This window comes from Cryptomeria japonica, chromosome 2, assembly GCF_030272615.1.
Source record: "Cryptomeria japonica chromosome 2, Sugi_1.0, whole genome shotgun sequence".
NCBI lineage: Eukaryota > Viridiplantae > Streptophyta > Pinopsida > Cupressales > Cupressaceae > Cryptomeria > Cryptomeria japonica.
This window is the reverse complement of record NC_081406.1, coordinates 532,930,179-533,074,357: the sequence shown is the minus strand read 5'-3', so window position 1 is coordinate 533,074,357 and position 144,179 is coordinate 532,930,179. Positions and strand designations below refer to the sequence as shown.

At 36.7% G+C, this 144,179-nt stretch overlaps 1 protein-coding gene and 1 long non-coding RNA gene across 3 annotated transcripts; one reads left to right on the top strand and one right to left on the bottom strand.

Annotated features, from left to right (window-relative positions):
- Positions 1-98,383: 98,383 nt before the first annotated feature.
- On the bottom strand, positions 98,384-132,179 carry LOC131052176 (uncharacterized). Its single transcript, XR_009107297.2, has 2 exons — positions 131,919-132,179; positions 98,384-99,013 (listed from the first exon to the last, which is right to left on the bottom strand). It is a non-coding gene; the product is annotated as an uncharacterized LOC131052176 (long non-coding RNA).
- LOC131052175 (uncharacterized) lies at positions 98,596-131,211 on the top strand. 2 transcript variants are annotated; one of them, XM_057986789.2, is made up of 4 exons: positions 98,596-98,725; positions 116,435-116,794; positions 127,581-127,760; positions 130,282-131,211. In XM_057986789.2, the coding sequence occupies exons 2-4, from the start codon at positions 116,549-116,551 to the stop codon at positions 130,963-130,965; spliced, it is 1,110 nt and encodes a 369-aa protein (XP_057842772.2). In that variant the 5' UTR covers positions 98,596-98,725; positions 116,435-116,548; the 3' UTR covers positions 130,966-131,211. The 2 variants fall into 2 exon arrangements, with proteins under 2 accessions (XP_057842772.2, XP_057842773.2); XM_057986790.2 differs by lacking the exon at positions 127,581-127,760.
- Positions 132,180-144,179: the final 12,000 nt, after the last annotated feature.

The window sequence follows — 144,179 nt, the reverse complement described above, 5'->3', positions numbered from 1 at the left end:
GCAAGTTTCCAGCCATCCACCTGGTACAAACCAAAAATTGACATTTTGACAACATTCACGATGACAATTTTAGATCCTGAGCACAACAAAAATGTGGACAACCAAACTATGCATTCAAAAAGAATCATAGGATTTCTTCCACCTTATTACAACATAAAATAACTTGAAATCACACAAAAACTCTAAAATGCAAGAAAAGACAACTTTGAGCTAGGTGCTCTACACCACCCTCTCTCCCTTTCTCCATACCCCATCCCTGTCTCTCTCTCTCTTATCACCCACTTTTGTTGTGTAGAAAAAATTCAGAAACACTTTCAAGCTTTCTCCTCCTACCTCCTCCACTATCACTTCTACTCTTTTGTTCTCCATGAAACCTGCAACTTGAAACACAATACTTTCTCCTCCCACCTCTTTCATCACTATAATCTGTTTACCCATCTCGTTATATACCACTTGGAACATAATAATCTTATCTCTCTCTCCATCCCTCTCCCTCTCCCTCTCTCTTCCTCTCCCCCTCTCCTGCCCCTCTCCATCCTCTCTCTCTCTCACTCTCCCTTTTCCTTCACATTTTCTTTACTGGAAGTAATGTGTACGAGGTTTTGATAAATTAAAAGTGCGTATGGGGTATTAGGAATATGAATGTTGGCCTGCTAAGCATTTTTAGGGACTAAACGTGTGCACAAGGTTACTAAACAGCGCGTACGCAGTTCTTGGACATAGTTTTAGTTTCCCAACAACCTTAACGACCTCAAAAGAAGTTTTTGAGGTCCTTGAAGGCTCACTTGACACAATACTTAACACAATACGAGTTAGAGCTGATCTAGAAGGCTCACTTGATTGATTCTATGGTTGATGGTATAATGATTTTGAGAATTTTGTATATATTGTTGGCGAATTATTCTATATTCATTTTTTGTATATATAAATGCCCATGAGCTGATTTGTACATATTTAGGGGCATAATTTTGTATATTTAAATGACCATAAGCTGATTTGTACATATTTAGATGCCAAATTTTGTATATTTAAATGACGATGAGCTGATTCACACATATTTAAATGGTGATGAGCTAATTCACACATATTTTAAAGCCAAATTTTGTATATTTAAATGACGATGAGCTAATTCACACATATTTAAATGCCAAATTTTGTATAAAAGCCCATGAGATGATTTATAAAATATTTTTTGAATATATGTGACTATGTTTTGAATATATTAAGGGTTTTGAGTTTATGTGATATGATAAGCTGGGTTAATTTTGGCATTGAGATAAGCCACGTTTGGAAGTGGGAGTTTTAGCTTTTCCTGTGGTGGCTTTGCAATTAGAGAGATTAGGAAGGGAGACTTTTAAAGGTGTATGGGCCACGGCTTTGGCATTAGCCCTAAATCTTGTGAATGCACATCAGTTGCTGATGTCATTTGCACGAATTTCTCCTATTGGGGATTTAGGGAGGAGATAAAAAATTAGGCATTTGCATTGTTTGAAGTAGGCAAGAAGAGAAAAAGGCCTCTTTTTGGCTCAAACAAGAGAAAACACCCTTTGGAGAGACAAAGTGAGAATGGAGGAGACTATCAATTTGTTGCTTGCCTTCCTTCTCCCTCTTTCTCTCTATTCCATTTCACCCTCATATTAGAATAGTTTGTTAGGAATGGGCTTGTAGAGGGCACCATGATAGCAACAGGATTAGAAACGACTGACAAGCATTTTGGGATGACCAGGAAGACAACCAAGATCATTGTCGAGGAGCCTCACGTGACCCTATAATTTTAAATGGATTGATCATATGTATCTTGGATTGCAAGAAACAATCCGTCAAAGTTTGACAATTTTTGGACTCAGGGCACTTGAGAGATCATGCTGGTAGGGTATGGCTCTTGATGTTCAGGCATCTTGGGAGGCACAATAGGAGTATGCCTAGCATAAAACTGCCCACCTGGACATGCTTGTGATGTTGGTTTGTGCCCACGATGAACAAAATCAAATCTAGCCTATCTTGCAACTTTGCACTACATGCCACTGATGATTTTTACAATAGGTGAAAAAATGCTACCATTTGAAAATGGCTCTGAGTCATCAGAAATAGAGATAGGTCATTATAGACAAGCCTCATGTGAACCTATAGGTTCAAATGGATTGATCACATGCATCATGGATTGCGAGAAATAGTCCATCAAAGTTTGATAATTTTTTGGACTCAGGGCACTTGAGAGATCGCGTCGGTAGGGGTATGGCTCTCAACGTTCTGGTGCCTTGGGAGGCATAATAGGAGCAACCCTAGCATAAACGTGTCCACCCAAACATGCTCATGATGTTGGTTTGTGCCCATGACAAACATAATCAAATCTAGCCATCTTGCAACTTTGCATTGCATGTCATTGATGATTTTTGCAGCATGTGAAAAAATGCTACCATTTGAAAATGACTCCGAGTCATCAAAAACTGAGATAGGTCATTATAGAAGAGCCTCACATGACCCTATAGGTTCAAACAGATCAATCATATGCATCCTAGATTGCGAGAAATAGTCCATCAAAGTTTGATAATTTTTTGGGCTTAGACACTTGAGAGATCGCGTCGGTAGGGTATGGCTCTTGACATTCAGGTGCCTTGAGAGGCACAACATGAGCATTCCTAGTGTAAACCTACCCACCCATATGTACTTGTGATGTTGGTTTATGCCCATGATGAACAAAATTAAATCTAGCCTATCTTGCAACTTTGCACTGCATGCCATTGACGATTTTTGCAGCAGGTGAAAAAATGCTACCATTTGAAAATGGCTCTGAGAAATAGTCCATCAAAGTTTGACAATTTTTTAGACTTAGGGCACTTGAGAGATCGCGTCAGTAGGGTATGGCTCTCGACGTTTGGGCGGCTTGGGAGGCACAACAAGAGAATTCCTAGTGTAAACCTGCCCACCCAGACGCACTCGTGATGTTGGTTTGTTGCCACAATGAACGAAATCAAATCTAGCCTATCTTGCAACTTTGCACTGCATGCCACTGACGATTTTTGTAGCAGGTGAAAAAATGCTACCATTTTGAAAATGGCTCCGAGTCGTCAAAAACCGAGATAGGTCATTGTAGACGAGTCTCACGTGACCCTATAGGTTCAAACGAATTGATCATATATGTCCTAGATTGCGAGAAAGAGTTCGTCAAAGTTTGACAATTTTTTGGACTCAGGGCACTTGAGAGATCGCGCCGGTAGGATATGGCTCTTGACGTTCTGGTACGTTGGGAGGCGTAACAGGAGAATGCCTAGTGTAAAACTGCCCACCCAAACACGCTCGTGATGTTGGTTTGTTCCCACGACAAAACTTTGACAACATTGACAACTTTGACAACTTTGACAATGACTAAGCAACTTTTACATCTTTTATCCAAATGACCCCAAACTTTCACAAATGATTTCAAATGATCATTAATTGTCCCAAATCACCTTATTTAGATAAAACAAATGGAAAACAAGAAAAAAACCAAAATTTGATAAAAGGAATCAAAAGCATCCAGTGATTATTACCACGTATTGAATCTGACCATTACCATTGAATTTCATTTTGATTGAGACAAGAAGTTTTGTGGGGTTAATTGAATATTTTACAAAGCTTATCAAATCATATTCCACAATTGCAATACTTTATATCATATATTTTTGTTGTTTATATTCATATTGTTGATAACATAGACAAATATTCATTTAACTTTATAACAGGGCAGCCACCAAATACACCGAATAAATTCTTTATAAATAATCATTTATATATATCAGAATGCACAGTAAGAAACACAATGAACAAATTCTGTATGTATCAAATATGCCTATCAATATCAACGAAATGCACAATAATGAACACAATACACATTTATTGGATCGAATATCAATATTTATATATATCAAAAAAGGCATATATGCCAAGTCAATACAAATTTTACAAAAATATGGCATATGCCATGTCCAAATTGATATACAACAAAAATGTAGAATATATATACATGTATTGGTCATTCAATGGCCACAAATAACACTATATGATCCTATACTTGTGGTGGAACATTAAAATCAAGCCTCTTTGATGTAATACATGGCTCTGTAGATGGTTGCACAACTACAATTCAAAAGCCAAGTTAGAACCCTTTTGTAGAAAATAGTTCACAATTATCAACATAATTATGCATTTAACCATAATTTTTTTGCAATTGAAATGTAGATTACCTCATCTGCTGATCTAGGATCTATTATCTTCTTTCTCTTCTCCTTGTCGGTCTTAGGAGTTTTATTGAACACAAACTTGAAAGGATCCAAGTTATAGCCGAACTGTGTAGGGGCCTATTGTAGATTAGAATCAATTAATACAATGTACTAATATATATAGACCAAAAACACTAAAAATCTACAATATAGAGAATAAAAGTGTACCGAAGCCTTAGATGCTTCTCCAGTAGTTTGAGGAGTGCTCGCCATTGATGGAGCAACTGTGGCTATTACCTATACAAAAAATGATTAAACATTAAATACAATTAATATAATGATAAGTATTGTAGGTTAAATATAATTAATGCAATATATAAAATAAAAGTGTACCAGAGCTTGAGATGCTTCTCCAGTACACGAAGGAGGGCTCACCATTAATGAAGTAGTTATGGATATTTCCTGTATGAAAAATGATAAGATTATAATTTATCACAAGTTCACATGTACACATGCATATAATCATCAAATCAAGAAAATAAAGTAGAGATACATACCTCTGCCCTCTCTTGATCCTCAGGCAAATTAGGTGCATTCAACAAATCTACAAAGCCCAATGGCTGTTGTATATAAAACAGACAAAAAACACTAATCAATCTACAAATTCCAACAAAGAAAATTTTAACCTTTTCAAACAATTGTACAGTTAAAAATGTGTTCAATTACCTTCTTCCCACGTTTAGGTGTTGTCGAGGATTTCTTTCACTGAGGACAAGGCCTAGACATGGAGGGGGTACCCTAAAACAAACAAAATTAACACAAGATATTAGTAGATAATATTAAACATATTTAACAAATCTAAAATTAAATGAATTGCATATTTCATCAAAAGAATACATAAAATAAGGTGTACAAAATATGATACCACATAGCTTTGTAGGCCAAAATTGATTGCTGAGAGCATTGTATCATCAATGTGGGACATTTGGTCCCCTGTCAACACCTACAAAACAAAAAAATGTCAAGCATTAAAGAGAGTTAGTATATCTTATATATTTTTTGAATTCAAAGTACTATTCTATTTTAACATGTTATAAAATTTATACCCCAGGTGTTGAAGTTGCAGCTGCAATAGTTGCGGGAGGAATATCAAATAGTGTATTAACACTCGTTGTTGCAGCCGAATTGTTTGTATCAATTTAAATCGATCTATAAATGAAAATTCATTTACAATTACAAATTTTAAGTGACTGATAAATAAAATGTTATGAATTCAAATTAACACACATGTGTCTGCGGCTGACTAGCAAACAACATGTCCATCAATCCATCCGTCAGCACCATATCCTTAGTCGTGTGGGTTTGACATCTGCTTCCGCAAATCATGCATAGATGGGACATGGAACCATTTGCACTGGCCTCGACATCCATCCCTGTGCATATGCCTGAGCAAGTGGGACACACATGCTCAATGGGCTAACCAATGCCAACTGCCTCATCTAATGGATCATCGTCCAAGCCAAGAGGGTGTGCTAACTGTGTCCCATGTTGGATGATCACATCAATCAATGTTATGGCCGCTTGAAGAGTCTGTAGCTCTATTGACTCTTTTTGGGCTACTTGGACCGTCACATGCACCTTGGGTTTGGGTGTTAGAGGGTGATGAATTTACAGGTCTAATACCCTACAGGCTCTAGGTCAATCTTGGGTAGAGCGGCCACCTCTACCATGGAACTCTCTCATATCAAAATAATTAGGTCGCTCATCGAGGACAAACTCACAATATACTTTCCTCAAAAAATATAATCGAACCTCAAAATTATTAAAAGTTGGTTCATCAAAGACCATCCACCACCTATTCCAAAAAAGATTCTTCATCTGCACATTGGTACACCAATGTATGGGAAACCTCTTTGCATTAAGAGGTAAGGAATCACCAGGTCTAGAATAAAAAAAAAAAAAGAGCACATATTTGTGCTTTACTTATGTTTTTATTTTTCATTGCATCATATGATATTCCATCAACATAAAAAATGCGACACATATCTCTATAGTTTCCCCATTTTGTAATCTAACTCAAAATTGCAGTGACACCACTAGCCAATGTTTCTAGGCTAGTGGCAAGGGATAAATGATTCTCAATCTCAGATGTTTTCAATCTATTAATCAGTCTAGTTATTTTATCAATGTTTTTCCCTAACTGATTAAGCAATTCCTCCCGTGTAGCTGATGTACGATCTAAAGGAGGAGTTGGAGGTGTTTTCTATGGGTTTTGAGGTGTGTCTTGTTGTGGTTCTGGATTTTCAGAATATGATATTGGTAACAAAAAATTAAAAAACTAATCAAAATCAACAAATTTAAATTGAAAACGTAAATAAAATTTATCAAATGTGTAATAAAAACAAAAAATATCATAACTAACCTCTTTCCATGGCGATTAGGTGTGAAGAAATCGATCCCATGCGCAATTTGGAGGGTAAAAACATGTTTAAACTCCTTCTCGGCTGCGGGGTAAAAAAAATGCAGTCGACAATTTTAAAAAATAATTTATTAGCAGGGACCGCGTACGCAATCCTTTAGGAACTAAGTTCGCGTACGGGTCCTAGTTCCTAAAGGACCACATACACGGTCTTATTTCTAAAAGGACCCTATACGCGGTTTTGGCCCTTTAGGCTCGACCACAACGAACCTAATCGCATACGAGGTATTTTAAAATTTTAAAACCACGAACATGGTTTCTGTTTTTTCAAGTTTTTTTTGGTGTGTGTCCATTTTTTTGCACACCATCTTGGTGCACACACCCTTAGCATAGTATTTAACCAGATGGCACTCAGGTGCCAGAGTTCACCCACTTTCCTCAAAACTTTCTCCTTATCCGCTTGAAGGCTTGAGATCTGATTATTCAGGGCTATAATCTGTCCTTCAATACTTCTAGTTAATATTATATTAGGGTCAAAAGATTGAGAAATACTAGCAAGCTTGTCCCAGCTGACTCCTATTTGTTTATCGATATCAGTAGTGAACTTAGGCAAAATGAGGAAAGATTTATATAATTTACTGGCTTTTGACAATGTGTCAAAAATAGTCTGCAATCTCTTATTCAGTGTTACCCTATCATCTTCAATCATTTTCAAGAATGTTTGTTTTCTAACTTCCTTAAACCTGTCCAAAACTTTCTGAGTAGCCATCCTCCAAAGAATCAAAATTGGTATTTACACTATTAATCAATTATAATAATTTACCAAAGGGGTTGCTATTTGAATCTAACTATACATTGGAAGCCACCTTCTACAAAACATCTATAGACATCAAAATTAGCTTTATGTCTTCATTCTCTGATTTCACCAGATCTTGACTGGCTTGAGTTTGCATTGCAGCAACAAGCATAAGCTTCTCGGCAGGAGACATATTCCCAAGATCAACTGAGCCATCAAGATTGATTGGAATATGAGGCAAGATCCCTGTAACCGGAGGAGTGGTAATTGTCGGATCAGCTATGCCTTTACCTTTGTCCACCTTAGTTACCTCAGCTTCTCCCAACACATCATGCTTCTTCTCTCCCTTGTCCCCAATATCAGTTTGTTGAATCATAGGGGTTGCAGAGCTATCTATCACCAGAAGATTGTCACCAGTCTCAACATCAATTGTGGTATTACCTTGGTCTTCTGATTGATCTTCAAACTGAGTCTCAACCATCTGACTTCCAGAATCATCTTGCTTATCTTCTGGGTGAGATGGTCTAAATGCATCTTTGTACGAAGGGTCATTCTGAATAATATTTTTCCATATTTTCTCTGTCTCTTTCCTCACCTCCTCTACATTCCCAATCATTAATCTTTTGATTATGTTATTACTTCTAAATTCCTTTTTATTTTCTTCTTCAATTAACCTATTAACTTCACTATGAGTAATACACGTACATCTATTTACTAGCTCTCTCTCCTTCATTTCTCTGTCAATTTTTCTTGCATTCACTCTTCTAGCATCTATTAAACTGTACAAGTCCTTTAGATTGGACTTTTCTAATTCAATTAATGTCTTACTAAAATTGTGTAAGTATAATACTACTGCTTCCTCAACTTTCCTTTGGTCACCATCATCAAAATGCTTAAAATTTTCTTCAAGATTCTTCAAATTTCCATTCACTAATATTTCATCTATCAATTGATCTGTTGATAGTGGAGGAATGATTGTGTACTTACCTTGTATGTTGCCAGACTCAAGGTCTTTTTCGAGTTGACTTTTGACCTGTTTACCTCTTTGGGATCTTCCAGTAGGAGTAGGATCTGACTTAGTATTTTTGCTTTGCTGTGCTCCACCGGATTGAGGCTTTCTCACTAGTCTGACAAAATCTCCCTTTTTCTTATCTCTTCCTACCTCCTCCTCAGATTCAGTTTTTGAGGCCACTGGAGATAGTGCAACATAGGTTCTTTTGGGTTTTTCTCTCTGCTTTAGCACATGTTTTCCGGATGGACTAGGTTTTGTAGGCTGTGCCATTGGATCAGGAGCATACTTAGTTACCTTAGGTTTTTCCTTGGAGGGGACCAGATCAACCTTGGGTTTTTTGGTTTCCTCTTGGGCCTTCTTTTGAGCATATTTTTCTCTTGCTTTCTTCACCTCCTCCTTGGTGAAACACATTATTCTATAGCACTTTATATTCGGGTTTGAGATTTCCCAAATTGTCAGTCAAATGCTTGTTGTATAGGTCCAACATGTTTGCATATTCCCAAGCTCTTCAAGTTCATGGTGAATGTAGGCTATGATATCTTCATTGTGCAGCGTGACGTAGGGCACGAATGAGAATGCACCTTCCAGATCATCTTCTACCGATTTAAATGGATGTTTCTTAAAGACTAGACGAGCCCTATCCTTAATTTCAACCACTAGAGGAGTCGCAATACCAGAAACTTAAGCCATTTTGAATCCTAGAGTTTGCAAAAAACTAAAAATCTGAATAGATAGATACCTTGCTTCACAACCGGACGCTAAAATTCACTTAGAATTTGTTGAAATTGCTATTGAGATCACCAAGTTGCTTTTCTCTCTCCTCTTCTCTTACTCGCTTGATCACATTGTGACAAATGAAGTCTTGAGATGCACTTTTATCCTTTGAAAACCTAATTTTTCATTGTAATAAATGCAACAATCGGTTATCATGATCTTCATGAAATTTCATATCGGAGCACAAGATTCTTCAGAAACTTCTGGATATCATCTGCACATATGATTCAGTCCTTCTACAATATTCCAAAATCAATTGCAAATCACCGAAGAGGGGGTTCTTAGAATCTGCATGAAAAGCTCACCCTAAGGCATAAAGCCCTAGTTATCAGTTGAAGACCCTGCACCGGATTCGGGTGCACACCCATTATCAACTCTAGATTCATCCTTTCTCACCCACATCTTCTCATTCTTCTCCTTGATCTCTTCTACTTTCACTTTTCCTTTCTCATTTGATTTGTTGTTGTCTATCATAGCACTGTTCTTGCTTCTGCAGTACTTTGCAACGTGATCAGTTTTGTTGCATGGTCGACAAACAAAATTATTTTGCATAGGTATGAAGTTCATCTGATTTGGTCTTATCCTGCATTGCTTAGAGATGTGTCCAAACATTCCACAAGCATATCATCTCTTTCTTTGAAGGTTATTCACTACTTCTCTACACACATTTGACTTGTGTCCAAAGTTATTGTATATGAAACACTGATCGATAAAGGTAAGAATATTATTCATGTTGTTCATCATATTGTTATTGTTCATCATTCAATTATTTATCCTACTTATGCACTGACTCACCATATGACCAAATTTGTTGCAAGTAAAACATCTACCATTAAATTTATGATCATTAGGTTGTCTTACCAGAGGATTCTTTCTCTTCTTCTGATCAAGTTTAGCATTGCCTTGTCCAGATCCAGAGGACTCACCTTTCTCAAACCCTAGACCTCGCCTATCATTTCCATGTCTTTGACTTTCCAACATCTCATCAAGCCTTGCTGAACGAGTTTTGAATTTGTCTTCGTATTCATTGGCAATAGAAAGTTCATCCCTTAAGGTAGCAACCTGTCTTTCAAGTTCTTGACCATTATTCCTTGATTGTGTCAACTCAAGCTTCAACTGATCATTCTCATAGGTAAGCCTGAAGCATTCATCAACTCTTTCCTTCAATGATTGCATCAGATTCACTTTATTCTTCTTCTGGTCCTCAATTTCCTTAGTCAGTCTCATCATAATAGATTGCATCTCATTCTTCAAAGTAACATTCTCTCTCTCAAGCTTGTTAACCTCATCATATTTGTCCTAGTATTCCATGATCTAATCTTCTTTATCCTTCAACTTGTCCATTAATTCCTCTCTTTTCTCTACAAACACTTGCTTGATCCTTTAGCTCACTAATAAATTCATTAGCAACATTCAGGTTCTTCTTCAAGGTACAAACCTCACTTTTAGCTGCATCAAGATCTTCAAGTGCCACATTGAGTTGTCTCTGAAAATTGGAATTCATATAATCAATCTCCCAGATCTTCCTCAAACAGTTAAGCTTCCTTAGAGGAACTAACTTTTGATACCAATTGTTAGAATCATAGATCACTAATAGAGGGGTGAATCAGTAATCTACCGGAAATCAAACACTCAAACTTATTCTTTATCCACTGATTAGCAATGCATAATAGAAAAGAACATAAACATGCAACAAAGAATACACAAATCCACAACACTAGAATTTTTACGTGGAAACCCGGAAAGAGAAAAACCACGGTGGCTCTGGAACCCATAATATTCATATATTATGGCGAGGAGTACATAAATATTACATAGACGAGGAATACACTTGCATTCAAGTTCAATGCCTAGAGCTCATTGCTCAGATATAGTTGCTCGGAAGGCTACAACCTTCAAGGAAGTCTCACTGACTTAAAATTTGATTACATTGAGAAAATACAATGAAATAAACTCTTAATTAGCATCTGACTATGCAAGAATGAGTTTCGATTAAACACTAAATCTCTAACTATATTTGCTCTATTAAATACTCTATTTATGTCTCAGTCAGCTACCAAATGGTTTGAAAGCAAAGTGCGCATGTGAAACTGCGCTCAATTAGATAAAAATGAATCACCACACCACTAACACATCGAAAATCAATTGCCAAATCGATCTTATATATCCGGTCTTAACACAAAAACAATCTCCTTCAAGTCAGCTTCAAGAAGTGTAATGTGTAGCTCCAAGTCGGCTTCAATCTTGAATAAAACATAGCACCAGACCAAAAGATTATAATCACACACTTCCTAAGGGTCTTCCCAACCATCGAGATCATAAAAACAATCACCAAAAGTATCGCAATCATCGAAAATCATTCCGGATTAAAATATTGTAGAAATACCCTATTTATCGGTTAACTGCCTACCGGTTAACTCCATCTTCCAGATAAGATGAATCATGACTACTAGATAAATTCACCAAGAAGAGTTGCCATCAATGACAACCCTAAAAAAATAAGCAACTACTGAAAGTCACCTAAAATCACCAGATGATTGTCAATTGCGAACACCTCTAACATCTTGGTCTTGGGTAGAGCATCTTTGAAATCTCACTTGTGAGCCATGAAAATGTCACTGCAAACACTCATCAATAGAACATCCAATGACATGTGGCTCCCATGTAAGCAATCTGTATTCTTGGTAAAGAGACCAAATACCTAGCCACATGTTGTAGCACACCTTCCATAATGTTATTCTTTTGGGAATCACTTTTCTCTAGAGTGGCCTTAATGCAATCTCTTATGAGGTGAGGTAATAGGTGACACAACCCTAAGGATGTATCTGAATTCCACTCCCTCATATGAGAAAATGACACTCACATGAGAATCCTATGTCAAAATCGCTCTCAAATTGAGTGTATGGTGATTCACAAGGCCAATTTGTAGAATCATAATATTATTTCCCTCAAAAAAATTATGTATAAAAACTTCAAATTAAAAATGAGGAGACATTCTCTACAACACATTTGTTCTACACCATTGAAGGACATTCTCATCTTCCATGACCTTTGATTTAAATAGTCTTGTAATTGCTTTCCAAATCTTTTTGGAAAATGATGTAGGAGTATCCAATGATGTAAGGGCAATCTTGCATCATCCAAAATTATTGTATTTTCCTTTCTTTTGTATTTTTTAAAATTATTTTGGAGCCCATGATGACACTTACAAGGTGTACTCGATAGTCAGAAGCTTGAAATAACAAAAAATATTCACCTACTATTTTTGGTAAGTCGAGCTATTCACGTTGATATAGATATAAATTTTTGACCTGAAGGAGAAAAATTGAAAAATAAAATGGTTGGTGAAAGAATCATCTCAATACATTGCATCATTTGAAAGATATTAAAGTTTTCATCATGTTAGTACTGTCAAAATTTCTTAATAAATTTTGATGCCAATAAGGAAATCAAAATTATGTCACAACAAAAATTTATATATCCTTTTGGCAACCATGTTTTATTTCATTAGTAACCTATTGTCCTGGTTACTCATGACTTAAGTTGTGTTATTATGGGTTTCTCATTGTCTGAAATTGGCCCAATCATATGTTCCTAAAAGGCCATTATCGATTAATTAGGTTTCTCTCTAGGACTTAATCTTGTTTCCCCCATGTTTTAAAATATGGCGCCTCAACTTTTTATTATGTCTCAATTTATTCATGTGGTTAGTGTATATGGTGAAAATGGATAACAATAATAACAATATTGAAAGGCTAAATGAATTCAACCACTAAACCCTAGCCTAACAATGAACAAAGATCCACCATAACATATGAAGATAACCTAAGACAATGCAAATAATTCAAAATTACAAAGATTATACCATCACATGTCCAATAGGGTTTTGATCTCCATTCTTCCTATCTCCATTGATCTTGCTTGATATATTTGCTCTCAGATTTTTATATGCACAAGAGCTCAACAAAGAACGGAATGTGGTTGCAAGTAGGATCGTATTGTAGCCAAGTACTCCAAAATCAATCATTAGCCATTAGTCATTAGGTTTTGACAATGAAGAAAGTATCTCCTTAAATAGAAGACACAATAAGAAATGGAGGGATAAGATTGAGAGGTGTAAAAAGAGAGGTCGGCTAGGATTAGAGGGTAGGTAAAAGAAATAATAAAATAATGAAAGAGGTAGGTAGTGTAGGAATTAAGAGATGAATAACATGTGTCATGTGTAGAAAAAGATAATGAATTAATTAAATAAATAAAGATTTATTTAATTAATAGAAGAAGTAGGACAATTAAATAAATAAAATATTTATTTAATTTAGGAAAGGGATAATTTAAATAAATAAATGTATTTATTTAAATGAGAAATAAGGCTAGAAGAGGATAAATGAATTAATTAAATAAATAAAGATTTATTTAATTAATAGAAGAATTAGGCTTAGATAATTAAATAAATAAAATATTTATTTAATTAGACATGACAATTTTGAGTGTCTACATTTTGCCCCTCTTTGAGACAAGGCGGCTTGTCGCGTTGTTTCAAAGAAGATAAGATGAACTGATACAGAGTTGCCCCAAGATGAGAATTATATGCCCCCTCGAGAGATTGGATGAAAATGTCTGAAAAGATTGCAGACAATCTCTCGATAAGAAAGACGGGATAGAATGGACTGATCAGATAAAGTGACAAAGTCACGGGATAACGAAGAACACTGACTCGGGAAATGAAGGCGAGGGCTAGGGTAGGCTATAAGAGAGACCACGGGCAAAAGACATCCTCATTGTCATCCACACCCTTACAAGAGCACAGTGCAGAGCGAAAAAAAGAGCAGCAGCAGTCAGCAGCGATGGCTTTGGTTCATAGATTTGACCGTGTTCGTCGATTCCAGCGACCAGCAGATGCAGGAGAGCCGGTAAGTACCCAAAAACCTCCTCGTACTTTCATGCATTTCAAGTTTTGTCATTAATGCATGCTAAGTAGCAATAAATGCACTAGGAATAGGGTAGTTTAAAACTGCAAAAAACGTGCAACCGCATCTGTGTCAGTGCCAGGTGCGTCTGTGTCGGACAGGCGCGTCTGTGTCGGGTCCAGGCACGTCTGTGCCTGAGACCGCGTTTATGCTGAATGCGGACGCGTTTGAGAATTGTAGGGGCGTTTGTGTCATGTAGGGACGTCTGTGTTCCCTGGTCGCGTTTGTGCATGGTATAGGCACGTTTGTGTTCAGAAAACGCGTCTGTGTTGCAGAAGCGCATTTGTGCAGTCTATAAGCGCGTTTAGGAGTTTAAAGCGCGTTTGTGTGTCAAAATGCATAAGTTGAGTCTTCTAGGTCAAATCGGCAGTTCTGTGATGAACATACGCTGTCGATTGGATAAGCTGTTGAGAGGATACACTCAAGCAGGTCCTCTAGGAAGACTAGGATAGATCAAGGCACTTTGTGATGAACAGGGAGCATCAAGATAGGCAGCACTTTGTGATGAACAGGGAGTGCGAATGTGAGTAACACTTTGTGATGAACAGGGAATGTCACACTCGTAGTACTTTGTGATGAACAGGGAGTACTACTAGGATAGATAGCAACACTTTGTGATGAACAGTGAGTGTCACTAGGATAGATAAGCGTATGCATTTAGATAGCAAGTAGCATTTTGTGATAAACAGTGAATGCCACGATAACTGACATGATTGATTGGTTGACTGCAGGAGTACTTGCCTATGTTGGAGTCACGGGAGAGATTCCCATCGACTCAGAGGTTGCGACCAGAGTTGTCGATTCAGGATATGATTTCTATTGAGGAGATGGGTCTCACACATGTGCTATATGTGCCTGAGTTTCGGGCAAACATGGGTTTGCTGACTGCGTTGGCTGAGAGATGGCACTCTGAGATGTGCACGTTTCATCTGCCGATGGGTGAGATGACAGTGACACTAGAGGATGTTTACAGGATTCTGCATATTCCAATCGATGGAGAGTTGATTCCATATGATCGAGATGGTGACAGGGAGGCACTGAGACGGGTATTCCAGGATCCCGGGTTGGAGATGTGAGCAGGTCACGTGGCATGGGATACCATGACCGCTATAGGTTTAGCTTTACCAGCTGTTATCGGAGGAGTCATCAGTGGTTATTTATGTCCGGACAGAGCCACACGGGGATTGGCAGTTGGCTGGGGAGGGGCATTGGAGACACTGATGATAGAGCACACCAGATATGCATGGGGGCCATGTGTCCTGGCACATTTGTACTATGAGCTGCATCAGTTTGTGTACCACGGATCAGTGGGCTTGGGCTGCGGAGTGACTCTCCTTCAGGTGTGGGCATATGAGCACCTTCCCATCACACGGCCTATCCACTTCAGGGGTAGAGGGCAGGGACGGAGCTTTGTGCATCTGTACGATATGATTACATCACAGCCTCGGATTGGTCGACTGGAGCACTGGAGACGCGTCATAGATGACATTGATATGGTTATCTGGAGGCCGTACCTGGGGTGCGAGGAGTGGGATGACGACGCAGTGGAGCTACCCTATGCATTCAGGAGCAGGTATCTTATTGGGCGGACGCCCTATATTCTGGAGAGGCAGCTTGTTGACAGGGTATGCAGGCAGTTTGGCCGTATTCAGTGGATGCCACGAGGCTCGGGCATGTATGCCCGTACAGTCAAAGATCAGGTACAGTTTGGGCCGCTGTTATCATATGATCAGGCCGTGACACAGCTGGCAGAGATGATGCCATTACCATGGGATATGTAGCCGGAGGTAGAGGATGCAGGGATGGATGCAGAGTACTCTGCGTATTGGGCAGAGCATCTATTTCCAAGATTGACAGATCCAGGAGAGCTGCTGGAGGGAGAGGTGGGAGCGGATGATGATGATGATGATGGAGGAGATGGAGGTAGGGGTCGACGAAGGTGGAGGGGAGTGGTGGGGGAGAGGCGAGTAGTACCTCGGAGGGAGGGAGGACAGGAGAGAGCAGCTCAGGTGGTGAGGGGTCGAGGTGGATTGCCCCTACATGTACCAGCAGCACAGGGTCCTAGAGCACAGGGACCGAGACAGGTGCAGGGACAGGGACAGGTGCAGAGACAGGTACCTATTCAGGAACCTAGACAGGTACAGGCGGAGGCACAGGTACAGGCACCTGCAGAGGAGGAGCCACAGGCAGAGGCTGAGGGTGATGATCCTGAGGAGGATGAGCTGCTAGGGCTGAGAGAGATCTGCCAGGGCCAGGAAGACGAGATTGCGGATTTGGAGCGGGAGAGGGATCGCCTCAGGATCAGGCTCAGGGACACAGAGCGGGAGAGAGACCAGGCCATCCAGAGATATACTGAGGCCGAGATAGCTCTGAGGGCAGGGAGGCGGGCAGCAGAGGATGCAGGGGCAGGCTACGCATATGTGCTGCGAGCCGGAGAGGAGATCGCCTACTGGAGGGATCTGTACTATGGTGTCGTGCCAGCGGATCAGCGGGCGAGGAGCTTCCATAGATCGTCGCGCACAGCGACGGCTACGGGAGGGAGTCGTAGGAGGCAGGCATCCAGCGGTGGGGTCATGGGTCCTCCTCCACCACCAGAGAGGCAGGGGGATCCTGGAGCGGGACCATCTAGAGCTTAGACTCCGTCGAGGCCAGGCGGCTCCGAGGGAGGGAGTTCATCATAGCCATAGAGGGCTCCCCTTTGTATCAATATATGTACCATTTTTTGTATTGTAGACACCTGCGGGTGATTTTGTAGCCATATGATTCTTTTGACATCATTGTATCATGACATATTTTGATTATATATGAGAGATGATCCATTTCTGCGGCAGCTATATGCATGTGTACCTTATGTGATGAGATGTTCTTATGTGATACATGTTTTATGATATGGATGCTTATATGATGCAATGCAATATATTTTTGTTCTTTTATGTTGTATATGTGATGTATGATGCAAATGTGAATGTATGTAATGCAAATGAACACGATAATGCAAATGATCATTTACCTAATGAAAATGTGAGATGTACTAACATGTGTTGTATGCAGGATGTGATGCAATTGTGATATCTATATGTACGTATGAAATGCTTATATGTGGTGATGTAGGTGTAACTATATGAAATGCAAATGTTTTTGGTGTGTCATTATACTCAGTCATATGATAGTAGGCTACGCGGACTCGAGAAGGACGATGGAAGTCAATCAAGAAAAGGGGATGGAAGACAGAAGATATGAAAGTGAAAGAGCTTCTTGTGCGTTATCATCATTGAGCTTTATTATGGCAAGTAGATTATGACAATCGAGGCATCTGTTCGGCCCAGAAAGTCATTGTACCTGTTTGCATGGAGATAAGACAGTCACAAACAAGGAATGCCCCAGTTCATACTAGACTCACAGTGTCCTCATATCCTTGGACAAATCATAGCATTACTAAGAGACAATCCACAGACAGCAAATGCAAATAGGTGACGATACCCCATCCTCGCCTTTCTAGTCAAAGACATCCTGGAAAAGCTAAAAGACATGTCACCAAAAAGATGAAATCAAAAGAAAACCAAGACTCGACACCAACATCCACTGTAGTCCTCAAGTTTAGTGTCTCTTGTCACTTGTATAAGTCGAATTTTGATTGTGGTCACAATGTTCACTTTCACAAAAAGGTTAGATAGCACTGAACCATAATGTTGTCTGAGTCTGTTGAAAGATTTGATTTTGTTGAAGCTCATTGTTGCCACTGTGTCTTATCTGAAACTGACTGAATCCATGAAACTGATACCTTATTGCGGAGAAGATGGAACTTTATTGTGGACTGGCGATGCAAATGTTGCTTTATTGCGGATTGTGCACGGATAGACTTGAAGAAAGCTGGAAGAAACTGTACTCCTCGAAACATGTGGTGTTCTCAGTTCCACACCCATTACTAGACGTAGGATTTGCCTTAGCCACAGATAGGATCTGATTTATTATGGATGGAAAGGGATGTGAAAAGGGAGGGTTATGGATGGCTAACAAATCTTAGGTAGATCAATAGCAAGCCATGATGGGAATAAGTAAGTTTATTGTGAACGAGTAGGTTGTGAGTGTGTGCAATGTGAAAGATGAAAGAGAATCCTAAAGGAGAGAGGAGCAGTGTCTCTACGCATGGCGCTGGGAACCCAGTTTTCACCATGGTACTTGCCCAGGGCGCCACCGAAGTGGTTTTCACCGTTGGACGAAATTATTTCTCTTTACTTTTTTTGGTTTTTTAATTTTATTTTTTTGTGTCACAAGGCGCCTGTTTGCCAGGTTTTCACCATGTAACGATTTTTTTTTTGTTTTATAATTTTTTTTTTGTATTTTTGAAATTTTTTTTTTGATTTTTTTGTTTTTTTGAATTAGGATGTTCCGAAGAGCTTATGTGTAGAACCTGCGAAGGTGCATGCTGTTGATAGGATCCTCCAAGGGTTCACCTTCTGTAGTTGAGAGCTGATATGCCCCAGATCCATATACCGCTATGATGATGTAAGGACCAAGCCAGTTTGGTTCGAACTTGCCCTTCTTATCTCTATCTTGTTGATTCTTGGGGTTCTCTCTGAGGACTAAGTCACCTACCTCAAATGTGCGAGACTTAACTTTGTGATTGTAACTGCGACTCATTCTTTGTTGGTAAGCCTTGAGATGATTAAAAGCAGTGTGCCTTCGTTCCTCCATCAGTTCTAGTTCTTGTAAGCGAGAAACCCTGTAGTCTTCATCGTTGATTATGTTTCTCAAGGAGATCCATAAAGAAGGTAGCTCAACCTCAATAGGCAAGATGGCTTCAGAGCCGTAGACAAGTGAATAAGGTGTAGCTCCTGTAGGTGTGCGGACACTTGTACGATAGGCCCAGAGTGCAGGATTGAGTTGGATATGCCAGTTACGACCAGCGTCGTCGACTATCTTTTTAAGGATTTTAAGAATTGTTTTATTAGACGCCTCAGCTTGGCCATTACCTTGGGGGTAATATGGTGTGGAGAAATGGTGGGAGATATGGAAGCGCTCACAGAGTTCACGAACATCCTGATTTTTGAAAGGACGCCCGTTATCAGTAATAATGGAAGTAGGAATCCCGTATCGGTAGATGATGTAGTTTAGGATGAAGGTAGCGATTTGTTTCCCAGTAACTTGTGTGAGAGGTATGGCTTCAATCCACTTTGTAAAATACTCTGTGGCTGTAATAATGAATTTATGTCCATTGGAAGAAGGAGGGTGAATCTTGCCTATGAGATCGATTCCCCACTGACAAAAGGGCCAAGGAGATGCAAGTGGTTGTAGTTCCTGTGCTGGTGCATGTATGAGGTCTCCATGAATTTGACACTGCTTACACTTCTTGACAAACTGATATGCATCTTTTTCCATAGTAGGCCAGTAGTATCCAGTCCTGATGAGTTTCTTGGCCAAGGTAGGACCACTAGTATGCGGGCCACATATCCCTTCATGCACTTCTCGTAACGCAATCTGAGCTTCGTCACTCTCTAAACATCTAAGAAGGGTGCCATCTAGACCTTGTCGATATAGGATATCTGCTAAAATGACGTATCGAGAGGATTGGCGAATGAAAGTGCGGCGTTGATTATTCGATAGATCGGGAGGTAAGATATTGTCGCGAAGGTATGTGAATATGGGACCATATAACTGGGATTTAGGACCAACAACACATATCATTTCTATAGGAGTGATCTCATATGACGGAATCAGCAGGTTGTCTACCAGGAATTCATAGCAGGTCTCATTTTGCGGTAGATCAATGAGCGAAGCAATCGTAGCCATGGCATCAGCAGCGCGATTCTGTTCTCTTGGTATCTGCTCAAACTCTATCTTTGCGAAGTGCTGTTTCAGCTCATCTACCAGTTGTTTGTAAGGCATTAGTTTTTCATCTTTTGTTTGATAATCATCAGTTGCTTGACGGATGACAAGTTGAGAATCCCCAAAAACACGAAGTTCTTGGATCTTCCATTGAACTGCAATTCTTAACCCAGTTGTTAATGCCTCGTATTCCGCTATATTGTTAGTGCACGGAAATGATAAGCGGTATGACTTTGGTATAGAATCGCCTTGAGGAGTTATAAAGAGTAGACCCGCTCCTGCCCCGTGCTGTGTGTATGAGCCGTCAAAGTATAATTGCCATGGCTTTGCAGGTGATATTGTTAGAATGGACTCATCTGGAAATTTTGACTGTAGAGGAACATCATCTATCATGGGAGCATCTGCCAGTTGATCTGCAATTGCTTGTCCTTTTATAGCTTTTCTATCCACGTATTCAATGTCAAATTCACTCAAAATCATTACCCACTTGGCCAGCCGCCCACTAAGTGTAGCTTTGTTGAGAAGATATTTTAGTGGATCAATTCTGGCAATCAACTTAGTCTTGTGAGTGAGCATATAATGTCGTAACTTCTGTGAAGCAAAGACCACAGCGAGACACGCACGTTCGATTGGAGTGTAGTTTAGCTCATATCCCACCAATGTGCGACTGATATAGTAGACTGCTTTTTCCTTGCCGTCAGGTATTTGTTGTGCTAGGAGTGCCCCCAGTGCTGTTGGAGTAGCTGATATGTAGAGTAACAAAGGTTGATCTGGAATTGGTGGCATCAAGACTGGTGGGTTCAAAAGATAATCTTTGAGCGTCTAAAAAGCCTGTTGACAGTTCTCATCCCATTTGAACTTGATATTTTTATGTAGCAGGTGCTGGAAAGGATTACACTTATTTACAAGTTGTGCGATGAATCTTTGTATGGACTGGAGTCTCCCTTATAAAGATCGAAGTTGACTGATATTCTTGGGTGGCGGCATGTCCAAGATAGCCTTTACTTTCGCTGGATCAGCCTCGATTCCTCTTTTAGACACAATGAATCCTAGGAGCTTCCCTGAGGTTACTCCAAAGACGCATTTCTTTGGATTTAGTCTTACCTTATATTTTTCCAGCCTATCAAAGACAACTGAAAGTATGTTCAAGTGGGTGTCTCTGTCTATTGATTTTCCCAAAAGATCGTCAACATAATCTTCCACGGTTATGTGCATGAGATCATGAAAGATAGTAGTCATCGCTCGTTGATAAGTGGCGCCTGCATTTTTCAGCCCAAAGGGCATGACGTTCCAACAGAAGGTTCCCCATGGACAAGTGAATGATGTTTTATGTTGATCTTCAGGTGCAATCCTGATTTGATTATATCCAGAAAATCCGTCCATTAAGGATAACATTTCATGACCTGCTGTGAGATCAACGATCAAGTCTATGTTTGGTAACGGGAAATCGTCCTTTGGACAAGCCTTGTTGATATCTCTGAAATCTGTACATATTCGGATGCTGCGATCCAGTTTGCTGACAGGTACTAAATTGGAAATCCATTCAGGATAATCAATTGGGCGTATGAATCCGACATCCAATAATTTCTCTAGCTCTGCCTTGACTAGCAATGCCACTTGTGGATGCATTTTCCTTAATTTCTGCTTTACTGGTTTTGCCCCCGGTTTGACTGTCAAATGATGCATTACTAAATCCGGGTCTAGTCCAGGCATATCAGCATAAGACCATGCGAAGTTGATTTGTCGTTCCTTGAAAAAGCTTATGAATTTTGTCCTCTCGGCCTCTGTCAATGATTGAGCCAAAAATATGTTGTGTGGAACCTCTGCTGTACCAATGTTTGTCTTTATAGTCTCCTCTACCAACATGGATGATTTTTCCTCGTATGATGCTGGGAGAATGTCGAGCCTTCCATCTTCGGGCGCCTCAGAGAGGTTTTCACCCTCAGATACGTCCTTTCTTTTTACTTTTTTGGAGTCAGATAGCGCCACAGTGTGGTTTTCGCCATAAGACCCTTGTTTTGTTTTTATTTTCACATTTTTGCGACTAGAAGGCCCGACACCCTCACCAAAGTATGCTATGTTGTTGAGCTCTATGGCATATCCTGCTTTATGGTCTCCAGGGGGCAGATCATCTCGAATGCCAAGATAGTCGACAATAGCTTCGTCATTTTGAAATGTATCAAACTGTGTTGGTCCCTCATGATCCCAGTCAATGAGTTGGGGGTGAACGAGGGGAAGGTCTTTAGTGTTTTCAGAGTTCTCAAGGCTAATAGTGAAGATGTGGTTATATTCAGGTATGTCAAGGTAATCATCGAGATCATCGATGGCACTCTCCTCATCAGTTTCGATTGCGAACGAATCCAAATTGTCATCACTAGTAGCACCCTCAGGGACAGGTGTCCTCATCCTATGTGATTTTGACCTAGGACCTTGAAACGAAGCTTGTGCGGGATCCTTATGGGTTGGTTCTTGACCAACTCTGAACTTTTTGTAAAATTCCTCCTCCTCTGTAGGTTCATCTGGTTCTCTGAATGTCTCGGTGAGCTCATAGTCACTGGAGGATTTGTCTGAACCCCATTCCCATTCGTTGGAGTCTGTGGAATAGTCATCCTCTTGTTGAACTTCGGCAACTTTAATTCGCCATGTCTCTTTTGTTCTTTTATTGTGTGGTCTGGGATTCAGAAAACCAAGCCCTTTGGAGCGTTCCCTTCTTGTAGTTAGCTCAGGTTGTAAGGGCTCCATGACACCTTCTTTGCGTAGTCCGAGAGGGCTTTTTCCATCATACCCGAATCTTTGCAAAATTTTGAAACCTTTGCCATAGTTCTCACAGGGTATAATAATCTGATCATGTGTGTCCTCTTCAACGTCCTTATAGAGCATTTTATATAAATTTTCTTCTTCTAGTTCACCCCATTTTTGAAAGATGGTAGGATCCCATTTGAGTATCATGATGGAGATTTGCTTGTTAGGATGTGGCCTCCCATATTCCTTGGGAGAGGTCATGACTTGTCATAAAAACATTGTCTGATTCAGAGTGTATTCTTCCATGCCTTTTTCTTGAAACTTGGCTCTAAGTTCACCTTGTTTAGATGTCAAGGGCTTTAATGACTCAGGATCAATATATGCTGACGAAGGAGTAGCCTCACGATTGCTGGGAATGATAGTCTCAGTATGTGATCTCAAGTTATTACAATATATGAATGGATTTGGATCACCATTGACCGTTATCTCGGCTCCATTGTGAGGAACTTTATGCATTGATGGTATGTTGATGGGACTGCCCTCATTTCATGAATCCACGGACGTCCTAGCAATATGTTATATGTGAGATCTAAATCTAGGACTTGACAAACCACGTCCTTTGTGACTGGCCCTATTCTTAGTGGTAAGGTGATCGTGCCCTTGGACGAGCGCTCTTCATCATCATAAGCCTTGATGGTGATTTGGTTTGTAGCATTCACAGCCTTGTCAGAATATCCCAATTGTCTTATGGTGCTCAATGTACAAATATTAAGACCCGCTCCTCTATCTATCAGGACTCGCTTTATTCGATGTTTATGTATGAAGGCTTCAACATGTAAAGGTGCATTATGTGGCTGACTTATGGAGGCGTCATCGGCTTCTGTGAATGTGAGGGAGTGTGGAACGGATAGGTATCCCACCATGGCTTGAAACTGGTCCACGTTCAGATCAGTAGGGACGGCAGTATCTCTCAAGATTTTGTCAAGGATAGCTTTATGTGCAGGATATATACGTAAGAGCTCAAGAATAGAGATAAGTGCAGGTGTCTTCCCTAGTTGTTCTACAAGGTCATACTCAGGCTTGATTGATGAAAGATTGGTATTCTTAGTGGAGGCACCTGGCAACGTGATCTTACCTCAACGGGTTGTAACATGACATTCAGAGGTAGATTCGGACGAAGATCCCACACCTTTTAGGACAATCTTGGGTCTCTGAGAAGGATTCTCAGGATTTTTGTTTTTGATAGTAATGGTAGAGATGTGATTGTCCATTGAGATGTGATTGATAGTAGAATCATAATTGTAAGGTGCTCTAGTATAATTGGCTTGATCATCTGTGACTTTGCCTTTTCCTTTGTCATGTTTTGGGAATGGTTCCTTAAACACCTCATGCTCTTGATTAGATGAATGTCCCTCAATCTCTATATCTCCTCTGTCAATGAGATCTTGCACAATGTTTTTCAATCGATGGCAATTACCTGTCTTGTAACCCTTGCTCTTATGAAACTCACAATACTCATCATCATTCCACCAATTTGGTTTTACCTTTGGTTCATAAGGAGGAAAATCTGGAACTGTAATTACTTTGTTTGCTACAAGCTTTTTGAATACTGATTCAAGTGGTTCCCCCAATGGAGTGTACTTCCTTCAAGGTTTAGAAGTTGTTTGGTTGTTCACCTGATTGTTGGTAGAACTTGATCTAGAAAAGACGAACTTTGGTCTCACTGTGTTGGCATCAACCACACCATCATTAACTGTGTTGTTGTTCTTATTCCAAAATTTTGGTTTGTCCTTTCCTTTGAAGTCCTCTTTGTTTTCTTTGAATAGTTTGATAACTCCTTGTTCAATTAAGACCTTTTCTGTTGCTAGGCCCTTTTCAATGACATCCTTGAATGTAGACAAACAAGCTTTTCTGAGATCATAGCCAATAGCCTTGTTAACATTTTGTGTGAACATTTCTACCATTTGTTTCTGCGGGATTTCAGAAGAGCATCTGCTAGCTAGATTTCTCCATCTTTGTAAAAATGTTGCAAAAGATTCTCCTTCTTTTTCTTTAGTATTGCACAAGGTAGTAACTGAGACATCTATTTCAATGTTGTAAGAGAAATGCTGAATGAATGCCTCTGCCAAGTCGCCCCATGACTTAATACCAGGAGGTAATTGAGAAAACCATTCCATAGCTTGATCTCCTAAGCTCTATGGGAATAACCTCATCAAGTATGTTTCTTCTGCCGCTACCTCAATGCAAGCTGTGAAGAATTGTCTTATGTGTGCCTTGGGGTCTCCTCTCCCTCTATATTTGTCAAATTTTGGTGTTACAAAGTGTGGAGGAAATGGAGGCATTGGAATGCTCTTATCAAAGGGATAAGGGCATATATCTCTCATAGTATATGTAGGTTTGGATGTACTCATGTCCTCCACTTTCTTTTGTAGATCTCTAATTTGTTGCTCCAAATTATTTTTGGGAGGAGATTGATTTCTTGTAGCATACCCCATGTTTGAAACACCCATTTGAGGAGGAGCTTGTTGCATGTATGGATGATACTGATCGTAGACATGTCCATATGGAGGTCTATATTGTTGCGACATGTATGGAGCACTTGGCATAATTTCATGTGGAGGGACTCCATATCTGTTTTGTGTATATAAACCATATTCAATAGGCCTTTCATTTTCCATTGTGTTGCCCCCAATTTTGACATGAGGTCTCCTTGTGTCAAAATTTTGAGGATGTCCTTGAGTATCCACTTGTTTTGATTGATTCATACCTTGAGCATGTGATTGAGCATAAGGCCTCCATGATGGTCCTTGAGTGTAAGTATCATATGTTTGAGCTTGTGTATGTGGGATTGCTGGCTTTTGAAGCAAAGCTGATGGTGACTCCGGCATCATATTATTCGGTCCTCTATTTCCTCCACTATTTGGTCTCCTTTGATCCATGTTGGGTTGAGTTTGTTGTGAGGGTCGACTTTCCATAAGTTGAGATAAGTCAAAATCATGCGGTATTTTAGCTCCACTTTGTGCCATCATGTTTAAAAAGTATTGTCAATCTCTCCTCATTATCTCTTCAACCAATCTATTGAATTGAGGATTCATTATGGACTCTTCTATGTCTGCTGATAGTATTGAAGAGTTGTCCACTGTGTCATTGTGTGTAGCATTGTTGTTTATAGTGTTTGTGCTTTCCACATTTGGATTATGTCTATAAACATTCATGTCTGGTAATGTAGTGTGCTCAGGATTGTAGAATAGATCATTGTCATACTCATAAGAACTCATATTTACGGATTCTTGAGCTTCTTTAGCTATTCTCCTAGATTTTTGAAGGCGGGTTTCAACCATGAACTAGGTGTTAGACCAAGATGTGAGAAACTAGATGAAGAATGAAAAAGGATGGAAGACCAAGAGTTGTATGGAGTGTAAATGAATCTTGAGGTGTACTTGCAATGTCCAAAGTGTAAGACCAAGTATGTAAGTAGTAGAGTAGGTGTGACTTCCAAAGAGAGGATAGTTTCTCTTGATGAGGTAAGCTGACCTTGACTCTAAGTAAGACCAAATGAGACCCAAAGGTAAGAAACCTTGATGAGGGACCACTTAGCAAAGTGTAGTAGTATGTAGTGTGTTGACAAAGTATGATGAGGACAAGCAAGTGACCTTTTTGACTCAAGTTTAGACAAGTATGAATGTAAAATGAGATGTGAAGCAATGATGGACTATGTGAGACCCAAAGACAGGTTGAATGCTAGATGAAACTTGAAGAGACAACCTAAGAAGCTCAAGTATGCCGAAACTGATTTTCTTTGTTTGCTTGACTGTTAAAGTTTTCAAATCCTGACACAGACGCCTCTGTATACTTCACAGACGCGATTCCAAGACACAGACGCCTCTCTGTTTTACATAGACACTGATAAAAACACAGACGCTATTCTGTACTTCACAGACACGCTTATGCGACGCAGATGCGGTTTGAACAGACACAGACGCGTTTCTGTAACCTTAGTGCAATTTTTCCTATCTGTGAAGTTGTTTTGTTGTGACCAAATCTGATTTTTCGACTGTTTTTTGTGACAAGAGGACACAATGTTGATGACTCAATGTTTGCAAACTGTTTAGACTCCAAAAGTGTGTTGTTTGATGTAAAAAGTTTTGCATACACTTGAAGATACAAAAGACACAATGTTTTGCTATTTTGTCTTGAATGTTTGAGTGTTTAGCATAAGACAAGCACAAATCTTAGGGCTGGCCAAGACAATAGTTGTTGATCCCACATAGGGTTTTACCCCCGAGGCTACGCTATTCAGAGCGGATACTTAGATGCTTGACCTCACTGGCTCCACCCTCGGCACTCACTTCTCAGGTCAGCCAAGCATCAGTCCCCATGAAAACTCCCCATGGTGAACTTTGTATCTCTACTAAGAACCGTATGTGTGTGGGCCGCTACCAGAGGTCTGACCTCCTGCCTCAACAACTAGAAGGATTTGGGCATCTAAAACAAAGAGGTGCTAGTAAGGGCATCCGCTCGTGTGGCCATACATGCGACACTTTCAGCTCTGTAAATACAGAAGGCTCCCAGCCGGTAGGGGTTACGCCCTACAAATGATCAAATAAATTTGATCAAACGGGTTTATGGGGAGACATAGTGTCGGTATGAACTAATCAACACACGTTATTCATAGTTTTCACCATGAATACATTTGATTATAGTGGTTTGGATGAGGTGGGTTTTCCTCGCTACCACTTGGGTTGTTCTCTTCTCACTAGTAGTCCTAATGACCACACGGGAAGACAGGCCCTCTAAAGAATAAACAAAAAGAGCCTATTGCTCAAGACACAAAAGACAATGGTTCAATTTTAGTGCACCAATTGAAGTGTTTGCTAATCTATGAAAACAAGGCACACAACAAAATTATAAAACCCTAGCCAAGGCCCTGCAACAAAATTGTTAGTAGTTTGGGTTGTTTCAAATGATTACCCCTTCCTGCAAGCACACAAGTTAGGTAAATTTTAGAAAACCCAAAAGACTTTGTGAAAAGGGGCCTTCAACAAAAACGTTTTTTGCCTCCAAAGCAAGCTGCACAAACCAGGTTAGCTAGATCTGCAAGGGTTAGCTGAAAATAAATCAGATCTGAAACCCTAAGTACAAAATCCAATAACCCGAATCAAAGAAAAATTGAAAAATTGCAAAATAGAATGCACAGACGCCTTTATACCAGACTCAGACGCGTCTGTACGACACAGACGCGGTTCTGTAGTTCACAGACGCGATCAGAGGTCACAGACGTGACTTCTGAGTGCAGACGCGATAAGATCCAGCACAGACGCGATTAAAATTCTCAGACGCGATTCCAGAAACCTGCAAAAAAATAAAAATTGGCAGAAACACAGACGCGATTCCCGATATCGCAGACGCTTCTGAAACACAAAAATGCGATCCGAACACTCGCAGACGCGGAAAAACCTAAAATATCGTCGAAATTGTCCGATCTGCAACTTCAAAAATGCGAAATCTGCAACAAAAATGTTAAATGCAAAGGGACAAGAGTCCCACCGGGCGTGCCAAAATGTATATGGTGAAAATGGATAACAATAATAACAATATTGAAAGGCTAAATGAATTCAACCACTAAACCCTAGCCTAACAATGAACAAAGATCCACCATAACATATGAAGATAACCTAAGACAATGCAAATAATTCAAAATTACAAAGATTATACCATCACATGTCCAATAGGGTTTTGATCTCCATTATTCCTATCTCCATTGATCTTGCTTGATATATTTGCTCTCAGATTTTTATATGCACAAGAGCTCAACAAAGAACGGAATGTGGTTGCAAGTAGGATCGTATTGTAGCCAAGTACTCCAAAATCAATCATTAGCCATTAGTCATTAGGTTTTGACAATGAAGAAAGTATCTCCTTAAATAGAAGACACAATAAGAAATGGAGGGATAAGATTGAGAGGTGTAAAAAGAGAGGTCGGCTAGGATTAGAGGGTAGGTAAAAGAAATAATAAAATAATGAAAGAGGTAGGTAGTGTAGGAATTAAGAGATGAATAACATGTGTCATGTGTAGAAAAAGATAATGAATTAATTAAATAAATAAAGATTTATTTAATTAATAGAAGAAGTAGGACAATTAAATAAATAAAATATTTATTTAATTTAGGAAAGGGATAATTTAAATAAATAAATGTATTTATTTAAATGAGAAATAAGGCTAGAAGAGGATAAATGAATTAATTAAATAAATAAAGATTTATTTAATTAATAGAAGAATTAGGCTTAGATAATTAAATAAATAAAATATTTATTTAATTAGACATGACAATTTTGAGTGTCTACAGTTAGATTTGTACTTTATAAGCTTCACCTATTTCCCCGCAACATTGTTTTATTTCCTTAGCATTAGTGTGAGGGTAAGTGGAGAGAAAGAAATAGGGAGCACATTAACTCCACAATCTTGTAAAGTGACAATGTGTTGTCAGGGAAAGCATGCGGGTGCACGAGATGAGAGATAAAGGGCGGGCCTGAATGAATGGGTAACCCCGTGTTATCATGATGGCTATGTAAAGCAGGTAGAACACTTTGTAGGTGAATGTGATCAAAGTAGATGGATTTTGAAGTGGTTCCTACCAAGGAACGTGCCACTTGCGTAGATTACAAGCAAGGTCAGTTTTGAATATCTTGTCTTATCCAAAGGATCACAATGAGTTAGCAGTTGCCATATAATGCCATGTGGATAGGAAAATATTTATGTGGATCAATTCGGACTATCTATGGTTTCTTGCTAAGGAAGGAAGATTGATAGATGGAATTCAGAATATGGTGCAAGTTCCCAATGAAAAGATCTCGATAATCAATGCGAGCCAACATCATTAGCCATGTCGTCAAAGTTGTAAGAATGTCCTAAAAAATTTGTAAAAGCCCAAAATTGCCGATGCATGAAATATTGTAGCCGCTGAGTCATGTACATATGTCAGAAAATCAAGGTCACTATGAGCATCTCACACAAGTTTCCTAATACAGAAAAGCTAAAAAGGCTGATTTGTGTGGATCAATACAATGTGTGGATTAGATCAAATGTGTGAGTTTGATAGCTAGAAATCACCATTATATGATCCAAAATTGTGATCAACTAGAATAATGTGATAATGTATATATATATAAAATAGTGAGGAGATGAGTTTATGATTATCAATTTGTGCTCAGAAGGTTGCAAGATAAACTCTATGGGTGCAATCACATTTTGGCCCAGGAGAATTCATTTGGTGTGGACCATGCTATAGAGAATTTGCAGAAGTCTTGAAGAGAAGCACACCAAGAGCTTAACTTGTAGCCAAAGGGGTATTGAAAACACTTACGGTTGTCAAAGAAGTGTAAGAAACTCAAAGTGTAGTTGCAAGAATTTCTTGCAGCTTGCAAATAATTCCAATCTCTTTGGCAACAAACTCTTCCCCTTAGAATGAGTGAAATGCGGAGACAACAAAGGGTGGGCAAAATAAAGATGTGGGCTTGGATCCATACAAGCCCACTTGTTAGGAAATCTCAAAGTTTTCCCTACTAGGATGTGTAACGAGAATTATTCATCCTGGTTGTCTCTGCATCAATAACCACCCATGGTGTGTGGTGGTTAGGCTCACAAGGTATTCGATTTTCATGGAAGCACTCTCACCTGGTCATAAAGGCTTTCATGCATAACCGACCGGGTAGTTTCACTTGAAGAAAAAACAAAGGTAACTGGTTCTACTAGGTCATATTTTTGTCAATGGGCTAATTAGGTAAAAGGTTGAACACATGCAAATGACTGGTAGCTTGTTGCATTCCTTACGACTATAAAAGGAATACCAAAGTCATGATGAAGGGTTTTGGAATTTTTGGGAAATAGGAAGCAGAGCTATCTAGGGTAGGGCATTTTCATAATGAAGGGATACTAAAGTCCTTTCCTATAAATTTTTAATTAGTAAATGAATAGAATGCAGGATATTTGTAGGAATTGTCTCCATTTGTATTTTGAATCATAATATCAAGGATATTTGATTTTGTCCTGGAAATGTTCTTGTTAATGTGTAGTTATGTATATGGGTGTCCTTCAAGGAAGGAATTAAATTTTGTCTACATACTGCAATGAAATTTGAGAATATATTTTGGATTAACAAGAATGGTTCATCCAAATAACTAAAGGGATCATATTAATGTCAAGCATTAATACTCAAAAGGTCCACTAATTTGAGTATTTTATAGCCAGGGTTTGCATTCTAATGTGGGATTTGACTCTATGCCCATGATACACACCAATTCAATGAAACTGCTTGAACCCTATTTCAAAAACACATTAAATGATTAATGTTTGTTTTCCATTTTTTATGTTTTTCCTTTGCTCTTAAGTTATTCTCGGGCATATCATCTCTATAGTTGTCACATGTTAAATAAGGCAAATGTGAAATCATGTTTCATATATTAGGGTGACTGTCAAGAGATGTATTAATTAAAGCTCTCAGTTCAACTTTCAGTGAGTTAGGTTAAGAATAAATGGGATATTCATCAAAGGAAACCTTAGGTAAACTGAGAACTATCCACTTGTCAAAATTTGTATACCATAGGGTATCCGTGAGGAACCAAAAGGTATAGATCCAAAACAAGGAATACCCTCTTGAGTTTAGTGGAGTTTGAAGTGAAGAAAGCTGAGAAAGCCTTGTTGAGTTGTGTTTTCTTGTCTCCAATCTGTTGACAGTACATATCATATGCTCTATGTTTTGGTCCCATGACATAAAGTTCTACTTCTCTTTAGGATTGGAGGTAGCAATAAAAATCGTCAAGACATACCTAGAAAATTTTCCAATTAGTTTCAAACTTAAAATTGAGGACCTAAGAAGCTCAAAAAAGTTTGAAATTTAGATGTATTTTTTCAATTTTCAAACTATTTTGGGGCTTCCAAGGTCCTCAATTTTAAGTTTGAAACTTCATTAGAGAAATTTAAGCTCCAATAATATGTTATAATATAAAATCAAACATCCGAGTAAAAAATTATGGCTCCCAAAATTATGTCACTAAAACTAATTGGGCACCAAAAAGAAGAAAATTTACACTTTTTAGAACATTATAAGGTGGTTATTGGCACTAATTAAAGAGGTGAACCGAGATTTACAAAGGAACAAATCCATTAGTACAGATTGTGACTCTAGATTGTAGGGTTTTTTTCTATAGTTGATTTTTCTTTGTATTGATTTAAGCCCAGGTAGTTGTAGCATGAAATTTTCTGAACATTGTAATTCTCATTTCATTGGGGTAATAGAAAGCAAATTTTTCTTTTTTGCATTTTCTAATTATTTCTCTATTGTTGTTGTGTATTGGGGTTTGTAAGGGGAGTACCCTGTATTAGAAAAAAGCCTATAATGCCCAAATATCATCTATAGTCATCCATTACTCAATTCACTATCCATCTCTCACACAAATTAAACCCTTTTTTTGGTTTTAAAACCAACATAGTTAAATGGAAATAACAGTTTGATGACGTGAGACTTGTTTGAAGTTGAAGCTCACAATATATATAACATATTGGCTATATTTTACGGTTTTAAGAGCATCAACCTATTTGCATCTAGACAATAGGCTAAGGTTTTTTCTAGTAAGTGGTTTGAAAAGGCATGCCTTCCACTAAATTTAGTAGCACATGGTTTGTGTGTGTTGGGTTTGATATATGTATATTTATAATTTGATGATTTTTTTAATTTTGAATCAAAGAAAATAATATTACAAGGATAAAATAGTCAACAGTTTGCCAAGAGAATATGCGAAATACATTAGAATAACCCAATAAAACATAGCAAAGAAATTGGACCAACCACCCCCTAAAGAGCTAAACATAATGAGATTCTAAAATGAATCATACACTAAAGTTGTTTGGAACATAGAATATTTTTTTATGCAACTAAATAATTTTCCATTTGATCTTTGTCCAAGTGATTATTGATTTTCACATTTTCTTTGGAAACTTTATAGTTGATTACACACAAAAAAAATAGTTTGAAAAATAATGCTAGACTAAAACCTTAGTATTTTTGCTCCCTGATGAATATTATACTTTTAAAAAATAGCCATGCATTTAATTTTCCATATATTAAACAAAATATATTTCCTCATATAGCCCATAATAAAATTATTTTAGAGACCCAAACTCAAAATTGCTTCTTTCCAACATAAAACATGATAAAAATATTAGGAAGACAATTAAAATTAGTCTTCCATTTTTTTTTTGTCTATGAGTTGTCTCAAAAGATGTGTTCCAAAATTTCAATTTGTTGACAAAATGAGCATTTAATCACTTGAACCATTATGCATCTCAAGCTATCACCAATGGGCATTTTAAAATGTAAGATTTTCCAACCAAAATTTGGACATTAGCTTTATTTTTAGACTCAATTTTTTCAACTCTTTCCTTGAGATTTGCAATGTTTTTTATTAAGGAAAAAGCAGGTTTTGAAGGGGCCCTGAAACCCTTTACAAGCAGAACTTAAACAACAAAGCTATGAGAAACATAAAAGAACAGAAACAACAAAAAAACCACCAGAAAACCGAAGAAAACCCAAAAAAGCCCCAAAAAGCCAACAGGCCTTCTAGCATTCAGATTTTTTCCAAGGCTTTAGCTAGGGTGTTGTTGATATCATACAACTCTTTGATGTTGTCTTTGAAGTTGGGGGGATCCTTTGCTGAAGCAGCCACAACTTTCTTGATACTAGCCCTGGTTCTCTTCTCACTACTGCCCACCAGATTAGCATCACCGCTTCTAGTTTGGATGGTCTTTTCCTCTAGGTCAAGATCCATGACCGGTTTAGGAGTGCAGTTGTGATCAATGACCTTGGTGATGTCCTCCAGGTTTTTAATGACAATAGAGAGGATACTTGGGATAACTCCCATCAAATTTTTCATTGCTTCTTTTCCCTCTTCCAGCGATTTTACCTTATTCTCCATTTCCTGCTTCCAATTAATTTGCTCTTTGTTTTCATCCTCCCTCTTTTCATCCATTTTAATCCCTTTCTTATCTAGGTTTTTCAGGGTCTTGTAGGTCCATCTATCAAAATCCATTCTAGCCTCAGAGAGCTTCTTGAGGTTATCCAGGATAAGCCCTTTACTATTACTTTCCTTGTCCTCGCTATCCCTATCCTCAGTCAAGTCCTTCTCAGAGTCTTTGTTCATTTCCTTCTCAGAATTCACTCCAGTTTCCTCATTATCCTTGGGTTTTGCTTCTTCTATTAGATGGCTGTTGTCCTTACTAGGGTATTCGTTGAGGGTAGGGCTTTCTTGACCAGGCTCATTATTGTCGCTTTCTTCCTCGTTACCCAGCTCCTCGTCTTTCCAGCTATCTTCACCGTTGGAGTCGTCTGTCTCCATTCCGCTGCTTTTCTTAACAATGTCCTCTATTTCCAACCCAGGGACGCTTTTCCTTTTTTTGCTGGAGGACACTTTCTCCTTGCTAGTTTCTCCCTCTTCCATCTTTCTCTTTCCTGAAGAGGTGGAAATCCTCTTATTTTCCAGCAGGGTGAGGGTTTTGCAATGCTCATAGATGAGCAGCAGAAGCCCATAGTGGAGAATCGGGCTGGAAGGGTTAGTCTTGTGTTTGTTGAGGGACCTGGAGAGGGACCGAAAGAGGTAGTAGGGAAGGGACACCTTTTTGTCGTGTCTGAAATGGTCTAAGAGAAAAAAGTGGTAGGTGTGGGCCCTGGAAAAACAACCTTCAACTGTGATGTACTCCATAATTGCGTTCAAAACCCAGCCTCACAACTTCTTGATGTTTGTAGCTTCATAGTAGCCCCCAGAAGCCTTGCCAATTTTAGCTCTCTCTTTCTCTTTTCATGGGAACAGGTTAACCACATTGTTGGAGACCTTAAGGTCTTGAAATAAATTAAGCCCAGAGTGGGGCATTCCAGTCACAGTGGAAATGAGCCCAATGTCCAGCTTAAACTTAACTCCATAAAGTTTAAAAGAGCCATTAGACCAGTTTTCAGAAATCTTGGAAATGGCTAAGTTAACCCTACCTTTGTCATAGTCCTCAAGTTTCTCCATGAAGCTGGTAAGAGAGCCCTTCTCCAATTTCGCCCAAACTTTTGGCATCGCTTTCTAGGTCGACGTATTTCTTGGTTCTTCCCGCCTTACGTCTCCTCCCATCTTTGGATACAGGTTGTCTGCTCTGTTTCTCTGCAAGTTATCACCTTCTTTTTCGATGTTGCTCAAGTTTTTGAAATGGGTAACCCAAAAAGTGTGCGGCACTTTATTAGAGATAATAGAAGATATGTCACAAGACCAAGTAATGATGGCCTTTCCAGCAAGGCATAAATGATGCTTTTTACTTGTCATGATCAAATTGTCATTCTCTCCCCATATAACGGTCCTTTCTAATGAAATCTTTGATATTTAAATTGAGATCCTCCTCATGCCAAATCATTTGGGAGTCGGCGTTAACTCCAGTATTCACTAAGCAATCCGCCATGCTGTTTTGCTCTCTGAAGACATGTTGAATAATGATTTATTTGAAACTAGAAATGATCTCCCTAGCTTTCATGATGATATTTTCAATAGACTAGGAAGGCTCTGATTCCCCCTTTAAGCACTTTATAATATTGAGTGAATCTCCCTCAAGCCATATTTTATCATAATTTAGATTTTTGGCTATAATTAAGGTATTCAAGGCTACAGAAGCTTCAACAAAATGGCTAGTTTGATTCCCTAGAGGACCAGCCACCGCCTTAAGATAACTTCCAGCAAAATTCCTGACAATGACCCCATATCCAGCTTTACCTGGATTCCCTTTAGAGGCCCCATCAAAGTTAGCATTAATCCTTCCCTGCGAGGGAAAACACCAAACTAGACCTTCTCTTCCAGTCTCCTTGCTAGTAGTAGTGGTAGAAAGGTTCCACCTGTCTTTAAAATCATCTTTAGCAGTAGGTCCATGATCAGTGTAGTAGAGGCTTTCAAAGATACTCTTAAAGATTTTATCAGCAACCACTTCAAGAAAAGCCCTTTTATCCCTAAAAATCATGTTGTTGCACTCTTTCTAGATATTCCAAATAACAATCGACAGAGTAAGTTTCTAGGTCTCCACAATTTTAGGATTAGAATTAGGGCTCCGGGAAGACCCAACTCAGGTTCCACCTGGAAAGGATGATTTTCCAGATATCCTGGCTAAAAGTGCATTGATTGAGAATATGGCAAGCTGTCTCTTCTTCCCTGCAACAAAGAGAACACCTGTTAGGAAAAATAATACCTCTTTTGTGAAGATTGTCAAGGGTTAATACCTTATTTTGGATGAAAAACCAGAAGAAGATATTGACCTTAGGAACTAACTTCTTGTTCCAGACTTTAGCCCAAATGGGAATTTCTTCCACCAGGACCTTGTGAATAGCCACAACAGAGGAAACAGAGTATTTCCCATCCAGAGTATCCCTCCATATCAATCTGTCATCTTTGTTGTCTCTAGGGATTTTGGCAGAGAGAGCTATTTGAAGGAACTTGAGTCTCAGACATTGGTGGCTAAAGTCAATCCATTTCCCATTTCTCCAATAATCTCTCACCATTTCTCCATACCTTCTTTTGAATCGGTCTTTCCAATCTTTAAGGATTGAGATTTCCTCCATAGGTTTATCTAGGATCCATCTATCTTCCCAAAATCTTATTCTCCGCCCATCTCCAAGGTTCCAACTTCTGCCAGCAGCAGCCCAGCTTTTAGCTGATTGCACAACATTCCATATGGCGGATCCTTCAACATCAAAAGAGTTGTCAAAGAATTCTTTCTCAGAAGGTTGCATATAGAGATATTTGTTTTTCCAGATAGAGTTCCATTCTCTTTCCTCCCCTTTGAATCTCCGTATTTGTTTGGCTAATAAAACTTTATTCATAGAACCAATGTTCCTTAAGCCCAACCCACCAGAGGCCTTAGGGGAGCAAATTTTATTCCAGGCAATAAGGGGAATTCTATTTTTATCTTCCACTCCCGACCAAAGGAACTTTTTTTGGATTTTTTCAATGGCTTCCGCAAACTTTGAGGGGGTTTTGAACAAGCTATGAGCATACACAGGAAGATTTTGGAGAGTAGCTTTGAGCAGATTGATTTTTCCTGCTTGACTTAGGACAACCCCTTTCCAGCCAGCAAGTTTCAAGTTAATTTTGTCAATTAGCTTTTTCCAGAAGGAATCCTCAAGCTTGAGACATAGAGGAAGCCCCAAATGGGTAGAGGGAAACTCAGAGATGTTGCAGCCAAGAATCCTGCCAATCCTTATTTGCCTTTGAACTGGGGTATTGATGAAAAATAGAGAGCTTTTATCCCAGTTGATTTTTTGTCCAGAGGTAGATTCATAGGTATTCAGAATAATCTTCATATTTTTAGCTTCCGTGATGGTGGCTTCCCCCATGGTGATAAAGTCATCAACAAATTGTTCATGAGAGAAGACTACATTGGATGAAGAAGGTTTCAGGCCCTTAAGATTGCCATCTTCCAAATTTTTAAGGATGAATCTTCCCAGGCATTCAACAAGAATAGTGAACAGGATAGGAGATATGGGGTTCCCCTATCTGAGACCTCTAGAGCTTTTGAAGAAATTGGACGGGGAGCCATTGATAATAACAGTAGAGGAGGAAGTTTCCATAAGTTGAGAGTAGAGCTGAATAACTTTGTCACCAAAACCAAATGCTTTCATGATCCCAAGGAGAAACTGCCAGTTCACTCTATCAAAAGCTTTATCCATGTCTAAATTTAAGAAGAATCCCTGGTTATTCGCCACTTTCAGGGAGTGGATGTTTTCATGAACGAAAATGATGGAGTCCAAAATCTATCTTCCGGGGACAAAGCCATTCTGTTGGACAGATATAATCCTTGGTAGAATTTCCAATAACTTGGAAGTCAGAACCTTAGATAAGATCTTGTAGACAGAATTACACAAGCTGATGGGTCTAAACTTGTTAAGAGAATCAACTCCGGGGATTTTTCGGATTAGGACAATGAAGGTAGCATTCAGTTCCTTTAGGAGTCTTCTAAAGCCAAAGAATTCCTTAACACCATTGCATATGTCAGCCTCCACTATGTGCCAACATTTTTGGAAGAAAAACATGGGGAAGCCATCCGGTCCAGGGGATTTATCATCCTGAAAGGAGAACACCGCCTTTCTAATTTCCAGATTAGAGGGAATACGGGATGAAAGGTGATTGTCAACTTCTGATAGGATAGGAGGGATAACTTGTAAAAGGGTGTTTTGCTTGCCAAAATCTAGGATATCCACATCACCCAGTAGGGTACTGAAATGCTCGAGAGCTCCCTTCCTAATGTCACAGTCCTTTATTAAGATGCCTTTATTGCAATTTAGTCTGGATATTCTGTTGGCTGCCCTATGCTTAAGAGCAGTTAAGTGAAAGAAGCGGGTATTTTTATCGCCTTCCTTTAGAAACAATGCTCTGGATCTTTGTCTCCAGAAAGTCTCTTCATTAGAAATGATGGAGTGGTATTTAGATAAAAGATCATTTTCAGTCGTCCTAAGATCTTTAGTCAACCCCACCTCTTGGATTCTATCCTGAACATACTTTATTTCAGCTTTGACTTGAATTTTGTTCTTGAATATGTCCCCAAAAAACTCTTTGTTCCAGGATTTAATTTTGGCTTTTATGATGTTGAGATTTTTGGCAATTCTAAAAAGAGCCTTGCCCTCCACTTCAGAGTTCCACCATTCAAAAATGCAAGCTTCCAGAGAAGGATGGGAGAGCCAAGCTTTTTCAAATCTGAAAGGGAAGTTTCTCTTTGCCGAAAAAGAGTTGGCAGTAAAGGAGATGGGGTAATGGTTTGAATCAATTTTGATAGCAGAGGAAAGGGAACAATTATACTTAGAAAGCTAGTCAGGAGAAATTAAAGATCTATCAAGATTGACTTGAATTAGATCAGCTCCAGTTCTTCTATTGGTCCAGGTCAAATTGATGCCCTGGAGATCCATATCAATGAGCGCTTGGTCATTAATGAAGTCCATAAGGTCTTGTTTTCCATCAAGTTTTAAGGGGATACCTCCCATCTTCTCTTCATCTTTGAGCAGGGTATTGAAGTCTCCCATAATAATCCAGCTTTGATCAGCAAACTGGAGTCTATCAGCTGCAAGGCTTTTCCAATATTTATCTCTCCCAGATTTGGTATTAGGTGCATAGACATTAGATAACACCCAGACAAAGTTGTCCTTAATATGCTCAAGTTGAACAAAGATCCTATTAGAAGAAGAGATGATTTCCTTTCTAGTAATGGTTTTTTGGTTCTAAAAAATCATAGTTCCTCCAGAAGCTCCCTCCGAGTTTGATCCTATGACTCCATTTTCTTTGAAAATTCTAATCTTTTCAACTTTTTCTTTAGACATCTTGGTTTCTTGAACAAGGACTACATCCGGTTTATGATCTCTGATGATGTTCCGTAACACATCCTGCTTATGAGGGGCGTTCAACCCTCTGATATTCCAGGATATTATCTTCATACTTTAACTGGGGATAGGGCTGACTCAATGGAACACTGTGTTCCATCAGCACGGTTCTTCTAGCTTTCCTATTCCCTTTGATGTTTTAGGGATGGCCTACCCTGCTTTTTGTTCTGACTTCCAAAATCTGCCTTTTTCTTGATCTTGCTTCTAGTTGAGATTCCTCCATTGAATTCCTCCTTGTTTGATTTTCCTTCTCTCGATCCGAATATCCAGAGATTCCCATCGAGCAAATCCACACTATGAGAAGGGGTTTTACAAAGGTTGGGCTTTGGGCTTCCATTGGTTAAAAGTAGTAAAGGCTCAATACCAGAAGGGTCTTGAGCTTCATAAAAGTTTTCCTCAGCTGGTTTTGATAGTGATAGGGCTAGAATGGTCTCTTCCTTCTCTTGACTCGCTGATCCAGCCTCCTGGTCCGGAATTGATTCTTCCTTATCCTGACTAACAGATCCAGTCTCCTGGTCCTCTGGGTTTTTTTATTGTTCAACTCATTTCCTTGCTCTGCTTCTTTAGTTCTCTCTGGTTGGTCATTGGAGCAAACACAATCTTGTTGGTCATTGCTACTACTCCCATTCCTCTTGGCATCATTCAAAAGTTCTGTCATATCCTTATTTTGGTTATTCTCAGTTGTTGATGAGTCTCCTTTTTTATTTATCATTTGCCAGGTCTTTTTATTCTTGTTGTTGCTATCAATCTTGTTTTCTTTGTTTTTCTTGAGCAGACATGATTTAGCCCAATGCCCTAATTTTTTGCAGTGGAAACAAGCAAACGAAAGAGATTCATATTCAATAGCTTGGTACCATTTTCCAAGTTTAGATGATTTAGCCCAATGCCCTAATTTTTTGCAGTGGAAACAAGCAAACGAAAGAGATTCATATTCAATAGCTTGGTACCATTTTCCAAGTTTAGAAATGATGTCTATGGATTGAGGCATATATGTGATTTGATTCACATTTACGCAGATGCGAGCAAAGACTAACCTTGATTTAGTCGCCATCATCGAGTCGATCAACAAGATTTCTCCGAAGGATTTCACAATACCCTTGAAGACTTCCTCATTCTAGTGTTCCAACGGGAGACCCGAGAGGTACGTCCAGACTGGCACAGAAACAAAGAAGGATTCATTGAGGACGAGATTTGGGTCCCATTTCTAAAGAGCTAGGGATGACTTGCCAAACATCCAAGGGCCTTCACAGAGAGCTTTATTCATGTCTTCTTCAGAGTTGAAAGCGAAGGTAAAAAACCCTTTGGGCAGCGCTGCCACTTCCACTTATCCTTTAACAAGCCATTTTCTCCTTATGAAATTCCTAACATCATCAATGTTAGGCCTAAAGCCAGAGAATCATCCTACTAATGTCATAGAAAGGCCAGAAATAGTCATATCGACCACTTTGTCTGGAACAAAAATAGCAAACTGTCCAGAGGCAGGGTCTGAAATGTTTGTTACTTCCAAGAGCCCAGATTTAACCAATGGTTTCACTCTGAAGAGCGAAGACCATCCCTTTACCTCTATCATGTGGGTCCCTGGGGTTTGAATCTTTGTCCTCTCCTAGTTTTGCTTTTTCCTTGTCCTCTTCTGACCCTTGAGGTGCCTAACCCCTTGCCTGATCGCCAGTTCCGATCCCAGAAAAACTACTATCTCTAGGAAATCCGCTATTCCTGAGGATTCCACCATTTCCTAATTTGAAATTTGGGATTCCCGCTCCTTTTCACTCCGCACTCGCCATTTTTTTTGCAATGTTATTTTTGATTCACTCTATGATTTAAGGAAAAATACAATATAAGGTTCAAGAAAACCTTTTTAAGAGGAAATAAAGTGAACAGATATTTGAACAACCACCATTAATCTTTGAAGGAATTACAATGCAACAATTTACATAGCTTCATAACTATGTCTATAGGAACCAATGACTTAACAAAAATAAATAATTCTTTATATTTGTTGTTTAGATCAATGTGTTGGGATTAAGGTTCATCAACCTTTGAATCCTAGCATTAATTAATTTGATTATTTGATGCATATGTATCCATCATAATGTTTTAAATTCCTAAGTTTCCATTCACTTTATGAGTCCTCTTATTGAGGCGACATCCTACATGACAAGTGATGAGTTATGCCACAAGTAAGGAGGACTTAAACCTATATCTCTCTAAAATAAGCATAGTGAAAGAATAGGTATTCAATATTATCCTCAGCCTCGTAACATAAAGTACATATATTAATGAATTGAAATCCTCTTTTATTTAAATTGTCAATAATACGGATCTTACAATGGACAACATCCCATAAAAAACAATTAATCTTGAGAATCAAATGAAAATTTCATACCCATCTCCAATCAAAACCTAAGTAGAATCGATTTGAGGCTACTCCATCATGGAATAGGTAGACTTAACAAAAATATCCCAAAAGGGATGTGAGTCCAATTACATTCATCTTTTCTTTCTAAAGAACAAAAAAGACATTGTCCTATTTATTTCATTAGAAGCTAGATATTAACATGCCATCCTTGTTGTCTTCCTCCCTTGAGAAGCTTATCAATAGTAAGTTGTCCCCAAGCTTATTTCCACCTCTTCTAGTCTCCATTATAGTCTATGTAATGATGCAAATGTTTTCCATTTAATCCGATAATCATATCTTTGATTTTATTGAAATGATGAAAAGAAATCAAGGAAGATTAATCTATGCTTGAGGAACTAATCACTTTCAAGTTAATATTGTTAGGTTTCGAATTTCCAATGGATGGAATATACTTAAGCATTGTTATAAATTTTCAAGGATATATTCTAATAATTTATTTCCAAGTATATATTTCAATCATATTTTTTAACTTGATACTAATATAATTTTTCAATGGTAGAAATGAACACTTATTTCATAATAAGATGAAAAGTTTATATTTTTTATCATGTTAAATTATAGTTCATTGGTGTCTTGACAAATATGCAATATAATCATTATTATCTATCAAGATGTACATGATCTCTGCGTATTATAAATTATCGATATCAAAGAAACCTTAGGCAATAAATGACCATGAAAGTTGGTCCAACTTATTCCTTTGAGGAGAAGGTGCCTCTTTACTACAAATTTCACATTTTTTATTTATTCTCATCAGGGTATCCCCACGATCCAAGTCCAACGGGTTCCCTTTATGGGGCGATCTTGGGGAAAGACTAATCCCTACGGCCACAGGGTAACCAACATTGCCCCCCAACGTCTGCGACAGGGTGATTTCTGGGCTAGAGAATCGAACCCAAGACTCAAGACCAACTACTCTAACCTGTGGGGGCACAAATTTCACATTTTATTTTTATTTGGTTTCTTGATATTAAAATGTACACAACATATAGAGGGGAATATAGAGAGAGACATGGAGAAAAGTGGGAGAGAGCGAGAGGGGCAACAGAAAAAGTAAAGAGAAATTTAGAGGGAGGGAGGGATATATATATATATATATATATATATATATAGAGAGAGAGAGAGAGAGAGAGAGAGAGAGAGAGAGAGAGAGAGAGAGAGAGAGAGAGAGAGAGAGAGAGAGAGAGAGAGAGAGAGAGAGAGAGAGAGAGAGAGAGAGAGATTTAAATAATAGATATAAAGGGAAAGAGAGATAGAAAAATAGATTAAATTAACTATTTTGCGCCACCAATATAAAAATGTGACATGTCCATGGGGACCTATCTCTCTGCACATTTCTCTTTTTTTGTTACTCTAGTTGTTTATCCCTCCCTATATGTCTCCCTCCCCCTCTCTCCCTCTTTTATCCCTACATCTCTCTCTATTTCTCTTTTATCTCCACATCTCTATCTATTTCTCTTTTTGTTACTCTAGTTGTTTATCCCTCCCTCTATGTCTCCCTCTCCCTCTCTCCCTCTTTTATCTCCACATCTCTCTCTATTTCTCTTTCTCTCTTCATCTCTCTTTCATTCTTTGTTTTACCTACCTCTCTATCACTTCTTTGTCATTTCCTCTTTTTTATCTCTCTATATCTCCCTTTCACTCCCTCTTTATTTGGTTGTGTTTGTTTCTCTCTCTCTCCATCTCCCTTTCTCTATATCTCTCACTCTCTCTATTCCTCTGTTCGGTCCCAAAAATTTTGCTTACACTTCTAGAGGAAACAATCCACTTCAAGGATAGGAAAATATCATTCTTTAAGGGTGGATGAATCATTCATCAACAAAGAGTCAGGGGTGATAGGAGAAATATGAGAGTGAGTAATATCCTATTTAATTTGGGCTCGAATAGAACCATGAGGGTGTTCCTAGAGTAACCTTTAATAATATTTAATTACATTAAGCATAAATAAACTAAAACAATTAATGTAGTATATGCTTAGTTAAAAAGTTGTCACTCGATTGAGTATTAACCTACTTTAAATGTAACCACTATTAAAATAATGAAGATATGTAGGACATGATTCTCTAAAGGTAAAAACTATTGTGGCTCACTTCAGATATATTCCTTGGATATAGCATTGAATCATGAGTTTCATATAAATTAACTTTCTACTCTTTTTTTTTTTTTTAAACTATGCCTTGTAAAATTTTTAACGTGATCGATGATGCTGGCACGACACGCCCTCCGTCTCCACGTGAACGCTTTTGACCTGGAGCTATGAACCAGTGAGGCCACAAACAGGGTACCTCATCCCCACACTTCACTTGTTCAAATCTACGAGCACAATGACCCAACAAAGGCACAAGGCCTTGCGAGCACAGTGGCCCAGTAGGGAGTTGAACCTTGGTGACTGCTTCACCAATGAAGTGTTTTAACCGCAACACTACATGTTCGAAGACAATTAACTTTCTACTCTTTAACTACTAGTTAAGTATACTATTATTTTTTAGGTGAATAGATGGTCAAACAATTGTAAGATTGATGCTTTCTATTGGGTTATAGATTTATATAAACAAAAAAACAAGACAAACAAAAAAGAACATATATGATATCTAACAAATAAACATGTCTAATGATCTATCTCCAAACTTCTAAAAATCCATATGTAATATTGGAAAGAATATTAAAAATAACATCTACAATGCATTGAATTATTGTAATACTTATCAAATTAGTATTATATTCACACCAAAAAATGCGGCAATAAGAAGAACATGTCACACTTTGTCACTTTGAAGCTTTCTTGAAAATGTACAATTGGCAAAGGAGACATTTAGTTACAAATATCTATTACATACTAGCTACCTCTTTATGATTTGTAAAATTGTTTCCCTAGTGAAAACTAGACATGAAAGCATTAAAACCATAAATATTTCTTGGCATTATAGTCACATGGAAATGAAAAATGACGGATCTTTTTTCTAGAAGATGAATTGATAAATATAACACTTTTTTGGTCATTAAATCCTTGTGAAAATTGAATAAGAACTAAATGTCATCAATACTACATGTGGAAAAAGTCAAAATACTATGAAATCCACTAAAATGGTGGCATAGAGACTACATGGAAACCATTTAGATAAAAACACAACCATCACATTAATCATAACATGTCTTTCATTGCCAAAACTGTGTGTGAATTTGTACCCTTGAGATGAACAACTATTCTAGGTGAGAAAAAACCCTTGGAGTAATTGCAACATTAAATTTAACCATTAATAGTGACCAAGGTCATGTAAGAATGTAGGTAGGAATAGTTAATACAAAATGTAGGAGTTTTGGTGTTTCAAGGATTTAGGGTTGGGGAGACCTCATAACCTATACCATTTATTGAGGATCAAGGGTACATCATACTCGACAAAGATACTTGAATGGAAATATCAATAATTATGAATTAGAGATACTAATGAATTCTTCCCACAAGGAATGCAACCAAGGATAGGTTTGAACGCGTCAACCCAATATAATATCATAGTGGGAAATATCAAGGGTACATCATACTCAAAAAAGATACTTGAATGGAAATATCAATAGTTATGGATTAGAGATACTAATGAATTCTTCCCACAAGGAATGCAACCAAGGATAGGTTTGAACACATCAACCCAATACAATAACATATTGGGAAATATTAAAGGTTTGGATTATTTTAAATCCTATAATAGAAGTACCACATTAGATGTATTCTTACATATCTAACTCAAAATTCTATATCAGGAAATGTCAAGTGTTAAGAGTTAGGTATATCAAGGAATCAATTTCGGGTTATATGGGTAAAGGGATGACCAAAATTATGTCTTTGAAAGGTAACCCAAGGGAAAGCATGTTGGTAAGAGAAAGTATGAAACTCTAAAAAAGACAAGTTAAAGATAAGGGAAAAGGTATGCTAAGATGGAAAACTCTTAAAGTCAAATATTTAGCACTATTTTGGGAATTTGAATAGAAAACCTCCACACTTAGATATTTTAAAAAGATTTTGGGAAACTTTTAACACATGATAGGAACATGGGACATAAAGGAGACTAAAAATTAGGACAATTTGATAAATAGAGACTTAAAAAAATATTTCTCATATTGGTTATATGTGATTAAAAAAATGAAGCCTAAATACACAAAAGAGCTAGGATTCAAGAAATTTTTGGCATTGTTAGATTGAGTCTCAATACCCTCTATCTCTCTAACTCTCTAGATATCTTTATATCCATATCTATCTCTCTATTTATTTATCTCTCCCCATCATTTTGTTTATCTATTCTTCTTTAAGAAAATACAATTGTTAAAATCTGAGAAACAAATTACAACCCAGAATCGAATTGAAAGAGAAAGATCAAATAAACTGTAAATACAAATGAAATGAACATAAAAATGAAAATGAGAGAAAAATGATGTGAAGTGATTCAAGGAAAAATAGAATCATATTACTATCTCCAACTATATAAAAAATAGAAGAAAGGTAGTGACTTTATATAGATTAAAGAGAGGGAAGAGGTGGCAAAAAGGACCAATAGGGAGAGGCCACTATGTTGGTTAAAGATAACAAGAGCATATTCCCAAGATAGAAAATGCCACCTCCCTTGTAGGATGTCGATACCTCAAATCACCCAGTCACTAATTAAACTCACTTTATTTAATTTAAGAAAGCTAAATAAAAGCGTAGGAAAAACCTAGGAAGAGGGAAAAATATAAACTCAACTAGGAAAATAAAAACCTACACTAACACCCCCCTTAACCATAGCTTAGGTGGGTGAAAATATGGGTACCAAAAAATGAAGCCTGATGAGGTACCCATGTACATAGTATTCCCCCCAATAGAGAAGAATCCTCCTCTCGAAAAAAGAGAGTACGCCCCCCCAGAATAGAAAGAGAAAGATAGAAGGAACTAAGAAGTACCCCAAAATGAAGACACTTGCTGCACCCCAAGCTAAACTCTCAAATGAATGAACTTGCTTTCAGTGAAAGGTTTGGTGAAGATGCATATAGTCAGATAGTACTAAAGATCAAGAACCTTCTCATGAATAAGTTCCCAAATGTAGTGCATGTGAATCTCAATGTGCTTGGTCTGTTCATGATGGACCGAATTGCAAGAAATTTAAATGGCACTTTGGTTGTCACAAAAAATGACTGTAGGCTTTGGAAAGGGAATTCCAAACTCAGTGAGAATATGCTAAATCCATATGGCCTCAGTTGCAACATTAACTGCTCCTCGATACTCAACCTTAGTAGATGAAAGAGGAATAGCAGATTGCTTCTTGCTCGACCAAGAAATTGGACTAGAACCAAGAGAGAAGCCATACCTTGAAGTAGACTTGCGATCTTGAGAATCGCTAGTCCAATCTAAATTTGTATATCCCACCAAGTCAATATCCATGTTCACTGCATAGTGAATCCCTAACTGTGAGTGCCCTGTACTAGTGAAGAATCCACTTAGCTACCTTTCAATGTAGCTCATGTGGCTCTTGCATGAACCTAGAGACTAGGCACATAGCATATGAAATATCAAGCCTCGTGTGAGTCAAATATATGAGGCTTCCAATCAATTGGCAATACAAGGTAACATCTACCAAGGGTGAAGAAAAAGAAGCCTCAAGTTTGAGTCCTGATAGAAATGGAATCGGTGCAGGCTAACAGTTAGCCATGCAAAATTGGGAGAGCATATCAAGAGCATACTTAGGTTTGTAAAGTGAAAAAATTGGAAGCTTAGCAAATCCACCATGGGGAAAGGAGGATTCACTAAGCTCAATTTTCACTTGAGGGAGACTTTACATTCAAAAGAAGGGATGAATCTACTATATCCAATCCTAAATGATGCAGGGATTGAATACTAAGTAGATTGGTTGTGTTTAGAATGTAGTTGAACCTATTTTGTTTAAAGTTGAATAAGTAGAGTGTTGAGATTGAAGAAAAAGTAGGCAGAAATAATGAGCTATAAATTCGGGATTTACTCGTACACCTAGATTTGAAAAGTTTGAGATGATTCAAAGCTGCTCTACGAAATCGGGTGAAAGTTGCAAGGACCGTGTGTTTGGATAGGGGCGCCCTCTAATCGATCCTCCAAACTTTCCGTGCATCGAAAAGGTTTTTTTTCTATCTCTACGAATAAAGCTTAATTCCAAAAGTATAGCTACGCACATGTTTCCTACACAAAGAAAGAAGAAGAAAGGGGTTGGTAATAGGGGTTTGCCTAAGTCAAACCCCGATTTGGAATCAACCTTGAATGAAATACTGCAAATTCTTGAAATAAATGATGAAAAGGTATAGCTTAAGATTTGCAATAGATGATGATTCTTTGCTTCTTGGATGTAATCACATATGTTATATTAAATGGCATGAACATGACTATACCCTAGCACACACATGCTTGCAAATGAATGATATAATGATGATCCAAAGGATAGATGAAGAATATGCAGCCTTGAGGAATACTAGATGATGAATGCTTGAATGCTTGATGCTTGAATGTAGTCTCCTTGCCTTCTCCATCTTGTCATTCTCTCACCTTATGATTGATGGATTTGGAAAATGAGAGGGAAAACCTCCTTATATACCTGCCTATTGTCAAATATTTAATTTTCTGATAGAGGCCAACATAGGGGATTTATTTCCCCCTCAAAATTGAGATAGGGCCTAGGGGCCAAGATAGGTCCCAATTAGGGAGGACCAGGGCGTAGCACCGTGGTCCTACCCCAGTTTGGGCCAGCATAAAAGGGCTATGCAAGTTGTAGGATGCAAAGATGAGGTTTGGTTGTATAGGAGAGGCATAAATAGGTCCCAATCAAGCATGAGGAGGAGACCGGTAAGGTGAGGGCCCAAAATGCAATCAAAATTGCAAAGGGTGAAATTTTAGGATGCTACATTTAGCCCCCACTTTAGCGGGAGTATGAGCTTATGAAAATAATCATGGTAACGTAGAAGAAGATGAGGAATGCAAAGAAAAATAACAGAGTATAGGACAACACTAATTTTAAGGAACTAAGCCCCCAATCTTAAGATCTTAACTCACTCAAATATATGCAAGGGCACACAAAACAAGACAAAAAAAAAAGACAAATAAAGACAAAAAGACAAACAAAGGCAAATAGACAAAGGCACACAAGACCTAAAAGATAAATACTAAAAACAAGACCTCAAGTCAACTATCCGAAGAGATCTTGATATCTAAATATCTCAACAAATAATATTATTCTTGAAAAATGCCATCTCATGAACACAAGTGATCACATAAAGAGAAAAGAAAGCATATGAGAGGGGAAAATCTCCTTATATACTTTCCTATTGGCAAATATTTAATTTTCTGATAGAGGCCGACATAGGGGATTTATTTCTACTCAAAATTGAGATAGGGCCTAGGGGCCAAGATAGGTCCCAATTAGGGAGGACCAGGGTGTGGCGCCCTGATCCTACCCTAGTTTGAGTTAGGATCAAAGGGCTATGAAATTTATAGGATACAAATATGAGGTTTGGTTGCATAGGAGAGGCATAAACAAGTCTCGATCAAGAATGGGTATGAGACCAGTAAGGTGAGGGCCCAAAATGTAGTCAAAATTTCAAATTAGGACGATACAAGGTTGTCTAATGAAGATACCAGGAGGTGATTGAGTGATCTCAATCCCTAAGAAGTAGTGGAGTAGGCGTAAGTTAGACATCAAGAAATGATCTTGAACAAAATTTTTGTCTACCTTGATGTGGTATGAGTGACTCCCTTTGATCAACAAGTCATCAACATAGAGAACAAGGAAAGTGAGAGTATCATGCTGCTACAAAATGTAGACGTTTGAATCATAATGACACTGATTGAACCCAAATGAAAAAAGAAAGGTATCCATCTTGGCATACCAGGCTCAAGGGGCATGTTTAAGGCTATAGAGAGATTTCCAAAGGTAGAAAACAATTGAGAGATCTTGGATGAATCCCTATGGCTACTCCATATATATTTCCTCCTGAAGGTCATTGTGAAGAAATGCACTCTTCACATCCATCTAATGAACTTCCCAACAATGGGTTGCATCAAAAGAAATAACAAGTCGGATGAAATTCATCTTGGCAACTAGTGCAAAAGCCTCAAAATAGTCAATCCCAAGAGCTTGGGAGAATCTATTGGCAATCAGGTGAGCCTTATGCTTATCAACCGACCCATCTGCAACAAATTTTATTTGGTAGATCCACTTGCATCGAACAAGTTTCCTTCCCTTAGGAAGAGGGACTAGATCCCAAGTATGGTTCCTCTCCAAGGAATTGAACTCTTCCTACATAGCAAAATCCCACTTGGGGACACTTGAAGCTTCCCAAAAGGATTGTGGATCCAAAGTTGTAGCAAAGAAGTGATGTGGAGAATGATTGAATTGTGACCTTGTTCTTCTCGCATCTGAAGGATCACCGATCCAATCACCAACTAACTCCAATGTTTGATGAGCCCAAAGAGGCCTAGCATTTGGAGAATAAGGAGAATCTAGAGGAGAATAATCACCCTCTGAATGATGACTAATAGAGGAGGAAGATAAATCCTCATCATCATCATCTGAAGTGGAGGAAGAAGACTCCTTAGAAGGATCAAGATGATTAAAATCCTTGGAAGAACTATCATCATGAAGTCACAATGTCTCCACAGGAATGAAAGATGGAGAACAGGCAAAAAAAGAACTGGAGGTATCCTCCTAAAAAAGAACACTCCTCTCAATGAAAATCTCATGTGTGGTAGGATGGAGAAGCTTGTAAACTTTGACACCATCTGGATATCCAACAAATATGCAAGGCTTTCTCTATGGATCCATAGCCTTGCATTTCTCTGCTAGAATGTGGGCCCATGCAAGAGACCTAAACACTCATAAGTGTTTGACTATGAGTTTCTGACCAATCCAAGCTTGAAAAGGAGTTACCCCCTTTACAACTTGATGAGGAGCCTGATTCTGGATATAACATGCACAGTTGATGGCCTCTTCCCAATATTGAGGTGCCAATGATCTAGAGTGAATCATACAATTATCCATTTCCTTCAAGGATCGATTCTTACATTCTACAACTTAATTTTTCTATAGAGTGTAGGGAACTATGTGTTGAAGATCAAAGCCTTTTGAGATACAAAACTACTCAAAGCTTTGGTTGATATATTCCCCCCAATTATTGGTGCACATAACGTTGATGGTTTTCCCTGATTATTTTTTCTATTCAATCTTTGAATTCCTGAAAAGACTCAATGACTTTAGACTTTTGTTTGAGAGAATATACAAAGGTGTACTAGGAAAGATCATCAATGAATGTCAAGACATATTTGGCCCTACTAAAAGAAGAATGTGGAAATGATCCCGCCAAATCACTGTGCATTGGCTCCAAAAGCTGTGTGGCTCTCCATGCTTTGCATTTATTAAATTTTTCTTTAGGATGCTTACCAAGAATGTATCCTTGACAAAATCCATCAAAAAATTGAATAGAAGGCAACCCTATAACCATGTCATGCTGACTGAGTTGTCACAAGTAGCAGTAGTTGAAGTGGCTAAACCATTGATGCCACAAATTACTCACCTTATTTGAGTGAGTGAGAAATGCAAGTGAAGGAGAGTCAAGAACAACATGATAAAAGTGATATAATTTGAACTGATTATATACCTTTCCCATTGCAATTGTAGACCCATTGTGCATCTCACTAATTACCACTATGTCTGGAGTGAACTCAACTCGCTTGTCAGAGCCAGTGCGAGTGATCTGATAGATAGATAGGAGATTAGTCGACAAAGATGGAACACAAGTTTAGGACATCCTGAAATGTTCCTTCGCCCATGTCAATAAACCCTCTCCCATGCACTTCAACATGAGTGTCATCACCCAATAGAATAGATGACATAGAACATGACTCCAATGAGGAAAAACTACCTTTTGATGAAGCCATGTGGTGTGAAGAACTTGAGTCACTAATCCAGGAATTAGGTTGTGAAGCAACAACAACTAGAGCCTTGCCCTTTTCTTTCCCCTTACTTGTGTCCTTTGAAGATTCTTGAGATGAACTGGTTTGATAAAATCAGGCACCTTGATGTTGTTGATGAATAATGATGATCAGTAAATACTCAACAGATACTGAGAGGGGGGTGAATTAGTATAGACAAAAAATTCCTTAAACCACTTTGACTGCCAAGACTGCACTAATTGGTAAACAATATCACAGCTCCAAGTCAGGGCACTACTGGTAAAATACAGTGAGACTGTGAAAGACATAAACTAGTAACACTTAGATCTTCACCACACCAAATATCTCCTATCCACTTCACCCATATGCATAAACAAGCAATTCATTAGAAATGTAAAGACCATTGGATCAACATGGTTTACCACCTAACAGAAAACACTAAGACATCACATGAAAAAGAATCACACATAACACACTAATTTTGCACGCGGAAACCCAACTGAGAAAAAATATGATGGGGATGAATACCCACAGTTTGTTCTTTGAACTCTTTTGAAGTCCGCTCTGTTAGGAGCCTAGTTCGGTTAAGGACTTTACAATAGGTTCTGCTAGGAACCAATCCCGCTAGGGATTACCCGGTTAAGTGATGGCTAAATACCCGATTAAAAGTTAGAACCCTATTAAAGGTTACCTCGCAAGAGGATTTGAAGAACTAAATGAATTTGAGTCACCCTGTTAAAGGATTTACAAAAAGCCTGTTAAAGCTACCCGGTTAAGGGATTTTCCAACTGCTAAAATGGTTAGAAGTCAACAGGTAATACACTGATCTGATAACAACACTCAATGCCAATGCAAATCCACTTTAGTTCCTTTGCTTCTGCAATCACACTTTGCAGGTATCAACACACTTCTCCGGTCTGGCAAGAATCAAGTATCTCTTCACTTGGATACACACATAACATTTGACAACAACTTCACAATGAAAATCATCATCGACCTTATAGACAACAGATAGGTCAATGGCATAAACCCTAAACCCTAAAAATTTAGGTTATCAATACAGTCGGTTCAATCCTGACCATTTAATCACATTGCATAGAGTAAAATAATCTTGAACAAATCTCAATATGTTCTCCATCGTTTGTTCTTTGCCGCTTGTGGAAGCTAATAACCCATCACACGCTCTCCACCATTTACTAAGACTCCACACATTCCCGAGGTAGATAGAATCAATCTTCTTCATGCAAGATCCTCAAGGAAATCCTTCACGCTGTAGCGTCATAAATTGTACGCACTTGCTAAAGTAGTACAATTTCACACCTAGTTTAGCACCCGCCTTGGCGCATTTTGCATTTTGCATTGCATTTCCCCTTTAGCACTTAATTAATTAAATTAATTAGGTCTAAGGTCCTATTTTATCATCTCCCATATCATAAAGTTGGGCCCTTTCATTAAAGTGTGCCCCTTTCAATTTATTCCTCCAATACATCATTTAATCAAAAACCCTAATTAGGTCCTATTTTGAAATTGGGGGCTTGATTTCGGGGGTCAAAACATCTCGAAATCACCTGTAACTTCGGGATTCTCTCTAAAATCATCATATCCGACGGCCCTGAAAATTTGGTGAAAAGTTGTCAGGACCATGGCGCCCGGAGTGCACACGGTCCCGGACATTTTTCTCGAAATTTTAGGAGCGTGATCCAATCATAAAATAAAGCTTAACCCCAAGAAATTGGCAGGAGATTCAATCTCTAGGTCGGCCAAAAGTTGAAATTAAGACCTAGGGTTTCATATATAAGAGCTCTCTTTCTTCATTTGAAAGGATCCGAATTTTGGTTTCAGGGACCTTCTACGCAGCGAAAGAGCAGATCTTTGAAGACTTCAACAACATTCAACATCCATCCATCAAGCATTCATCAATTTCATTCATCCATTTAGGGCTTTGAAGGCATTGAAGAGCAATAAGGGATCACCGACTAAAGATTGGCTTGTACCCCTCCCTTGGGGTTGGGTATGATTTCATGTTGTTTTCATGTCTTTGCATAAGCCTCATTATATCATTTGTATTCATGCTTTAGATCACTTTGCATCTTGATTTAGAGCATTTACATTATCATTTACAAGCAATTAGGGTTTACTTTCTAGGTTGCTCTTGTTTGCTTACTTGCATTTTAGGATCTTGCACACACACAAGGTCTGAACACACACTACTTTTACAAATACAACTTGGCTATTCGTGGAGGTGGAAATCACCAAAGCAGGGGTTTGACTAAGGAAAAACCCTATATAGCCACCCACCATACCTTTTCAGATATAAGTGCAAGTTTCGGGATTCGGACGACGCTGCAAGTTGTGGATCCGATGGAAGCAGACTGAGACAAAACTTCACACCAAATGCCAACCCAGAAGACCAGGACAGGGGCGTGGGGCACCCTGGTCCTGCTAGGACAGGGGCACTGGGTGCCCTGGTCCCTGGGATAGGGGCGCTGGGCGCCCTGGTCCTTCTGACAGGCAACATTTCTGACAGCTTTTCAAGTTGCAAAACAGTAGTTTCAGGAGCAGTTTCAGGAGCAGAATCAGGACAGTGGCGCCCGTGCCCCCGTCCCGAACATTTTCACTCAAATTTCAACTTCGGGTACACATCTGCATTCTTATCTTGTCCTTGTGTTTACAGCTTTCCATTGTTTAATCTCAATTCTGCAATCTTGTTATAGTTCATACTTACACTTTAGGGTTAATAGTTGAACTTGCATCATTCTATCTATCATTTGCAACAAAGGAATAGAAATCCTAATAGGTAGCCCGTGGCTCTCTCTTCCACAAAAAGAAGTAGCCAATTGTGTGATACCTCTAGGCTCTTTCGTATTCCACAAGTGTGTGGTTGAAAGTGAGATTAGGGCATGTTTGCTTAGTGTCACTTTTTCCCCTACACACACGCGCACAAGGCTGATGTGGCAACACGATATGATCTTCATTACAGTGCTAACTCATCACAGAATGTTGTCAGTCAAATCACACAGACTTGGAATGCATCAACCGGAAACCCTGAAGCTAAGACTACCAATTGATAGTCATATGAAATGAAACCCCGATACAAAACTTTCCATATACCGATTCACATTCCAACATACCGCTTCAATTTTGTACATATACCGGTTCACATCATCATACCGGTTCTCTTGCCAGTTTGCTTACTTCAATATACCGGTTCATTCTTCAGCATATTGACATCAATGACAACATACAGTATCATCATGTCATCACACTCTGCACATATGCCAACAATCTCCCCCTTTGGCATTGATGGCAATATACAAAGATATCTCTCTGCTTCACATCTTCTCCCCCTTTGACAACAATGCCAAAGTGGAGGCACAAACATCCATGTTCCACTATGTTGCTCCCCCCGAGGAGTAGCATCCTTCAACACATCAATCTTGAAAAGATTTGGCAATGCAATACCCGACTGATGTGGAGCACATACCTTTAGTTCACCTCTTGAAGGGGAAACACCCCTAATTCACCTCTTAAATAGGTAAATGTACCCTTCGGTAGAGGCTTGGTGAATATGTCTACTAACTGCTCCTTATTGGAAACATGTTCCAATACAACCTCTTTGTTTAGAACTTTCTCCCTCAAGAATTGATACTTGAGCTTGAAGTGCTTGGTTCTAGCATGCAATACTGGATTCTTGGAAATATTAATTGCACTTGTGTTATCACAAAATATTCTCACCGGTTCAGATACAGGGACTTTGAAACCACTTAGTACATGCTTCATCTAGATTGTTTGAGTACAGTTCATAAATGTTGCTACATATTCCGCTTCTGCTATAGATTGAGAGATACAACTCTGCTTCTTACTCATCCATGAGACTAATCTACCACCGAGAAAGAATGCACCACCGGTTGTGCTCTTCCAATCATCCACATTACCAACCCAATCAACATCTGTAAACACTTTGAGGTTGAAATCATTAATGTAAGGATACCACAATCCATAATCTATAATTCCCTTTAGATATCTAAGAATCCGCTTGACTGCTACCAAGTGGGATTCTCTTAGACTTTTCTGGAAATGTGTAGCAATGCTCACTGCATGTGCAATGTCCAGTCTATTGTGTACTACATAGTGCAACTTACCAATCAATGATCGGTATTCCTTCTCATTCACCAATGCTGAGTTATCTTCTTTTGACAATTTACAACCGGTCACCATCGGTGTACCAACCAGTTTGCTGTCTTCCATGCCAAAGGTCTTCAACACCTCTTTAACATACTCAGACTGAGTGATAAAGATACCATCTTTCATTTGTTGTATCTTTAGTCTAATGAAGAACTTAATCTCTCATACTAGTGACATCTCAAATTCCTTCTTCATTTCATCTGCAAATACATGGCTCATCTTGTGATCTCCAGCAAAAATTATGTCATCAACAAATACTTCACATATCAAAATTTGATCTCCCTTTGACTTCAGATGGATATTGCTATCTTCACTTGTTCTTTAAAATCCAATCTTTACAAGATGTGAGTGTAAGCGTTCATAACATGCTCTAGATGCCTGCTTCAATCCATACAAGGCTTTATGTAGCCTACACACCATATCACTGTCTTCTGATAGGGCAAACCCATCTGGTTGCTCTATATACACTTTCTCTTCAAGTATTCCATTCAGGAATGCAGATTTTACATCCATTTGATACACTTTGAATCCCTTGAAGGCTGCATATGCAAGAAGCATTCAGACTCCTTCTAATCTAGCTACTAGAGCAAAGATTTCTCCATAGTCTTCTCCTTCTTCTTGAGCATATCCCTTACATACTAGTCTGGCTTTATTTCTAACCACTATGCCATCCTCATTTAGCTTGTTTCTAAAAACCCATTTGGTGCCAATAACATTTTTATGCTTAGGTTTGAGTACCAAAGACCATGTACCATTCTTTCTATCTGGTCAAGCTCCTCTTCCATAGCCTTGATTCAATCTTCATCTTTATGTGCCTCTTTAAATGTTTTAGGCTCAAATTCAGAGATCATGCAAGAATTTTCTCTGACCTTTCTTCTTGTAAGAATTCCCGCATCCTTATCTCCTATGATCTTCTTTAGATCATGATTCAGCTTTACATACCTAGGAATGATCTTAACTATTTCCTCTTTCTTTTCCTCTTCATCCTCATCTTCATTAGCATTAGCATACCGATGTAGGAGCATTGTTACTAGTACTAGGTTGTTTTGCAACCAATTCCCAGAAGGTTACAACCGGTTCATCTACCACTTTCTCACTGCCGATTTCCTTAGGTTTCTCAAAGGTTTCATCAACTATATCATTGATACTTTCAACAATTCTCTGAAAACTATTGTTAAAACACTTGAGAGCTTTGCTCTTGGTGAAATATCCTAGGAATATTCCCTCATCACATTTTGCATCAAACTTTCTCTGGTGTTCACTCCTCTTGATATAAAATTTTCTACCAAACACTGTAAAGTAGCTTACTACAGGAGTCTTACCATTCCAATACTCATAAGGAGTTTTATCCTTACCTTTCTTGATGAGTACCCAGTTCATAGTGTAGACTGCAGTGCTCATTGATTCTCTCCAAAAAGTGTGAGCAACCTTCCCTTGAATCAGCATTGTTCTAATTGCTTCAACTACAGTCTAGTTGTTTCTTTCTGCTAGGCCATTTTGCTGTGGAGTCCGAGGAGCAGACAATTGCCTCTTGATGCCATTTTCTTCACATTACATATTGAACTCACTAAAAGTGAACTCACCTCCTTGGTCAGTTCTAAGGCATTCGATTCTCTTACCACTTTCTTTTTCAACAAGTTCTCTGAAGGCTTTAAACTTTCCAAAAGCTTCATATTTGTCTTTCAAGAATGTGACCCACATCATTCTTGAGAAATCATCAGTAAGAATCATAAAGTACCTATCTTCCTAAACACTCCTAGTTTTCATATGACCACACAAATCAGTATGCACAAGATCAAGTAAATTATCTGCTGTGAAAGATTTACCTTTGAAGGTTGAGGAAGACATTTTCCCTAGTTGACATTCTCTGCACAAAGGATTCTCCAGTTTGTTCAACACAGGCAATCCCCTAATTGCCTTGATCTTACCGGCCTTCACAATGTTATCAAAATTTACATGGAAAATTCTCCTATGACATATCCAACTATCATCATACTTAGCCATTAGGCATTGACTGATGTTTGCATTTAACTGAAATAAGTTACCTTTGGTCTGCATACCAGTGGCCATCAGTTCACCACTCTTTCCTTTTATTTTGCATACTCCATCTTTGAATTCCAGAGTGAGTCCATTATCATTCAGCTGAGCAACACTCAAGAGATTATGCTTGAGACCTTCTACGCAATACACATTATCAGCACATTTTTTTCCATTTAAAGAAATGGACCTTTTTCCTTTTACCATATAGGGTGCATCATTACCAAATCGGACTACACCTCCATCATACTCTTCCAGAGACAAAAACTTTCTCTAGTCACCAGTGATGTGGTGAGAGCAACCACTATCAATAATCCACTCATTGGAATTATCAAAGCGGGAGACAAGAGCCTTCTTGTCTGACACATCTTCCTTAACATCTACAAATACTATGTCTTCGCTTTCTTCATCTTCCGATTCATCATCAGTGATACCTTCATCAACTGCAACAAGACAGTTTCTCCTATTTCCTCCTTTGAACTTTTTGAACCTCTCCAATTTGTCCTTATTATCACCATTAGGATAGTTTACAAAAATGTGTCCTATCCTATTGCAAGAAAAGCATTTCAAAGGGAGCTTACCTCTGTATTTTCCAGTTCCCTTAGGAAGTCTCTTAGCAAGAAGAGCTTCAAACTCCATTAGGATCTCCTCATCATCCATATCTCTGCTTTGTCTAGGTTCATAACTAGTACTATCTTCTTTACCCTTTCTGGATAGTGTAATAGATGCTTTAAAGGTTGAATCAGTCTTATGAAAACTGCCATCATAATTGTTTAGCTCATATGCGGTCAACTTAGCAATATTAGAATCAAGGGACACCTTTGTCTTGTTAATAGATCTCAACTCTTGAATAGTGGCAACCCTTATTGCATAGACCTGTAATAAGGTTCTCAAAACTTTGCTAACAATGGTAGAGTCATCCATTGTATCTCCTGCACTCTTGATGTCTCCAACAACAATTTTAATCCTTATGCCATATTGTTGAATGGTCTCTCCTTCAACCATCTGCATGTCTTCATACTTTCTTGTAAGGCTTTCTTCCATAGCTTGCTTCACATGCTCATCACCGCCATAGATAGACTCTAGAGTATCCCATACATCTTTGGGATTGTATTTTTCCTGAATATATATAAACTCAACATCAGATAGGCTATTGATAAGAGCTTCCATTACTTGCCCATTCTCCTGATTTTCTCTTCTCTGATCATCAGTGAGAGTACCAGTAGGGACAACATAAGTATTCTCAACATAGCTCTAGTGTTGAGCACCCATGATTTTAATGTATATTTTCATTCTCTCCTTCCATATCTTAAAGTTATCTCTGTTGAACTTAGGACCTTCCCTCATCATCATTAAAATAGGATCTTTTCCTCAAGTGGTTAAGCTTACAACACAAAGGACCTGGAGGATGCTCTGATACCAATTGATGAATAATGATGATCAGTAAATGCTCAACAAATACTGAGAGGGGGGTGAATCAGTATAGACAAAAACTTCCTTAAACCACTTTGACTGCCAAGACTGTACTAACTGGTAAACAATATCACCGCTCTAAGTCAGGGCACTACCGGTAAAATACAATGAGACTATGAAAGAAATAAACCAGTAACACTTAGATCTTCACCACACCGAATATCTCCTATCCACTTCACCCATATGTATAAACAAGTAATTCATCAGAAATATAAAGACCATTGGATCAACATGCTTTACCACTTAACAGAAAACACTAAGACATCACATGAAAAAGCATCACACATAACACACTGATTTTTCACATGGAAACCCAACTGGGAAAAACCACGGTGGGGATGAATACCCACAAGTTGTTCTTTGAACTCTTTTGAAGTCCGCTCTGTTAGGAGCCTAGTCCGGTTAAGGACTTTACAATAGGTTCTGCTAGGAACCGATCCTACTAGGGATCACCCAGTTAAGGGATGGCTAAATACCTGGTTAAAGGTTAGAACCCTGTTAAAGGTTACCTCGCAAGAGGATTTGAAGAACTCAATGAATTTGAGTCACCCTGTTAAAGGATTTACAAAAAGCCTATTAAAGCTACTCGGTTAAGAGATTTTCCAACTGCTGAAATGGTTAGAAGTCAATAGGTAATACACTGATCTGATAACAACACTCAATGCCAATGCAGATCCACTTTACTTCCTTTGCTTCTGCAATCACACTCTGCAGGTATCAACACACTTCTCCAGTCTGGAAAGAATCAAGTATCTCTTCACTTGGATACACACATAACATTTGCCAACAACTTCACAATGCAAATCATCATCGACCTTATAGACAACAGATAGGTCGGTGGTATAAACCCTAAAACCTAAACATTTAGGTTATCAATACAGTAGGTTCAATACTGACCATTTAATCACATTGCATAGAGTAAAATGATCTTGAACAAATCTCAAGACGTTCTCCATCATTCGTTCTTTGCCGCTTCTGGAAGCTGATAACCTATCACGTGCTCTCCACCGTTTACTGAGACTTTGAATGTTCCCGAGGTAGATAGAATCAATCTTCTTCATGCAAGATCCTCAAGGAAATCCTTCACGCGCATAAGGCTGATGTGGCAACACAATCTGATCTTCATTGTAGTGCTAACTCATCACATAATTCCATCAGTCAAATCACATAGACTTGGAATGCATCAACCAAAAACCCTGAAGCTGAGACTACCAACTAGTAGTCATACTAAATGAAACCCCAATACAAAACTTTCCATATACTGATTCAAATTCCAACATACCGCTTCACTTTTTTACATATATCGGTTCACATCATCATACCAGTTCTCTTGCCAGTTTGCTTACTTCAATATACCGGTTCATACTTCAGCATATTAACATCAATGATAACATACAATATCATCATGTCATCCCACTTTGCACATATGCCAAGTGCTAAATTTGAAGCATTAGAGAAGTTTGAGATATTCAAGGCTAAGTTTGAGAATGAGGTTGATAAAAAAATCAAGTCTTTAAGGTCCGACAGAGGAGGATAATTCATTTCGGATGAGTTCAATGACTTTTGTGAGAAGCATGCCATTAAAAGATAGTTATCAGTGCCCCAGACACCGCAACAAAATGGTGTAGTTGAAAGAATGAACTAAACCATACAAGAGGCAACTAAAACTATGATGAAAGGAGCAACATTACTAGTTGTTTACTGGAGAGAAGCAATTCATACAACATCAATATACACTCTTAACAAAATTTTGTATCAGAGGAAATTTTGGAAGATGTCTTATGAACTTTGGTATGGTAGAGATTCGACAGTGAAATATTTAAAAGTATTTGGAAGCAAATGCTATATCCACAAAGATGAGGATAATCTTGGAAAGTTTCACTGTAGAGAAGATGAAGGCATATTGTTGGGTTACTCAACAAAGAGCAAAGCATACCGGTGTTACAACAAAAGGTTGAATAAGATTGTTGAATGTACAAATGCGAGAATTGATAAAAGTACCCTAAAAGACTCAGAAATAGCAACAAGATATGAATCTAATGAGTTCAGAAAAAATAAAAAGGAAGAAGAGAAAAAAAGTGGAGAAAGGAATGATCAAGATGATTTGACATCTACATCCAAAACCCCAAAATATGTTCAAAGGAATCATTCTAAAGATCAAATTATTAGAGATAAAAGAAAAGGTATCATCACAATAAGTAAAGTGGCTCAAGAACAATTCTTGTTATGTTTATTATCTGAAATAGAGCCTAATACCGTAGAAGAAGATTTTAATGATCATAACTGGATGAAGGCAATGAAAGAGGAATTGGATCAGATTGAGAAAAATCAAACACAGGAATTAGTCAACTGACTGGAAAGCAAAAATGTGATTGGAACTAAATGGTTATTCCAAAATAAGTTGGATGAAGATAGAAAGGTTATAAGAAATAAGGTAAGGTTGGTTTGCAAAGGATACACTCAAATTGAAGGCATTGAATTTGATGAGACTTATGCTCTCATTTCTTGGATAGAGGAAATCCCAATGTTCTTGGCGTTTGTAGCATTTAAGGACTTCAAGGTTTATCAAATGGATATGAAATCAACATTCTTGAATGGATAATTGAAAGAAGAAGTTTATATTGAACAACCGAAAGGTTTAAGGTTAAGAGATTATCCAAACATTGTTTACAGATTGAAAAAGACCTTGTATGGACTGAAACAAGTGCCTAGAGCCTAGTATGGAAGACTAGACAAGTATCTAACTAAACAAGTATTTCAGAAAGGTTTGGCTAACAACAATTTATACTTCAAGACTTATTCAGGTAAAATGCTAATTGTTGTAGTATATGTTGATGATATAATCTTTGGAGGAAATGAAGGCATGTGTAGAAAATTTGCTAATGAGATGCAGAAAGAATTTGAAATATCCATGATTGGTGAGTTAAATTTCTTGCTCGGTTTGCAAGTTAATCATAATGAGAAAGGAATTTTTATTTCTCAATCTAAGTACATCAAAGAATTGTTAAAGAAGTTTGGATTGGAGAATTCTAAACTAGTGTGTACACCTATGACCACCAGTTGAAAATTAACCAAAGATGATAAATCTCCTAAGGCAGATCCAAGTCGATACAAATCAATGATTGGAGGACTGTTATACTTGACTACTACCAAATCAGATATCATGTATGTAGTATGTTTGGTAGCCAAATTTCAACAAGATCCAAGAGAATCACATGTGGCAGTAAAAAAGATTTTATATCTTAAAGGCACATAAGAGTTTGTGTTATGGTATCCTAGGAGCTCAGATTTTACCTTGACAACTTATGCAAATGAAGTTTGGGTCAGAAGTGCTGATGACCAGAAAAGTACAAGTGGACGAGCATTCTTTCTTGGATCCCGGTTGGTTGCTTGGTTGAGTAAGAAGAAAGACTCTGTATCTTTGTCTACAATAGAGGCAAAATACATTGCAACATCTTCTTGTTGCACTCAGATTCTATGGATGAAGTAGACTTTGAAGGGCATTGGTGTAAAGTTTGATGACCCTATCTCAATCATGTGTGATAATACTAGTGCAATAAATATTTCAAAGAATCTAGTACAATATTCCAAAACAAAGCATATATCTATTAGGTACCACTTCTTGAGGGAAAAAGTGTTGGATAATGAAGTGAAACTTGAGTATGTACCTACAAAAGAGCGGATTGTAGATATATTCACTAATACATTGTGCAAAGATACTTTTGAGTAGCTTTGACAGAATTTAGGGGTATTACCCCTTTCTAGTTTGAACTAATGTGCAGTTTGATATGCATTGGTCCAGTGAGTAGCTTGCATATTCTTTTCTGGACTGATGCTTGGGTGCTTCCTCTCAGGGGGAGAAGGAGTGAGTTTCTTATGGGGAGTTTTTGCCACCTTTGTCATTTTTGTTAGAGGGGGAGAGAGAATATAACATTTGTATAATTTTTTTGTGTCTTGATGGATGTTGTCATTAATTGTAAAGGGGGAGATTATTAGCATTATGTTATGTATTGTCATTGATGTCAAATCTTGTGGTCTGGATGTGGTATGTTAGGTAGTAGTGTATGTATGAGATTGTGTTATACGTTTGGAGGTTTCCTGGAATTATCAGATGACTTGGCTTTTTGGAAGATGTGTTGCTAATATTATTTAGTGCTATTCTTGGGTCCGGTTTAACCTGGAAGTCAAGATCTTGGTTGAGAAGTCGAGATTGTGCTAGACTATTGTATGACATGTGGATGATATTTTGGGTCTAGCTTTGGTGAAGCATGTAGCGTGTTGATATGTTCAATGAGGAATCTTTTGATGAGGTCTACTTCTCATTCCTTTCCACCACCGAAATGTTTAGTGATGACCTATTTTGGATCCTTGTCTTGGCCAACATTGATGATCATGTTTTTCTAGAGACAATATATATAGAGGTTGTTTTGGATGAGTGAAGATGTGGATTTTTGGGTTGAATATATGCGAGATTAAATGAATCCATTTGATGTATTAGAGTTGTGTTGTGGATTATTACCGGAAGCAACTCCAGATGTGGAAATTGTGTTTTAGTGGTGGATTTTCTTGTATCTTTCTTTGTTCTTTGGCAGTGAACCCTCTAATAGTGAGCCTTTCTAGGTAGTGAGCCCTCCGACAATGAGTATTTCTGGGCAGTGAGCATCTTGACAGTGAGCGACCCTTTGTAAAAGTCACCTTAACCAATATTTATATATTGAGAATTAACATTTTTCTTGGTTTTTCCCTTCTTGGGTTTTCCACATAAATTCTGGTGTCTCTTGTGTCTGATATGATATGTGCATGTGCTTTGGTGTTTATCGATTTTATTAATTCTGATAATAATTCCAGATTTGAGAATTAAGCTAAAAAGTAATTATTGTTGTCAACTGATTCACCTCCCCTCTCACTTACCCAGATATTCAACAACAACATTAGCTACTTTTGGTGCAGCCGGTTTCTATTCTTGCTTCTTTTCTCCTTGGTTATTTTGTTTATTTTCTTTCTTAGAAGGCCCTTTTTGATCTTTTGTGACCTGATTTGTAGCGAAGGCATGATATTTAGAGGGCTTAATTGTTCCCATTTGAATATGCTTATCTTGTTCTTTTGTGAGTTTATTTGTAAAATCATCAAGAAAAGGCATTTTATAGCTGGTTCCTAATGCACTTTTCGTGGCATAGAATGTAGAAACAAAAAATGAATAGTTTGGACCAAGTTTTGAAAGAATGCTTAGAATCAATTGTGAATCTTTCTTATCTATCCCACATGCCTTCAATTAAAATCTTGCAGCCTTTAGTTTTGGGAAGAAGTTCTGAATTGGATCAAAATTACATGAGTTTAACCCTATTATCTCATTCTCCAATTGGTGTCCCCTTAATTCATCTTGTTTACCAAAAAACCCTTCTCCAATTGGTGTCCAAACATTACTAGGAGTTGTAGTAGATTCAACATGAAAAAGAAGACCAGGAGATATAGACATGTATAGAGTACCACAAGCTTTGTCAAATTTGTTAAACCATTTTGGCTTTTCTGCAAGTAGTAATGGTTCAATTTCAAGACCCATAGTTACTCTAAACAACCCTAACTTCTTAAGATAGATTGTCATTTTTTACTTCCACTCATAGTAGTTATAAGATGCGAATATTGGTACTATTGTTTGATCAATTTTAATGTAGAAACTAAGATTGTTTGTTGTGTGGAAAAAGAGAAAGCAAAGATCAACACAAAACACGAGACACCCCCCCTTTTCACTCAATCAAAATTACCCCCCCAAAAAAAAAAATTGGCACTTTATAAGTTAATATGTTTACAATTAAAAATAGGACCACTAGATGGGAAATGACAAAATATGCACTTTATCAACACTTTAAACAATTAAAATTGCACTTCGCTGATAACAAAGATAACCTTCCAACCAATTATTGGAATTGGGTTGGAATATAGAATCCAATGGTGTTAATTGTGAGGGTAAATTGACCTCCTGTCAACTCAAGCCTCACCCTTTGTCTTCGATAGACAAAAAAGAAGGTTTTTAATTACCGTTAACTTTAAAAACAATTTTTTTTTTTCAAAAAATAAATTGTTTTCTCTCAAACAAATTAAAAAATAATAATGCCTTTGTATAAACTAAAGTATTTTGACGTGAAAAGGAGAGGCTTGTCAAGCAGGACAAAACTTCCTTCATTCTCGACTAGGTAAAAAATTTATGCTGTAAAATGTTGAAAGTGATAATGAAATTTGTTACGGTTGATGGGAGGTTTACTAAAGTCTATAGCTACCATTTTGTGTTTCTCAATCATTTTAGATATGGTAATACGGTTTCCTTTCCTTATTATCTAGTTTCATCCCTAAATGATTGTCTGGCTGACCACTTTAAGAACCCTAAGTTGATCTCTTTGGCTCATCAGGGATTAATCTTTTTAATTTATGAGCATTTTGAAGCTAGGGTTAACAGGGTGAAGGCTAGTGTGGTAGATAAAGAGGAGGATTACACCCCTAGTGATGGCTTCGATGACTCTAAGTTTGAGGTTAAGGCTATTGCTTCTACCCCCTCTAAGAAGAGGGTTAGAATCCTCAAGAAGAACAATGATGTTTCTCCGGGGGGAGGATACTTTTAGTTACAAGGTGAATCCCAAGGGGAAGGGAAAGAAGATAATTTTATCTGATTCTGATGTGGGAGGTGAGCTGCCTCCTCAAAACTCTGATAACTAGTACTCGAAACCGATGAACTTGGAATCCCATGATTTACAAGACAAGCCTGAATCAATGCTCAATATTTTGGGCACAGCTAGAAGCGCCCCGGTTGATCTATATCGCTTCCAACATTGGGTGTTCCATGAAATTAAGACTTTGCATCTTAAGTACATAACTACCTTCACTAATTTGGAAGGGGTTAAAAGGGTTGTGGAGAAAGAGGGTCAGGTGAACATAAAGGATAAGGGGAAGGTTTGCGCTTCTGAGATCAATGAGTGTGCCATGTGGAAAGAAGACAAAAAAAGAATGATGTTTGAGTGCCTTAAGAAAAATGGGGAGGTTATTGAGATTTTTAAGAAAAGATATGATGAAAAGTTTGGCGAGATCAACCTGAAAATGTAGAAAATTGAGGTTGCACTCAAGAAGATAATGGAGAATAGTGCGGCTATGCTGAGAGTGTCTGCTACCAACATGTCGGTGATGGTGGCTGGATTGGAGAAGATGCATAATGAAGATAATTTTGTGGATCTGGAGATGGATGTTGGGGTTTCTAGCTCCAAGGATTTCCCTCGCACTACGAGGAGGACCAGACAAAGCACCAAAGTTGTGGAGGTACCTTTTCCTCAAGATCTTCTCGACCTCAAGGAAGTTACAAATACCATGATGATGTTGGAGAAAGAGGCTACTAATGGCCTCAATATTTTCATGTAACCGGTCTTGGTTTCTTCTTGTTGTTGTGCTTGCCAGCACCTCATTGGCTTTTTGTTGTTCTTTTCTTTGGCTATTGTGTCTCCGTTGTCCTTTTCTATAGTAGCCTGTTATGTTTCTTTGTTATTAGTCATGTTCTAGTTTCTTTAATGCTCTATCTTTATATTCTAATGTAAGGGGTTTCGGGTCCCCTCAAAACCTGTTTTTGCTTAATCAAAAACTAAAGTATTTTGACATCATATCAGAGAAAATAAAAAAATATTATTGGCCAAAATTGAAACTGTCATCGATGTTGAGCAGGGAGGTAAGATTGCCTATTTGGGGACTGATTATAGGCTGTAGAGAATGATAAAAACATATCCTTCACCAAATTTATTTAATGCTCCTTCTACAAGGTTAATGAAGCAAATCTCTGAAATGGGAGGAACAAAAGCTTGCTGCAAATGCATTTCACATTTTTGAAAAAAAAACACCAAATTTGAGCACCTTATATCAGCCAAAAAGCAGTTAATATACTTGGTAAAAAGCTTCTTGGGGCATATTATGGCTATGGGGCAACTATTTGTGGTTGGGAACAACAAGAATACATAAAAAAATATGATAATAAATGATGCTTTGAAAGCAAAAATGTCACTCTAGAAAAATGATTTTTGCTAGAGGCTCTTGTGTCCAAATATGGACAATGTTAATATGAAAATGAAGGTTTTGGGCCTTCCAGACACAATGGAAAGGTCTACTTGGCCTCAAAATGCCTCATTTGAAATTTATCTTCTAGATTTGAGTTGCAAACTCCTATTTTGTAATTATTTCAAATGATCTCCAAAAAGGATGAAACGAAAGTCAATCTTGACTTTCTCGAGCCTCCCAAATGCAATGGAATAGTTAGAAATGCTTCAAGAATACTTGAAACTAATTCAATCGTCCATATCTCACAAAAATATTTATGCAAAACAAAGATTACTGGATCTTCATAAACCTTTGTTGGTTGTCTAGATCATGCAAAATACAAGAGAAAACACAACAAGATTTTACAAGATCTCTACAAATAATCTAATATTTCAAAACAAGTTCTGATACCATGTTAAAATCTGAGAAACAGATTACAACCCGGAATCAAATTGAAAGAGATAGATCAAATAAACTATAAATACAATGAAATGAACATCATAACAACGATACTAAGAGAAAACTGATGTGAAGTGCTCCAAGGCAAAATAGCATCAGATTACTATCTCCAACTATATGAAAATACAAGCAAGTTAGTGAGTTTATATATACTAGAGAAAGGGGAGAGGTGACAAAAAGGACCAATAGGGAGAGGCCACTATGCAGGTTAAAGATAGAAAGAGCATATTCCCAAGATAGCAAATGCCACCTCCCTTGTAGGATGTCCACACCCCAAATCACCCACTCACTAATTAAACTCACTTTATTTAACCTAAGCAAGCTTAATATTAAGTGTAGGAAAAACCTAGGAAAAGGGAAAAATATAAACCCAACTAGGAAAATAAAAAACCTATAGTAACAACAATTGGTAGCGATTAATTCAAATTTCATAACCTTTTCTAGCATCCTCCTTTCCTATACTAAAATTGGTGTTTTAGAAAAGGGCGTGAACATCCATAAAAAAATAAAGAATGGAGATTTTTTTTGTGACATGCTGTAGTTAAAAATATCCTTGTAGATGTGTAAACAAACTGTGGAAGCATAGAAAAGGTATATAAATTATTTGACAAAATGCCCCAAAGAAATGGTATCATGAATTGTTATGATTGTAGAATAAGGACAAAATATATTTGTTAAAACATTATTAGAATATTTCAAATAAACACAAATGACACATATAAATTTATTATGATAACCTTTTATTGATTTCTACTTGCTTATGTTGCAATGAGAGCTTTAGAATGAGATATAACATCTATCAAAGCATAATGGAAAGGGGAACTTTTGTTAGATGTTATAGATGTAATTAATTTGGTAGACATATGAGCAAAATGTGGAACTATAAATAAGAAACTTTAATTATTTGTCATAATGGCTTAAGGAGATTTTATTCAATAGAATACAATAATTGTAGGATATGCATTATCCTTGACAAAACAAGAAGAAAATATTTTAGAGGAGAATGGATCAATTTTAAAATTATCTTAGATTCAGAGGGTGGATAGGAGAAAAATATTAGGAGGAGGCCAATAGTTCATGAGGAACATGAGCTTATGCATGAAAGCTTGGTCTTGAAGTTTTGATTCCTCAAAAGAAATTTTCAAATGTCTTGTTGTGGATCTAGGTGTAAAAACTCCCTAAATATTTATGTTTGGAGGAAGTATTTAGCATTATTAGAGATTCTTTGGGTCACTTTATTGAGATATTATCAGCCACAAAAGGGAAAAATTTAGATGCTTGTGTATGAATATAAAGCCTATTAAGAAGTCAATTAATATTTAATCATATTGGTTATAGGGATTGGACTATGAGTTCTTACCAATTAGATGCTTCAACTATTGAAAAGTTGGCCATATTTTGAAAAAAATGTTAGAATTTGGGTAATGAGTGTAGGCATCTTGTTCTTCTTTAGATTAAAAATAGTCCAAGAAGGTTAAGGCAACAATTTTTCTTGAAGATGAAAATATTAGGGAAGAGATAAAGCCATTAGATATTGTGCTCCAAGTTCTATCTCCCATCAATTTTTTCTCAAATTTGATTCTCAAAGAGGATGACATAGTTATAAATGCTAATTTAGTTGGGTATATATGTTCTCTAGTAGATCCAGATAAGGATTTAGTTGAATGAAGGACTACTAGATTGGAAGAAACATCGTTACAAGAAGAGAAAAAAGGAATGTCAGTAAGACCCCAATAACTTTTGGTACTTGTACTATAGTAAGAAATTCTAGGGGAGGAAACTAGAGGCAATAAAGGACAAAAATAAATCTCTTGTGGATTTTTAAAATGGAACTCATTAATCCATTAGGAAATCTACTAGAAGTGGAAGTGACAATTGTTGGCAAATTAGAGGAATTGATTATGTGTTGCATTGATGGCAACATCGACTATTTTGGTTATTTACTGATTTCTGGTAGGTTTTGGTAGAGCGGTTGGATTATGATATTGATCTGGTATGCTTCGGCTTGTGGAATTGGTTTGGATCTGTCATTCATGCTATTCCAATATGAATCATGATCATTTGGTTTGGAATTTGATGACTTGGGAGCTATCATTTGTTCTAGTAAGCCTTTTGATCCCCGGTAAGGGTTCTACCTATAGAGCTTTGTTGAAGATATTTTGATGCACATGATAAGTGGTGTTGGCGGGGCTTCTAGATGGATTTTGGGATGCTGGTCGTTATTTTGCTTATGTTCCTATTGATTGGTGGTGTTGGATTCGGGTCTGGACCTAATGCTATCTTATTCGGCTAGGTTATGGATCAATTTATGTAACGTGTTGGTGGATGATCCTAATGTGTTTTCGAGTGGATCTATTGATTGGATTATGTTGTTTCGGTCTTAGGCCAACTTGGTTGATCCTTGAATTGTGGGTTTATGTTAAGAATTTATTGCATTATATTTTAGGTGGCTGACCTAATTGTTTAGGTCATAGGTTGGTATAAATATGATGTAAGATCTCTTTGTAGATCATTGACATATTCATGGGATTAAGGTTATGGAATAATCTATGTGTGAATAAGGTTGTAATCATATGCAGAGGTTTTGGTCGATCATAGGTGATCAAATTGGGTTGGTGAAAGAGGTTTAAGACCTCTGGTGCTGAGCTTAACCGAAAGTGTATTTAGGCATAGGAGATGTTATTCTTGCAGTTCACTCTTCTTTCAAGATTGTGGTCTGGATTTATTTTGTAGTTAGTGAGGCTCCTTTTGTGATGAGTAGTATGTTATAGGTTGTTGGCCTTCCTGCATGTACAGACCCCTCTTTATGTAATTACATACTTACTGCAGAAGTATTATCTAACTGTTGGTAGGCTTTCCACCATGGTTTTTCTCCTTACCAGGTTTTCAACGTATAAATCTTGGTGTTATCTTTTGTGGATGGTTGGTAAATGTCATGTGGATTATATGTGTGCTTAACTGTTATATCTGCTATTATGGTATTTGGTTTATGTATTTTGGTAATAAGGTTTTAATGCTTTAAGTTCTATAATCTGTTAACAACTGATTCACCCCCTCCCTCTCAGTTGTTCACCAGTTATCTGAACTGTCTAACAATTCGTATCAAAGCCTGGTCCTCTCTGCAAAATCTTAACTGCTTGAGGAAGATCCTATGGCATCTAATAATTCAAGTTCATATGTAGTTGTTTTCCAGAGAGAAATTCCTAGGCTTGATAGAACAAATTATAAAGTATGGAAGATTCAGATGGAGACTCATCTGGGATGTCTTGGTAAGGATATTTGGGAGATCACTTAGAAAGGATATATACCTCATAATACAACATCTGGCAATCCTTCTCTGACGGTCTTAGATAAGGACATTAAAAATGATTGTAGAAATAGAGAAGCCCATTTGTGTGCACTTTCTGATCAGTAAATTATGGGACTAACCGACAAATCAACTGCAAAGGCTATATGGGATAAATTGGAGACTCTGAATGAAGGTGATCCTACTATTAAAATTGCTAAACTTGATGGTTACCAAGTGAGATAGAAGAACCTGAAGATGGAAGAAGATGAAAGGATTACTGGTTTTATGGAGAGAGTTAATGAAATTGTTCTAGGAATTCAGTGTTGTGGTGGATCTCTGAGAAAAGATGAAATAGTTTCTTAAGTATTGAGAGCTTTGCCACCGGATTATAGGATGAAGGATACTACAATTAATGAGTTAAGAAAAATGGAAAACACCTCTGTTAATAGAGATACCTTGGTTGTGATGCAGGAGAATCCCCAGTTCGCAACAATATTGAATCAACCAAAAATATTTTCCTTTCTGTTTTGTTTTTTGTCTCCAGTTTTAGTTTTCCTTTCAGTGTCTCGGTTTTGGCTCACCAGATCCTGTGGAGTTGGATCCTACTTGAATACTTAATCATCTTTCTTGTTTTAAGACCGCATTGCATTTGGATCACTTTCCGACAAGATATCACTATCGGTTTCCATGATAGTTTCTTGTTACCGGTTGTTCCCTTGTTATCGGTTGCCTGAGACCTATTTTGGTGATCTACCAGAACCCATTCCGAAGCTTGCGGATCCTTGGACGTTGATTTTGATGTTCCTTGGTGTGTGGCCGACCTGTTACGTTTCATCCTTTGGATTTTCCAGAGGAATCTCTTGGCAAAGGCCGACCTTGTTATTTTCATTTTAGGTCTTGTTCTTCGGATTTTGATCCCTTTTGGGTCGACTGGATCTTTTAGATCGATATATATATATATATATATATATATATATATATATATATATATATATATATATATATATATATAATTATGCTTTAGAATGCAATCAATTAGAGAATAAAGTAGTTAGATTGTGCATAGAAGATAGATCTTTCGATTAAAGGTCTCAATTGTGACTCGCTCTACCACGCCTGTGTGCTAGTATGTTGTAACCCGATTGTTACCGGTTGGATGTAATCAAATTTCATGCAATAAATCAATCTGTTTTGCATTTCCTCCATCATATATTTGTGTTTTTGTTGTGTTTAGTCTTGCTGATCGGTACAGATTGATCTCCTTGAGGTCCCTCCTCACTGGTGACTGCTTCAAGTGATATTAGAGCGAAGTTTCATTCTGGAGACTGCGTGTCTTGAAATTTTGTTGTAGGGTGGCAGATTGCGGATCTGACTTGCAATTGGAGAGGACTAGCGTGAATCAATGGCATGAAAAGGAACTAGGAATGGTGGAGCATATGGGAATGCAGACCCTGTTGTGATGGATATGTTGCAAGGAATAACAACCTAGTTAAAGGTCGTGGATACAACCCAGAGAAGAAGCCAACATATTGAAGATGTAAGTGAAGATGAAGGAGAAGAAGCCCCAACAGAACAAGTAAACCTACCCCTAGTTGATCCAGATGAAGAAAGGTTTTTAAGGGTTTTGAGTAGGGCAAACACTAAAACTCATTTTACCCCACCAGAATATGATGGGAAGTTAGATTTGGATGAATTGATGGATTGGATCTCAGAGATGGAGAAGTATTTGGATTTTGAAAACACTGCATAAGAGATGAAGGTGAAATATGTCTGTACCCAGTTGAAAGGTCATGCATCTCTTTGGTGGGAGCATTTTCAAGTTGATAGGCAAAGAAGAGGTAAAGAAAAGATTAAGACATGGGATCAGATGATTACTAAGCTGAAATCAAAGTTTGTGTCGGTGAATTATCAAGTGGATTTGTTCTGAAAGTTGGAGAATCTGAGACAAAAGGAATCTAGTCTGAAGGAGTACACCGAATTATTTTACAAGTTGAACATCAGATCCAGACATGTTAATGATGAAGTTGAACAAATTGCAAGATATTTGAATAGATTGTGGATGTCTACACAAGATGAACTCAATATGATCAAATTGGAGAGTGTTGAAGAGGCTTATAAAAGGTTGAAGAGAAACTGAACAAAAGACATGAGCAAAGACAAAGAGGTAGAGGTGGAAGGTTTGTCGGGGGAAGATTTGAAGAAGGAAGAGGATATACTAGAGGAAGAGGAACCAGTACAAATCATAACAAGGACAAGGAAGTGAGAAAAGAAGGTAATTCTTACTAGAAGGATGATACAAATTTCTATCGGAGGAGAGAACCAGATGGTTACAAGAATGAGAACTTTGGAAGACAAGACAAGAGGACATTTAGAGGAACTTGCTTTAAGTATGGAGGAGAAGGACACTGTACATTTGAGTGTAAGAAGACAAAGGCTACCTGAAGAGAAATAGTGGTGAAAGAAAACCCCACTAGATTAGACAATAAACCGAAAGATGGAGAACTGTCGATGATGAGGAGAGCTTTGTGTCATACCAGAGGAGATGAAGAGCCCTTGCAGAGGAAGAATTTGTTCAAGAACAAATGTAAGGTATTCGATAAGTGTTGTAAAGTTGTTATTAATAGTGGTAGTTTAGGTAATCTTGTTTTAGAAGAGATGGTGAATAAGTTGAAATTGAAGAGCTTGAAACACCCTAAGCCTTATCAGATAGCATAGATTCAAAATGAATATGAGTTGTTAGTAGGTGAACAATGTTTGGTGAAATTGAAAATTGGGAATTATCATGATGAAGTTTTGTGTGATATTATGCCTATGGATATTTGTCATCTTTTGTTGGGTAGACCTTGGTAGTTTGATAGATAGGAAATACATGATGGGAGGAAGAATACATAAACTATTGTGGCCAATGGGATGAAGCAAACCTTGTTACCTTTGGAGGAACCTTTGAAGAATGAAGTCTATACAAATGTCAGAATTTATTTAGTAGATGGAAGTAAACTCATGGATGGACTGAGACATGAGAATGTGTGTTTTGCCTTAATTCCTAAGAAGACTGAGAGACTGGAACTAGAAGGAGAGTACCCAGAAGAGATATGAGATTATCTGACAGAATATGAAGACATAATTTTAGATAATGTACTTGATGGATTTCCACCTATAAGAAGTATTAGTCATTGCATGGACTTGGCTCCCAGAGCTAAGTTCTCCTAACAAAGTTGCACATCGGTTGACATCGATAGAGAATGAAAAACCGAATAGACAAGTGCAGGAGCTGTTGAAGAAAGGATTGATCAGGGAGAGTCTAAGTCCTTGTGCAGTTCCAACAATATTAGAACCTAAGAAGAATGGAGACTGGAGAATGTGTACCGATTCAAGAGCAATAAACAAGATCATAGTGAAGTACTAGTTTCCTTTGCCTAGGATGGATGATATAATGGACTGTTTGAGTGGAGCAAAATACTTTACAAGGATATATTTTGAAGAGTGGACATCATTAGATCGGGATCGAAGAAGGTGATGAGTGGAAGACAACATTTAAGATAAGCGAAGGACTATATGAATTGTTGGTGATGCCTTTTGGATTGACTAATGCACCGAGTACTTTCATGAGGCTGATGAATGAGGTATTGAAGAAATTATTGGGTAAGTTTGTTATTGTGTATTTGGATGATATTCTGATTTTCAGTAAAACAAAACAAGAGAATTTGTTGCAGTTAAGACAAGTTTTGCAGAGGTTGAGAGAAGAAAAGTTGTTGATCAATATCAAGAAGTTTACTTTCATGAAGTATGAGATAGTCTTTTTAGGATTTGTGATATCTGAGGATGGTTTAAAGATGGACCCTGAGAAAGTGAAAACCATTGTTGAGTGGCCTACACCGGAAAGCAGTGGGGAGGTAAGATCATTTCATGGATTGGCTAGTTTTTACCGGAAGTTAATCAAACATTTCAGTTCAGTTTGTAACCCTATGACTGAGACCATGAGAGGAGATCAGAAGGAATTCAAGTGGACCACCAGAGCAAACAAAAGTTTTGAATTGTTGAACCAAAAAGTGACTAAACAGTCTGTGTTAGCTTTACCGGATTTCAATAAAGTATTTGAAGTGGATTGTGATGCAAGTGGAACAACAATAGGAGCAATCTTGAGTCAAGAAGGGAGAGTAGTAGCCTATTTCAATGAAAGATTGAATGATACCCAGAAGAGATATTCAGTATATGATCAGGAATTTTCTGTCATAGTTCAAGCCTTGAAGAAATGGAGATACTACTTGTTGCCTAAGGAGTTTGTGTTATATACAAATCATCAAGCTTTGCAGTATTTCAACAATCAGAATAAGTTAAATCAGAGACATATAAGATGGGTAGAACTCTTGTAGAGTTACACCTTTGTGTTAAAGCATAGAAGTGGAAAATCTAACAAAGTTGCTGATGCATTTAGTAGGAGAAGGAATTTGCTGACAGAGATGAGAGCGACAATATTACGTTTTGAAGATTTGAAGACCTTGTATGATGAAGACCCGGACTTTGTAGAACCTTGGAAAGCATGTAGAGAACTAATTATGGTTGATAGGATAAAATGGTTGGATTACTTCATTCAAGATGGGATGTTATTCAGGGGAGTTCAGTTGTGCATACCTAAGAGTTCCATGAGAGAGAACCTAATAAAAGAGAAACATAGTGGAGGACTATCTGGACATTTTGGAATTGATAAAAAAATTGCATTGGTGATTGAGAAGTACTTTTGGCCCTAGATTTATAAGGATGTTAAGAGACATGTGCAAAGTTGTAGATTCTGTCAAGTTACAAAGGGTAGTAGTCAAAATGTGGGACTGTATAAACCTTTGACAATACTAGTAAGACCTTGGGAGGATATAAGCATGGATTTTGTACTTGGATTGCCTAAGACACCGAGACAGAATGATTCTATATTTGTGGTAGTGGATATATTTTTGAAGATGGCTCATTGCATACCTTGTAAGAAGACATTAGATGCATTGCATGTAGCAGACCTATTTTTCAAGGAAGTGGTGAGATTGCATAGAATACCTAAGAGCATAGTTTCAGACAGAGACACTAAGTTTGTTGGCTATTTTTGTAGAACACTTTGGAAGAAGATGATGACCAATTTGAAGTTTAGTTCTACTTTTCATCCACAGACTGATGGACAAACAAAATTTGTTAACCAGAGTTTGGGAAATTTGCTAAGATGTTAAGTGGGAGATAAAATCAGAAGTTGGGATTTGATCCTTGCACAAGCAGAGCTTGCCTACAACAATTCAGTGAATAGAAGTACTGGAAAAACACCTTTTGAGATTGTTACCGGAGTACACCCTAGAGGAATATCAGAATTGAGAGACATTAGTAGTGAAGACCGGAAGTGTTCAGAAGTAGAAGATTTTGAAGATCACATGGCAGCATTGCATATTCAAGTTAAACATCATTTGGAAGACATGAACAACAAATATAAGGAGAAGGTAGATGAGAAGAGGAGACATAAGGAATTTGAAGTTGGCGATGAAGTGATGGTATATCTGAGAAAAGAGAGATTCCCAGTTGGAAATATAATAAGTTGTAGATGAAGAAGTTTGGACCTTGTAAGATTTTGAGGAAGTCCAGTTATGGAAATGCATATGAAGTGGAGCTATTGGATAGTCTAAGTATTTCACCTATATTCAACATTGCAAATCTTCATGACTATCATGAACCAGAATTCAGTGAGGACAATATTACAGGCTTGGAGGAACAATTGCTTCAGAAGGAACCAGATCAAATTGAAGAGATTTTGGACAGTAGGATTGGGCGTAGTACCTGGAACAATCAGTATAAGGAATCATCGGTGAGGAGGGACCCAAGGAGATCAATCTGTATCGGTCAGCAAGAGTAAACACAATAGAAACACAAAGATATGATGGAGGCAATGCAAAATAGATTGATTTATTGCATCAAATTTGATTACATCCAACCGGGTTACAACATACCGACACATAGGTATGGTAGAGCAAGTCACAACTGAGACCTTGAATCAAAATATCTATCTTCTATGCATAGTCTAGCTACTTGATTCTCTGATTGATTGGATTCTAAAGCATAATTACAAATATATAAATATATTGATCCAAAAGATCCAGTCAACCCAAAAGGGATCAAAACTTGAAGAACAAGACCTAACATGAAAATAACAAGGTCGGCCTCCGCCAAGAGATTCCTCCAAAAAATCCAAAGGATGAAATGTAGAAGGTTGGCCACACACCTAAGAACATTGAAATTAACTCCTAGGCTCCGCAATCTTTGAAATGGGTTCCGGTAGATTACTAAAATAGGTCTCAAGCAACCGGTAACAAAGGAACAATCGGTAACAAGAAACTGTCATGAAAACCGATAGTGATATCTTGCTGGAAAGTGATCCAAATGTGGCATGGTCTGAAAGTAAGAAAGATGATCAAGTCTTCAAGTAGAATCCAACTCCATAGGATCCATTGAGCCAAAACTAGGACACACAAAAAGGAAAATTGAAACTGCGAACAAAAAACAAAACATAAAGGAAAATGGTTTTTGGTTGATGCAAGATTGTTGTGAACCGGGGATGCTGCTGCATCAGGTTGGGAAGTTATCTGCTTTTGAGCTTGAGGAATTTGGTCCTTTTGGAGTTGCAAAATCTGAAGCTACTTTCCATGCATCCATATCATCTACCAAAAAGAGTGATTGGAAAGCCTTATATGCTAAGGAACTGGAGGAAATGAAGAAAGAAGATGAAGAGTTTGAGCAACTTGAAGCCCTATTTTCTAGAGGAGTACCTAAAGGTCTGACAGGTAGTAAGTATGAAGGAAAATCACGTTTTAAATGTTTCGCATGTAATAAGATAGGTCATTTTGCATCTAGATGTCCTGAAAGGAATTAAAGATTTGAGGAAAGAGCTAGAAGATCTTTTAGGCCTAACCATGATTATCAGAACAAGCATATGCACAAGAGGAACAAAGACAAATCATGCTACTATGTGCATGAGGAAGGTGTGACTGATTGTGATGATGAACTAACACAAGATTCAACTAGTGGATCCAGCAATGGAAAGGAATGTGTATTCTAGGCTATCAAGGAAGATGATCTGATACCTAAAGAAAAGGCCCTTGCTGCTAAAGTTGAAGATACAAATGAATGGGTGATAGACAGTGGATGTTCACATCATATGACTGGAGATAAAAGGAAGTTTCTATCTTTGCAAGAATTTGATGGCAGTCTGGTTAGATTTGGAGATGACAAAGCATGGATGATCAAGGGAAGAGGAACTATATCATTGGATGGTAAGCATGATACTAATAATGTTTATTAAGTTGAAGGTTTAATGCATAATCTTTTGAGTGTAGGACAGTTGGTGTATAAGGGGATTTCGGTTACAATTCAAGGATGGAAAATGCAAGATTATCAATAGATCTGGATTGGACATTGCAACCGGTACTAAGACTAAAGGTAGCATCTTTCATTTGAACTCTGGTGAGAAGACATGTTTGATTGCAAAAATTGATGAGAGTTGGCTATGGCATAAGAGGTTGTGTCATGTGAATTTTGATTGCATTGTAAAGATCAGTTCAAATAAGGCAGTTAGAGATATACCTAAAATTATGAAGCCCTATAATTTGGTATGTAAGGAATGTCAAATGGGAAAGCAAATCAGATCTTCTTTTAAGAGTATACAAGACAAATCTAATGATGTTCTTGATCTTTTTCATACTGATTTTTGTGTTCCTGCTAGAATCAAGAATTTTTATGGTGATAGATATTTTATGCTAATCATTGAAAACTATTCTAGAATGATGTGGGTTAATTTTCTAAGGGAGAAATCTAAAGCATTTGAAAAGTTTAAAATCTTTAAAGCTAAAGTTGAGACAGAGACAAGATTGAAGATTAAATGCTTAAGGTCTGATCAGGGTGGAGAATTCACATCCGGTGAATTTAACAGTTATTGTGAAAAGAATGGGATAAGGAGATAGTTATCTGCACCCCAAACACCTCAACAATATGGAGTTGTGGAAAGGAAGAAAAAAAGTATATTGGATGCTACTAGAACTATGATGATGGAAGCTAATCTGCCTCATATCTACTGGAGAGAAGTTATGAGCATGGTAGTATACACATTCAAAAGATTTCATATCAAAAGAGACACCGGTAAGACACCTTATGAGTTATGGTTTGGTTATACACCTACAATTAAGTATTTCAGAATCTTTGGTAGTAAATGTTATATCAAAATAGATGATTCCATTGGAAAGTTTGATCCTAGATGTGATGAAGGGATATTTCTTGGTTATTCTAATGAAAGAAAAACATATAGATGTTATAACAAAAGATTGCAGAGAATTGTGGAGAGCAATAATGTCAAGGTGGATGAGCTGAACAAAAGTCAAATCAGAACTTATGAGAGAAAACCAGTAGTGGAAATGATCATAACTGAACCAGTAGTACCTATACTAGAACAAAATGTTGAACCAGATACTCTGGCAGTATCGGAAAATTCAATAGTAACTGAAGATCAGAGCAAAGGAGAAGAAAATGAGAAGACTCCTAAGTATGTTAGGTTAAATCATTCAGAAGATCAGATCATTGGAGACAAGAATAAAGGAGTGATGACAAGAAGAAGGTTGGTAGCTGAAGAGGTATGTTTAATTTCTCAAATTGAACCGACATCAATAATTGAAGCATGTAAAGATGAATGTTGGATAAAAGCTATGGAAGAGGAATTAGATAAGATAGAAAAGAATAATAAATCGACTTTAGCTCCCCAACCTAAAAATAAAAATGTTATTGGGACTAAATCAGTTTTTAGGAATAAATTGAATGAAGATGGAAAAGTTGTGAGGAATAAAGATAGATTGGTTTGTAAAGGATATTCTCAGAAGGAAGGAATTGATTATGATAAGACTTTTACTCCGGTGGCTAGGATTGAAGTTGTGAGATTATTTCTTTCTTATGCTGCCCATATGAACTACAAGGTTTATTAGATGGATGTTAAGTGTGTGAATGAAGATCTTGAAGAGGAAGTTTACATTGAGCAACCTGATGGATTTTCACTTTCAGATGACAAAAACATGGTTTTAAGGTTAAGGAAAGCTTTATGTGGATTGAAACAAGCCCCTAGAGCTCGGTATGCAAGATTGGATACATATATTTTGAAGCTTGGTTTCACTAAAAGTAACGCTGGTAGTAATTTATATTATAAGATCACTGACGATGACATATTGATTGTTGAAGTCTTTGTTGATGATATCATTTTTTGAGATGAAGATAGGTTATGTATGGAATTATTTGATAATATGAAGAATGAATTTGAGATGTCTATGATTGGGGAGATGAAATTTTTCTTAGGTTTGCAGATTACTCTGATTGATAAAGGTATTTTCATCTATCAAACTAAGTATGGTAGGGAGTTGTTGAAGAAATTGGTATGGAAAATTCTACACCAGTTGGTACTCCTATGGTTACAAGTGAGAAATTGACTAAGATAGATGCATCAACATCAGTAAATCGTACAAAGTACAAGTCTATGATTGGAGGTTTGTTATATCTGACTCAGACTAGACTGAATATAATGAATGCAATTTGTTTTGTATCAAGATATCAGAGTGATCCAAGAGAGGATTATGAGAGTGTGGTGAAAAGGATTTCCAGGCATTTGCAAGGAACAACTGAATATGGTTTGTGGTATCCTAAAAATGATGATTTTACACTGTGCATATACAGATGCAGATTGGGCTGGAGATGTTGATGACCGGAAGAGAACATCCGGTGGAGCTTTCTTTCTTGGAAAGAAACTTGTTTCATGGATCACTAAGAAGCAGTCATGTACCTCTTTATCTACTATTAAAGCTAAGTATGTCGCTGCTGCTACTAACTGTACACAAGTTCTATGGATGTTGCAAATGTTGAAGGATATAAGGGTGGATTGTAATGAACTGATACTTATTCACTGTGATAAATCTTCTGCTATTGACATATCAAAGAATCTGGTATTTCATTCTAAGACAAAGCACATATCTATCAAGTACAACTTTTTGAAGGAGAAGGTGGAAGCAAATGAAATCAAACTGGTTTATGTAAACACTAAAGAGCAGATTGCAAATATCTTCACTAAACCTTTGCCTAAGGAATCATTTGAGTACTTCAGAGACAGATTGGGGGTTTCTTCCCCTCTAGTAGAGATTCGAGTGATGTTGATTGGCATCAGTCCCGTATGCATTTACAAAGCTACTATTCATTTTGGATTGATGTGTTGGTGCTACTACTCAAGGGGAGTAGTCAGCTACGTGGTTCAGTGGATTTGTAATTTTTCTTTGATATTCATGTCAAGTTTTTGACATTGTTGTCAAAGGGGGAGAGATATATGTGAAAAACAGAGCTTAAAAGGGATATCATTTATAGGAGTTTGTTAACTTCATTGTAATATCATCTTATGGGAGACTGTTGGTTGTCTTCCTTTGGGGGAGAATCATTTGGCATTTCTTGGCACTTGGATGTTTTTCACATCTAGTGTTGCCATCAATGCCAAAGGGGAATATTGTTGGCAAATTGGAGGAATTTATTGTGTTGCATTGATGTTTTTGTCATTGATGGCAACACCGACTATTTTGGTTGTTTACCGGTTCCGATAGAGTGGTCGGATTATGATATTGATCCAGTAAGCTCCGGTATGCTTCAGTTTGTAGAATTGGTTTGGATCTATCATGCATGCTATTCAAATGTGTATCACGATTAGTTGGTTTGGGATTTGATGACTCATGAGCTATCATTTGTTCTAGTAAACCTTTTGGTCATCGGTAAGGGTTCTACCAGCAAAGCTTTGTTGAAGATATTTTGATGCACATGATAAGTGGTGTCGGCGCAACTTCTAGATGGCTTTTGGTATGCTAGTGGTTATCTTGTTCATGTTCCTAATGATCGGCGGTGTTGGATTTGGGTTCAGACCTAATGCTATCTTATTCAGCTAGGTTATGGACCGGTTTATGTGTTGGTGGATGATCTTGATATGTTTTTAGGTGGATCTATTGATTGGATTATGTTGTTTTGGTCTTAGGCCGACTTGGTTGATCATTGGATTGTGGGTTTATGCTATGCATTTATTGTATTTTCTTTTAGGTGGATGACCTAATTGTTTAGGTCTTGGGTTGGTATAGATATGATGTAAGATCTCTTTGTAGATCATGGGCATATTCATGAGATTAAGGTTATGGGATTATCTATGTGTGAATAAGGTTGTAATCATATGCAGAGGTTTTGGTTGATCATAGGTGATCGAATTGGGTTGGTGAAATAGGTTTAAGACCTCTGGTACCGAGCTTAACCAGAACTGTATTCAGGAAAAGGAGATTCTATTCTTGCAGTTCACTCTTCTTTCCGGATTGCAGTCTGGATTTATTTTTTAGCCAGTGAGGCTCCTTTTGTGATGAGCAATGCACTCTAGGTTGTTGGCCTTCCTGCATGTGCATGCCTCTCTTTATGTAATCACATACTTACTGCAAAAGTATTATTTGACTGTGGGTAGGCTTCCCACCGTGGTTTTTCCCCTTACTAGGTTTTCCACATACAAATCTTGGTGTTATCTTTTGTGGATGGTTAGTAAATGTTATGTGGATTATATTAGTGCTTAAATGTTATATCTGCTATTCTGGTATTTGGTTTATGTATTCTGGTTATAATTTTTTAATACTTAAAGTTCTATAATATGTTAACAACTGATTCACCACCCCCCCCCTCTTAGTTGTTCACCGGTTAGCTGAACTATCTAACAACAACCACTAGGTTGCCAAAAAATTATTAAGGTTTTGAGTTAGAATATTTGGGGGATTAATGCCCTCAAGAAGTGCCACTTGTTATAGTAGTTGATAGAAGTGAGAGATTTAGATCTTATTTTTCTCTAGGAAACTAAGGTGGTAGGTGGATTTTTGAAGGGATTGATGAATTTAATGTGGAAAAGAGGTTTTGGGTTCATGGTGAATTGTTTGGGAACAACAAGGGGATTAGCCATCATTTGGGGTGAGTTGAAGTTTAGTAGGGATTTTCTGTTGAATTCCAAAAATGATCTATAATAGTAGATATTCTTACTAGACTTTTGATGGGTAATTTTAAATGTTTATGACCTTAATTCATAATACGATTGTTTAGAGGTATGGAAAGGAATTGTTAATGTTCAATATTCCTTACATAGAGAAAATTAGTTGATTGAAATTAGTGGGGATTCAATTGAATGTTTTTGATTCTCCTTCATTTAGGGATTTTTGTGGTGAATGTACCTTGGAAAATATTAATCCTAAGAGAGAATGATTTACATAGAATAATATATGTAGTGAGATGATTGTATTTTGATAAGATTGGATGTATTCTTGGTTAATTCCAAATTATTGATGCAACTAGTAACCATTGAGGCTAGGGTGATCCATTTTAACAACTCTAACCATTCGATTGTTGAGATCAATATTAGCAAATATATAATACAAAGGGGAAGCACTTTCAAGATTTTTTTTTTTTTGGTTTGAAAATGTGGAATTATGTGAGGCCTCGAAGGTATGGGGATATTTTAATTAAAGGCTCTCAACAATGTATCCTTAAAAAAATATTGGTTGAAGTTGAGAAAAAGATAAGGGATTGGAACAAAGGGTGGGTGGGAATATTTTGCTAAAAAAATCTATGTGAAAACTAGGCTCTAGGAGAATGAGTATTTAATTTATTAGAATAAGGTGGTTGAGGACCATAGAACTAAAGCTAACAGGCTAAGGGAGGACCATGATCGACACCTTAGGATGGAATAAATATTTTGAAAATAAAATTTAAAGGTCAAATGATTATTGGGAGTTTACCACAACATGATTTTTTTAATCTTTCTATTAATATTAGAAGGCAAAAAAAATGATTTCCAACATTCTTCTTCCCTCTTGTTTGTAACTAAAAAATATAGAAACCATTAAAAGGTTGGGCATGAAATTGTGTAAGGATTATTGGCTTTGGAAATCCCTATGGAATGCAAAGATATAGAGGATCTTTTGTTTAGAATCCCTTAAATTATTTTGTAAGACCAAAATAATGATTCATTCCAACCCCTTTCCTTGGAAGATAATTGTGTTGCTACTATATCCTTGGGAGTTAGGAAGGCTACTAGTCTTGGATGGCTTCTAGGTCTTTTTTTTTGAATATTTTGGTATTTACCTCGTGAAGATCCGTGGATAGCTATGGAGGAGTGTTGCATTAGGAGATACATGTTCAAGGGGTGGAATTATGCTTTTATGACTCTTATATATATTTTTTATGACTCTTTATATATATATATATATATATATATAATGCTTTTATAACTCTTATACATACATACATACATACATACATACATACACATACATATACACATGCACACACACACACACACACACACACACACACACACACACACACACACACACACACACACACACACACACACACACACACACACACACACACACACACACACACACACATGCACAAATTCTATGCAATAGCTCTATGTAATACATTTTGCAAGATTATGACTAAGACCATGGACTTACGAGGGAACACTGTTGAAAGGATACTATCTTAGAGGAGTAAAATGGTTTTTTGAAGGGAAGGTAGATTTTAGATGATATAATTGTTTCTCATGATATAGTTTAATCAATCAAGCTTAAGAAAAATGAGGGGTTTCTTTTGAAATTGGATGTTAGTAACGCATGTGATGGGGTTTCTTAAGAATTTTTTATTCAAGTAATGCTAAATTTTGGATTTAATAAAGATTTGTGTGACTAGGTGTTAATTTTTGTGTCCTCAAATTTATTTTATAATATCTTATCCAAACATGGTCTTATAAAATTCAACCCACTTTCTTCCTTTCTATTCCTCATTGTTGAAAAATTTCTTTGTCAAGCCATCAAAGATGTGTTTCTCAATGGGGATGTAAAAGTATTATAGGATTCCTCAATAAAAATAAAGAACTCTCACCTCAATTTTGTTGATGTTACTTTGTTGTTGGGTGAAGCTTTAGTTATGTAGGATAGGGTGATCAAGGCTATTACAGATAAATATAGAAAATAATGTTAGTCAAAGGATCAATACTTCTAGGTATAAAATTTATTTCTTAAAACATCATTATATGGAGGACTTGGATATCCAAAGTATTCATGGATTCCAAGTGCATAGATTTATGTAAAAATATTTGGGTATGCCTTTGGTAGAATGTACAAATTCTAAGCTATTTGAGAAACATGTGGTGGGGGAAATTCAAAATAAGTTTATGAGGTGGAAAGGAAAATGTATCATGTTGGTTTGAAGAATCATCCTAATCAAGTGCCTACTTGATTCCTGTAAGTGTTCAAGGTTCCTAAAAAGGTGAAAAAGGTTATAGATTGTAACGTCCCACCAAGGAACCCTAATTAAATGAGAGCATACATAACATATATATGAAATAAACTTAAATCTCAAGATTTGGTCAACTAGTGATTAAACGATTACGCAAGGTGGAAGATTAAATGCTCAACCCTAACAAGCTCCAGTTTGCGTTCCCCAATGTTGTTACATGGGGGCTTCACCCGCTAGGTAATATGATATCACATGCGTTCATATTGGGGGGTTTAATATCCCATAAATCCAAAGCAATATATTGAAGATATATTAAGGATGTAGGAGTTTTATAAATTGCTATCCCGAATATGAATATTCAAAGTTATTTTTTATTTATCAAATGACAAAAGTAGGGGTTGGACATAGGACTTCCACATGTGTCATTATCAGTGGATCACAAGAGTAAAAAATTCAAAAGCATTAGCTATAACAAGATTTTGTCGATGGTCATCCCTTTAGATGTGTTCCTCCGTGTATACTCCGTCAAGTCGGCAAGATTAGATTTGAACTTTGTCAAAACTCAGAATTTTACCGATGATTTTCATTTTGCTGAGTATATTTCACTCAGAAGTAGGGGGAAAAAGTGAGAACAATTTGAACATAGCCACAAATTGGCACCACGAAGGACAAGTTGGATGCAGTAAATGTGTATTTGAATTTAGATAATATTCATTTTGAGTCAGACAATGTTCATTTAGGAGGTGGGAAGTAAACCTCTTGGAAACCTGCAACTTCAAGCCCTTATCAAGATTTACATTCAAAGAGGACTGAAGAACAATACTTAATCAGGTATTTAGAAAAAATCTTGTCACCTCCATTTAGCTATTATTCTCATTCATCTGTTTTAACTTAGTAATGTCGAACATGGAAAACACTATTATGTCTGTGAAAATAATTAGTAAACTAGGGTGAAGAGCATATGAAGAACCATTATTTGATCTGTAACCAAGAGCTAGTGAATACTGATTACAATTTACAATATCTAACAATACCAATAGAAAAGAACTTGAAAAAATACCCATGAGCGAGTATGGAGATCTCAAATAGATGAAAAGAAACTATCACAACAACATAATATATTAGAAAACTATAAAGTTTTTTAACATAAGCACTACCATAAGGGGGCAACTCCCATATGTTCAAAAATAGAAAATAAGTACATAGATATGAAGAGGGGGGACACCACGGGGACATAGGGGGGATCATTGATAAGAGCGGGGACACAGGGGTGATTAGTGATACAAATAACCAATCCCCTTTCCAATCACTTTCAACCTTTCTACGATCTTTGCAGGGAACATATTGCCATTAGTATTCATGAAGGCCTCAAACTCATCCAAGTTGTATTTCTAGCCTACCCCAACTTTGAATAACTTCCATGCTTTAGCCATTTTGGTCTTTCTGCCTTCTGCATTAAGATCATATAAACCAAGCATGATAGTTGACTATGACACAATATCAAGGGTCTCCAACATAGTCTTCACACCTTGATCCTCCTTCACTGTGTGATGCACAATACCATAGGAATCAAGGGCATATCCCAAAATTTGGACAATGGGAGAGAACAAGTTCTCATAAACAACTCCATCATGTACATGCTCGTTAGCCCATAAATCCATCCCTAAGATGTTTATCACAAACATCTTCTCCTCATCATTCCCTTTATTGAATAGGTGGGAAATCTATTCCTCCAAGGATTCTTTGAGATTGTTCATGCATACACACATATACTTAACACCAAAGGAATTCACCATTTTCTATACACAGTCTTGATGAACGAATCATTGCTTTATAGCCTTCATAGCCTTCATATCCTAACAATAGAAACAAATCTCAAAATAAATCTTTTTGGGATTTGTTTATGAAATTAATGTCCAAATCTTTAGTTTGCTGCAGATCATCGTTGTTTTATTGAAAAGGATAAGACCCTTTCATCCTCTGCCACCTGTTATGTTCAAACCTACATTTTGTACCTTTGACTACAAAAATAGATATGATTGGATAATTCGATGAATTACTTTTCAGTTCTGGTAGAAAATCAACTCATCAAGCTCCAATGTAATCTTTGGTTTATCCTTTTTGTGGCCTTAAACGGATGGAAGACTTTGCCGACAAAATAGAGATTTCCAATCTTATGGAATTCAATTGCAGTTCCATGTAAAGCCATGTCATTTTGTCCAATTAGCAAATGTTGATTTACACTTATCTGAAACTAAAATATCTCATAAATCATGCCTCGATAACCCCAATCGGAATAGCAAGGAAAAGAAACAGACCCTCGGGGCAACTGCCAAGGAAAACAAACACCTTCATTGACTCTTAATTTTCCCATTTCCAAATTAACCCTTTCATGTGTATATTTGACTTTATTTTTTCATTTAGTTATGGATGCACTAGGATGAAAATACACATCATTTCATAGCAATATTATAACCAAACTTCTGAATTTTTTATTATAATTTTATCCATTACTTAACCAATTGATAGGTACATGTGGAAAATAATGCAGATGGATACAATTGTAGATATGGAATATGTAATTGTTACAAGTAAATTTTTTTTTGTTGTTGGCACTATCATTTGTCAAAAAGGTTGTACACATGCTGACATCCATCATGAAATTGTGGATGATGAACTCATTGAATATCCTTTCGATTTTATCAATGGGCTTGGGCATCCTTTAAATATAAAGAAAGAACTAAAAAGGAAAGCTACAACAACACTTATAGGCATTAAGAGGAAACATGGCACAATGTATGTCGGTACACTTGAGTTAAATATAGTGGAAAGTACACCAAACCCTCAACATGATAGAGGGACTGTGGAGGTAGGTATGCATAAACAACCAAGAGTTGGAGATGGGCCTGAGTTAGTGAAAAAAACCATAGTTGTTGATCCCGATGTATTGGCATCTTGGAATCAAAAAGTTAATAGTTTAATGGAAGAATTTGTCAATGAGAAACTTACTCTCAAAGTATATTCAGAAAACAGAGAACCTAAAATAAAGATCTATTGTGAAAGTTGTGGCATTGATTATGGAACAACAAAAGTATCCATGGTAGCACGAATAGTTTGTAACTTCAAAAACAATCATATCAAAACAATGTCCCATCAATGTCACATTTTAATAGAGGGAAATGGTGAAAATCATTCAAGTAGCATAGAAAAGCAGACAACAGTGGTTATAGATCGATTTGAGATCGATCAAGCAATTAAAATTCTAGATTATTTCAACAAGACACTATAGCCTAATTTGTTCAAGGTGGTGGAAGCAACACTTGCAAGCTACGAGGACAAGAAAGTAAGAGTGGAATGTACACTATGCAATAAATGGTTTTGTTTGGTGTCATCAATTGGTAATATCGTCAATTCTCTAAATAAACACACGAAATAATTCTACTTTAGGTGTGTTAACTACCCAAGTTCAAATTTATTTTGAATATGATCTATTGTAATTTGTACATTTTTTGTTTTATCATCTTATTAAAGGTCATTCATTTCCATTGATGCTACAATGTTGGGGGTATTGTTATTCCCATATTAATAGAAATGGAGAGAGATTAGACACAAACATCCTAATGGATGATCAAAGGGGTGGAAAATTATGGGTCATATAGAAGCATACCAAGATGATGCTATGTTATGAGGGTAATAAATATTGTATTGATGGCACATATAGGCATATTCATTGCAAGAGGGCTTTTGAGAGAGGGATCCCATTTGAATCATTGACATCTAACTTTTGTAAGATGATTTCAAAATATGATGACTTTAGGATGCATTTTTATTGTGAATCAAAATGTGCCAATAAAAAACATGGGAAGGATACATGGAGAGGGAGAAGACTAGACCATTTGACTCAAAATGAACTCAGAATAGCTACTAGGGTTTCAAATGCTAGCCAAAGATCAACAATGCGAGCTCTTTGGTGGGAAAAGATAAAGGTTGCCATACTCTCTGTTAGAATGAGATCCCTAAAGGAGAAGTTGTTTGAATCAAATGAAACGAAGGATGCCTTTAGGTTTTGCAAGGATGTGTGTGAGGCACATAAACAAGGAAAATTACAAGGTAAAGATGTAGTTTGGGATTTTTCCAAGGATATCTTTCACAATCTGATGCATCCAAAGGCAGGGAAAAGGTATAGTACATCTACTAACTCCCTTTATGAGATGATCAAGTTATGGGGAGGTCCTAGATTATATAGCTTTATTAGCTTGAATATGGTGGTCCTTCAATTTCTACAACTTTGAGGCAAGTTAGAAATTCATTGACATACATCCCGGGGGAGCATGACTATATTTTTGAGGCAATAGGAAAAGTGTATGCTTCTTATAAAATCAAACAAGGTATATATGGCCTAATTCTTGTCTACCTTGTTGAAGATGAAACTGTTGTGAGAAAGTATGTTAGGTGGGTAGCAAAATATGATACATTGGTGGGTTTTTGTGGTAATAATGAAGAACATCAATTCCAATCACATTTCTTAGTGACAATCAGTGAGGGAGTTGTAGGCTATGATATCATAACAGATTCTTTTAAGAACAATGTTATTGGCCACTATGCACATGTTATTATTGCAAACCCTTTACATGAAAAGCATCCTCGTTTGGTTGTGATTGCTCATCCAAAATGCAATAGGTTAAATGAAAATTTTGTTCGTCAACAATGGGAAAGAATAGATTTTTTGTGGAAGAGACATGTGGAAAATAATTTGGGACATATTCTTGGTCATTACTCGGATGGGGATAGAAGAAGAAGACAACTTATGTTGATTAACTATTGTTCAACATAAGGTATTCGATATCGAATTCCTTGGGAAGGGTGAAGACTAAGTGGGTTGTCCAATGGTTGCAATGTAACAAGATTGCATGACCAGGATTACATCCATAATGACAAAAAGCTAGTGAATCCTTTATTTAGCAGTTGACGAGATTTGACTTTAGGAGAAGAGCTGATAAGTTTTTATCATGTTAGGATGGTTTATAACACTTTTAAAGTGGATGATCACAAGCTTTAAAGTGAAGATATAGAGAGGATAGATTGACAAAATTGGGGTTTGACACAATGACTTGCTTCGAGGCATGTTCAGAGTTGTTTGAAAGAGATAAGAAGCACATCCACTAGAAGGGTAGAGAGGACAATAGGTACAAAGACATATATAATGGTTGTTGCTGACTAGATTGACATTTTTATGTCTCAGAGTTTGAATATATGGGAAAGAGTGTGAAACACTTCATGAGTTCATCATTTATTCACATTATGGTTATGTTGGCTACAAAAAGAATCTAATAATAATGTTGTAGTGGGTGAAAAATTAGGGTTTCCACCACATGAAGGATGAAAATTGCTAATTTTTACTTAGGGATCTATTGCATTCAAAAGAGTGTTTTATCCACTAGATTTAGTCACAAACCATCAATGATAAGGATTAAAAATACTAATTGGATTCAAGGGGTGGATTTGTTTACCCTCTTTTGTAAGTTGAATTGCTTAAATTAGGGTTCTTGAAAATGAAGGTAAAAACACGGAAACAGAGAGATACAGATGTGGGACTGAGACACGCACTTGGATATGATAATTATAAGTAGATATGGACCCGATTCTCGAAAAAGCTCCAGAAATGTTGGGACCAAAGCTAAATTCACCCTAGTCCTCCTAACTTTTCGCACACCAAAAGGGGTTGATTCGTCTTTGCAAATAATGTCGATTTTGAAGATCGCAACTCCATACCTGTTTCCTACACTAAAAAAGAAAGGGAAATAGGTTGGGAATAGGGGCTTTCCTAAGTCAAACCCCAGTTTAGGAACTAACATTGATTGAAATATTGCAAATATTAAAATAAATAATGGAAGAATATACCTCAGATCTGCAATAATTGATGATGATGCTTTGCTTCTTAAATGTAATCACATATGTTGTATGGAATGGCATGCACATGAAAAAACCTTAATCACACACACATAATTGCATATGAATGATGTAATGTTGCTCCACAATTAATGAATAAAGAATGCAAACTTGAAGATCTCTAGAGATGCTTGATGATGAATACGTCAATGTTTGAATGCTTGATGATTATAATTTTGCCCTTCTATCCTTGTTGTTGTCTCCTATCCCCCCAAAATGAGAGGGGAAAGCCTCCTTATATACTTTCCCGTTGAAAAACATGCTAATTTTTTGACATAGGCCGACCCAAAGAAATTTCCCACTCAAATTTTAAAATGCAAGAGGGGTTCAAAATCGGGCCCAAATAAGGAGGACCAAGGCATGGTGCTTTGGTGCCAATGAGGACCAAAGTGCCACACCCTTGTCCTAGTCTATTTTAGGGCCAAACTAAGGGGCCATGTGGTGTATAAAGTGAAAATAAGGCCATATTTGCATGATGCAAGCATAATCAAGTCTTAATTAAGCATTGAGGGATGAACACTAAGGTGAGGGCCCAAAATGTGGACTAAATTGTAAGGGAGTACAATTTAGGATGCTACAAATGTCAACATAAATTTCATCAGTAGAGAGGCATATCAAGACATGAAAATTTGTTGCCACTTTGTAGTTTTGTTGTTGAGATTGTTTTGAGATCAATACTCTCACTTGCCATGTGTTTTGCACCTGATTGGGTAAGATGTATGTGATAAATTCTTTAGCAAAGTTGGTGGGATGGTTGGAGCAGAAAGGGCCTATGATTTCATTGACTTTCTTCATGTAGTTGGGACCCTTAATAGAGTTGCAAAAGAATAATCAAATCCTCAAGGGCTTCATTTTAATAAATTTCATAAGAGGCAAGAAAGTATCTGGAATAGATTGTACCAAGAAAGGATACAAAACGTTAACATATTATCAGAGTATGATTCAAAATCTACAAGTGATAAAATTATAGAAGCCCCCAAGATAGGATTGAAGGATTGTACAAGACATTTATCATCTCTTGGCATGCGACTGGCCACAAAATCTTCTTAGTGGGTTAAACCATGGATGGAGGACCAAAATTATCCAACACTGCAAGTTGTGGATGAAGTAGTTGATGACTCTCCACCAAATCATTCCAACTCTATATTCCAATCTATATATTCAGTGGCACACAATCATGGTGAATTGCAAATGATGGAAAAGTGAGTGGAGGCATAAGTTAAATGAAATTTTAGATTCCATTGATGTAAATGTAATTTTTTTTTGTAAAACTAGTGGTAGAGCTTAATGGTAAGGATGTGTTCAAAGCTTGCTTGGTTAGTCAGTTGAATGGAAATTCGACGTTATCCAAAGATAGGTTGACTAAAGTAAGGAATGGGGTCTACTTTAGGCAAGATGAGAGCGCCCCACAAAAGGGTGTTTCAATTAGATTTGGAATTGGATCAAATTGTAGGGTGTTATTTGAGAGCAATTCAATACCTCCCACTAAATGTACTACAAGAAATGATGTTTCTCAAAGTACAAGACAAGGTGTTTCTTATGGAACCTGGTACATTGGAAGGGTTCAAAGAATACAAAGGAAAGATGATAATAGAGTGTTTGATTAACACAATGACATTGACCTTTTCGATATGCCAGAAGACTTCAAGCTTCAATTATGTTTGTACAATAGAATAAAGGGGCAACATTTTTACAAGAATGATTTGACGAATCATGCTTTTGTGGAACTTGATTTTGTCATAGAAATAACCAAATTATCTTACAATGCTATGAATGATACATACAAATTAGAAGAAAGAGATCACATTTTTTTTAGATTTTGTTAAAAATATGAACAAGGTGTATTTTCAAAACATTCCACTTTCTTCTTCACTATGTAATCCCATATGTTAGATTGTTTAATTTTTTTTAAATCAAATCTAATATTGGTTTTATACTTTTTGGCTTCAGGTGCAATGAATATTCTTGATGGTGAATGTTCAAGATAACTCAACCAGTTTGTTGCTACCAACTTCTCAGTGTAAGTTTCTTTCACCAGCCATTCATAATTTGTAGTGAAATGAAATGGGAGAAAAGATAAAATATGTTCTAAATGAAATTTAAATACAAATTTGGGTCTCACATGGTGATCCAAATGTGCATGTACATGGGTTGATGAAAATTCATGTCATTCATGATGTCAATGGGGTTATCAAATCAAATTTAAAGGTGCTAGAAGGTCATCAATCAAATAGCTTAGCACGATGCATGCTCTATACAACTCTATAGGCATTATATTTGCATTATTTAAAATCAGGGCAATGCTCTCTATGAACTTGAATGAGACCAATTAGGTTGTCACATTACAATTTGATTGTTGGTGTTAACTACTGAAGGTAGACATGAGTTTGTCTAGCCCTTTGTTGCACCATGCATTAATTTGTATCCTATTTCAACTTTGCATAATAATAAAGAAATTGATAAATTGCAGAAGCTTCCACATGGATTTGTTGTCTTTAATTAAGAATCACTATAAGCTATGTCTACCTTGCTGCAATATAATTACAGAATTAATTTTTTTCCCCTGAAATAAACTTGCAATTCATACTACACATTCACAATTGATTGTGAAGACAAATTAATGCACTGTAGACACATCCATTCATATAAGTAAACACATAAAATAGGACACAATATGAATTTTCTTGTAGTCATTTCATTCAACTCAATTGTGTATACAATTTCGTAAAGTAGTAAAGAGTTTGCAACTATCTTCTATTATCAAAAAGCTTAAACATAATACATTCTACCCACCCAAGAGAATTTTCAGAACAACTTGCAGATGGCCTTGAATTCCTTTTTATAATAACAAAGAAGCCAAACAAGCTTCAAGCCATCTACACGTGTTTCAAAATCTCATTAGCCTCAACTAGAATATACTCTTCATGAACAAACATTTCTCCTTTTGCAAGAATTCGGTGTAGGTCTTTATATGCTTTAAATACGACTCTAGGTGGGACCATCACTTAAGAGTGACTTAAAGCACATGATTTAAATACGAAGTTACTAGGACATAAGAGGGGACTTACAAGCACTAACACATGACTTAGGCAAATAAAAACGTGCATATGAAGACTAAGGAAAAAATATATTGACCAGCAAAATAACAAAAGCCTAAGCACGGGGCCGGCTAATGCAATGAGATAAAACCCTTAGAGACAACTTAAGAGGAGATCTTACTAGTTGAGTCAGTCAACTAAAAATTAAAACAAAAGCTCGTCTAAGGTTATTTAAAATTTTTAATAGAAAACATCTCATGCAACCCATCAATTAATATTAGTACCTTCTACCAAATCTAGAGTTATAATTTTAACCCAAAACATCTAATGCAACCTATCAATTAATATTAGTACCTTCTACCAAATCTAGAGTTATGCTTAAAACCCACCCAACTCTTTATTATAACATAAGAGAGAAATATAAAGGGGTATGAAAAACGTTAAAGAAAAAAATGATACATACAATATCTGGTGAAAATATGGGTTTTTTAATTAGAGCTATGTATTGGGAGGGGTTGACAAGAAAGTAGTTTATGTCAATATTTTTTGAAAATAGCGAGATTCTTTAGTATGCCACGAACGAATGTGATATAACCTAGGTTCACTAAGTGAAACCCTCGTGCATTAGTCATGAATTATGTGTTAATGAATGGAACCAACCACTCTTTACACTTCTCCAAATAGCTCTTAGATTTCAGTCAGGATCCCATAGATTAAATAGGTTTAATTTTTTGAGTTGTACATGTAAGAGAAATATGAGACTTGATGAAGAGGGTTTGTATCTATTGAGTACTTCCTTAAAAGACAAAATAAGGGAACTGTAGACCACCACTAGCCATCATATTCATGACCTCCTTGAAACTCAAGCATAAACTATATTGAACAAAAGAAAAACCAATATAAAACAAAGGAGAAATAACAACACCAACATCAAGGAAATATCAAATCTTATAGATTAAAACTTCTTGTAGAAGAACATGCAAGGTCAACACCAAGCATACAAACCCCACCTATTGTCTCAAGCTATGACTAGACCACTCAAACCCTCCCCCTAGGTTAGATTAAAGTTAAATATGAGAATAAAATTAATCATTAATTATTTATTTTGTTAGTAATAATGAAATTATATTACGTTGAATAGTATTTTCTTTAAATTTTTCTCTTGTTTTAATTTTAGTTTTGAAATGTGTTATAACATTAATATTTTAAAAAATTCAATAACCACATTGAATTTATTGGTAATTATTCTACTGAATCTATTCATATTATTGTATTTTTATTTTTTAACATTTTAAGCAAATTATGTAAACCAAAATCATTTGTAGTGTTCAGTATTAATGATGCCTCTAGTTCACATTTACAAGTAAAACCATCATGATTGAACTACTATATCTTTAGCTTAATACAACTACGATAATTACATTTGTGGCTTCATTCCTCTAAATTGTTAGGGAGTAATAAGGACATCAAGTATTATTTTATTTAAATTCAAGCAAATGAGAAATATTCCTTAGATAAACTAACTATTGATAGTTTAGTACTTTCTATGTCACTGCCATATGATTTTAAATAAATGTTTTAATCAATTAAGAGTATATATATTTAAGATAAAATAGTTAGCACAAGTTCTTGGTTAAATGATAAAGAACTTAATAATCAATGCTTCCCTTAGTAAGTAGAAGTCATATGAGAATTATTTGGGGAAAATGGGGCCCAAAAAGGGACATGTACCCACTCTTTATAGTTCACACCAAAGCTAGATGAAAATAGAAGTACATATGTTGCACCTTGATCTCCTTCATATAAATAGTAGGTAGTTTGGGTAATTGAAGGAGGTTCTTAGTACTCAAGTTTTATAAATTGTGGTTGGTAATTTCCCACATATTGGATCCATAGGCTGACTTGTACTTTAACCTATTTAAAGAAACTAAAACATAAAATTAAGATTTACTATATATTCAGAAGAGTTGTAGTTAAACTTTTTGCATCCTCGAAGCTTAGTCCAAAATTTGAGGTAGGATAGAAAGTTGATCTAATAATTCTAAACAGATGATAATCTAAATGCTTTTTAATAGGGAATAATGATCTATTAAGACAACTCAAGGCACATATTGTCTCGATGATTCAAAGTCTTTGGATTGAGCAAAAAAATACTTGTTGCATACAAAAAAATGCATGCATATCCCATATGGATAGATGAATTATATGAGTAATAGTTCTAAAGTATACAGGCGAAGAATATATAAAAACTTGATATTTTAAATTATTTTTTACAACCCAACAAGTTGTTAAAAAATAGAAAAATGTCTAAAATGATTTTTTTAAATCTATCATGAGATGTAGGAAGAATGCCATCATTAAAGAACATATATGGATCCATCATGAAACTCAAATTTGATATAAAAATCAAGAAATCACACACACACACACACACACACACACACACACACACACACAGAGAGAGAGAGAGAGAGAGAGAGAGAGAGAGAGAGAGAGAGAGAGAGAGAGAGAGAGAGAGAGAGAGAGAGAGAGAGAGAGAGAGAGAGAGAGAGAGAGAGAGAGAGAGATTGAAAAATTCAAACCCCAATGCCAAACATTGTGGGTGTAGGAAGTGTCAAGTTCACCAATTTATATAGAGGAATAAAACACCCTACAATAGACATCTAGGGTAAATTAATTAAACAATGATAACCAAACAATAACTAATCCTAAGGTTTGATCCTAAACTAATAATTCATTAAGTAATCATTTCACATAAAAAATGATTAAGGGGATAACAAATTTGTGTATCTATGTTCCAACCATTGACATGCAAGTGCAATTGATTTCTAAGATTATTGTGACATAATCTATTATTAAATCTCAAGTTTGTGACTATGATGTAAAATTAACTAGAATCTATAACTAGTTTATGATAACACATACAACCTTGATTTCGGCCTTGATATTCTATGTGCAATCCTAGCCCTATCAAAATATTTTTTATAAACCTTTTAAGCTATAAATATCTTGACTAGGTGGTGCTAAAAAGCACCAATGGAGCTTATTAGAGAGTGGGAAAACATGCACATTGTCTTGAATCTAGTTAGGCTCAATTAGACCGATTCAATATTATATGAACAAGTTTGAAGACACCAAACAATCATGCAGTGGTCTCTAATGCTAAAAATATATTGCTATATGATTCTATCTATATGCTCTTTGTTATTTACTTGATGTTTTTTCTCCTTGTTTCACCTCCTTTAAAATGACCTAGGACTCCCATTTATGTATGAAACTCTAAATGTTCAAATTGGGCCCAAATGTCATGCATGTGAACAAGGTGTAATGAGTTAAAGCTTAAAAAGTTGACTCAAAGGGTGAAAACAAAATTTGAATTTAAGAGTCAAGTTTACATATGTGGTCTTGACCTAGGCAAGAAAACACTAGAGGGTAATCCAAATTCTTTGATTTAAAAAAAATGATTTAAGTTGTCCAAAACAAATTCAAAACAAACAATCTAAAAGATACAAATTTACAATTTTAATTTCTTCAATATATTAAAAAGATTTCAATCTTCCTATACTTATCTAATTTATGTGACAAGTTCAACATAACCATCAATCTTGACCTCTTTAATAAGAAAAGATTTTATGTGATTTATCTTTAAGATCTTCAATGGAAGGCTTTATGGTAAAAATAATAAAAGTCGCTCCTAATTTTTGTGCAAGCTACTAAATGGGAAATTTAAGGACAGGTATTCGTAGGACTACTTAGCTTATTTTGATTAATAGCTCAACTTTAAGTAACAATTTGGAGAGTTGATGGCCTCAAAAATATTTAATTTTGCTAATTATTTTTAAGTAATTATCTTAAATTGTATTTTTATTTAAAATTATTAATAATAAATTTTGCAAGTAAAATTTGAAAAAAAGATTGAAGACATGAATTTTTTTTGTGAAATAAGATGTCATTTTTCTTACTATGCATTTACTAGGTACTTATTTTCAGCTCTCTTTTTTAAAACTTATTTTCAAATAGAAATAAAATCTAATTTAACATTTTATCCAAATTATAAATTTACACCAAAATATTCCAATCAATTAAATTTAAACAGAAATTACACTTAAAAGACATATGTGCCATGCTGACAATCTAGAGTGCGCCTAACATATCTAAAGCAAGACATTTTCCCATCCGACGAAGAAAAATCTAAATTACAGTCTGCTTATTGCTCCGTGTCATTACATATGACTGGCGCGTGGCTGCCTGTTGCCACGCATTTAAATATTTTAATCGCGCTCTCAATATTATCACAATGGTGTTTCAGGTGCCTTCTTTCCATCCTCCGCCTGGCTTGCTTTCTTCACTACAGATCACAGGTACGTTTGCTTTTTCTCTTCTTTTTTCAAACTTCAGACCGGGAAAATGAATCCTTATAACTTCATAGGCAGCATAACGAGTTTTATTTCGTGGCGCCTTTTTTCCCTGAGGGGGAAAAAATATGCTTTTAGCAGCAACATGACAAGAGTTCTAGACTGTTCGTTGCTCAGAACTTATGTGGTTGAATCTTAGTCCTATTTGTAGAGCCTCCTTTCCACACAAGTAATTTGCTTAGTACTCCTGCGGAGGTGCCCATTTCAAGTTATTCGTTCCCACTTACATAAATTCTGCACAGTTCATGGGTTTAAAATGCAAATATCAAATTACCATGCTAAAAGAGACTAGCCATGAGGAATTTTAGTCCATTGACCTGCAAGATGATGCTTATACATAATATTATTCTTTGGATAAGACAACTTTAGTGAGAGCTTAGAGCAGAGGAGAGGTTGCTCGTTCTGCAAAAATTCAATTTGATTTCTCATTCAACAGCTTGCAAACTATTCATGGGTTGTTTTTTAGGAAAAAGAAGCTTAATAAACTTGTACAGTAGAAACAGTGCATATAGATCTGAAAAATTAGTAGATTGAAAGAGAAAGTAAATATGCAGGATATAGCACCGTAATCTTCACTATTCACTATGACATAAAATTCAATAGCTCACAATACAACAATTGAATTTTTATTCAACCCTTATCATGCCTAGGTATTAATAGGCACATCAAAAAAGTAAAACAGTTTTACAATTTGCACGAATACTTCAAAACCAGGGTGAAAATAGGAAGCCCATAAAAACACCCAAAATTCTTTTTAGGAAAATATGTTAAAGCCAGTGTGAAAATAGGAAGTCCATAAAAACACCCAAAATTCTTTCTGGGAAAATATGTTAATTGAAAACTTTAAAGCACGACAAAGTATACAACACGTTTCCAACAGGCTTGAAGTATAGCACTGTTTTGAGTGTCCACCATTGTGAAAATATAGGCAGCAAAACTATTCAGATTCTCATCTCCATATGCTTATATAGGCAGAGCAAACCCTATTTCTGGATGTTCAGATGCCAGATTATTGGGCTTTAACCATTTGCATGGCTGACCACACACAACCCATTTCTGGTATCATAAGGGGCCAGCAGCTAAGTTTTATAGCGCCTCAGCATGCGAACGGGATGCCTTAAGTTCAAATTATTAGTGAAAATAACATGGAATCAAAGCGTGCTTGGGAGATCTACACAAAGGAATGTACCTGTAGGGGTTCTTAAAAGAAGAATCACCCTCTGCATCTCAAAAGAACCTGTTGCTCAGCGCTCCAACCCATCATGCTATGGAAGATCCTATGTTCCAGTCCTAACTAGTCAACAATAACAAAGCTGGCATTGTTGGGCTTTAGTGGAATTAATTTTTTTTCGCTTGATCAGAATTTCCTGGCTTTAGATGACTCTTGCAGATTCCTGCTAGAAGATTTCTCACCGGCACAACTTGGGATTTGGTTGTCTTCATAAGTTCGTTTATCTTGCGAGTGATAAGTCTTACCATCTCAAATTTTAATACATAAATCATAACGTTTGTTATTGAGTGCCTTTATCAAAATTAGTGTGTGTGGAGATTAATTGAATCACATGGGCCATTGGAATGTCAATTGTTGAGAATGGCAACAATCAGTCTCTTTTATCATTTAATGGTTATAGCACACTAGGAACTTTGTTCCTTGTTGGAAGGTATTTTATCTTTTATTAGGATCGTTGGATTTGTTGAGACTAGCAAATTCATTGGAGTGTTGGAAAGGGAAAAAGTTCCAATTTTCAACACATTGTTGATATACTCTTCATTTGCAAATATGTGGTTATAAGAATGGTCTCACACTTTTGTTTAGTTAAAGGACATGGAAGACAAAAAGGTTGGCAATAACAACAAGAGCAAATGAAAAGATACAGTTGGATATGTTTGTGTAAAGTGGAAAATTTGGAGCTTAGTGCATTCACCATGTGGAAAGGAGAAATCACTAAGTTAATTTTCTCTTGGAGGATTTTACATTCAAAAGAGGGGATGAATCCACTAGATTCAGTCACTAATCAAATTAGGACTGAATACTGAGTAGATTGATTGGAATGGAATGTGTTTGACCCTTTTTTGTAAGTTGACTAATTGAATTAAGACTAAGTGCTGGAAATGAAGACAAATATGAGAAAACACCGAGTTACAGATTCAGAATTTCGTCATGCACTTGGATTTGAGAAGTTTGAGATGATTCGGAGCTGCTCTTCGAAATCTGCCAAAAGTTGTAGGGATCATGTCCGGGCCAGGTTGCCCCTCTCTTGGTCCTCCGAACTTTCCACACATCAAAAAGGGTTTTTCTGTCTCTGCAAATAAAGCTTAATTCTAGAAGTACAACTACGCACCTGCTTCCTGCACACAGAAAGAAAGGGAAATGTGTTGGGAATAGGGGTTTGCCTTTAGGTCAAACCCTAGTTTTGGAATTAACCAAGTGGTTGAAATAATGTAATTGAAATGACTGGAAGTAGAAATCCTCATCTTTGAGGGGACGTTGAATTGATTGAAAATGAAATGCTTATACCTCCTTGTGAAGTTTTGCTTGCCTCCACATGGAATTATGATTTCATGAATTGGAATGATGATCTCCTCTTCAATGCTTGAAATCTTGACTCTATTGCTGCTCCAAAGCTTGAAGGAAGACTGGAAATGCTCAATTGCTTTTGAATGCTTGAATGCTCGATCTCTTTAATGCTCGGATGCTTGATTGAATTTCATGATCTATCAAACGAGAGGGGAAATCCCTCTTATATACTTGCCCATAGGATTAATTGATTTATTTTCCGACATGAGTCGACATAGAAGAGTTTTCCCGCTTCAAATTTGAGATAGGTCAGGGGGAGGGGCCCAAGGATAGGTCCCCATTAAGGGGGACCGGGGCGCCATGCCTTGGTCCTGCCCTAATTTGGGACAGGATCAAGGTGGCAGCTGGGTGCATCATTGAGCTGAATGAAGTTTTTGACATGTGTGAGCATAATTAGGTCTCTGATTAGGCCGAGGGGCGCAAACACTAAGGCGAAGACCCAAATGCGGTCGAAAATTGCAAGGGGTACAATTTTAGGACGTTACATTTAGCCCCCAATTTAGTGGGAGTATGAGATAATGCAAATACTCGCAGTAAAAGTACAAGGAATTTAGATTGAAAGATTTCCACCACATCAAAGAGGCAAGATTCACCAAGCCCCCAGTGGACTTAGGATCTTACGACTTCAATGATAAGGTAAAAGGGAAGATCATGAGAGAGGAGAGAACCATGACTACAACTAGTAAGGTTCTCTTACTATGAGTCATGAAAAGAAAAAGCACCAAAAATTACAAAGCAAAGACAAAGTTTGCGAAGTAACTTTGAGTGACAAAAGAGAGAACCATGAGCGGAGTGTATGCCCCCACGTTAAAGCGATTGCACACGCCTTGCTGGGAGCAATTGCTTTAAGGTAGGATACACCTGAAAAGACAAGCACATTATCGCAATAATTTAGTCCCCAAGAGAGAATAAATCAAAGGATAATGAACACAAAACACGAGGTGGTTTCACCTAACTTTGGAGTCATTATGCTTTTTATGATAACCCATGTATATATATGTGTGTGTGTGTGTGTGCATAGAATTGTCCTCATCCCCCAAAGAAAGGAAACCACCATGGAAGAAGGGAACACATGTGTCTTTTGAGTCAACATGGAAGAGACCAAAAGAGATCTCAATGCTTTGCATCGTCCTCAAGTAGACAACACTAGGGACAACAAATAGAAGAATGGGGAAACAAATAGAAGAATGTCACAAACAAGCAAGAGAGGGGAGAGAGAGAGAATCTATGGTGCTAATGAAGCTAATCAAGCACGTCATCCTCCCCCCGATCTTGCTAATCATTATTTCGGAAGGTGGACAACATGCAAGAGGAGCCACATTGAGCATAGTAGATGGAGCTATCACAAGTTCCAAACAAGGACCATGCTCTAATGACGAGTCACTTTGTTCGTTACTAGGAGCTAGGGTTAATGCTTTTGAAAAATTTGCAGATAAATCATTGTCAACATCAACATATTCATATTCATCAGTAGGAACATTTTCATCATTAACAACATTTTCACCTATTTCTTCATCAAGATTTATAAGAACTCTAATAGGAATAGAACTTGAACCATTATTTGTTTTAAGTATTTTGCATCTTGGAGAATTAGGTTGAACATCTTGTTTAGGAGAAAATGGAATCATGTCAACAGCTGGTGTTTTAGGAGAAGAAATGGTTTGGGAAACAACTTCACGAGCTCTAGCACGATGTCTCCGTCGGCGTTCTCTCGCACAACGGTTTCATCTAGTTTTGGCTGAAATTTGAGGAGGTTTAGGTTCATCAGGTATAGGTTGCATCTCTTGTTTTAGGGAAGGATGAATGGGCTGAGGTCTTTTAGGTTGGAAAATAGGAGAGGCCAGTTGTTTCTCTCTATAAGATGAAGGAGGAGGAACCACACCATATAAAGGAGGAATGGGAGGTGTAGGAAGGAGACCGAGTCCATCATGAGGAGGAGAGACAAGTCTACCCTTAGAAGGAATAGATTGATGCTTAGGAGGAAGAGCTTTTCTACATTTGGGAGGAAGAATAGACTCATCCATAGGAGAAGGAATAGATTTTTCTTTAGGAAGAAGAATATCTCTTTTCTTAGGAGAAAGGATACTCTTCTCTTTAGGAGAAGGAATAGGTGCCTCATCGGGAAGAAGATTATTTCTTTCCTTAGGAGGAAGAATAATCTTATCCTCCAGAAGGGGTATATGATCATCAAGAGGAATGCTAAGTGTTGGATTTCTAGGTTTACTCAAGGATAAAATCATTTCATTTTTCCAATTTTGATATGATATAAAGAGAGCATCACTTCTAGGTTGAAGAGGCTGGAATTGTTTGGACCAAAAGTAATCAAGACAAATGTCTCCATTCCTCACTACAGGTTGATACATGCTATGATTAATAGTTATGATTTTACCATTATGAGGAAATTTCAAACACTTATGAACTGTGGAAGTGACCGCTTTCATGGAAGAGAGCCAAGGATGTCCCAACTTCACACGAAATTGATTGGATGTAGGAATGATAGCAAATTGAACATCTAAGCATTTAGTGTTGACATCAATAAGAAGTGTGATAGAACCAATAGCAAGACAAGAAAAACCATCAAAAACTTTAACTACCACTTCAGTATCATCATATATTACTTGATACAATTGCAAAGTATAAAGAAATTCTTCAGTTATCACATTAACCATGCAAGCAGGATCAATAAGCACTCCTCTAGCAGGTATATCTTTGATTTTTGCACTTATGTATAATGGGCCATCGGGTGCTTTAATGGTCTCACTAGGATCAAATGTGATGCATAAATCTTTAGGAGGTTTTTGTTGATCTACGAGGTTCACCACATTATTAGATTCAAGGCCAACATCATTGGGAGAGAAAGCAAGATGATCAGTCTCAATCACATTAGTCGAATGGGATGGTCAAGGATCAGTGAAAATTTGAAGATTTTGATTAGGAGGAGCTATGGATTTGTTTCCTTTATCATTCACACCTGCCACAGATACGGTATTGTTATCAATCAATTCTTGAATCCTACTTCTCAATGAAAAACATTTTTCAGTATCATGACCAGGCTGACGATGGTATTGACAAAAGGATTTAGCATCAAAGTAAGGTGAAGTTGTCTTAGATGGATCAATTGGTTTGATTTGGGGAAGTTTTAACACATTCCTTTGTATTAATTGAGACATAATGCTATGCAAAGATTCATTCAAAGGATTAAATTATATTTCTCTTTTAAGTATTTAGATAAAGGAGGCACACCTGTAGTGGCTACCAGTTGATTGTTGTTGTTGTCATTGAATTTGATGAATCCTTTGTTTGGTTTGAACTTCGCAAACGGTTGTTGAGCACTATCACCCTTATCACTCGGAGCCATGGAAGGAGATGATTGTTCCAATTGACTCACAGTTAGTTGATAATTGTGAAGTACTATGCACAACTGCGGAAAGGAAGTAAACTCAGTTAAAAGAAGTTTATCCCTAATATTTTGTTTTAAATTAGCCATAAAAATATTTTGAATATCTTGATCAAGCACATGAAAAGAAATTTGAGAATACAAATGCTTATATCTACCATAAAATCAGTCACTTTTTCTTTAACACCTTGTTTACAATGCATCAAATCAGTCAAAGTAACTTTAGGACCAATGTTATTGTGAAATTGTTGAATAAAAGCATTAGCCAGTTGTTGAAAAGAAGTAATAGAATAAGGAGGTAAAGAATAATACCATTGCAAATCTCTATCCCTTAATGTTCTGGTAAGCAATTTCGCTAACAATCTTTGATCACGAGCAAAGTCACTACACAAAGTTTGGAATCTTTTAACACAAGTTAAGGGATCACCTTTTCCATTATAAAGTTCCAATTGAGGGACTTCTACATGCTTAGGAGGGATAGCTCTAACAATGTCATTGGATAATGGGCTCGCTACATCAAATGTGGGCATATTATACTTGGATTGATTCATAGAAACTATTTGTTGTTGTAAGGAAGACACTGTTTGGGCTAGATTATTGATTGTAGCTTCAGTAGAAGGGTTGAAATTAGACATGTTGGATTGAGAGGGAGGAGTAACATTGTTGAATGAAGGAAGAGATTGAGACTAAGGAGGTGGGACACTATGATAAGTAAGTAATGGAGAAGGTTGGGTAACACATGGAAGACTCATAGGAGGAATGGAGGAATTGTGATTGAAGGAATTGCCCCTTTGACTAACATTTATAGTGATTGGGTAACAAGGGGAACACTCATGAAAGAAGAGGTGTTGCCCCCATTACTAACATTTGTAGGTATGACATTTTGTATAGAGGTAGCCATGATGTTTGATGTGAAGGTAGGCACACTAGCCATAGGAGTTGTTAAAGGAATGGAATGATTAACGTGACTAGGAGGTTGTGTATAACCTAGGTTTTTAGCACAACTTTTCATAGGCATGATATTAGAATCAACAATATGAGCAATACCACGCAAGATATCAACACTATGTTTATCACTTTGAATCATTCTTTTTAATTCTTCAATCAATGAAAGAGATTCACTTTCCAAGTATTCTTGACTCATCCATTGTTGAAGATTGTCAAATTGATTGTCCATCTTCGCCAATTGGTCAACAAATACCCTAGTTAATGACTCCTTATTATGAGAATTATCAAGAGGATAAACGGGAATATCTGTAGGATTGGAAGAACCACCAATATCCTCATTGAAAAAGCTAGCCAAATTAGGTTCCATTTCCTCGGTATTTAAACATTGGGTGGCCTTAATTCTACAACTCTCCTTATGGGGATACTATAGGTAGGACTAATAGTAGTAAAACTCATGCACTAAGCGAGGGAAATTGGAAATATGATTTTTAGAATACAAAATTCTAGGAAAAATGATTGAAAGAATCAAGAGTAATAATGTAATCTCCTAGGAATTTGAAATTTAAAATTAGGGCTTTGCTAAAATAACCTCTTAATTTAAAATCATCCCTTAGAAGATAGAAATTTAAATTTAAAATTAGGGCTGAAAATGACCTCTTAATTTTAAAAATTTGAAAGGAGGGAAGTTCAAATTAAAATTAGGGTTGTCCAAATCCAACCTCTTAATTTTAAAATTTTGGAATGTTGAAATATTGAAGAAATCAATTTAATTTTAAAAATTAGGGTATATGTAATTAACCACTTAATTGTAAAATTTAAATTGAAATGAAAATGTTGAAATTCAGATTTGTTTTCAACCTTAGGGCGACCTAAAATCATTAAAATTTCACAAATCTTTGGAATTGAGTAGTAAAATACAATCAAAACAGACAACCGAAATTTGAGAAAAAGTTGGGACCAGGTAGGTAGCGACTTGGTCTGACCAACTTTTTACCAAATTTTTAGAGAAGCAAGATATTGTGATTTTAATGCAAATTTCAGAAGGATATGGGAATTGGAGATGTCTAGATATGCGAAAATAAGCCTTGAAGGTCGAAATAGGACACACTTAGGATGTTTGAGAGGATGATTAATTGAAAGAAACCAAAAAAAGGGCACACTTAAGGGCTGACTTTTATGAAGTTTAGAAGTGCAACAAGAGGCTTTAGATTTAATTGAGTCAATTAAATGCTTAAAGGAAAATTGAAAAGTGCACAAGATTAATTTAAAAAGTGCACAAGATTAATTTAAATTTAAAAATTAGGGTTTGTTGCATAAACTGCTTAATTTTAAAAAATTTAAATTTAAAAAATTTGAATGTCGTAAGGTGGGAAAGTGAATTTTGAAATTGAAGCAAGGACTCAAATCTGAAAATTAATTCAAGATCTACACAATCCACAAGTTCAATTTTCAAGTTAAAAATTAGGGTTTTTTGATTTAACCACTTAATTTTTTCTAATTTAAAAAAAAAAATTGAACATGTAAATGAAAACTTGAATTATAAAATTGAAAAGTTCTCAGATCTGAAACAATCAATCCAATTTAGACAAATCACAAGCTCAATTTTGAATCTAAAAATTAGGGTTTTTGTGAATTTAACCTCTAAATTTTTGAAAATTGCACCTCTCGGTTCTCCGAACTTTCTGCGCATCAAAAAGGATTTTTCCGTCTTTGCAAATAAAGCTTAATTCCAGAAGTACAACTGCACACCTACTTCCTGCACACATAAAGAAAGGGAAATGTGTTGGGAATAGGGGTTTGCCTTTAGGTCAAACCTCAGTTTTGGAATTAACCAAGTGGTTGAAATAATGTAATTGAAATGACTGAAAGTAGAAATCCTCGTCTTTGAGGGGATGTTGAATTGATTGAAAATGAAATGCTTATACCTCCTTGTGAAGTTTTGCTTGCCTCCACATGGAATTATGATTTCATGAATTGGAATGATGATCTCCTCTTCAATGCTTGAAATCTTGACTCTATTGCTGCTCCAAAGCTTGAAGGAAGACTGAAAATGCTCAATTGCTCTTAAATGCTTGAATGCTTGATCTCTTGAATGCTCGGATGCTTGATTGAATTTCATGATTTATCAAATGAGAGAGGAAATCCCTCTTATATAATTGCCTGTAGGATTAATTGATTAATTTTCTGACATAGGTCAGGGGGAGGGGCCCAAGGATAGGGACCAGAGCACCACGCCTTGGTCCTGCCCTAATTTGGGGCAGGATCAAGGTGGCAGCTGGGTGCATCATTGAGCTGAATGAAGTTTTTGACATGTGTGAGCATAATCAGGTCTCCAATTAGGCCGAGGGGTGCAAACACTAAGGCAAAGACCCAAATGCGGTCGAAAATTGCAAGGGGTGCAATTTTAGAACGTTACAGTTTGTTAGAAGTTGCCATTGACATTATCATCATATTGGACCATGCTTAGCCTACAAATTTTGCCCAATTTTGAATTTAGGCCAGTAGAGAAGCCTTTGATACATTGTTAATTAGGTAAAGAAGAGAAATTATATTAATGTCACCTAACCTAAAAATGTAGGTCAGTGAAATTCATAGAGCAGATAATATCCCAGCTTATGAAATTTAATCAAGCACTGATATCGAAGGAATGTAAATAAAACAAGAGGGGAAACACAAATTATTAAACCTCAACTCATAAGAACAAATAGACCAAAAGATGGAGGTGGGGACCACGACAGGGGACTAATGATGCCATCTGCCTGTTTTTATAAATGGATTTTTTTTATTATATGCCAGATTAATTTGTTATGATGGCAAGTAGATATGGATCCAATGATTTTGTTTTTGTTTTTTACTGACTGCACACCTGCAGGCTAGAAAGCCCTTAGGTAGTAGAGATCCTTTTCTCCAAATATATCTCGTAGTAGTAATCCACCTTCTGGAAGGAAACAGTTGTATAGAGTGGTAGTTGATTGATTATCTATTCTAATTTATTTCCAAACTAATGAAAATTTTGCTGACCTTTTACCTTTCATAAATTCACCTGAGAAAAAATTGAGTGCAAATTCCAGTGGGACGAGAATCTGAAAATGAGTAATTAAAAAATTCCTTCACTTCTGATTCAAAGAAAAGTTCTAGCCACTTTAAGTAGGTATCTTGGACTTAGAGAAGTGAGTAGAGCTTTTTGTGAGCATTGCTTATCAACATGAAGATAGTGTGTTCATCACACCATTATTCATGAGGCCTTTCTATATTTGCATAAAACTGCTCCTACAATCAGGTTTGAAAATAAGCTCTTGGCTTTATAGAAGAGCATAATGAACTTGGCATTTTCAAATCCTTACTTTTCTAACTTGAGGTTTATTGGAATGTTAGGAATTATTTATTATATCATTGGGGGGTTAGGTGGAGGACTAAATCATATAGGTTGCCTTCAACACATTAAGTGAATTCTCTTAAATAGTTTATGTTTATTAAATAGGGCTGTGTGAATGTTGCGAATCTTGGTTTAAATTCCTAAGTTGCTTGTTATATCGGTTAGTAGGACTCAGCCTCACAAAATTATAATATTTTGACCTGGGTACTACACATTATGATACATAACTTTACTAATTATTTAATATTTTTGTTTTTAATACAGCTGGTGCATTCCATTGCCACTTGGATCTCATTAAGACCACTACATTTACTTTTACGACAATTCTGCAATACATCATTCCTTAACTGGGAGTCTATCTTCATTTACTCTAAAGAGACAAGTCCATAATACAATAAACATTAGTTAGAAGCTGTGTAACATTTTCTGCCTTAATTAGATTGCTACATTATGAAAATTCAACTCCTTTGTCATTTTACAGAAAGCCTCATTAGTACTGTGAAAATCTTTAGGAGGACATTGTGGCAATAAGTGTTCCAACTAACTGCTATACAAATCTGGTGGGTATCCCTACTAGTTAATGCTAGTTTTGACCATATTCTTGGTTGCAAATTAGAGGCCCTTGATATCTTGTTGGCACTTTTTGATCTTTCTTGTATATGGCTGCTATTTATTTTGTGAATGCTGTATTTGATCTTCTCAGTGGAAGGTGTTCTGAGTTGTGAAAGACATAAACAGATGACATCTAGTTAAACCAACCTAAAGCCTACTTATGCTAATTTCTCCCTTTTGTCATCCCCAAGATTGACATACAATAATACAAAATAGTTTTCCTTGTCCTTCAGAAGGATGGTCATACTCCAAAGGATCAATTAATTACTTAGCAGTTAAAATCGAATTCAGGATAACAATTGCACGTCATCTTTACAGGCTTTGTAGCAAGCTACTATAGGATTTGAATTTAAGGGAATATTATCCATCTCCTGTACGCATCTGTGTTGCTGTGAAAAAAATCTAATTCATGAAGATCCTAAGATGCTGGGACATGCTGGTGTCAGCAATACATTACTAGTTTTGCAACTATATCTTTACTGAAAAAAATATAATTCATGAAGATTCTAAAATGCTGGGACATGCTGGTGTCAGTAATACATTACCAGTTTTGCAACTATATCTTTACCGATCCTACTTCTGTGATTGTGTTGCTTGTGGTACTTGTTGTGACGTTTTCACACATCACCCCATTGCAAATGGGAACCCCCTCTTTTCGCTGAGTAAACCAAGTCTTTTGCAATCTGTGTTGTCTCCCGATCCAAAGGAATGAGTTATAAGGTCTTGTTGGTCTGGATTATGGCCTTTGGAAGTAATGAAGTGACTAAGTAGGGAAGAATTCTTAAGGAATATACAGCGTAGACAAGATACCGTCTTAATATTGTCATCAAGTTGAGAATTAGGGTTTTAATGCATTGAGAAATGCATTGTGCTTATTGCTTTATCCTTCAAACTTTGCATTTTGCTAACTATGAACTTGATTGATACTTGTACTTCACAATGTTTCCTTGTCTTTCTTCATGTACATTACAGGGAGCAAGACTTTGGATGCTTCTAGGAGGACATTGTTGAGCGGGTGATATCATCATCCAAGGAAGAGATTGCAATAATAGAACAAAGAATGCACAGTTAGAGGAATGGAATGATAGAAACTTGGCTAAGTGTCAAGATAACCCTGAGAACTAATATGAGGAAATGAAAGAGAATCAACCAAAATTTTGGCTAAGTTTGGAAGCATGTATTGTCTATTTAGGGTTTTTTTATCCTTTAGACTTGAAAAAGGAAATTTGTAACCTTGAGCATAATAAAATCTGAGGCTAAGTATAGAAAGAGAATCCTTCAAGGAAGCCACCGGCGAAATTTGAGCATTTTCTGAGAACTTTCTATTTTTAGAAAGTTTCACTGTGGCCCCAATTGGCCTAATTTCGCATTTGGATAATGCTTTCTGCTTCAAAGGGCCTAACAGTAAAATTTGAGTATTTTCTGAAAACTTTCTATTTTTAGCAGTATCTATTTTTAGAAAGTTTGACTGTGGCCCCATTTGACCTAATTTTGCGTTTGGACAAAACTTTCTATTTTTAGCAATTTCTATTTTTAGAAACATTAGAATGTTGACTGTAAGTAGCGTAGATATCTAGATTCAATTCTAGAAGAACAAAGATGAAATGCAGTGTAAAAAGTCAGTGCAGAAGGAAAAATCCTCCTTTAGGACAGAAGTGTGCTCAGGAGTGGAAATTCTTCTTTGTGGAGGAATTTGGTGAAAAGGAAAAATCCTCCTCCAGGCCAAAAGTGCGCTTAGGAGTGAAAATTCTCATCACATGAGGAATTTGGCGAAAAGGAACCAATCCAAAAGTGTGCCTAAGAGTGGAAAATCTACCTCGAGAAGGAATTTTCCGCAAGGAAAAAATCCTTCTCCCTAGCAAAAGTGGGCCCAAGTCTTGGAAATGGCAAAAATTTGACCAAGTATGGGAAAATTCCTTCTTCCCCCTCCAAGTGCACACCCAAGCATTCATGAAGTTATGGAAATTGAAAATTTGGCTAAGTGTTGGAAAATCCCTCCATGCCATCCCATGTTTGCCCAAGCATTCTCAAGGCATAGAAACTCAAAATTTTGACTATGGAGAAATTCCTTCTCCAAGCTCCAAATGCGCCCATCTCCAAAATGTCAGAAAATGATAAAACATCAAGGATTCATCTATCCAATCCAAAGGCAACATCATGATGTCAAGAGGCATGGAGGTTCAAGATGAGCAAATCCAATTTACGACATACAAGTTCAAGAAGAAATCCAGTCTTAGGAAGTTCATGGAAGAAGAATTCCAGTTCCAAACCTCGAGGAGGACATTCAAACTCCAAATATCCAGGCTCCAAGGCAATCTAGTTCTAGACCCCAAGGATCCAAAGTTCAATTGCAAGTGAGAAGAAGAATTTACAACATCTTGAATTTCCTCCGGAAATCGAAGATTAAAAGTCAGAAGGAAAAGACTCGAGGAATGACAGTTGTCGACAAGAAAAGAAGACAACCAAGTTCTCCCAAATGATAAGAGGAGGATCAGGATTGAAAATTCTAAATGTTGTAGTTCCCAGAGTACACAAAACAAGGGATGAAATCACTCTAGAGGAGTATGATGTAATAGAGATTGATTTAGGACCTACTTCAAGAGCCCAAGCCATCGAGGATTTTGGTGACTCCACTCAAGCATTTAAAGATCAAATCAGGAAATTGGAAGGAAAGCACAAGAAGTTGAAGATTGACCATAAAGCCTTAGGTGGATATGTGCAGCACCTAATGAAGCCAATTAGACAGGAAGATGAGACATTTGTTCCACCTACTGCCCTTCCATGGGAATTAGTTGAAGGCCTTGAAGAAATGAAGATAATTGCTTAGGGAACTAAAGATTGGTTGAAGAAAGTTCACAAAGAGGCAGATACATTCATTCAGGACTTAGTGCAAATGTATAACGGGATTTTGGCCATCCTCAGTTTAATCCAGGATATTGATCACGCTTGGGAAGACACTTATATCTAACAAGACAAGACTATCCCACACCTAGGAGCATTGATGGAGATTCCTCTAGACACATTGATGGAAGGAGGGGTAATTAGGGAAAAGGAAGCGTATGACTTCTCCAGATGGTATTGCGTAGTGTATTAGGAAAAGAAGCCTTCGAGAAGTCAAATGAAGAATCAGCCCGACTAAGGAGAATACTCAAATAAATTCAAATGGAAATCCTCTCCTCAACGGAGGAATTGTTTGCGCAAGAAATGGGATATAAGTAAATGACCATAGATAATTTGAAGAGTAGGGTCAAGGAATATGTCTTCAAGGACATGAGTTCTTTCTCGGGGAGTCACCTGGATGACATTTCCATATTCATCAGTTTCATGAACAAGCATGGGAGAAGACTCTCAGTCAGTGTGAAAAGGATACCACAGTTATGGAGTACAAGCATGAGACTACTCCAAGTGTCTTTGTAGATGAACTTGAGATAGTGATGTCTAGACTCATTGAATTTGCCAACAAAGAGAGAGATAAGGCTTACTTCTAGATGATGATTTGTTTGATGCTTAGTTGACATCTAGTTGTTGGTTCTTTACTCTAGTTCTTTTTGCATAAAAGGTGGTCATTTACTTTGAAATCCTAATTAGGGTTCCATCTTGTAATCTCGGCCCTTGATTTCAAATCAATCTTGGTCATTCATTTGTGGGAGGGCCTCTATAAATGCCCATGCCTTCTCATTTGTAAATCATTAGATAGCTCATTAGAAATAGAGAGCTCTTGCTCCTTAGAGTAGAAGTAGAGTAGGAGAAGGAGAAGACATTGTTGTAAGACTTGGAGAAATAAAATTTGATTTCATTGAAGATGTGGTGGATTCATGTTTATTTCAACTTGTTGCATGGTGTTCCTTCGATTTCTCAAGTTGTTAGAAGTGCATTGATGTTAATGGAGAATGTGACAATGTTTGATGAATTTCAATGGTTCATACTTTTGCACTTAGATGATTTCTATTTGCAATGTGAAGTTAGCTTGAGCCTTTTTTATATGGATGCTTAACTTCTATCATGGAATGTACATTGTTCATTGTGATGGTGTTCGTGGTGATATGAAAACTCTTTACATAATCCCTAGAAGATTGCACCAGTTCTCGTGGAGTTGTTGTTGAGCATGGCAAAGTAGGACTTGGTTACTAGGTATTCGTCCATTGGAGCATGATCTATTACCCTCATTGTCCCTAGGAGTAGATTAGAACTTCTTAACCTTTTCCCTTTTGCTCCTTTTTTCCAGTTCTAGTTAAGTCCGTTCAAGGAAGAAGCATCACAATCTTGCAATATCCGATGATGAAGTTCCAGCCATAGCATCAAGAGAAGTGATGAACAACAAAAGCGTAAGTTCCCCTTGGACTACCAGCATACATCATACCAAACTAGCTATATCCATCATAAAGTCGTAAGTTCGTGTAGGAATCTTGGAATCGCTTTTATGAACTTTTGCAATCTTAGCATAAAAGGCGATTTTGCTCAAGAGAGGATAAAGTGTCTTTGGCATTTTTATTCTGTGTTGGTGTGGTCATAAAAAACCCATCAATAGTACCTTTTAAAGTTTTAATTCTTATAATGTGATCATTTGAGTCCATCTTTTTGACTTCCTATTAGGTTCGTGAGCTGCCAAGATGCACTTTGATTCACTTTTTGTGGTTGATTATTGTTTGAAATGGCCATTACTAATGCTTTCAAATGTATAGAATGTGTGATTTAAGTCTTCCTCTTTATTAATCAGATTCTTCCTCTATTATCAATTAGATTCCTTCGTATAATAAGGTCCAATTTAGCCTAACATAGTTGATATCAGATGATTATAGATTGAGTTTTCAGATTCATCCGTGACTTATCAAAATCTATTATTGGGCCATGCTTGAAAGTTTGAAACTAAGTTGGATTAGATTAAATAGATCATTTGTAAGAAAATCAGCAGAAAATTTGTGTTTCTAGTACGATTCGCCCTAGAATTATGAATCAACCATGAAATTGGGCAGGGTATGATTTTTTTGGGTCAGAATTGTGTGGAGACCTTGACATGCATACCTGGGTGATTCCACGTTGGACATGGCATTTTCAAGGCAATTATATTTAATGAAACCCTAAGATTTGTTAAAAAATGTTTGGTTGGGGCATCTTCAAGATGATGGAGGTGAATTCAAGAAGTGTAAAGGCATGAGCCGTTGCAACTGTGATCAGATATGCTGAGCTTAGCACCACATCCAATGCCTACTTATTTGCATTTCAAATAATGAGAGAAGTGCCCACAATCAACAAACGACAAGCTTTGTACAACCTGAGTTGGCCTAGTGGTGGAGATCTTGTGCTCTTGAAAGAGAGGCCACAAGTTCAAATCCCACAAGGGGGTAGGGTATGTACACCTTATCGGCTTTGGCCCATTACCCATAAAAACAAAAAAACAACAAAAAAAAACAAACGACAAGCTTTGTTATGAAAAACTTAAGCCAAACTCAACATTTAGAAAGTCAAATCATAAGCCATGGCTGACCTCACGCTAGCATAGATGAAGAGCAGAGTGGAGATAAACTCTATAATGTATGCTTTCAATGTCTCAAACTTAAACACCTCATTGAAGCTGCAAAAGGCTATTCCCAATGCCAGCTTGATTACAAGATTGCCCCCATTGGGCTATTAAGTTATTAACTTTAACCTTTTTTTAATATAATTTTGTTTATAGGGTTTAATTTTTAAATTAATATTTATAATTTTATTAAGTATTATTAATATATATTTGGAGTATATTGGTCTGCTATTCTGAACCTAATTCCTGTTTTCAGGCTACCAATATGTATATATTTATGATTTTTATATATTTTTTGTAGACATTCCCAGCCCTACAACTCCTTCCACTCCCTCCCCCACCCAAAAAAAATCCTACCAGTGTACTATACCTGTCTACCCATAACTGTACCCAATTCTGATTTGGCAACTTAATTATTCTCTATGAATGTTAACCTCTAGAAGCCTTTTCAAGCTTTCCATGATCAGTGAAGCTCAATTGACGTTAAATGTTGGTGATGCTTGATTGTTTGATGCTTACCAGTCTAGCACTACTATTGAAAAGATTGGTTTGTTATATAGACATTGGAATCAAGAGCATATATTGTGAAATTGGACGGTCCAAGTAGAAAAGGATTTAATATACTAGTTTATATTTTTAATTGGAAAGGTTTTTGTTTTGGTTGGAGGACCAATGCCCTCCTTAGAATACTTCCTGTATGCAAATAATCTATATCTTGCATCAATTCTATTTGGAGGACAAGGATAAATATAATGCAAGTTTGAACCATTAGTTTTATAAATAAATATTTTTTATTTGGCAATGTTGGTTTGCATCGATCATAGGCACATTAAATTTTCAGAAATTTTGTTTTTCCTGATTTTCTTGTCAATCTTTACAGGAAACAACTTCTTTTTTCAATATTCTCACATAAATATGTCTAATGTGAGTAATGTCATCTCTAAATGCATTTGCAGTGGTGTCATCTTGAAATACATTTGCATTGGGATGGTTTTGGACTGATTATGGAACCCCTATATGTATTCTTGTGCAGACTATTATCATTTTTGCGCTCAATGGAGAATATTTGTGTGTACTTGTTCCCTGATAAACTTGAAATTGTAACTTTTTCTTCAATGCAAAACTAACATTATTATAGGTCATGTACAATTTGTATTCAATTTATGAATTTTAATCTTTGTTTATTTTAAAATTTATTTTTCTGACAATAATGCAATGTGGAGCAGGTTCTTGCACCTTTTTGTATGTTGACATTTGCTGCTGCAGTTCGTTTGACGTTTTAATATCCCAAATTGGATGATTTGTGAGAAAAACACTAAGAACAAGGGGAAGAGATAGCCATGGTTGGATCAGTGTTGGATGTCATTGCAAATACTCTCTTTTTTATCATGGAGCCCCTGTCCATGATCAAGCTCTTATGGCAACTCTGTGTGAGAATTGTTTGCTTTCTGACTCTTCCATGGTTTGGGCTTTTCAAGTTCATTTTCAATATATATTTGGACGTGTGTTGGCGGTTAATATTATTGGGCATTGCGGCATTTTCAATTCCTATTCGATTGTTCACTGCTCTGCACAGGGAGAAAGAGGTTGGTAATTATCACATCCTTGCCATGTTCCAATTTCAATATTAAAAGAGCATTTTATTTAAGCCAAAATCCATTGAATTACCATTCCTTTGCAGTTGAATATCAGGTGTTAGTTGTTAATAGAGCTGCATATTATTGTCATGTAATACGTATTAGTGGTTGATTTTATTTTTTATTTTAACTTGCTCGCTACTGAGATGCAGGTGAAATATACTCTCATTTTCATGCATTTTACTATAATGATGCTGAATTTTCAGAATATCGTTATGACTGTTTGGAAACTTAGTATCCAAGTTGAAGGGCACACAATATACTGAGAGGTGGGGCAGGGGCCGAGGGGGCGGAGGGGAGTGAATCACTATATGCAGTTTTCACTCATTCTTCAATGTTAATTACCTCAAATAACTTTGTCAAATAATTATCAGATTTACCTATCATGTATATCAATAATGCAGCACATAAAGCATGTAAATCAACACACATTCACACAAAGGACATCAGATATACGTGGAAACCTAGGATAGGAAAAACCATGGTGAGAATAGCTTCTTGGATATACTGTCCAAATCCAGCGTCACAAATAATGAATCATTTACATAAACTTAAAAACCACTGTGAGAATAGCTTCTTGGATCTACTATCCAAATCCAGTGTCACAAATAATGAATCATTTACATAAACTTGTAGGCACCAACCTATCAGAGACACCAATCCCCTTGAAGCATAGTGAGCACCAAACCACTAGAGACACCAATCTCAATGCCTAGGCCTGAGCAACAGCTCAGGAGCTAGGACCTTAATCTCAACAATATGAAAGATATAAAGTTAGGACCTTCACAATACAACTTGCCTCCTGATCGAATCAACTATTGCAAGCTCTCTTCTATTACTTATGATCTTCTAATAGTGTCGCACATGAATTAGGAAATCTCCATTTGACGCATTCTCCAAAATGCATGATGAACTTGTTGCCTTAGAAGTACATCACATCATCAAGTACTACACGACTAATGACTCTAGGACACTCATATATATGAAGTCTAGTTACAATTACAAATACAAGTCGGCCACATACATAGTTAAGAACTTTACAAGTCAGCCATACAATTTATTTCATCAAACATGTAGTAGGCTAGGTCCAAATGCAAAGAATCTCCTCACACTCTTCACGGAGTTGCTTAATTAGGTCCAAAATGTTATCCTTGTGTAATCACCAGCAGATGCACACGCTACATTCCTTACACGGGTCGGTCATATCAAACGTGCAATAGGTCTAGCCCAAAAAAACTTACACACGGCTCCACACAAGGAAACTTGTCACACAGATCCAACTAAGGATCAAACTGATCGTAGGGAGCATCCACCCTTAATTTTTGGCAGCTGACACTCAAATGAATTGTCACATTAATCTCGAACATGAACCAGGTGTATTAGCAACATAGTAACAGACTGGTGAACCAAACACTATCGTCCACTACACCAGAAATCCAGAAACACAAGATATAGATAGAACATGTGTAGGCATACCCCTCTTCCAAACCACAAGTCATAATTCTTCATCAATTGCAAATATGATTTTCTAAAAGTTACTAGAATGAGCATAGACTGTGTAATTGCAGCCAACTTTTCGGAACAGACTTCAATCAACAAGACATAATGCCTCATGATAATACAAACATGGCTTGAACAATTTTGTAATCCTATCAATCAATGGGACTGCATAAGTCAACCACAACTCAAATGCATTGACGTGACAATGACAGTAGCACAATTCTCCAACTATCTGGATACATCAGAAGTAAGCAGTAGAGCTGCAACAATCTCCTTCATCAATGACAACTTCTGTCCAAAGCTTTGACATCAATGACAGCTTCTGTTCAAACACAAATTATTGATATGCACTCTTCGGTATAGAGTTCATTGTCCTTGCTGAGGTGTTATGGAAAAATTGAAAATACATATTGCTTTGCAAGAAACCAATGAACTTTGATTGACTAAGTGATGTTAAATCCAGATATATACCTAAATAGATCTTGGTCTTGAAAGCTGGCCAATTCCCAAAATTATTACAGCAATGCAATACAACCTGAGACAGCCCTCTAAATTGGCGTGTTAGCCTTGTTTATCTAATACATTAGTGTTTTTATCTTCCCAATATTCAAAATCTAATCTCTATGAGGTGGTACACATAATCCTATACATCTGTCTGACCTATCTGCTAATAGTAGGTATGACTAGGATGGAGAAGAAATATCCACTCACTAAAACCAGCTCTAACTGGAGTACTATATGGTACTAGAGTTTTAGATACACTAAGTTCATCATTGTAGTCACATTCAAATTGCAACACTTATCTTTCTATTATTTTAATTCTAATCGATGCTTCTACTAAGGACCAAAGAACAGCTACCTATCCAACACGTGCCACCTTTATGTAATTAAATCATTGCCTAACATATAAGGTGCGTGCATGCATGCCAATGTGTGCATTTGCCTTAGTGTGTGTGTGCACATGGGTTGTGTGTATGTGTGTGGGTGGGCACAAGTGTGTTCATGTGGGATAATAAATTTGGTAGTATGTTTGTTAACCCTTGGGAGTTTTTTACCTATACATGATAATTCATGAGCTGACATTACAATAACATATAATTTATGTTGAAACAACCTTGACCATTAGAAGATTGACCTGTATATGAATGATAAAAATGAACTCAGAAAGTACATCTTTTGTATATCTGATCTCTCTAAATTTCTTCCATTTCATGCTTTTGGCTGCCTTGATTGTAGTCAGATGAGTGGTGAAGACCTGTAGTTATTGCAGTTGTAGCTGAAAATTTCCTAGATTAATGATTTTGGGATTTCTTGATAAGTTTTTTCTCCAGGTAAACCCTTTTGTTTCTCTTTTTTGTGACGCAGTTTTTCTTTGGTTGTCTTCCTTTTGTGAAAGCATGGATCTGGTTTGAGTTTTCTCAGATGAAAATTTGTAGATATATAGCATGCTGGCTGGAATGCTTGGTAGATTGATATTTATAAATTAATATTGCTCCGTAAATGATTGAGAAAAATAATGCTGCTCTATAGATCTACCACCAAATTTGTGCTGAAGTATGGATTTGATGATTGATGCTAGCTTAGCAAAGGAGTTGTTGCAAAGTGAAACAGAGGAAATCAATGCTACCATGCAAAGAGAATGGGGGCTCCGGCTGCAACGCATTTTGAGTCATTGAGATGATGGAAATTACTCCTGGTTGCAATACAGCCTCACCAAGATGGATGCAAATGGCATATGAATCTCAGGAATATAGAGAAGGATGATCATGCTTAATTTGAGAGCAAATGAATGAAATTGAACTAGGCATAAACAAATAAATAAAGGGATTTTATATGCAACCTCAGATGCAATTCCAAGGAAATGGAAATAATTGTAGTTCCCAATATGAAACATTTAAAGTTTTGAGCAACAAAGAGCAAATTTAGTGATCTTTGTGTTGACTCTTCCCATTTTTGAAAGATCTGTAGGAAACTAGAGGGCCAAGAAAAGGTATGACAGATTATAGAACATTTAGTTCCCTTTTATTTAACTCAAATGAAATAAGCTAAAGGAAAATATACTCGCAAGAGAGCAAATCAACTATGAAAGTTGAGGTAATCCCAATTGGGACGGAGTAATTCAAGTAAAATCTAACAACAGCTCTCAACTGGGATTGGAGGTTTGTCTTTTGTTTCCAGGTGCATTGCTTGAAGAATAATTCTTTAGTTATCTTACTGTTCTAGCTCCTCTGACTTGCCAGCAAACCTAGACCCATCTGCAAAAGGGATGGAATACAAAAAAGCCATGGGAATATGGAGGTAGAAGTCCTAGACAGGATAGGGGAACCAAAAAGGAAGTATAATGGTAAGTTATTTATAAGTAGATTTCTTGTGTATAGTTGAATCCATTGGCCTTCAAGAAAAGAATGAAGGCATTTTCAAGGTCACGCGTGTTTGCAAGCTTGGGTTGTAGATTTCAGATTTGATGAAGATTTGACAAGTGGGTTTTTTGTTAGGGCTCTTTCTATGATGGTTTTTGGGATTAGCTTTTGCTAAAGATCTCCTAAACAAAGATAGACCTCAACCCCAAAACCTATGGAGCTATATGAAGTATGATATACTTTAGGGTGGGAAAAATTTCAAACATATTTTAGGGTATATCTTCATCAGAGAAATATGTATACCATCAAAAGGATTCTATATGTTGTATGGATATGTACAATATGATGAAGTTAGTCTACATTAGTCATCAATGTGTTTAGTCAAATTTTTTTGAATATTTGTGTGGTCGGGTTGCAAGAATATTGTACAAGTTTGAAGTGAAATTTAACTTAACAAAATTAGATTTGGGAGGTTTGTATGGTGATGTCAACATTGGATGTAAAATATTAAAAAAAATTGAATTTTTAAATGTCCGGCCCTTGAGCCCTAGCAAGCTGTCATGCCTAGTTTGTAGGGGCTAAACCCCTTGGTGCTGCGGCTAGGCCAGGTCGTTGTGCCTAGTGATTTGCTCAACACTGCAGCTGAAAAGCTTAGCCCAATCATTGCTTTGGGACTGCCATTGGCCCTAGCCACCATCCACTAACTCGCCACCATCTTGCCACTTATTGGTTTTGAATCAGTCTAATAGAATAGATTTTTTCTAAGAAGCATAACTTTAATAAATGATATTGAATTTTCAACTTATGGGCATTGGAAAGCTTTCTCCAAGCACTATGCAGCGGTATAGGTTTGGTAATCAAATTTTGTTGGTGTCAATTTGTGCTTCAAGCCAACATTGTTCCAAAACAATTAATAGATGATATCAATTGCATATGAAATTGGATTTTGGATTTCAAAGAAGCAATGGAGAGCATTTGAAATGCATTACATAGTGGATCACATGGAGCCTTTCACTTGGATGAGCAAAGAGAGTTTTGTACTTTTTTGAATGCTTGTAGAAGTTTGAAATTCAAGGTGTGATTGTGTGAGCATCCACACAAATTTTGAGGGCGAGAACTTGTGTGAGTACATGTTTTTATGAGATCAATATGACGGTATGATAGGTTATCAATTTGGTGCTTCTTGGTACATGTTTACCATGTATTTGCAGGTTGCTGACTTTGATGGAGAGGTACATAGGTTGTCTTTTGGTTTGACGACATAGTCAATATGCATGTTAAAATACAAGTCTTGGTTTAGTGAGAGTTGAGTGTAAGTACAAGGATGGTGATGATTACATTGTCATGGATATTTATGTACGTTTGAGCATTGACGGCATGATCAGCTATGCAACATTTAGATTGGATTGTGGTATTGATTGGTTCATAATAATAGATGGTGGTGTGGTTCAGTTTTAAAAGGTTGTTCATGATAATAGGTGGTGGTGTGGTTCAGTTTTAAAAGGTTGTTCCTAGATGCCTGTTTAGTTCCTTGACTATGGTCACTCCGTGTTGATTTGTTTGGCAAATTGGATTTGGAGTTGATTTGGTGTTTTTTGTCTTGAGTTCTTTAGGTTATCTTCTTTGTTATCTCAATTTGCAGGCTAATAGTGCGATGATCAGTTTACGTATTGGTTTGGTTTGGTTTGGGATCTATGAGTTATGTAGTTGTGTGGGTTAGTACAACCTATTGATTTTAGTGGGATGACTTAGATGTGGACTTCTATATGCACAAGTCTTTTCATTGTTGCATTGAGATGAGAGGATGGATGATTAGAGGTGCCTGGATAGTTGGTTGTTGGGACTTGTAGTGTGCAGTTTATCTTCTTATCTTGGAGATCTTGGTTATACTTTATTATTTGGAGTTGTTGGTATTGCAATTGAGTGTGTGTGGACTATGGATGATCTTCATTTAGGACATGGTTATTACAATGCCGTGGATAGTTTAGTACATGGTTCAATGGAGTTTTGGTAGTGATGTGGATTCATCACTTGGCTATGGATGATCTAATGTAGTGGTTGTGAGTGACATGGAAAAACTCTTGGATCACGAATTTTGTATACATTTAGAGTACTTTGACATCTTGAGTTCCATTGAAAAGTGATAGTTGTCTTCATGTGGTTGGAGATATTGGCATCTTAATTAACCATGAAGGACTCTTGGAGTGTTTGGTGAAGTGTTGTTTTTGATAGGTGATCCTTGGTTGAAAGGATGTTTGGTATTGTGTCTTGGTTTACTTTGGATATTGGTCGGAGTTTTGACATGATATAGGTGCTCTTGGGAGCATGATATGTTCACCAAAGCATGTGATCTCCTAGGAGGATGTTAGATATTGTGATGTGTTCCTAGATTTTGTAGGTATGTAGTGGGAGCTTTGATAGTAGTTTGGTTAGTTCTCTTGGTACCAAGTATATTGGTCTTTTTCTTGTGAGCTTCATTTAATGTGGCGTTACGTTTGGATTGATCATTTGTAGATACTCATGGATACTTAAAGATTGAGGTGTGGTTGGAGTTCTCATAATTATTAGACTTTTGTTGAGATAGTTTCTCTATGACGAGGTTTCAATAGGAAGATTGAGGAGCCTTCACCTTTATATGAATGTGAGTTTAGAATGGACTTGATAAGGAGATTTCTTAGAGAGATTCATGGTTGCTTGATTTGAGTTTGATCTTCCTTGGTTAGAGAGGCTTACATCCATGTTGGTTATATGAGATGCATATGTTTCGTTTGATTTATGAGATTGAATGGTTGGGTGTTGTTAAGGCTTTTTAGTTGGGGTTTTGTGAAGGAGATCTTATTTGGCACGACTTCACACTTTACCATTTTGGTAGAAGGACATGGTACGCGATATGGTTTGTAGGTTTTCTCTCTTGGTTCTTGTGCTTCTTTTTGGAGCTTTATGTTCACTTGACAATGGAGTTGAGGTTTGCATGGAATTATTGTGATTAATGATCACCATGTTCGTGGTCATTTGTTATTCCATTTAATTGTTTTTCAGTAACAAACATGGGGGACTCTTTAATCTTTTTCTTTTGTTGAGTGTTGGAGAACTTAGATGAGGCATGGAGCCTAGTTGTGAGTGAGTATATAGTGGATTTTGTTGAAAGTATGTATCATGGTGATTGTTCTTTGTATTACATGGTTTGATTATTAGCCACAGCTTGCTATGAGTGTTGATTGGTAGACTTGGTATGCTTTGATCTTTTAAAATTGGACATTACTCATGTAGTGGGAGTTCTTGGCTATGTATGTGCTTCATTGATGGGTTTTATATAGAGAGCTTGTGATTGCAGTTTATGATTTGGATATGCTCTTGTCATAAGTTATATTGATGGTTTTGGATACCTTGGCGTTATGGATGGTTGGATGTATTACATTTACTGTGGTTGCTATTTCCAATCATGTGGGTTTTTTCTTGGTAGTAGCTTGGAGCCTTTGTCAGCACTTGGATTTGATGCTTGTGTTCTTTGGATTTGTGCATCTTCACTTTGGTTTGTTTATTTTCTTCCAAAGGTGGCATGTTGGAGGATGATTGTTCTTGCTTGAGATGGTGGTCACCTTGGATGTTAGCCATCAAGTATCTCGATGGAGCACAAGAGCATGCTTGAGATTCATGTGGTTTTATGGATGGCTATGATGAATTATTTTGTTAGTTGACTTCTATGCAATGAATACAAGTGTTTGTACACCTTGCACAAGAAAAGATAAATTTAAGTTTTGTAAAATAAATAGTTTGTCAAATTCACTCAGGGCATGATCCCAGTCTCATTTCTTATGATGTTGGGGCCTTGCACTCAACAAGACTTGGTCCCTGGTGGGCTCATTTAGAACCATTCAACTTAACCAACAGATCAAGGGCTCATTGATTCTTAGTTGAGGAGGTTTCAACCTAAAGGCTTGTGCCCCCGCCCCCGTATTGGGTAGCTAAAAGTTCTTTTTGGATATAAATAAATAAATAATTTTTTGTACTGCACCTTTGGAGATGTGTTTAGTCACATTAAATATTTATTTGGGTCCATTTGAAAATTGTATTGTAATATTGGTTAGATATTTTGTGTGGGTTGCACATTGGAAAAATATTTTGGAGATGTGTTCAGTCACATTAAATATTTATTTGGGCCCATTTATAAAATTGTATTGTAATATTCATTAGATATGTTTGCACATTGGAAAAATATTTAATTTTGAAAAAACTTAATGCCAAAAAGTAAATGTTGGGGTCAACGGTTTTGTGCTCATGGTTTTGAAACACATGGTTTAGCTAATAGCACTTCAATGGTTTTGTGTGAGCTTCATTTTATAAAAGCAAGTACATGTTTAGTGGTTAGATTGGTTATCATATCTGTTGAGTGCATATGTTTTGTGAAACATGGCATGGGATGATCCATTATGCTTGAACACATGGAGGGTGCCTTGAAGGAGCCTGATGTTTCACAAATATTTATAGAAATTCCATGTGTAGTGTGATGAATAATATATTAATAAATTGAGGGTGGATGCTTTTGGAGGTTGGATTTTTCTCTCATGAAGGATTTTCAAGAGCATATATTGTGTCATCTTAATGGTATTTTTGTTTATTCTTTTGTATGGTGGATCTGAATACTTGTTTGCATATTTTTCTCTCTTGGGGTTGTGTATAAATATTTTTATTGCTACAATTTTTTTTCCTTTCAGTGAAGTGTGCATTTTTGTTATATTCATATATGGCAAATACAATCAATAGAAGGTGATAATGAATGTCTCCTCCTTAGGGAGGTCCAGCTGAATGGTAATGTCATAATCAAATTCAGTAGGGCTGTGACTTTGAGAGTACATGCATTAATGGCTTCAGTACGAATTTAGACATGAGAGTATGTTTATTAACTGTGTTACTGGTTTTGGTACAAATATAATTTAAAACATAAATGATGAATAGTATAAAATACTCATTGTTCAAACTTCAAGTTCAATATTAAAATAAAAATAAAAAATTTAACAATCAATTTTCACCATTATAAGAACAAGAAGTGCTACTGCCACTTGCATTAGAAGTGTGCTCACTTTTGAACTCAACTGTAACATGTTGGAAAGTGGAAGCATCCAAGTCAATTTGCTTTATCTCCATATCCACAGCTTCATGGGGGCCTGGGGATAGTGCTCCCAATAGGACCAAGGGATAGTGCCCCTCGTGCTCCTTGTTGTGATACAGGGTGGGATTGAGGGGCACAGCCGCTGCCACCAAGCCCAAATGAAGAGCTTCAAAACTACATAGATCTTCATGGCACACACAATTTTCATAAATTTTTTAAAGGTGTCAAATATGGAATTTAAAAAAAAAAAGAAAAAAAAGTAGAAAAATGGACGGATTTGCCTTGGGTAGGATGCGACATCAAATATGGAATTTTTTTTTAAAAGAAAAAAAAAGTAGAAAAGGAGGACAGATTTGCCCTAGGTTCCCTTGGATCCTACCTGGGTTCACCGTGATCTTGCCTAGGTTTGCCATAGATGAAACCAACCTCACGCACCTGTGACCTCCTTGTACCTGCAAGCAGATCAGTCCAGATAATAGATCTGGTTCGAATTGAAAATGGATCTGACTGGTCTGCAAGGTGGACCTATTAACATAATTAATGGCTGCTGTGCAGGTATATACATTGATACATTTTTTAAGTTGTCCCCAGCAATATTCACTGACCTTATTAAGATCCTCCCAAGAAGGGAACAATGAAAAATACCTTAGTATCACAGCCTTGATAATATAAAACTTTAGAATTAAGAATTAAAAAATGACAGCCTTACTGCCGTCTAGTTATACAATCTGACAGTCATATTCTCTTATCATGCTCAAACATGTTTTGGCTCTTATTTCCAGCCCAACAAGGATGATGATGATCGACAATTTGATTTTTTGACCTTCACAGAGGAACTAGATACAAATAATAGTTTAGGTTTTGAGGAAGAATAACAATTTTACGATAGAACAGAGCAGAAGAAATCATCAGCGCATTTTATCAATCGATTGTCTCAGCATCTATTCAGTTAACATTTATAGTGAGAAAACACTTTGTATGCAGTCAATAAATATTGATTATGGTTTTTAAGGTAGCCAAATATCGCATTGGTGCATTTCTATATTTGAAATGTTTTCTATATATGATTTGAAACATATGCTCTAAGTCACCAGGTTCGGCCGAATTTCTTCCTTGAAGTTCGAAATTTGCCGAACTTAAAACAGTCTATAAAATTCACCAAAAATTCGGTCAAATTCGCATCAAATTCGTATGGAAAAATAGGGATGACGTGTTTGCAGAAAAAGTTTTTTTTTCCTTGCGTTTTTTAGGGTTTCATCGAGTTTTTTTAATAAATACAGCGGCAAACATAGCAACACACATCAGTTGCTCGATTTGCAGTCGTGAGTTGCATTGAGGTTGCGAGTTGCATTCAGATCGCGGATGCATCAGTTATTTTAAAGTTCTAAAGTCTTTGACTGTTATTCTACCTTTTTGACAAAAGAACATCTTTGCAATCGTGAAAGCATATGTTTCCTATGGCTTATATTTTATAAATGTGTCATCTTTTTGTAATGATTTCAAATCTATTTATCAATGTTAAACTATTTAGGCAATTTAAAAAGACATTACATATATTTATTAAAAATTTTAAAAAATTACATAAGGCGAATTTAATTCGAATTTTATACATTTCGAATTTTTTCCTTGTCCAACTTCATTTGAATTTCAAAGCTGTCGAACTTGGAATTCGAATTCAAACCTGGTGACTTAGCATATGCTTGTTTGCCTCATCTTAGACTGTTTATTCGAAGCTAATTTGAAATTATTCTTATTGTATATGCAGCTTGAGGCACATTTATATGAACTTCAGATGCAAGTGGAAGGCCTGATTGGGGTAAATAAGGACTTGGAACTAAGGTTGGATGTTGCTATTAAAAATTACAGGAGAACAGAAAATCAGCTTTCTGAAGCTGAAGAAGAGGAAGATAGAGCACTCGAAAAGATCCTACTTCTAGAGACCAGGGTAAATTGTGTTGTTTCCATCTTGAAGTGCCTTTTTGAACTTATAGGACGTGCCAATTACAGTAGATAGATCATTTTAAGTTAGCATCAAATGTTACATCTTCATACTTTCCTGTGATTATTATGATGTTTGAGAGCTCAATTTTGATCTTTTGGAAACAAGCAATTCAACTTGAAAATGAAACGGCCACGTATAAGCACAAAATGTCTTCTAATGGAGTGTGTATAATGCAAAAGTCAAAGAGATTCATGTGGAGTTAAAATTGAGTTGTAAGCAAATCTAGTCTGATCTTTAGTCTTTTGGAAACAAGCAATTCAAATTGAAAATGAAACGGCCATGTATAGGAACAAAATGTCTTCTAAGGGAGTGTGTTCATGCAAAAGTCAAAGATCACATTTATCAGTGATATGTAATACGTAAAGGTGAGAAACCTGGAAAACAATAATATCCAGCGAGTTTGAACTGTGAGAAAACAGAAATAACCTAGGATTGGATTTTGGGGCAAATTTCACTTTTTAGGTTATATAGATTTTAGTCAGCATGCATGAGTTTTTTCTATTGAATAATATACCTGTGGAAGCTTTATTTATAAAGTTGCCGCTGAAGGTAATTTGAAAGAACATAGCTTACTTGGAAGACTGTCTTCCCATTATGGCATCTAGTCCTAAATATATGCTATATACTATATAGTATATAGCTATGTTACCCCAAGTTTCTGGGACAGGGATGGCAGGGGACGGGGGTATGCGTTTCCATGACTGATTTTTTTTTGCCAATTTTGGGGACGGCTATATAAAAATAGGGAAAATTAAAATATATAGGGAAATGTAAAATATTCATATGAAAACATGGATAAAACATGCACATGTACAATATAGGACCTTAACATATAAGAACTAGCAGAGTTCTTATGGCAAATTTGTGTTAAATTGAGAGTCAAAGTCAAATTGCTTATAGAATTCATTGTCAAAATTCATTGTTTATATGCAGAATTTATGGGGACGTCTCCTAGGAGTCCCCTGTCCCTGGGACAGGAACGCCTGAGAAAAAGCCGGGGACGTGTCCCCGGGTAACAGAGGTATATAGTATTTGAGTCAACTTTACTAGAAAATATAATATTGGATACAAAGTGTGTGATCTATGCTCATACTGCTGGAGACATTAACTGGTAGTGGTTTATAAATGCCACATAATTTTCTTATATTGATACTCATGCTGGAACATACTTTGTTAAATAATATCATCGTGTAGACTTATCTATACTTTTTATTCAGGACTCTCTATGACAATTCTATCTCGAGATTAAAGCTTTTACTTTTTTTTGCTTATTGATTGTCCGGACTCTGTTATTGACTGGAAAGTATAATGCTCAAGTCCATTTGCAGTTTTATTTTACTAAAAATTTATTTTTTTACGTTGGGTTTGAATTAATGATAAGTTTTTGTGTAACTAATAATTGCCTGTAACATCGGCACAAAATTGAAAGAATTATGGAAACATTGGATAAAGCTATGCAGCCAAATTCAGTTGAATGTGATAAGCTCAAGTGATAAAAACATGTACGTTTCATTAGGGATCTGCAAACTCAAATCCCCAAGAGATATGATAAAGTATTGAAATTGGGTAAAATACTACGTTGTGGATAAATTTGACTGAAGTGACCTTCAGTGTGACATCTAAAGTCACGAAGGTCATGCACAAGAAATCTATCAAAAAAATAAAAATAAATCCAATGTAGGCTAATCCATGTGATTACAGAAAATTTCATTCCGTGAGATTGATTATAAGGATATAATCAGTGAAGACTGAGAAACAAAACTTTTACATCTTTGAAATTTGTACGAATTCTGAACTTCAGAGTGGTATTGGGACTAGAAATTATCTTATGAATTGTTACAGATGGCTTTAAAATCTGGGTGAGCAGTAGCACCATATATCTCCAAAGACATCAACCATTCCCTTCTCTTCCTAGTCAAGTACCACGGGCAAACTACCTATGATCAATCCCCTAAAAAATAAACTACCGCTAGTGTTGTTCAAACTTCAAACCATAAACCTTTACTAACGTACTTTACACCCAAGACTGGAAGGGTTCTGGACTTCTTAATTCTGTCCTCAAAAAATATTATTAGCATTCTCCTTCAGCTTCAGGCTTTGAGTTGGAAGATTATGTCTGTTTCCCCAAATTGCTTCTTCTATATATATTCTTTGTATAGTTATTTTTGTAAAATTATGTACACAAAGAAGTTCTACGCCATGCATGGATTTTTTAATTATGCCATCCTTTCTATGGTGGTTATTACTTTCTCTTTGTTTTGATTCTGTTAATAATGCCAAATTTAGTTTTCTCTGCATTTCAGCATTATTTCAAATTTCTGCTTTCGTAGATAGAGAAATAGAAGCCAAGAACCTGAGGCTCAGTAAAGTAGAAGAGAGAGTACTTATTATATATTTTGATTGTTTCTTAATAATGCCAATTTTCTTTTCATTTCAGCAATATTTCAAATTTCTGTTTTTGTAGATAAGAGAAATAGAAGCTGAGAACCTGAGGCTTAGAGAAGTAGAAAAGAGAGCACTTCTTGAGGCTGCAGCAGCCAATAATGATGAAGTAAGCAATATGAAAGAACCTAACGGCAATGGAATTAGGAAACATCTTAGTAATTTGGAAGGTGAAGATTGGTATGGCTCTGAACTGGGAGATATCTTTGAAAAAAAAGGTAAGATCCTTAGTGATTATCTCATTGACAAAGGGAGAAGTCTTCCTAGCTATGAAAAGAGGACTGAAGGTATAGATCCTCTCCTTGAGAGCAAGATGAAATCATCGGGTCATTTCTCATTTCCAAAGAAACAAGAAATAAATGATGTAGTGATCTACCAATGGAGGGGGGCTGCAATAGCACAGAGTACTTTCAGTGCCTGTCTTTCCCTTCTTGTTGGCATGATAACGTGGGAGGCTCAAGATCCTTGCATGCCACTAGTAATTGCTTTGTTTATTGTGGTAGGCATGTCCTTGAATAGCGTTGTAAAATTCTTCTCAAGAATTGAAAACAGGCCAGGTTCTGATGCTGTTGCATTGTTGAGCTTCAACTGGTTTATTCTCGGAACTCTCGCATCTCCAACACTGCCAAATGTTGCTCGCTTGCTGGTTCCTTGCCTATCTGATTTTGGCCATCGAATGGCCAACTGGTTTGGTTTTCAACAGTAGTGGATATTGTACAAAAGTGTTTTGTTTCCTTTCCATGCAAAGTGTTGATATGCTTGTATGATTGGATACTAGCATAATGCTTCTCCTTTCTAAGCTCATGCATGTATTTGGGCGATAGCAGAACAGATTTTTCCTTTCTAAATTCATATATGTACCCTTTTCTCCATTTCATACAATATAGAAACCTACTGATTTGTAAAGAGGATTTTTGTAAACAATAAACAAGTCTCTCCGATTGTAGTGTGAGTCCCGTGTCTTATTTTTATGTTTAGCAGACTTGTATGGAGCAATAACAAGAACTTTCTGAATTTGTGCGGCTTACTAGGCAAGCAATGCCTTACTGTATTGGGGTCTGACTATGATCTGAGTATTGTTGGTTCGGAATGGATAAAATTCATCAAGCTAAAAATTTAAAATTGCTTCAAAGCAATGGAACATCACATCAGTTTCATCTTTTTGTCCCGTTTCCGTACTTTTGTCAGTGAATTTACATTATGGTTAACTAATGCTACACTTTCAGTTTTGATAAGGGTAATCATTGTATTAATGGGAATTTCTGAACTCTCGAGTGGATACTAGCATGCAGTGTACGGTTTGATTTTCCTTAGCCTGAGCAAAGAAGTTCAATCAAAACCTGCATTCTGGTTGCTAATGCTAGGTATACAAACCATGCATTACCGTATTGATTGTCCTATTTTCGTGAACTAAAGGATCCGTGGTAGGAGTTAAATTGCTACTTCTTAGTTTCCAAAGCTTATGTGCATTCACTGAGACTGCTTATTTCTGAAGTCCTTTCCTTGATAAGAAGACAACCTGAGATCTCTATTGCATCAATAACGTTACTCTACGTTAAGAATGGTTGGGGTATCGAAGACCAAAATGAAAAGTAAAAAAAAAAAGGACAAATTTAAATTTTCAAATTTTCTCTTTTCTTGGAAGCTTTTTGAAAATACCTTACTTGAAGAATCGCACTTCAGACATCGACTTTCTTTCAGCTTACATGCCAGGTCCCGGGAGGGTGGTTGTGTGCCAAAGTTGCTGGATATTTGCATCTTTTCTTGTATATTTTATTTTCAAACTAAGGGTTTAGTATGCTCAGTATCAAAAGGATATAGATCAAAGTCATCATTTGATTTCACGTGGTGGAGTCACTCCTATTAGGGACATCATGTGTAAGAGCTTCGACTCTCATGAACTTCATGATAAATATGCAATGTTTTTGCTGTGGTTTATAAATGCATCCAAGTTGGAATGCTCAGGGATTATATGCAATGTTTTTGCTGTGGTTTATAAATGCATCCAAGTTGGAATGCTCAGGGATTATATGCAATCTTTTTGCTTTGGTTTAATATAAAAAAAAAAAAAAGGAATAGTAAGTACTAAAGTCTTTTTAAAATAAAATAAAATAAAAAATGTTTATTTGTAATATAACCTTGATTCCAAGAGATTTGAGGAATGAATATAATCGTGCCCATGGAGGTACCACCATATATGAGTATCAAGCACAAATACTATATCTTGTCTTGAGATGAACTGGCCAAATTCTTTCCTAACATTATCTACCAACTTTTAGACATAAGAAGCTTCATAATGCCAACTTGCACCCATTAGCAACTTTGCTATCTCTATATGGTATAGATCTCCATAGAGATCTCCATAGAAAAGAAAGTATCTACTTGATAAATTTAATTTGAACCAATTACAAACAAGGTTTTATTTTTGTTTTTAAAAAATATTTTTATATTATTAAAATTAGTTTTTTTTATCATGGTGCCAATACAACTTTTGTTGTTATAAGCGGATTTTTCGGAAATCTAAAACAAATGATGTTGATTTTCTGACAACCATTTAGGTGGGAATATAGGTACCGATTAATTTGAATCCTGTAATTTTTGATATTCTAGTAGTCTATCTACTTGAATCTTGTAATTTTTGATATTCTAGTAGTCCATTAATTTGAATCCTGTAATTTTTGATATTCTAGTAGTCTATCTACTTGAATCTTGTAATTTTTGATATTCTAGTAGTCCATCTATTTGAATCTTGTAATTTTTGATATTCTAGTAGTCCATCAATTGAAGTTGCTTCCAAAGGATTCCCCATAAAACAAAAATTTATAATATAAAAATTTGTCAATTAAAACATATCACAATGAGGGCAACCAACCATTTTTTCTGGTAGCTAAATACCAAGCATATCAGTAGTTTGGTATTAAATATTTAGATTAATTAGTTTTATTGATGTTTTTTATAAAAATATTATCATATAATTTTATTTTTTTTAATTAATATACATAAAAAATTAAAAAGTCATTAATCTTGAACTATGATATATTATGAATTATATTTTATTTTTTAATATATATAATTTATTAAATGATATAATCAAAATTAAAACCTCTTATGTAATTTTTTAAAATAAAATGAATAGGATTTACAGCATATCAGTAGTTTGGTATTAAATATTTAGATTAATTAGTTTTATTGATGTATTAGGAATTATATTTTATTTTTTTAATATATATAATTTATTAAATGATATAATCAAAATTAAAACCTCTTATGTAATTTTTAAAAATAAAATGAATAGGATTTACATTTTAGTTTTTAGAATATTAATAAATATAATATTAATTAATATTTTCAAGAAAATAATTGATTTCTTTAAGTAGATAATATTTTTTTAAATAAAATAAATAGAATGGAGAATTTAATTTTTAGAATCATTTAAACAATAATATTGAATTAATGAATATAATAATAAATTAAACAAATAATATTAATATTTAGTAATAAATATAAATTTATATATAAAATATTTATCATATATTGATAAGATCTCAATTGAAAAAATATTTATATCATTTTATAAAATAAATTGAATAATATTTTTTATTATTAAATATTATTTACTTACAAATAAATTATTTACTTAAAAATATTAAAAATCATCTACTCTCACATTTACTTGAGATGTTTAAAACTTAGAACTGTAAGAACTATAAAAAAATAAAAAAATGCGACTTCTGCATTTTATGGAAGCTTGACTTTACCCAAATCATTTCCGATAACAATTGTCATATTAAAAAATGAAATCATTGTTTACCTATTTTCCCGCACATTATTTTTTATTTTAATTATTATAATTTTTAAAATATAATAATTATTCAAATTAAATCATAATTATTATTAAAACTATACTAAAAACAAGGCAAGTACTTGTTTTAGAGGCTATGAATGATTTTATGTACATTGACTAACACATTTCATCTCACTATCTTATCATTTTTCATCAATTCACTTATCTATATATTAGACAAATAATTTTAATTATTTGGTTAAGTTGAAAAAAAAAAAACCACCATTAAATCTCTTCATTTACATTAAATAAATATTTTATTATTATTTGATTAATTCTTCAATATATTTTTTTCCTTCACATTAATTAATTATTTCATTCATTCATTAATACATTTTTGTACATTAATTAAATATTTTTTAATTAAGCTAACATTATATCATTTAGTTTATATTAATTAAATAATTATTAATAGTTTAATTAATTTATCAATTTATTCTTTACACCATTAATTTTTTTGAATAAAGGGGTAATTTTTTTATTAATAATCAGAAACAAGCATTACATAAGAAGCCCAGAGTCCCCATGATCCAGGGAAGAACTACAAGCAAATAAAGTCATCATCCAACTTCATAACTATCCATATCCTCAGCAAGGATCTTATGCAAATCCTGACATTAATCTTGGGAAAGATGCCCCCAACCCTCAACTTTCCATTCATCACCATGTTCTGAAGCCCACTTAGCCAAGCAATTAGCTGCTCTATTCCATTCACGAGGAATGTGGATGAAAGACACCTTATCCATCATGGCATTAATCTCCAAAATCTGGTGAACAATCCCTTCCAGTTGCCAATTAATCCCAACCACCTTCTGCTCAATTAACATATTAACAATAATCTGCGAGTCTAATTCACATATAGCCTTATGCCACCCCAATGCATAAGCTCGCTCTAGAGCATAGAGAATTGCTAATCCCTCCATGAAATTATTAGCCTGATGTCCTTTGTGTACTGAAAAGAAGAAAACCACCTCCCCCAAATGGTCCCTACCAACACCTCCAATGCCATCAGTGTTGATCTTTAAGAAATCATCCTAGGGTGGCAACCATCTTCCCACCCTTTGAACCTTCTTCATAGCACGTTTGCCTCTCTTGACACAAGCAGAAACATGAGACAACTCCTGTAAACCCATCCTACTCACAATTTCAGTCTCTCTTCTTTCCAGAGGAAAATTCACCTCACATTTAGCTTCCACCGTCTCTTGGATCATTCCTATTATTCTATACCACATTTGTTGAACTATCAGCCAGACTTCCTGAAAAATCCTCTGGTTCCTCTCTAACCAGATCTACCAAAGTATGAAAATGGGACCTATGTGCCACACAGTCTGGAGAAAAGAGGACAAAGTAGGAGGCTTACCCATATTGCTCCAAAAATCCACCAAAGAATCTGCATGAATACAAGGGTGTTTCCACCCCCCCCACTAGTAATGCCGGATATGCATCAAAAAGGGGCATCTGAAGAACAAGTGTGAAGAATCCTCCTCCCCATTACCACACAAAACACAGATGGAGGGACCATGAAACCATTTCTTGCGAATATTGTCCCAAGTCAGACATCTATTCAAAGCCAAAGTCCAAGAAAAACCATTGCACTTCGGCCAAGAGAATTTATTCCAGACATATTTCCACTAGTGTACTTTCCTCCCCTCCAATCTACGGGTCAACAGCTCCTTGTATCCACTGGCAACAATAAAAACACCCTTAGGATTTGGGGACCACGCAAGTCTATCCCTATCCTTGAGAGGGCTATAGTGTCTACTAGCCAAAATGCCATGAAGCTCAACGTAGTCTTCCTCCAAACCAACAGTCGGTCATTCATCAGGCTTCTTCCACCGCACCATCTCCAATTGCCCACACCTATAGCCCGATTTAAAGTCGCTCACTCGAGACCACCCTGCCTCAAGGAACCTCTGACAAAGATTCATTAAATTAGGAAACTGATTAATAATGGAAGGGTAGCCATCCCAAGAATCCGACCAAAAAAGCATCTCTTCCCCCCTCTTATAGATCCAAAATAAACCTTCCTTTATTAGTGCAACCCCTTTCTTAAATGTGCTCCAAATTGTGGAACCTTTTCCCACGAGCAAATATCTTGGGATTTCCTTCTTTGAAATTCTCTGCATATACTTGTAAGACAAAATTCTAGCCTAGCATTGGTCTTGTTCCACACATCACCTCCAGTACAATTTTGCCACCAAAGCCACCCCAAATAATGAGGATTGTCTTAAGCAAAGCCCACCCAACTGTTTTGGGCTACACACCAAGTCCCACTTGACAAGACACCATTTAGAGGAGGACAAGTTGCCTGCCCATAAAAATTGCCTTTCTAAGGAATCCAATTCCTTTACAAACCACATTGGTGCCACTTGAAGCATACCCCTATAAATTGGGAGAGCTTGAACCACCAACTTGATCAATTGAACCTGTCCAGCGAAGGATAACCATCTGTGCATCCAATGTTCAACCTTCATGCAAAATTTGTCCAGAATACACTGCCAAGATTCCTTGAGAGGATTTCTAGTAGAGATAGGAATACCCAAGTAAGTCAAAGGAAGAGAGCCAAACTGGAATCTCAAGATGTGAGCAATCCACAACTGAATAGACCTTAGAGTGTTGAAGAAGAAGATGAAAGATTTATCTTCATTGATCAACTGACCAAAAGCAGCAAGATAGACATCCAAGACTTTACGCAAATTTATGGCTTCACTAATCCTAGCCACACCCATTAGTGTCCTATCATCCACAAACTGCAAGTGAGACTGAGGAGGAATATCATTACCCCAACTCCAACCATGAATAATACCCATCCCCACATTGTACTTAATCAATCTCCCCAGACCCTCAGCTAGAAGGATAAATAAGTACGGGGAAAGAGGGTCTCCCTGTCGAAGACCCCTGGAAGCGCCAAACAACTCAGTATGATATCCATTGATTAGCATAGAGAATGAGGTAGACAAAACACAACTCATCACCCATTGGATCCATTCAGCAACAAAACCAAAAGCCCTAAGGATCTTCTGAAGGAAGGACCATCGAACTCTATCATAAGCCTTTGCCATGTCCAGCTTGATAAACATAGATTTTTCTTTAGAAGTAGCCATAGAGTGAATGGTCTTAGTAGCAATGACCACTCCATCCAAGATTTGATAACCCTCAACAAAACCACTCTGCTCCTCATAAATGAGGCCCCCAAGCCATTTCTTCAGCCTTTCCACTATCATCTTAGAGATTATCTTGTAAATCACATTACAAAGAGATTTTGGGCGGAATTAACTTAATCGATCAGCCCCATCACACTTGGGGATGAGAGTAATGAAAGTCGCATTCAATGCCCAAAGCATCTGTTTATTCCTCTAGGACTCTTGGACCACCTCTAATAAATCCAATTTGATAATATCCCATAATTCTTGATAGAATTCAATCGGAAACACATTCGTTCCTGGAGCCTTCCCCTTCTTCATATGAAAAACAATCCTCTCAAGTTCATCCAACAAAATAGGTCCCATAAGATGCTCATTCATCTCCGGAGTAACTAAAGAAGGAATACACACCAGAACTTGAGCTTCCTCTTCAGACTCCCCCTGAGAGTACTCATTGAATAAGGATTGAAAGTACTGCATAGACTCCCCTTGAGAGTACTCATTGATTAAGGATTGAAAGTACTGCATAGACTCCCTATAAATCTCCTTCAAACATAAACACTGCTCACCTCTATCATTAAAAAGATTAGGGATGGTATTACCATGTCTTCTTACTTTCACCAAATTGAAGAAGAATGCAATATTCTTATCTCCTTCTTGAAGCCAATCAATCTGAGCTCTTTGTTTCCAGTAGATCTCCTCCCTAAGCTCCCACTCCTCTAGATCCTTAACTGCCATGTCTTCCTTCCTAAGCAAGGCATCTGACAATCCATGTTGGGTGAACTCACAATACTGGTTCCCACTTTTTGGTACAACTTGATTTTTGTTGAAATCATACATTTTTTAGAAAATATAATGATTTAAGCTTTAAGAGGTCCAATTTGAAGTAATTAATTGAAGAGAGTTAGATCAAAGGCTCTTAGATCAAAATTTATTGGATAAAACCTCTCTACTCCTAAATCATACTTGCAATGGAGTCTCCTTTGCATCTATCAAACACTGATAAAAAACCAATTTTACATTAGCTTTTGGGGGGTCAAATGAATTCATTTATAAGTTTTTTTTTTAAAAGTATTTAGTCCATATTATAAGCTTTCCAAATAGTATAATTTTTAATATATTTAATTACATTAATATATTTTTGTTTTATTTCTTATGAATATATAAGTTTTTCACCAAACATGAACTTCTTTGTTCAATGCAATGGGAAAAATAGTAAACTAATTCAAAAAAATTCTGAAAAATATATATGCCCTAGGTATTGATTTCTTCTTTCTAACAAAAAATAAATAAAATTGAATTTTGATATATATAGAACAAGTTATGTGTTCAAAACTACACCTATATCTAAATTATAATTAATCGGACTTCAAAACTAAATAAAATGAAAAATATTCAACATATCACTATCAAACCAACTGCATGCCCTAGGTATTGATGTTACAAAACCAAATTCAAAAGAATTAAGTTTTCATAATTTTTAGAAAAAAAGTTGTTTCAGGATGCACATCACTCCTAAAAAATATTGTTTGCTATAAAAAACTACTTTTTGAGGGAGATGGAAAAATCAAATAAATTTAATTCAAAAAAATTTGAAAAAAATATATTTAGAATCTACAAACAAGATGTTATAAATCACTAGTTTACATCATCTTTAAATTCTTAACGGTTTAAAAGTTATAAGTGTCAGAAAGTGAAGGTTTTTTTCAAAATGTTCATCTAAGTGTCAAAGTTGGTCAAAAAGTGGGAACCAATATTGTGAGTTCACCCTGCTCTCTTATCTCTCTCGTAATGCCATCCAACTCAAGTTGAGCAGCAACCTTAGCATGAAAAATATTACCAAAGCTCTGACGATTCCACCGTTTAAGATGAAACTTAACAAATTGCAGTTGTTTACCCAAAGTGTACATAGCAGTGCCATAAGGTGGCCTCCCTTTTCTCCACCACTCTACAACAAGTTCCTGCAAAGAAGAGTCACACAGCCTCATAAGTTGGAATTTGAATGAAGGAGCACGAGCCACTTGAGCAGAAGAAGACACAAGTTTAATGGGCCAGTGGTTTGATCCTCTCCAATCTAGGATCTCAGAGCATGTGGACCACCCTCCCAACCCAAAAACCAGAAACCAGGAAGTGAACCAGTCTCTCCACAATCCAATCCTCTCATATCCTCCGGTTGTTCTGAGTGAATAAACCATTACTGGGCTTGATGTCGACAAGATTCAAGTCTGATATACTATCTCGAAGAAGGATGGAATAAGGCACCAATCGCTTAACACCACCCTTCTTCTTACACAGCTCTAATATAGCATTGAAATCACCTGCCATAATCCACAGATGGAAAGGAGCTAACCTAGGCATAAAGATAATATGAGACCACAACTTCAGCTTACCAAGAAGATCAGTGGGGGCATAAATATTGGTAAGCAAGATGTACTCCCCAGTCTCAAGACTAGAAGCAATCTCGGATAAGGATGATTTGGAAGAAACCCACCATATAGGTCGAATCCTCAGGGGGTTCCAAAGGCAAGCCACACCTCCAGAGGAGCCATATTCCCCAATACACTGGTATTCTCCTCTCCCCCACAATTTTGGCACCAGACTAAACATACTCTCCACAGATAATTTAGTTTCCTGTAGGAAAATAACATTAGGTAAATGACTTGTTGGTGTAAATAAATATTCATTTTGGATATTATTACACTTTATTTAAGTTAACTTAGGAGAATGCATCTCTTTGTAGTTTGGATTTGAGACACTTAGGGAAGTGTACACATAGGGATAGAGCTTGTAGGAGAAATTCCACCTTTTGTGGTCTTATTTTGATGATTCGGTGGGTCATCCACCTCTTGTGGAATATTATATTATTTCTCCTACCTACCCCTAGTATTTCTTACCTACCCTTGTTTCTCATTGAGCCACATGTCATAATTGTGTTCTCGTACATCCATATGGCCTTGCCTATATAAGCAGGCCTATATTCATTGTATTGGTTAATCTATTTGATCATTTGCATATTGATGAGAATACAGTTTGTTCTTATCATTCTATTGTCTCTCTTTTTATGCTTTTCATTGTGCCCTTGATCTTGACAAAATCCTACATGGTATCAGAACTGTTGGGGCTTCATTGATTAGTTTTTTGGAGACATTTTGGAGGCTTCTATTTTTGGATTTGGGGATCTTCATTTTTTGGGGGCGTCATATAGCGATTTGGACATCACCGTTGAATTCGGGAGGTCATTTCCATGAATTTCGACTATAAAGTCGACCTATTTTGGTGAGAAATTTTTTTTGCCCATTTTGGCTATTATTGTACGGATTTCAAAATTTTTTTTAATATTTTCTGAAAATAAAAAAAAAAATCGAAAAAAAAAAAGGGTGCGATCAAATTTTTTTTTGAAAAAATTAAAAAAAAAATATTGTTTTTAGGGGGTCCGCAGACCCCCCCCCGCACAATTCGTACCTTGCGTTGTTGCAGGTTGACGTTGCCGTCGTACCGCGCAGCAGGCTGTACCGCCGCCGACCTCGGTTCGTGCATCTGCAGACACACTGCCGTCGGCCCTCCGGCATTGACGCCTCTCGCCAGTTAGGACCTCCGGCGACCTCCAGCCTCACCGCCGGTCGCAGTGCCTCCAGCCATCGTCTCCGGCCAGGACCTCTGGCGACCTGCCCAGACCCCACCACGCGGCACACACGCAGCCTAGTCAGTTGCCACGTCACCCGCCATGCAGAGCTGATGCAGACTGCCACGTCAGTAGTCTGTACACCCAGCCATCGCGCCCAGTCAGCAGTCCGTATGGTACGGACGCCCAGTCAACAGGGAGGTGAAGTTTTCGTGACGGTCATATGGCCATCAAATTTAAGCTCGTAAATTTCTGACATCAGCACCACATTAGCAGACTTTTGAAATTTTTTGACCCCCTCTTCATTGAGCTTTTTAGTTTTGCAGTCCAACTTTGAAAGGCCATATCTTGCTCATTTTTGCTCCTTTTTTGGTGCAATTTTTTTTGAAATGGGCTAAAATTTTGTGATCTTCACAGTGGTGTGGTTATTTTCTAATTTTGGTGCACAGGCTTTTCAGAATTTTTGGATTCTCTCAGCTGTACCTATCCAATCCTCAATTCTACAACTTCAAAGGCCTCGTTTGAGCTCATATGACCTCCTTTTCAGGTGCCGTTTTTTTTTGAAAGTGCATGTTTTTTCATCTAATTTCATAATCTATGATCAGATTTTAGAGATTTTGAGTGGAAATTGTACTTTCAGATATTGGTCTTATTTGGCCTATTAGGTACTTGTAAAGTGCTTGGATCTTAGTTTAGATCTCTTGCATTAATAGTTTGAGTCTCTTTTGGCCTTATTGAGGCAGTTGTAAAATTGTAATCAAAAGTCCACTTTGCCTTTTTTTGCAAGTGGCCCATTGTATACACACTAATTATAAAGTGCCAAATCATCACTTTTGGGGGGGGTTCTTTGATTGAGTGAATTTGGGGGGGTGTCTTGTGTGATTGTGCCTCTCTTTGTGCTCTTTCATTTTTGTTGCAATGAGTCCTCATAAATTTCCACCTTTAACTCCACATAATTATGCATCATGGAAAATTAAAGTATGGAGTAAATTAATGGAAAAAGGTCTCACACATTACATAGATGGAACTATAACAGCACAACCTGATCCTAAGGCTGATCCTAATGCTCAATTAGAATGGCTCACTAAGAATTGCATGGCTCTTGGAACTTTGCACAAGTATGTATCAGATGATCTCATCTTTCACATTGAGAAGTGTACAACAATCAAAGAGGCTTGGGATATGTTTCAGAAATTATATTTTCAAGTTGATGAAATCAGAGGTTATAAGATTGACAATGAGCTCACCAACTTGGATCCCAAGAGTTTTGATACAATCCAAGATTATGTCACCAAAGCAAATGAGCTAAGAGCAAAGCTTAAGGATTGTGGAATTGACAAAAAGGATGCTCAGTTGATATTCAACTTGTTGGACAAGCTTGCACTAGAATATGCAGCATTTGTGTCTAGCTTCCAAACTCATCGTTTGACAGTGGGGAGTTCCTATGTTATGCCTTCATTTGATGCTTTCACAGAAATGTTGATATTGGAACAATCTAAGTTGTTGAACATGGGGCTTCTCAAGTCTTCAAAGTCCAAGGCTTTGGTGGCAAATCAAGGGAATCAAGAAAGTCAAGGCAAAGATTCCAACAAGAAGAAGAAGCACTCTAAGTCTAAGCCACACCAGGAAAAAGGACAATCATCCTCTCCATCACAAGGCGATTTTTCATCCTCTTCCAAGAAGGGGACACCACCTAAGAAGGATAAACCAACTTGTGCATATTGCAAGAAGTATGGTCATGATGAGCATCGATGCCACGAAAAGCAAGTTGATGAGTTAACTAATCTTCTTAAGAAAAACAACATCAACTTGCCATCTGCCTACACAAAGAAGGATTCATCTCCTTCCTCTTCCTCACATTCTAAGGGAAAAGGGAAAGCATTTGTGGCTACAATAGGTTCTTCACAACAATGGATACTTGACTCAGGTGCTTCATATCACATGGGTTCTACAAAGGAGCAGTTTTCTTCATTGGAGCCATCTAAGGTACCTCACATTTACATAGGTGATGATACACAAGTAGAGGTTGAAGGGAAAGGTTCAGTTGACATGGATGATGGAACATTTGAGAATGTCCTCTATGTTCCTAACTTGTCTACCAACCTTCTCTCTATCTACTAAATCACTCACTATGGAAATGGGAAAAAGGTTGAGTTTACACTAGATTCAGTTGTGGTAAAAGAACTTGATGATGATGCCTTGGTAGCAGTGGGACAAGTCAATGACAAGTCAAGGCTTTATTCATTCTCCCACTTTGTGCCAAGTTCACCTTATAGGGCCTTGCTTACTCATTCAAATTCAGAAAGTAAGCTATGGCATGAGCGGTTTGGTCACCTCAACTACCGCTATCTTCAGTAGCTCAGCACTAAAGACATGGTCACAGGTCTACCCCGAATTAGTTTTTCAGAGGGTGTATGTTCAGGCTGTTCCATGGGCAAGCATCTCGAGGAGAAGTTTGATAAGGGGAAAGCTTGGAGAGCTTTGGAAGTTCTTCAACTTGTTCACAGTGATGTAGCAGGTCCATTTCCAACACCTTCATTTAGTAAGGCCCGCTATGTCCTCACTTTCATTGATGACTACTGCCACTTCACTTGGGTCTACTTTCTCATTCATAAGAGTGAAGTATTTGACAGATTTCAGGACTTCAAAACTTGTATGGAGAAGCAATCAGGGAAAGTGGTCAAGATTCTTCGCACAGATAATGGAAGGGAATATGTGAACAAAAGACTTGAGGATTTTTGTACATTTGAGGGGATTGATCTTCAGCATTCTATTGCATACACTCCATAGAAGAACGGAGTTGCAGAATGCAAGAATAGAACTCTCAAAGAAATGGCTAGCTATATGATACATGCACGTTCTCTTGATCCCGCTTTTTGGGCAGAGGCTATCAGTTGTGCCACACACATCCAGAATCGGGTTCCTCACAAAGCTTTGCAAGGTATTACTCCTTTTGAAGCTTGGGTTGGTAGGAAACCAATTGTGAGACATTTCAGAGTCTTTGGGTGTCCAGCATGGGCTCGCATACCTCCGTAGAAATGCAAGGCATTGGAACCTCAGAGTCGGCCTTGCATATTTGTTGGATATCCTGAGGGTGTTAAGGCATATAGATTGATGGATCCTGAGACACATGAGGTGTTCATTGAGAGGAGTGTTCACTTTGAGGAAAGCTCTCCTAGCTTAGCCTCTCTACCTCCTCCACCTTCCTCCATTGTGGATAGTGATGTTAGTGATTCAGATGATGAGACTCCTTCAACTCCGACTCGCAGGGTTACACCTCCACAGGGTCCACTTGCAGTTGAGGAGCCTTG

Coding starts and splice junctions, on each gene's coding strand:
- LOC131052175 (XM_057986789.2), top strand. CDS start 116,549: ATGGTTGGATCAGTGTTGGATGTCATTGCAAATACTCTCTTTTTTATC. Junction 116,795..127,580: donor CTCTGCACAGGGAGAAAGAG/GTTGGTAATTAT, acceptor TTGTATATGCAG/CTTGAGGCACATTTATATGA. Junction 127,761..130,281: donor TCCTACTTCTAGAGACCAGG/GTAAATTGTGTT, acceptor CTGTTTTTGTAG/ATAAGAGAAATAGAAGCTGA.